Raw genomic sequence first — 144,179 nt, 5'->3', positions numbered from 1 at the left:
CATTTCTTTGATGTACAGTGTTTGATTGAATTTGTCCACTGGTGGCCATTTCTGCCACAGGCATTCTTTCATTCCTAATGATGTATTTTGTTTATTATTTCTTCCCCAGACAAAGCGGTATGAAACCACAGTTTATCATCAGGCGTTAGAGTATTTGTGAAAATACAATTAATATAGTTTCAGCAATATAGATAATGTATATATTTAAAAACGATTTCATAAAACAACAGGAGGTAAAAAAGACACCCATGCAGGTCCCCAGTTTAAAGACATACACTGTAACGTTAAACTAGCGATACGTTAACTATACTTTCGCATTATATTTTTCTGCGTCTATATGTTGTAGGTTGTACTCCGTTTTAAATACAGAAAATGACACATTCTTCTGCTTAATTTACAAGCACTTTGAATGAAAAATAGAAATATATATATTGACGTTAAAACACGAGTGTATGTCGAAACGTACAGTATCCAACGTGGAAAACACACGGAATGGGCCAGGACAAATAGAGAGTGCGTCTGAATTGTATTTTTTGGAAAATTATGTTGAAACTTCTAATTTCAAAATTTGATGGATTTCTTCCAGCTTATCCCATGCCCCAGCATACCACATGCCTTTCCATCATCTCCTTTTCAAAATGCATGACTTGAAGGTGACACATGCACTACATTAGTTCCTTTACCGTTATAATGAAATATGTCCTTTTTTAAGTAAATGAGACAGGAAATAGACTTAAGCACCCTGGCAATAACTGTAAATCATATATATTGTCAAAGGGGGAATATCGGCCTGCTATGCTAAATCCTCCCATTCTTCACAAAGCTATCTATCACCACTAGTATCTTCTTTCACAGTCTTGACCTAAGGTCATCACTGATGGCCATCTTGCAGCAGATTGCGCCAAGTGGTCAAGAATTTTTACTCGGCAATAGTGTCGGCGCCTTTGATGCTGGACATATGGCTGACCAAACGGTTCCTAGTGATATTTACTTAAACACAGCTTATCAAAATACATAAATCAACGCTTTTTTCTAGAAGAAAAAACAAAAGACTAATAAATCTGTCTCGGATCGCGATATGTAATTATGGTCAGTTTTTGACAGGCTGACCAGTCACTTGAAGAATCCGGGGCTGGATGATTAGTACCTTTGGCTTGTGAATAACGATTCCAACGCTGAATACAGAGATTGTATTCTTAATTGATTTTATTCCCAGTTATCACCTTAACAGACGGAAAAAGATTCCGTCTACTTTTTATAAAACATATTTAAGCAGCAGCAGCAAAAGTAGGAGGGTTTAGACTGCGCGAATTTGACTTCAAAGGGTCATTTTGTAACTCTTATTTTAGGGAAAATAACACATATAATATATATTCAAACAAAGAGTTATTTCAAAATCTAGTTTCTTTTATGATCTCTAACTGAACATGTAAATTTATAACACGGGATTTGATTACTTAAATCAGCTGATAGTGGTCCCAAGTGCACAAGTGTAAACGTTTGATTGTATGACTTACAACCCCTCCTCTCATCACAGCCGTGGTACAATAGCACTCGATCTTACTAAGCCTCTGTCAACGAACTGTTATCAACATTCCTAGATCATTGACAACTCAAATTCACCACAATTCCGGGCTTCATATCACGATAACAATTAGTCTGACATAAAAATGTCCCCCAAAGTTGTACACATGAGCAAATGCTAACTGAAATATACATATCGAATAAACAGTCAAATTGTACTTTTGCATCCTTTTAACGTCTTGCCATACGTGGTGATTCTACACAGACCATGTTTGGTTCTAAACTTAAAACATCATTGAGTTTATTAAAATAAATTATTCCAATTAAGCTATTAGGCTGCAAACAGGTCTTTCGAAGCCAAGACATATTATATTTTCATCATGATTGTATACCAGCGACAGTCAACACCTTTAATCCTACTTTAGAAATAATCTGCGAGGCTGGCTTTTTTTTATGAAAATGCGACTGAGTTTGTAAATGACTTTGTTTTGAAATCAGTAGAAATTTATGTGTTTATACCACTTCCTTATTCCATAACGTCAAATTTATTTTTGCACGTGCATCTGACCCATTTCGTTATTTACAGACACATTATTTTCATATTTCCCCTACAATGAGAATTACTCTGAGTGCACGTGTACACGCACGTGTGCATGTATATTGCAAAATAGTCTAGTAGTGCAAAAATATACAGGTACCTTTTAATCTTTGATTTGTCATTTCTAATTATCCATGTATATTTGTAGGCGGTGACAGTTTGCAGTTGTAGTCGGTTCAACACTACCGAAGCACACGTGCTACCTCCAGTTGAGACACAGCCTCACTTTACCTGGCTTTTTTTAAATTTAAAAAAATAATGCCTCATACACTGCACCAGTTACAATTGGCGGTCTCGTGCCACACGACACATCTGGAAACTCCCACAAAATGTCTACCGCGAATTAACTCCGCTACGGGTGCTTTCCAACAGGTATAAAAAAACATAAATGAAAATGAAAGTGAATGAAATTTTGATTTTGTAAGAAAGTATTGTATGAAAGGAACCTGTGGTGTGAAATTGCCATCTTGTAGGTTTAATCTAGTTTTTTTCCTCGGAAGTTCTTTAAAGACTTCATTCATCATATCTTAGCCCCCACCTAACCATAACAAAGGTAATCACTTTATAAACCGATAGAATTATCATTTACGTTTCGAATATGATAACATCGACAAATATTCTATTTAAATTCAACTAATATTCTTTCAAATTTAACTTGTGTAATTGAAACGTGGGACACTTTAAAAGGTCTCGTTTTCTGTTATCTAAATATATAATTTACATATACATTTTTCCATATCTTTCCAATTTTGTGTGAAAACAGAAAAACTGTTTAGCTTCTTTTCGCCAGATATGAAATACTGCAGCTACACACATTACAACTGCATGGTTGATAACTAAATATCTTAAATATGAGACGTGGTTCAAATAGGTCTAAATCTAGCAGTTGTGTTTTGACGTGCCACTTTCTGATTAAATAAACTAAACAACCACCGTGTCAGAAGTAAAGCCAGAGGTTATATCCATGCACAGAGAACCTACTTTTACAAAGAAAAAACACACAATAGATTAAACAAGCAGGAAAATGGACACAAGCTTGGTTAGCTTAAAGGTATTTTCCACGTCAATATACATCAGGGTCTAATGATACCTCCTTGCCTCCCACCTGCGTTTCAGTCTAAGCGCACATGCGCGAGAGCATGTATTCAAATTGTCAAACCCTCAGCCATCTATTTACCTACCACCAATAGCATGTAATGACGGGAAAATTAACCCGACGGGCCAATCTACAAATGACCCAAATTGTCCCTTAAACCCAAATCTGACACTCGCCGACAGCGACACGTGGCTAGTTTGTTTGTTTGTATTGGTGCTTCTATAACATTATGAGAAACCGAATGCGAGATTTTATCACTCCCCTGTCCATGGTTTGCATGCTGGGCGGTGACGGGACGTCCATGGCGACGTTTGCGTCCATGGAGATACAAAACGTGTCCGTAAAAGCCGTGTGTTGACACGCGACAGGCATTTCTGCCCGTCATGTATTTTATCCTCGCCAGTCAAAAGACTGAAGTTGGGTTGTTCGCAACTAGATACAAAGGACGGGCTTGCATTATCATTCATGTATGCCCCCTAAGCTATTATAAATGGTGAATAGACCAACGGCTCACCGTAGGGAAGCTGTTTAGGAGAAATATTACGGTCCGAAACTACCGAGAGCGTCCGGTCGTGTTCTGGACTATAACTGAAGAAGATAGCTGAGGCTAAGCTTGACAGCTTTTGTTATCAGTTTTGAATTTAAAATCAAGTGCCTAACAAAAACAAATATATGCATTGCCATTGGGCCATAATCCACAGAATTTATTTATCGCTGGGCCCGTAATCGTTTGTCAGACCATCCGTCCCGGCTTCGACTTGGATGCCCTTTACTCGAGATTAAGGACGGCTGATAATTAGGTATTAGCACATAATGACTTGGGGTGAAGATGGAGAAGTAATAATATAGACTGATCAATATTCATAAAATATTATAAGTTACGTCTGCTTTAGCAAATCTGGTCTCAGTGGGATAAAGCAGGATTATGCACGATAATATCACTGCGTGCAATAACCGGATATCATCACGAGAATCGCGTGGGGAATAATGTACAAAGCTCCCGATCGAAATTTCATTAGGCTGAAGATTTTCAAAAATAATTTGAGCTGAGATGTATAGTGGCAGGAATACATTATAGCACATTATAGCTCAAGACTCTTTTGTACTTATCGAACTTACGATATTGTAGTGTGCATTTTTCATACATTTTGTATCAAAATATCTCAAAATTCAGATGACTTTTAGATGGATTCCTTGAATCTTCTATTATGGTCTACTTGTAAAGAAAGTTCTAACCTGTACCTCAAAGTTTTGAAATGATATAATTCGGACCAATATTTTAATGAATTTGTATATAACGTCAGCACTAGATAATCAAACAAAGGCACATCTCACGTTTTACTGTACTTATAGGAAGGACATTTTCAAACGTATGTGACAAAACTGATGTCCGATGCGATTCCCCATCTTGACGTGCACCTTATGCTCCCGTGGACATGCCTTTGACTGCGTTTGTGACAGGTACCAGCAGGGGGAAAAGATATTAAGCTCAACTATTCGCGAACACCTGGTGTCATCATGATCTGATACTGATGTATATAACATTCTCATGGTATGGACGGATTCTTAATGTACTGATTAGAACATTCGTATGATATTGGATTTTTTTCAGACGCTTTGATTTGTAATTTATTTCGAATTTGTGAAACCCTCAACTTGATTTTTACAATTTCAATTTTGGAATTAGGTACTGTTATATAAACTTTATTATTGAAATTTTAAGTACTTTTGAATATAGAATGGCATATATGCACCATCACCGTGGTACGATAAACATCTGAAGCTAATATACAGAGTCCTAAAAGTGACTTCAAGGTAAATAATTAAGAGTATTCCCAACACCGCAACTTGTTGTTGCGAATTATGTACATTAGGTATATATTCATCATATTATGAACTGAACTGCTCAGTGAACGTGGCTTTCGAAATCCTTCTTTCTTCATTATACCAATTTTGATAGAATTTCCGATACATGTATATTATTTTATCATTGAAGATTGTGTGTTGTACCGTTTACTTCACAAAACATAAAAGGGTAATAAAGATTCCCTTCAATGACCAGTGTTTAATCCGACTGACCAGAGTTGGTATCAATGACAAGGGACACGTGCCATGACCTTGTCCAAACCCTTCACGCATACTGACCATTGTCCATGTCGCAGCAGAAGGTCAAGAAGGTGACCAGATCGAGAGAAAGAAGTTTGTTGTTTCTCGTTTCGCGAAACGCCGGGCATGCTTGAGAAAAATTAATTATGCAGCAAATAAACAAAAAAGTAATTTAATATGAAAAGGATTTTGACCAATGTATTCGCGGAGTCAAGGGAGATTGCCATAGAACAAAAATTACTTGCTTAAGTATTTTGACACACGTGACTTCCCGTAGCAGACGACATGTTATACTGACCATATTGAAGACCAGTGGTCGACAATATTGACTTCTTCTATTGTCGAATAACCTGACTAGAAGTGACGTCTAATGTGAGGCTAACGCCAAGGTCACGTCTGTGTGTGAAGGTCATACCGTGGATAGCGTTTTTGAAAATGACTCGTGTCAGTATGTGGGTGAAACCAGGCTGAAGAGATTAATATGAGAAAGGACATCATTTAATGAAGCACTTGTGATTAAGCCCGTACTTCACTTGTTTGGAACTGAACCACGCCGTACAGTACGGATATAACGAATTAGTAGATCCCATGTGGCTACATCCGTTTATTCGTTATATCAGGGTTAAACAGGGTCATATGTCACGAGACGGAATCTGGCTTTACAAACCGGAATTTCACACAGGATCCTAAACTCTGTTATACTTCTCGGATATTTATTCTATATTCACCATACTCTGAGTATTACTGTGTGTTCGTATGGGTATTTTATGGGTATTGTATTGGCAATTAAATTGTATTGCAACATATTGCAATTCAGGAACGCGTTTTGTGCTACGTAATGCGATACATAGGGAGCTAAAGCGTTAGACGGTCATACTGATTGTGTGAATGCGAGCCCATTTTCTACATATTTGAGCCCTGGATAACAGTAGTCTGAAAATTAGGGTGGATAGTTAGGGATTCTGTTTTCTTTTTTAAAGTACAATTTGTAGGATTTAAAGTATGTGGTTTTGTCAGTTAAGAACGAAAGATAACATCAGTTGTGAATACAAGTCTGTGTATATTTAATTTAAATGATAGAGATAAATACAAAACGTGATATATATATAATATATCATGCGTGTTGTCACACACACATATATATATGTGGTATATTTGGTAAACAAACATATATATATATATATATAGTATATTTGGTAAACAAACAAACATATATATATATATATATATATATATGTTTGTTTACCAAATATACCGGTTCTCAGAATGGATAATGCAATACCTATCGTTTGAAGCGTATTGCGGACTAGACCAGAAAGTATAAACTATATCCGGTGCTAGTGAGATTAACATTACAGTCAAAGCTAATATTGTTATGGGTTTCCGTTGTGTTGTTTCAATAAACTGTAATGGCTGTTTCCTTTTGTTTCCACAATAATTCCACAACATTTTGGAGATTAGCATTCTGCTTAGAACGCCAATGATAACATCAAGAAACAAATATGTAGAAGCACTTCATTCGCAGACCCATAATTTTAAACTACTTAATAAACGTTGCCAAGTGACATTTTACGATTCTCAGTCAGTTAAAAGTAAGTGTAGTTCCGACTGAAATTGCTGAAGTATTATGGTGACAAAAATGTTTAAACTACATGCAAGCAAAGATAAGTGATTCAAGTGCATGTTGAGTTCGTTCATTAAACCTGCTAAAACACTTCAGCCGTGGCCACATCACTTGAGCTGTAATCAAAGAGTTCGGGTTATTGTGTCATGCTACAATTGAGATGCACCAGCTGTGGTTTGGGCGATGGTTTCGACTATTGTGTCGACTTTTGTTTCGAAACTAACGAGCTTGAACCTCCCCTACTCCCCTGTCTCAACACAGGCACACACTACTACCCCCCTAAAAAGGAACCACACAAAAACAAACAAATTGCAATAACAAAAGCAAAAGCAAAAACAAAACAAAACAACAAGAACAACCCGGCCCCCTAAAAAATAATAGTTATATACATGTATGTAATAAATAATAACAAAAATAAATAAAAATATACTAATTTTTATGTATATATATATTAAAAACTAACTAAATAAGCATAAATAATAACATCAATGAAAAAAGGGAAAAAAAAACCCTAGGAGCTAACAAAACAAACCTGGTCAACTCCTTAACATGTGGTTTCTTATACCTGACAATATGACTGACAGTACATAATTAATGTAGTACGGAATAGTTACTTCACGTACATCTGCCTTTGTCTTCTTCAGATGACGGAAATTGGAGGCTCCGACTCGTATGATGAACCATGTCAAATCCTTGATGGATTGAAACAAATAACACTGGATACTATGTTTAGTACTTTCATAGATTCATAAACGTTATTGTTTTCCTGAATCAACGAGTTATTGCACATACTCGGGTTTATGATTTCTTCGTCTTACATTTCTTATATATGCTTTGTTTGACGTTGACATTTTGGTTGAAAGGAACTTATGCTTTCGTTTTTCCGAATCAACAAGTTATTTTATATACTTTGGTTTATGATGTTTTCGACTTATATTTCCTAGATTCCTTGTCTGATGGTAACATTCAGGCTGGAATCTTCTTTGTTAGATATTTCAAAAGCACGTGATTATTTAACGAACCTATCTGTTGAGACAAAGGTTTAATCACTAAGACTATAAAATAGATAAAAAAAATAATTTATGGACCATCACCTAAATCTAAAAAGTGTGGTTCTTAGCTAACTTTATATATTTTACAAAGACAAACGGTATTAAAAAGAAAAAAAATGTTCTTTTCTTATAATTGTGTGCGACTGATCCATTAGATGCATAATTATGCATTCATATTCATATTTTGTGGGGCAAGCACGTCTAAGTAGTGACCTGATAGGGGCTTCTTTGTGCCGCTGTCTCTTCATCGTGTAACTTATATGCTGCCGGCGGGTCGGCCCCTGGCCCTATAGAACTGCTTACTCCCAAACACAACGTCTCTCATTGTGTATATCATTCCCACTGAAAGAGTGAGGAAGGATGTGGCGGTGAAAAGGCCACGGATGACTTAACTCCAGGCAGGGCCACACGTAAGTCTCTGTGTGTGGAGTTCATGAATGCAGAACGTCATTATCCGACCACGGCGTAAGAGTGTCGGCCATCTTATATTGTAAATTTCACTGTCAATCACTCTTGGCGGTCACGTGCTGTCTCGATCGGAAAACATGGTGTTGTCATAGCATTTCACCGCTGTTTCATATTTTTGATTTATTGAATGTGAACGTATTTGTAATTAGAACTTTTGTTTGGGCTTGGCATATTCGAAAGAATTTGCTCTTGTCAATGCTAATTTTAGGATTTCTTATGGCAGACTGAAATGATAATTAATAAAGCATGACAGACTGATGACCGCTTTGATTTCATAATACGCTCAATGGTTTCTTCCAATCTCACGGAGCTTGGAGCGCTATTAACATTGTCAAATGAAATACATAATCGTGACATATATTCTAATTCAATATGAATGTTAATGTTTAACTGTTCGCTGACAGTGACACGCTGTTTGCGGTTGATGAAATAGATATTATCATATGAAACGGAATATTGATATTATTAACACAGACAAAGTCTAATTGACCTCCACGACGATTTCAAATGTTTTCAGCGATAAAATAATCAGATGAATATTTCGGATAAGAAAGGTTCAGCTTTTCTATTTGACGGCCAGTCACGTTTGCTTAGCATTTCAGTTTCTGAAATATATATTTAATATGAGTGTATGTAATACATTTAAGAACTTATTTTCAGTTTTCGTTTTTGAATTTGATTGTTAATGTTTCGTCAAGTTTTAAAGATCTTGATTCCAGTGTTAATACAACTTAACGTTCTCGTATTCATTGTCCCTTTATGTTGAGCACTATTCCAGCTTGTGGAATCGAGTGCAATCAATTGCAAGTATGTTCTTTCTACGAATATATTAAGGGCGTTTTTGGACTCATGCTCAAAACATTTCAACGCTTCATTCAAATCATTTGAACATCAGAGGGTTTTTCAAATTTGAGGCATCAATGACGTAAGTGATGTCCATTGTAAGTCCCAGTTTTATTCTGTGTCATTTTTAGGTGAACGGTTGTCGTGCTTTTGCAAATGTTGTGAAAGATACACTGATCTTTTCACGAATAATTTCTCAAGACATAGTCGAATTGTACAACGAACATTGACTTTCGCAGAGATTTCTCATGATTACCTCAATGATAATGTTGTTGCGTATATTGGGTACCCATTAGAAGGTGACTATTCATTAGAAGGTCCATGGTGGTTACTGGTCTGTTGCCATTGGCAACTATTCTAGATATATTCCTTGGTGTCATTCTTTTAGACTGTAGTTGTCTTTTAGAATGTATTCAGTGTTACTAGTGTACACGTTATTTATACACTCTCTTGTGTAAAACCTCTTTATAGTTATTATCGGATGTGAGAAGAGAATAATTAATCGCGATTATCTGCCGAAGGGTCATGAAAGGAAATGAAGCGGTGTAATGGACCACTGAAAAAGTCCCAACACCCGCCCTCTGGGATCTGGCTGGGATATCGCCAATATCTCTCGATCAGTTGAACTTTAATGGGTATATTAATTTACGCAGTTTCATTAAAAGAACAAGATTTTGTTCATCATCGAATATCAAAGTTCAAACATATATTGTCATTGGAAATTAGAACATATTTGCTTTCTAAAATAATATAACTATGCTGCTTAGTTATTGTTTAATGTATATTTATTAGGTTGTTTGTTGTGAATAAAGGCTCCTTAAGATGCCATATTTTATACAGATAACGTTTGTTTTGACCAGATGATAACAAAAGGAAAATATTAATATTAATAATATTTTTGAAATCGTAAAGTAAAATTTCCAGTAGTAGGTCATAAAGATACGAATAGAATTTGAACAGGTCACAGAATTGAGATACAAATTGTTATTTGTTTTCTTTTCAGATATAAAAGGCAATGTAGTCTGTGCTATGAAATTACTAAGTATAACCTTATGACTCATTATTTATATCATAACGTCAAAAGCACTGAATACGTAAAGGAGAGGCACAGCCAGCCCAAGGTTCAATGTCTTTTCCTGAGACGCAACGCCCATTTAATAATGAACCCCGATAGAAATAAAGGGGACACAATGATTATTAAGCCGTGCGACAAATACAAGCACTTCTTCAGATACGTCTTAGTTGTATGCTCTGACATTACCAGAAAAAGATTGAAAGAAAAGCATAATTTGAGTTGTGTTCTGACCTGTGATTATGCCGGGAAAGCTTGAAGAAAAATGGCAAGATTATCAAGAGTTGCATAGGGGCACTATGGCCGGTACTTAGGGGATATAACTAGTGGGGTGACGGGCCAACTACGCCCTCTTTGAAGGAATACCAGCATTAGCCAGCAGGTATTGCAGGGACACTTGTACATGTGCACAGAACTACTTTATTTTGGTACAATATTCGCATGACAAATTCATTATCAACACGAACTTGAACTAGGGCAGTTTTTGAATGGAACGGAGCGACTGGGTGATTAAATCTGAACTGTCGGTTCAAATGAATAAAAGAAAATAAACTCCAACTTAGTTGAACTTTGATATTATTAGCCGCTGGGGCAATATGTTTGAATGTCGAAATTTGATGTTTTTATTATTTTACATTTTTTGAAATTTGAATTGTGGCGGTTTCAGATTTGGATCGTGTGGAAGCATATTAGTCGCACATTCTAAAAAAATGCCATCAACGTAGATGATTTTAGTGATTTCGGAATGAGCTACTGATAAGCTTCTATATGATTGGGCAGGAGAAAGTGGAATCAGTTTTCAATTTTAACTAACACTGAATTCGGGATATGTCGGTGAAAAATTGGAAATATGAAATTCAATAAAATGACTCCCTGGGGTAAAGAGGTAAATGGGGTGTGTGGGGTAGTGTGTGTGTGTGTGTGTGTGTGTGCATGGCCGGTATTTTCATGGATCATTAGTGGCTGTTATGAAAACTCAATTGTGTTTGTAATGTGAGTAAATGAACCGTGTAACAATTATGTCATTTGTATTTACGACAACATGATATATATCTATTATGAAAATTTCACCGCCCGCTGACACCCCACCATCTGATAACGACTTTGCAGGGACTATTCGAGCTAACGAGCTGTCAGTCACTGTATACGGTTAAATAACTCGACTGACTTTAATTTCGTTAATTCAAATATTTAATATGTAAGTTAAATATGTGATGAACCTTGGAGTCAACTTTGTGTGTAGATACTTTCAGTGTTGTCACAACCCCAAGTGTACAGTACACAACCCTGTGCACTTTAAAGAACCCACGAGTCCGTTGGTATATGACAAGATGGTGGCCACATGAATGCGTGCAAACACCTAGTTGCGGGTACAGCAACGTGCAGTAAACTTGGACAGAGTACTGTGACTATATGTCCCAGTCCACCCAGCTGTGAATGGATACCTCGCAAGCCTAGTGGCTGCAAGAGTTGTATGATCCCCAGGAAGTTGAGATTGATAATACGATGTGCCGTTGAGATTGACATCCAATAATCGAGGGAAAAAACCAAAGCGTCTGTGAGCAGCCTAGCTGGAACTCGGCGCTATTATAAAAGATTATAAATAATAAAGATATGAACTACCAAGTAGAAAGAGGTGTACATCCATATTTAGAGGTGGCTAAAATATAATGCAATATAAAAGATTGTTTTGGTGTATGTGATACGACTGTGCTATTGCATTTTGGCCCTAAGATTTCATCTTAGATAAGGTTTCTTTTGATTTACATTTTATAGTCAAACCGAGTTTTTGAAATGCATACTTTCTTTTTTTCTTCAGTATTTCGGGTTGAATGGTGTCATCGTAGATGCATCTTCGTATCCCTTAAATAATTTGGTTTCACATATTACACGATACACATTTATGTCATTTCACTGAAAATATTCTCCGCACCAAGAGAGGGATCGTATGGGCGTAGAGGATATGATTTTAGTGGGATGTATAAAAGCCGCGATTGGCTGGTTTATGTAATCGGGACTAAGCGCAGCTACGGTCGAAACATCTGTGTTACAATGCCTTAGTGCTCAGATGTCTGTGTAGAACAGGGTCCAGGCTAAACTGTCTGTAGCCATACCCCAACAGCTTGAATGTTTTCATTTGGAGTATTCATACTTTTGTCATTTTCTCATTAAAACATAACGGTATCCATAGAAATTCACAGAAACATACACTCATGTCACACTGTAAACCTACAATGCCGCCAGCAGGTGTGGGCGAGACGAGCGGGCAGGTACTGTCCTACCGTTATAGTGCCCGAGCGCACATGTCGTCGCGGTCATCACGGTGCCGGTGGAGTATCCCTCGCGTCATTTGCATCACAGATCATAATGATCACAGATCTTTAATCTCAAAATTCTGTTTTCTAAATCTTTTATTCTGTACCGTCCATAAAAAAATCGCAATACAATTTCGTTAAAAAGTATTTTCTTTGATTTTCACTTTAAAATTAAATATTGAGTAATAGGTTTATTCCGGTAGAAAGTTTGATTTCATGCACTACTGCACGACATTATAATGGCCGCTGGAGAATATATTGTAGGTTATTATTTAATAAATGCTTTTGTCACAATATCTTTATTTTAGCCGATTCGTCGTATGTTTCATAAGGCAGAACACATGCGACTGAAATTACTATAACACAATATTTTCATTAAAAGGTAAGGTTATTTTAATTTTTACTACGGTGGTTAGGCATGAGATGATATGTACTTAAACGAAATGAAAACTGCCCTGTATACCTTTCCATTGAAGATTAACAAAGAATTATGCGGGGTGCATGGTAGTAAAAAAAACCAATAACAGACAACATGTTCCCGTCGCCGATGTATTTACCTTATTGCATACTAAGTTCATGAATTTATTAATGTTGCAGCCTCTACCCGCATACGTAACGGTAAAATGCTTTGTCGTCCAGCTCAGCTTGTTTTGATAAACATGCAATTTTGTTCTTATTATGAAAACACTAGGTTTTGCGAAAGAACATTTCATATTGTGGCACATTATTTCACAAATGGTGAAAAATCATTTAAACACATGTCCTGATCGTACGAAAAGCTAATATTTGTGCCACACATAACAATAACTTTCGAAATAGTCGGCAATACGCTGAAGGTATAGTGACTCAAATTGAAGCTTATGAAACATTTATATATTTTTAATTAAATTTATCAAAGCTTATGTAACATTCTGGTAACAATATTTCTATTTGAAAATTTAGATTAAACTGAACTGAAGGATGCATTGCTTTCTCTTGTACTTTTGTATACTACTATAACTGCTTGTAAAAGTTATTTTAGTTGTTTAACATGTTCATTTCTATATATTTATAGAATATTATAAAATATTTTAATAAAATATTTTAATCCAAATGAGTCTTTTTTTTCAAATCGACGTTTGTCTACAAAGTATTTCATATAATCGACTGTGGTTCAGTAATGTAATGGCGGTGACAAGTTACGTTGTTTAAGTCTTTCAAGTATTAAATTGGTTAAGGTATTACAAAGCTTACTACATAAGTCAGCATATTTCATTGTGTCAATCACTGGATTGTCTGGTCCAGATTCGAATGCTTGCAGACCGTGTCGTACAGTTGTAGTACTGCTGTATGCGGCGTCAGACACGTTCTCATGATACAGTCACAATTGTACAATCGACTCTGCTTTTAGAAAAGATTTCTTCTGAAAGTGGAAGGGGTTTTGTCGGCTCTAATGATGACAGAGGAGCGCTTTCCATGCAAGCCGCTTGGTAAAGGGAAATAACTCCTCGTGGGTGGCACCTTGAATCAACGCAAACGAAATACCCTGGCTCCAGTCTAAACAACCGGGTGAGTGGTGCCCTGCTCAAGACAACACATCTCTCTTTAAACTTATGTTTTCACCCAAATACATTGGTTACCCTCTAATCTTGTTTCCATCAAATCCTTCACTTATTCAAAACACAGCACTAACTTCGAAACTGAGATGGCATGTAGAATAACCAGCGGTATATGTAAAAACACAATAGGCAGTTTTCAACATAGCATCCAATGTTCGAGCAACGAACGATCGAGTTACTAGATTCGTTCTAAGCTCCCCATAAACGCATTTACTTCACGAAAAGCAAATGTAACATGTTTTATTTTCATGAGAGTATAATTAAAATTATATGAATGTAATTTATTTATTTCAGCATCATTTCACTGCAATGGGGTGTTTATTATAACAGGCGACATGATAACACGTGGTATAACACGTACTATTAAGCGTATGATGTCTAGCAGGAATAATTAGATAATAGACTACGAGATGGAATTCCGGAAGCAACTTGAAACTTCATTGATGGACAGATAACAAGCAGATACTTTGCAGAATTTCTGCTGAATGTGAAAACACTGAAATACGTAATGAACGTTACAGAAGATAGGGTCTGGTTTTCTGTCAGCTAAATACCCAGAAATGATAATAACAGTAAAGAAAGCAGTTTCGCCTAGTTTCTCTTGAAATCTCACTTTCCCAATATTGCCCGGAATCAAGGGATGGCGTAGGTGAATGATCCACCATCACTTTCAGCAAGTACGTGGGCAAATCCAGCCAGTTCAGAGACTATCTGTGATTGTGGATAAGTTTGAATACAATTAACTCGGAAACAATAACAACGAAATTCACATTTGAATTCACATTTGAATGCAATACAGAATCGTAGCTTCATCATTTGAGATGTGATTGTGTTGCTAAACAATTATTACAACGGAATCCTCTGAACTAAAGCACGTAGTGGCTTTGCTACCTGCCACAATGTCTTAATATAAAGTGAATGAGTGAGTTTAGTTTTACGCCGCACTCGGCAATATACCAGCTATATGGCTGTAAATAATCGAGTGTGGACCAGACAATCCAGTGATCAACCTTACTATAAAGAGTCAATGCGAAAGAAGTCCCAGATTCCATTTAGTGTAAGGGACAAAAATAGCCGTGAAAATTAAGCCCACTTCAAGTAACCATGCTCGCCTTTCCTTAAATATGACCCTCCCGTGTTAGGTGGAACTGTGATTGTTATGAAAAGGTCATATCGTTCAAATCACAGGCGGTATGAGGCCCTCTCTCCGATCCACGGGATATGTGTAATTTTAGAAGTAAGAAAAACGTAACAAAATCCAAATGAAAGTTATCAGTTGTGCTCATATGAATGAGAATGAGGCCTTTCTCATTGCAGTAATTTCATGTTGAAGTACTATATGTACTCGTAACGCTGAATTGTATCTAGAAGATTTTACTATTTTCGGAAAAGCGATTTTGTAAGATTTATGTCGAATTTTTGGCGAAAATAAAATACAAAACGTATTGTACATATAACCAAGGTAAATACTCATATTTTTGTTTAGATGTTTTCATTCATTTTAGATAAAATTAAGTTATGTAAGAAGTTAAAACTTGTAAGTGAGAAAGAAAAGACAGTTGTAAGACAACTGAGTATGTGTGATGATTTTCATGATGGTATTTCATATATTAACAAATGGACATTTCAAATGTCCAGAGAGTGCCTTGGTTCTGCATCGTCCTTCAGGGATCATCTACTCAGGAATCATCCACTCCAGTTTAGGTAGCCATGGCAATGTGTTCCCAGTAGCAACAATAACTTATACAATGAAAGGCAAACTAATATGGAAGTCGACTAATTTTATAAGAAAAATTCTACTTCTTAATCGGGCGAATAAAGTTGGCAAGCAGGGAACATATATATTTACATACGAGAACAACAAAAGTAATAAGATATGAAGGCGGACACCTAACATAGGGAGCCATAAGTTAATTGGCTCTGATTGGTAATAACAATGAAGAAATAGAATAAAGATAGGGTTTCCAGCCTACTAAGTATCATTTTAACTTTGTTTATTCCGAGTGTCTTATGATATCGACAGAGCAGAACAGGGCCATTGTCTCCACTGTTTGACGTAACCCACCCGCTACAGGACACTACGACGCATACCTTTTTTAAGACATAAATTGGTTTTATTTAGTGTTACAATGCTGGTACGAGCACGACAAACGCTCGCTGTTTTAGTGGGTGAAACAAAACCCTGCTAATCGGCGCTTTGATGTGATGTCAGCGCTGCCATTGTTCGAAATGAAATATCTTCAAACAACCGGCCTGCAAAGGTGATTATGTTTTTTATTTTTCATTTTTTCTTCATGTTCTGAAAATTGTCATGATAAAAACCCAATGTCTAAATGACAGCTACGGCTTCATAACGGAAAAAATAATAGTAATTGTATTTGATACTTCATGTTTTCTATGAAGCCCCTATACCTATAATCTCCCTGAGGAACCTTCTTTGTTGTTATTCCCTCATATGACTTTAAAAGACATTGATAAAGTAGCCTTTACGGATACATAGCAAACCATGTACTGAGAAAATACAACAAAGACATAGACACGGGAGACGATAATGATTGTACTTTTGATTTAAGGTTTGTTATATGGTTAATATATCAGAATAATTTGCATTACTGCCAGTTACCTTACATAAATTTCCTAATCATTTCCGCTATATATAACCCTAAATCCATAACATGACATTTCATCGAGTTTAAATAGTCACAATCATTATCACCGCATATTGGTCTATAAATCTAGTTCTCCAAGAAAGCATGCTTTCTACACAATGCTAACTTTTTTAGAAATTTTTTGCGGTTTTACGCGTCGACTGCTTTGTAATCTCATCAATGTCACGACAAGTTTGGCTAATGTATTTCGATTAGCATATCACTCGTGTGGGTTCCGACCAAAAACCGTTATTCTTGTGACGTCACGAGTGAGAACCGTTAGGATTGGTCCGCGGTGAAGGGAGGTAGGATTCTCTTGCGGGCTATAAATTACCACGTGGGTCTCAGCGCGTGCGCGTATTTTGTGTCGTGTATTTGACAGAAGAGCAACAGGCCGACTCCCTCAGATAGTAAAAACCGCCGTCAAAGAACAACGGTGATTCATTTTCAAGAGAGATTGTGTGTGAAAAAACAGTGTGAACAAGGTGTCACGCAAGGCGGATACCTATCCCCTTCATCATATCATACAGGTTAGTATTTTCTTTAGCATTTGTAAAATTATACGTTCATTTTGATATGGATTTGTGTAATATGACTTATCAGTTATGTTTTTCAATGTGAGTGTATTTACACTGACATATATAGCGTCACATATTGGATATAGGTAGATAACATTGGTGCTGTTATGTTCCTTAAATAATATAAGAAAGGTGTAGGTTACAAACTGACATTGAAACATGCTTGCTTTTGATTCTGAAAACTGAATGAAATATTGTTTCACGCTGTTTTTTAACAAAGCATTTGGAATGTATATGAGTTATAACTTGGTGATTTTGGTGATAACTTGTTATAAGATAATATGATATATCTGTACAAAATCTGATTTCGTAGAATTGTGTTTCGAATGTATCTTACAAGATTTAAGTATCGCATAATCTTAGTTTCCTGTCGCATTATATTATATTATATTATATTATATTATATTATATTATATTATATTATATTATATTATATTATATTATATTATATTATATTTAGGGGACATAAAACACCTTAACTTACCCGATTGTGTTTACCGGAGCAATTAGACATATCAGAACTGAAAGAATGGGAATTTATAAATGATTTTAGCAGACACCAGAGAATAACTTTTATTTAAGTCTTAATTTTAGTTATGCGTTCGTCATTCAGGTGGATCCTACACCAATTTTCTGTAACATTAGGTATATCTCGTTAAAGCTAAGATGAGGGCTAAGAGTTTAGTTAAGAGAGTAAACATTTACGCCGTATCGACAATATTACAGACACACAGCCAGCTAACAATATAGATAGCTATTTATTCTTGACATTCTAAATCCTCGAAATTGTTTTAATTCAGTTTTTCATACGTTCCTAATGTGTAATTGCGCTTAAAATATATTGGAATTTAAGAATGAAACTGAAACTTTAATAGAAGGTGCTTTTGGTGCGACAGAAATGTCAATTGAACATGTACTTTCAGGAAAGAATATCAGTATCAATTCCAAAATATGTTCCATATCAAATATCACAAAACAATAAACCGGTAAACAAGTGAGTCAATCTTTCAAGTCTCTTAAATATTTTTCACAAACGCCGGTGACAATTAAGTAAAAATCAGGGTTCGTTAAGAACGAGGCACCTCAGAATAGGGGATTATTCAACATCGAAATATTGTCACTAAATGCTGGATGCGGTTGACACGTACTTTATTGGATTTTCTGACGTTATTCTTATTAGTGATTCAAGCAATACACTGACCCCTCTTGTGGGCTGGGCACGTGCCATGACTGCTGTAGCGCGTGCCATAGACCCTTAAGACATCAGCGCGGCCCAATCACCAGTCATATTTGTCAAAGCAGCCGGCCAATAATAGCGGCTGATAATTTATAGTCGGTAAATTGGGCAGAGTCGTCCGTAACGGGATTACCTCCCCTTCAACGCTTGTTCCAGATACGTACATCGCATGATACTTTATACTGTGTTGAATTTACTGTGTTACATGTGACACGAACTTTTATAACTACATCCCGCATGTTCCATTGTTCATGTTAAACAAATAAGGTATCGAGTGTCAATTATTAAGGATCAACATTTTGTCTTTCCCGCATTTTCGTAAGTGTCTTGCTCCTCACCCTCACCTATCTATTGCTTGACATTGAAAAAGGAGTTAAATTGTTCCCGTAAAGCTTGAACGTTTATATGGAATGTAACTTGTTTCACTTGTTCCGAAACACATAAGTTCTTTCACCAGAGATGAGTTGTAAATATAATTTCCAGAATGTACTAACCTGGACATGCTTATGAGTTAACATCACATTGTTTGTATTACTGCACAAGTGTAACTGCTCTAGGTAAATCATTATGCTGTCGTTGCTTGTTTTAATTGCCATCTTTGTATTTGTTTATTTCCGAGTGTGAATTTTGGATATCAATCTTTTGATGCTGCGTATTGAAAGGGCTTAGTTATTTGGGAAATATCAATTTAAATGCCATGCCATTTACATGTACTTTTCCTTACAGAAGTGAAAACATATGCATTTAGAAGACACGACGGCAACAATGCCGTCAGCACGGAGTCTCACTCGTACCCCTCAACCAGGTCTTCCCCAGCCTATCGATGCGCCGACGCTATCCTCCCCAGTTCCTAGGAACGTCGACGTTGGCCACACAAAGTCTACACATCAATGGGACATCAACGACAGCGGTCTGCCTTCGGTGAGTTGTTTTTGGCGTTCATTTTTGCACATAAGGAGTTTCACAGGGTTGTGTTTTGAGACAGTTGCTGTTAACTTTAAATAAGATAATCTTATCTAAATTGAATCACTTTTAACATTGCGAGTAAACCAGCGTGAATAATGAGCTAAAATGTTCAGTCATTATAAATAGACAATAGGCGGTATAAACATGTTGCATTAATCGATAAACGTGTACCTGATGTCCGGAAACTTGATTTTGGATAAGCTTTACACTTGCGCGCATGAATAATCACATGAATATACAGTATTCGTTACCAATTTAACATTGTATAATTCATTCAGTATAATTCAAACAAATCCGTGTTAATAAAATCATATAAGCACTTGCTAACTTAACTCTGGCTTTATATCTCGACGCTGGATTCAGTGACAACTAGGAGGCCCTGTCTACCCGCAACCAAGTAGTAACAATTAAACAACATGTATGGAGGTATTGTTGAACCTGGATATGGGACTATGCACAGGAACATCACATGTGTGACCCTCGATCCCAACAGGGAAATAATAGATATCCTTTCCAACAGAAATCCGGGCTACGAAGCGTGGCATGGTGGCGTCTCGCGCGTGCCGATGACCCCCAGTTTTATTTTGAATGGGTAGGATTGGGGGGTGGGGGTGTCGGCCTGAGGAGAGGGGGTGGAATAAGATAGGAGAGGGGTTACGATGCAGGGAGGACGACAGGTTCCTAAATTACTGCCCCTACAATGGACGGCTCGTTGTTAAGAGTACGCTACAAAGGATGACTCCTCACTGAACATAACTTGAAACCAATGAGTGCTGGGGAGCTAGTGGGCGCAGGTTCTCATGATACGTTGAATTTCAATGTTTAACATAACCTCATAAAAATCTAGTTACTGATAAAGAAAAAGAATATACTAATAACATCTCATATGAAATGCTTTCAAAAATTAATTCTTTTCTCGATGTTGAACAAATTACTATTATATTTATTTACAACAATATCATGATCTTGAATGAAAATGGATCATTTGATGTGCAAATTCAAGTTATAACGTCATTTTATTGAGTCGGCGTGACCGTGGGGAGAAGACTTGTAGGGTATTACTTTTTAATTTTCATCAATTTCACTTTGGTTCTTAATTCGAATTAAACATCAATTTGCACGGGCCTGAAAGAGCCCAAACCTGCATTCAACGTCTCTATTTCAATTCTACCCGAATTAATTTGCATTCAGAACAAATGAAATATATACATAAATTAATTACACGAAATCCAATCACTATGCAATCTGGCACCTCATACCTTAGTCTTTTTCCAGCCTCTCATTTTCAGTCGGAGAATATTTTCACAAGACGGAGAAATTGCTAAGTTTTTGTTAGACGTGTCGATGTCTCTCTTTCTCGCCCGCATGGCATGTGGCCAGACTGAGAGCCGGGGGAGAAATATGGATGCCCGCATCTCTGTTTGAAAAACCAAAACAAATGCTGCGATGTAGAGGCATAATACACCTAAAACTATGCCGCACTGGTAACTAAACGAAAATAACACATAAACCGAACAAAGGCGAGTGAGTCTTGTATGGTACAATAGACCTTTGCTTTAAATGCTTCTTAACATGAAAACATCCTTAGAAATAATCTTTGGTATCCTCAGCTGCTCATCGTTTGTAAATGTTACTGTATTTCAAAGTCCTGAATTTAAGTTCATTATTGAAGTTCTAAAGCCATTTCGGGAGGATTTTGCCAGTGTAATTCAAATGACAAGAGATTGTCTTTCTGTTCCTTAAGAAGAGGATTTTGGTTTAGATTTAGGGAGGCGTAATGTTGGCATAATGGCTTGAGTTATGGAGGTGGTTGTACACGGGAGGATTGGTCAAACGGTCAAAATTAGAGTCGTCCTTTTTTGTCATGTTGACTTGTTAAGTATACTTTACGGACTATTGATGACCAACACTTATTCCGTTTCTTAAAACACACATAAACACGCTGTTTAAATGACAGACACATCCCAAGTGCATCCTCTGCTGACACCTTATCTGTACCATGTCGCCGGTCTTCAAAGACGGGGTGTGGACCGTAGGAAATTACCAGTGGCTACTCGACAGGTTAATTTGTGACTTTTGGTCAAAGTCATGAAGTCCCTTTATTTAAAACCTGATAATCTGTCATTATAGGTGACTTCGGAAAATGAGACGTTTGACCTCAACACTCAACAGTGGTCAAGACAAAATTGTAGCGACATATGTTGGACTTAGTTCCCAAATGCGTGCTGAAATCTATTCTTACGTTTTGTACCAAGAGGTTAAGGTATCATATTCTCGCCTATGTTTATTAATGATTTTTGATTGCGTCTGATGTTGATGGTGAAATGCATCGGTGAAAAACATGAGAAAATCTTAAGGAGAAATACCCACATTTCCACTGTTTATCACCGATAGTGTCAGGCAAGTTCCACTCGATAGTGATTGAACACAAAATTCAATACGTGTCAGTTGAAGTTAATGACTGAGCGCTCTAAGCTCTATCTATTATATTCAATTCGACGAGAATAGACAATGAAGAGAAACCAGGAATAACAATTACCTAGTAGAACACTCCGACCTACAATAACACTCCCCATCTCTCAACACAGCAGTTCCTGCGTATATGAACACAATGAAATCGTTGGGACATTCTCAGTCTGAGCAAAACCTCTGTATCAAATTCTTGTTGACAGCTGACAGTGTGACTAGACATTACAGAAGGGCTAATGCGGCCCGAAATTTCGCAAATCCAATCGACAATAAATAAAGTACCCTTTTAAGCTTGCTGAAAAGATCATTTCTAAGCCGTAAAATTCAAGAAGCGTAAAGTCTGAATGAAGAAACCTCTGTCTTCTCAAATGGTAACATAATATTGTGTAATGAGCCTTCTGTATGAATAGGATTACACATACACACATGGCCTCTTCGATTCCTAGTCATTAGCCGTGGATCATATTGTATTAATAGATAGCTCGTTTATTCTATTTTGGAGAGGTTTAATTTGCCAAAACATGAGTAGGATGAGGGTACGAGTAGGATAGAAGATTTGAACCAGGCCGAAAACCTGAGAGGTTTCATTTGAAATAAGACAAGGAGGTGATGCCAACCCGTTCCCTTGCGGAAGGGGTCGTGATGCAATAACAGACATATTGTGCGCTATTAAATATTAATTGCCATTTTGATTGAGACTTTTTTCTTTTACCTTTTGGATTTAGTAATTTTTAGTAAACTCTTGAACGAATAAGTATCCCTTCTCAACTGTGAAACGTGATCACTACAAACTGGCTAGTTACTCAGATACTTAAATGATGTCGATATTTAATGTGTTTATTATAATGTAAAGGTATTTTCTATACATTATGAAGAATTCAAGAATATGTTTGAAAACAGTAAATGAATATGTAAGCTCCAGAGATATGCAGTTTAAATAGATATATGTGAAATGGATATAATAATTGATATGTATTGATAAACATTGAGAAGAGGAAATCGCACACGAAGAAGGAATGCACTGTAAACTGATCATTTGCATGGTTATGAGAGTAAGAGAGTAAGAGATATTAAAAAAGAATTCTGAAAGTGTAGATCACAATAACACGTCAATATTTACGTACAATATATACGAATGAAAATATATGGGACTGTCTCTTTATGGGGTCTTTTGAAACATAATTAGCACAAGAACTCAGGGAACAAAATTAATAAACTGCACATATTTTAACTTAACATTTTTTGTCCACAGGTAGTCAAGTTCGATAAGTTCCAGTTATGGCCAAACGGACATGCGCGGTACGTGTACAGCCCGGAACAGGAAGATGGGAGGCGTCACGTGAGCGGTTGGGCCATGCGCAATACAAACAATCATAATTCACTTATTCTGAAGAAATCTTGCCTTGGCGTGCTTGTGTGTAACCTCGACTGCCTCCTGGAGAATGGCGAGAAGGTTCATCTCAGACCTGCTATCTGTGACAAAGCAAGAAGAAAGCAAATGAGTGAGTTGTTAACTTTTGAAGATATCGTCTCAAAGCATTAATAAAATCATTCTGAAAATATGTTTATGGCTTTTTTAAAATAACACATAATACAAACCAGATTTACCATTGGCCTGGGAGGCTTTGTCCCTAAACAGAAATTATACTTTGTTAATGTTGGTCTTTTCATTGTTGACCCGTGAAGATCCGGGTTAGGACTGGTCTTCAGTAACCCATGCTTGTCATAAGAGGCGACTAACGGTATCGGGTGGTCAGGCTCGCTGACTTAGCTGACGCATGTCATCGTATCCCAATTGCGTAGATCGATGCTCATGCTGTTGATCCCTGGATTGTCTGGTCCAGACTCGATTATTTACAGACCGCCGCCATACAGCTGGGATATTGCTGAGTGTGGCGTAAAACAAAATCCAAAGCAAACGTGACTTTGTTACAACATGGAGGGATGACCTATAATCTCAGTTCCGTGTTCCTTCTTCAGACAAACCCTGTCCAAATCCATCATGTTCTGGACGTCTGGAGTTGATGCCATGTCGGGGTCACTGTGGCTACCCGGTAACCCACTTCTGGCGACATCTCAACGGGGCCATATACTTCCAGGCCAAAGGTTACCACGACCATCCCAGACCAGAAGCTAAGTCTGTTGCAGAGAGTCGCCGCCATATAACCGGAAGTCGTCAGTGCAAGAGCGCAGGCGTAAGTAATAATTGTACAATGTATGTTTTGCATAAATAGTTTGATTAAATCACACAATAATAAGGCCATTATAAAGCGCTGAACTCCATCCCGCACGAGCATGCGCATACAACATGATGGACGTTATTACCCGGAAAACCCGAGCTGCTTAGGCGTAGAATGTTAATAGTCATATGACTTATCCCGCCAGGTACCCATTTTCTGCCGGATGAACAATTTTGAACAAACTCACTTGCCTAGGATGAGACCACATGTATCACGCGTGCTTAGTTGTGGGCAGGACTGTGAAGTCCTAGAAACTCCCAGGAGTCAGCTGTCAATAACGTATAATGTGTGTAACAACTAACACTTCATTCAGTCTGTCCACTCAATCGTTTTCAGGTCCCGGATAATGTGTACACAGAGCGTAAGCGTCACGCCAGTGAACCGTCCTTGGATATTGCCCAGAAGAAGTTCCTCTCCTCACAAACAGGTACGTCATACACAGCCATTGATGATTCATCCATGTAGGTACTCGGTACCAATATACACCAGGAAAATATAGTTTCTCTTACAAGAATTGAGGATGTAAACTCTAGACTTTTCATTTGATATGATTTTCCAGCGTAATTATAACAAATATGAAGTAGCCATAAGAAATAACCATTGTAAATGGGCACTGAAGTGCACAGTGAAACATAGCTCACATTTGTTGTATATGTATTCATTTGTTAAATTCATACCCCTTAATCAGGGCAAAGTGTTTGCATATGGTGTTAAAATTGTCTGAACATGATGGATTATATTTTTGTACTCTGTTACAGAAGATGACGTCATGTGTTCCTGTCCGCCGTTTGAGTGCACCTGTTCCAACTCCCGATCGTATAAAGGTTTCCTGCCAACTTGTGATATTTTCAAAGATCCATACCAACCAAGTGCCTCCATTACGCAGATCAGCATCACCAATGCACATGCCTCGACGCCTTCATTTGATCATCGGCTTCACGCTCCCGACTACAACCGGTCACGAGCTTCTACCTTCCATGGGTCATCTTCCTTTTTGTACGACGAGGGAAAATTCCCATCATACACCACAACTCAGCCATCTTTGTCTGTTTCCTGTTCGACGAGCCAAGGAATCGGTCAGATCCCTAACTTCAGCTCTATGTTTGAACCAAACAGTCGTCAAAGAGATGACTCTTTATTCTTCAGGTCCGATCTGTTCTCAAAATCGTTTTATGACGCCCCAGAAATTGACCATAAGACGTCAGCTTTCATCCCAACGCATTCCGATCCATCAACTGGGTACACACGTTTTGATGACGTCACTAATATGGACGCAGCTAAAGGTAACAGTGCAGGCGTGAAGTCAGAGCCAGATCTAAGTGACCCGTTTAACTTCTGTCCCAAATCCCGCATTGGAAACATGTGCGACGCACACATTGACCCATCGTTCTCAAAATACACACAGACAAGTTTCCAGATATTCCATCCATCCATTCTTCGGAAAGATATTTCTCTATTTACGGTGCCGAACAGACTAATCAAGATCGTGCAAGCAGTGCTTTCTTCTCCACGTGTAAATCAAGTGACTCTCACGAAGCAATCGGTTCCTCGTCTCCACCAAGACGGCTTGAAGAACTGAAACCGGTTCAACAAAAGTCCCATCCAAACGAAGCCCCTAAAACGGCTTTTGACGTACTACAGAACAGTTTTGCTCATTCAAACAGCAAAGACACTGATATTCCGTGGATCCGGTTCCGAGAACCACCCAGCTTTGCTACCTCGTCATGCTCCACGCCAGGTTATGGTAGCGGAAATTACAGACAGTTACCTAAAACTGATACGCAAAATGCCAACATACATGGAAATGACGGAATCTCCAGACTTCCTCGTTACCATAGCGACTATCTTCAGCACCAGAGTAACCAATCGTACCAGAACATTAAGCAGCAACTTTGTAATCACAGTATAAACATCACTCTAACATATAACTAAAGAACACTACATCAAACAATCAAGTTGTGATATTGTCAAATGAGCAGAAACTATATATTTATGTTTATATTTTACATTATTTTCACCATTAAAGGTCCTGTCCGCAGTCTACTATCTTCATCCAATTACTGTCAGGAGTGTCATATTTGTCTAATATTTGTCAAGTAGGTTACTGAAACAAGTTCTGACAAATCCAACTACACTGGCAATATTGGTAAAGTATGAATTGTATTGAGTGACCTCGCGAGCGCTTTAACCACGAGGCTACCACACCGCCCTGTGAATGATATAAACCAGCAGGTTATTACCGCACTTAGTAATCATGGACCGAGATTTAGGAAAGTTAAGTGGTGGTGGTGGAAATGGGTTTAACGTCGTGCTTGAGAATATTTCGCTCATATGACGACGTGCATGCGTGTGTATGTGTATGTGCGGCTGCTTGTACTAGCCCAGACTTAAGCTGGTTTTATAGTGCTAGCCCACTGAGATACCATGCCGCAGTGAAGCATGAATACCCCACTCAGACACATTATACTGACTCCGAGCCGACCAGTCCTTGTTGTACCCATTAATGCCGAGCGCCAGGCAGGGACCAACAAGTACCATATTTTAACGTCTTTTGGTATGACGCGGTCGGGGATCGAACCGCGACCTTCCGCTCTCCGGGCGGACGCTCTAACCACTACACCACGGAGGCGGTCAGAAAGTTAAGTGTGTACATTGAATGTGATCACGTGTCTTGAAGATGAACACAATCTCATGAGGCTTTTCACACGTACATATTTACGTGTACTATATTCTTACAAACGGCCAAATGATGTCCTTACACTCTATCTTCTTGTGAACCTTGTGTAATTGTTACCTAATGTTATGGACCATTGTCTCATTGATATTAGTGCCTTACCAAATGATATTAATGTTTTTGTTATTTGAAAGGTGCTATGTAAAGTCATGATAAGTTACTTTATCACCAACCGGGCTTTGCAATATAACGAGTTATTGTGCTATTCAATGCTGTTGTTTTAATTATGTCATGAACATTGAACATACCTAGAATGAAACGAATAAATTTGTTTCGTTGGAGATGTTTGAGTTGGAGTTTTCAATGTTATAAATGTGTGCCTGACCTGCCGTGTACATACATACAGCTCTATATATATGGTCAGGTAAGGGATATGGGGTGGTGGTCAGGGCACGGTTTCAATGTTGATTTCGTGTTCTCTTACCTGTGGCGTTTGAGGACGGGCAGGCTTGTGCATGGTTGCCGACATAATGAAATAAAGGCGACAAAACCCTTTCCACATAAAAGCGACTTACAATTCTGACTATGACATGAACATGCATTCATGAATAACTATCAAAGTAGGGATAATACCCGGTGTTCACGAAAAGGTGAGCTTGTAAGACATATATCGAGGGCGTGGATGGACAAATGGCTGGACAGGTTTTCGTCCCTTAGTTGAGTCAGGATCCGCTGGTAATGGGTTCATATGATGCTTGGTTTGTCAGAATGTCAAGCATTATGGCCTTAGCCCACGCACTTTTAACCACAGACGTCTCCCTTTCAGAATCACAATGTGTGAGTGAATCAATATTGCAGCGGTAATTAAAATATGTAAAAAAACACATACCCCACCTGAAAAAGGGAAAACAGACTACCAAAATAACAATCACAAAACATCACATAAAAGTATCTAATAAATCTCACTAAGAGTAATTCTACTTTCATACTACTGAAAAATGGTTTCGGTGCTTTTTACCATATTAATGGCATCATGTATAAGACATACTGTTTAAGGAAACCAGTTGGAATCCGAAGGTTTCAAATCTGAAAAAGTCTATTATACGATTCCGTCTATGGCTTTGTTTCTGAATCACTACAACCGAGGTTTTTCTGAATCACTACAACCGATGTTCGATTAAAATTGAGCGTGACCTGTGTCTCTCATGGTACCCGTCACAAACACATGCACAGGCAAATCAATTATTCATCTGAAAATTGACAAAGCCCCTGAAGCGGTAGCACAGTTCTTATAAGTGAATAACTGTGCGTTTTACGTCGCGTTGTAAAAATATTCCAGCAGTATCACGGCGGGGGACTCCAGAAATGGGCTTCACAAATGGAATATGCCCATGTGGGGAATGGAACCTGGACCTTTTGCGTGTCGAGCGAAGCTTTAACCACTACGCTATACCACCATCTTTCAATTATTTACGATACGAGCATGCGTATGGAGCAGACAGACCAAGGGTGATAATCTGAACTGATAAGAGATTCCAGTCCCGTCAACCAAGTCTGAAGAAGGTATATGACGCCCGGGGAGAAATCCCCTTCTCCTTAAACATTCAGGGAGTGTTCTCTTTTTGCCTTAGAACAAATCGGGATTAAGGCTATAGTCTGTATTAGAAATGCAAGTATGCCAGCAAATACGGAGAAAGGGCAAAGTTATCACATTTTGCTTATTGCATATAACACCCGCAAATGCAATAAATGCACGAATACGAATCATTTGACAAACATGGTGACATTTTTAACTTTAGTAATATTGCATGTAACATCAACAAATACACGAATATGAATTATTTGACAAATTTGGTGAAATTGTAAATGGCATTGCAAATATCATCTGCAAATACATAGATACATTAGATTGATTTGATTCACTGATCATTATGAACTGTGTTCAGTGTGGTCAGTAAGTGAACTTGGTGTCGAGTGAACTCCACTTACTAGAACAGACTATAATTGTGCAAGTTCTGGACTGTTAATCCTAATCCGCTTATAGCCAATTAAAGTACAGACAAAATCTTGCGGCTTAGTGGTTGAATGGGTAATCATATATTTTGTTTTGCTGATAGGAAGAACAAACCATTCAAGTGGCACATGGCCGTTGAAAGTACACCATATAGACGTATGAGATGCTTATTATAGGCGTGTGTTTTAATGACCTGTTAATGACAAATGTGAAAAGGGTTTTGTCGCTTCTTTTCAACAGGGAAGCGTTCAAGAACACCCACGGCCCATTCTGATTATCTTAGGGTAGAACAAAACTAGCAACTATATCCCTTTGCTTTTAAGATGTAAACTCTTCTGATGTTAACTAAGGATAGGTCCAAATGGTCCCAAAAATCCAATAAATATCTGTTGATGACTGCCCATTTCACCACCGCTGATTCTGCTGCAGTGGAATGCAGATGAACATTCAAGTCAGTTGATGGCATAAACTAGCGTAGTTTTTGTTATTTTGATTCATGTGTATTGTTTCTACGGGCGGCGTGGTAGCCAAACGGTTACTCCGGTCCCTTGTCATGCCGAATGTCCCCGTTCTATTCCCAACATTGGTACAATGTCTGAAGCCATGGTAAAACTATGCTACGAGCCACTTAAAACCATACCTGCTCACTCTCACTCTGGTCATTTTTCACAAGACATGAAAAATCATTTCTCATTGTGTAAAAAACCAAACAAAGCGAAAGTGACGTATTATTAGTGACAGTTATCGAGTGAAGTTTAATAGGCGGTTTAGTTTCTCTCACTGAATCCTAAATCTTTGTTATGGTTTGCATTCCTATCCCGCTACAGTTGTGTACTCGATGACTTTCTCCGTAAACGCAGACAATGTCATTCTCATAGTAATACAATATCACCTGAGGGCTATTCATTACAAAGATATTCTTCTAAATCTTGACACGGGAAAGGTCACTAATATTATCGCGAAAACAATAGCATCGTTTATCCGATGCGCTTCAGTGATCGCTCGGACAACTGTCTGGAGTATAGCACACCTAGTCGGGGTGGTGAGTGATAAATGAATGTCAATAAATATGTTCACATACACACCTATAACCTGATGACAGGCGAATGAAAATGAGAAGAGATCACCCTGTATTCATACTCCAAACAGTACATGCAATTAATCATTTCTAGCTACATACTTCCTTTCAAACAAGAGGAGACACCAGTATAGAACCTCTTCAGTCGTTCACAGACAAAAACTGACTCAATCTGACTCGCCGACTGTTCTCTCATAATGAGCGATATTAACGAGAGATTTATAATCAATGATTGAGATATGAATGAAGCAATGCGTGTATCTTATTTCCACTGGCCTTAAAAACACCGGAAAGAGGTCCTATTTCCCACGAGAACCAAGAGAAAAGTTGTGTCTTTTTTAGATATTCTTAAAATGTTCACAATATGATATATTTATTAATATTCAGGATGTTTTAAAAATACAGTAAAAAGAAAAGGGTTTTATAGAAGTGGGGGTAGCTTAGTAGCTACAGAATTCTCTTCTCAGATTGAGGACCCTGATTCCTTTCAGAGAGCCAATCGTGGTGAGACACTGGGAATTTTGAAAAAAAGTAATACAAAACAGCTGGGAGACTTTGAAAAACGATCTTCCTGAAAATACTTTAAGTTATTTTATTTGGCCTTTTTGTCTGCAAATGATTCTTGAAAAAATACTTAAAAAATATAATTGTTTAACTCTTCTGTATCCAAGCAACACGTAAATGCATTAATATACATGTAATCGCAAGTCACTAATAATGATAATGCATATATGCATGCCTCCGTAATGCACACAAATGAAGACAATGCAAGTATGGGTGCAACATCAAGTCACACAATAAGTACAACCCATATAGTATAGCTATCGCATGTCTTCAGATAAACTAAACTGTGTTTGTATCAAACTCGCTTATAACGAACTAACAGATATAACGAACCGTTTAGGTCCCGGTCTCATGCTGTGTACTCCCTATTTTAGTCGAAATACGTGTAAGAAATGTGGTTACAATGAACTAAATCGGCGGTCCCCTTGAGTTCGACATAACCGTCGTGTACTATACAACTAATATCGAATACAGGTAGTGTCGAACCTCTGGTTAGCAATAATAGCAAAGCAGGGAAGCAACTGTAGGGCGTACAATTAAAGATAATGCATATGTGCTTGCAGTCTTACATCTGTGGGGCATGGAAACACACAACATAACTAGTTAACTGTAAGTAGATCAGATTCCACAAGTGGTTTTTGAAAGGGCATTCAAGAATGAAATACTGGTTAGTGTTGTTTGGGGGGATTTGTGGAACAGTCTTCCTTCTCCCATCAAAAATGTTTCATCTTTAGAAGCTTTCGAATTAGGGCTCAAAATCTACCTCTTCAAAAATTTCTACAACCGATAACTGACAAATATTCTGATGCTCTTTTTGACGAACCGTCATATTTTCCTCATGAACTCAAGTGACTCTTCCATACGTAGCGCTTTATTATATTATGCAGAGAAAAAGATAAGTGTTTCCGGAATATGGTTTAATGTTCTGATCAGTGTTATGGTTCATATCCAGAACTTTCCACTGTGAAATAGTTTCGAAACTCCTAAGTTAACACGGTAATCCGTTTTTATCGTGCAGTTAGTACATTAATTTCGATTGATATATTTCACTCATGATTTTGAAGATAAAGAAAATAGAGTGAAAAGGGGGGCTATGAATATTTGGAAAAAAATCGAACATAAAAGCCCTGAAAACGAAAAACGACTGAAGCTGTCTCAGAGAAAACATTTAACGGAAGGAACCGTTAACTTTAGAATGTCTTTAAAATGAAACTGATATCTAAAACATGCAAAAAATACTATCAACTTAAAATATCAGATCAATGCCTATTATCTTGAAATTTAATAACAGGGTAAATGCTGTTTAAATTTCCCAAAATGTGAGAAATTTTATTCTTGACACACGTGGATATAATGGCTTACTGGCAAGCCATTGTGTTAAACAAAACCTAATAACACATCAACAGCCTTGTGTACACTAATGCGCATGGATAATAGTCACATCCTTCAAATTCCCAGAAATTGAATCGACATTAAAAAAGCTTTTTCTATTTAAAACATATCATAATAATACAGCGTTTTATCCATATTTATCTCATACACGCGTTCGCACTTTAAGGCATAAAGAAAGAAAAATATTAACGCAAGTTTCGGAAGGAACAATGGGAAAATATTGACCCTAAGGTTTCAAATTGATGACCGTTGTCTAACATGGGATATTTAACGGTGTTCTTTACTTGTGGGAGTGACCAAATACAGGGGCCGAATGTTTTAAGCATGCCCTGATAGATTGGTTTTGCGCCATCCTATTGTTAAAAAAGTATGTTCGTAGAAGAATCTGAGCCAATGGTAATCCTTAATTGGCGTGGCTGATCTCATCATGGGGCCGCATTGTGAGATGCTCACGGGGACATGGTGTAATGGGAGGGTAGGATGAGACATTATGGAACTCAATACGTACCATGAATCGTAAAAGGTCTGCAACTGAAATATGATGATGATAAAGAGAGATCGTGATGAGAGGAACGCCATGGTGTGGCAATATCGGAAATAGGAATTCCCTGTCACGTGTAACTTCAAAAGAAATATTTGTATTGACAAAATGACAGGATGCTTCATAGAGAGGTATGAATAATGAGCGTATGGACGGTGCAATAAACTAGAATGAACATATAAAAATGCCCGAGCAGATTCAAGATTTTTTTATTTGTATACTAGGCCTCCGGTCCAGCGTATATTTGTAGATACATTTGGTCACATTAATTCCATATCATAACACAACACAAGTACAATATGACAGATGCATGAATAAATACAATCCAAATGTCATCAGAACCTTGCAATACTGTAAACATCATCATACATTTTCTGAGATTACTTTGCTTAAATTTCATATATGCACGTTGGAGGTTAAAAACAGACTACAACGACATGAATGCATGACCCGTTTTTATGGATAACAACTTATTTTATTCTTTGTACGACGTTTCAGAGCTAATTCTGCTCCTTCATCAGGTGAATTATAATTCAATAATAATACAAAGAAATAGCATTTATCGCTCAGAAAAAGCTCTCAAGTAACATAATACAAATATTAAGTGATTCAATAACAGAACGATTTACCTTTCTATTATTAGTATTATGCACTAGAAGAAACACTATGTTTTTGTCGTCACCACCATCACCATCATAAGGTGAATTACATCTAGTATGCTTGTAGGAGACATGTATTTGCGATTGGTGTGTATTATTTCAGATAATGTAACAAAAATGTATACCCGAGGAAGAGAGTTTTATGGATGTCAACTTTCTCATTATGGGGTCAATGAATATATATATATCTATATATCTATCTATATCTCTTTGTGTGTGTGTGTGTGTGTGTGTGTGTGTGTGTGATCTCTGTCTCATAGCATTCATTCACTCGATGAATGAGTAAGGATATTCACCGAAGCGTTGCGTTATTCATAACATAGACGTTGAATGAATAGAAGAAGTTGATGAAGTTAAAGAAGTTGACATCCATAAAACTATTTCATCAGGTGAATGAATATATATGCTCTCTGCCGCATAGCATTCATTCATCTGATGAAGGAGTGAGAATATGCTCCGAAACGTTGTGTTCCTCATAATAAAGAAGTTGACATCCATAAAACTCTCTTCCTTATGTGTATCACTTTTGTATGCCATTCAAAGACCTGTATTTATACCCGTATACAGTGGTGTGGACATGATCATCAATATTCTTGTTGATAATGTCAGTGTGTTTGTTGTTGTACTGTCTTAATCCGTTTCGTGTCTTCAGTGTGTTGAAATAATGTATAGTCTATACTTGATTCTACTTAATAATGTATAGTCTATACTTGATTCTACTTAATAATGTATAGTCTATACTTGATTCTACTTAATAATGTATAGTCTATACTTGATTCTACTTAATAATGTATAGTCTATACTTCATTCTACTTAATAATGTATAGTCTATACTTCATTCTACTTAATAATGTATAGTCTATACTTGATTCTACTTAATAATATATAGTCTATACTTGATTCTACTTAATAATGTATAGTTTATACTTGATTCTACTTAATAATGTATAGTCTATACTTGATTCTACTTAATAATGTATAGTCAATACTTGATTCTACAGTAACTTACTAATGTATAGTCTATACTTGATTCTACTTAATAATGTATAGTCTATACTTGATTCTACTTAATAATGTATAGTCTATACTTGATTCTACTTAATAATGTATAGTCTATACTTGATTCTACTTACTAATGTATAGTCTATACTTCATTCTACTTAATAATGTATAGTCTATACTTGATTCTACTTAATAATGTATAGTCTATACTTGATTCTTCTTAATAATGTATAGTCTATACTTGATTCTACTTAATAATGTATAGTCTATACTTGATTCTACTTATCAGATTATGGTATGAATATCCACCCACTGAGCGTTACAAACCGAATAAGAACAATAATTGTCAGACTGTACGTCTACAAGGGCGAGACCCGTTGTCATCCTATTGTGTACAGAGAGTACAATTTACCATGACTACAAAAGTTTGATTTGTTTGTCTGTTTCACACTATGGCCTTTTGATCATACATTTTCAATGATATTTTATAATACATACAGATGTAATAACAACATGGCATGTTCCTCGTGCCTGTAAGACCCCCTATAATCACTTGCTTGCACTGAAATATAGAAATTATTTTGGAGCATACCGCCAACACAACGCTCAAATAATAGTCACAGAACTTTAAATGAATGCATCATAATATAAATGGAGGATATTGGAACTGGAAAAATTATTTGTACTTTGATCAGTCTAGATATGATAAAAATCGAAGTGAATAGTGGTTCTGCGTATATGTCATATACAGCGAATTTCATAGATTGAGCACGAATCAGATAAGTCATCTAACAAACACATTGACTATAACTTCAAATATGACAAGTAACATAGAATTGTGTCCGCACGATAAACAAGGATTACATTTCAAATTCTACAGTTCTCTATTATGTGTGAAATTCAAACTAACGCTCGCTGTCATGGAGGAAAATCGGGTAATTGAGGCTAAATTAATGACAATCAAGTCCGGATCAAATTAATCCCAACAATACAAGGATGAGCCAAGGATAACTCAAGGGTATAATTGTCGGCCATCAAATCCGTATTTCCAAGATGGCGGCGACGCCGGGGGCGGCCATATTTGTATTGTGCAAAATTAATGAAGCTCTTGAACCCAACAAGTTGATGTGAGCGCTCCCTGACACCAACAGTGGTCATTTCGATGACATCACTAGAAGGTACTGGTCACTTATTGTCCATCAGTGACCCTTATTCATAGGCCGTCGGACTTCGGTCAGTTGGCGCGGGATTTGGCTCGTGGCATGGACGTGATGCCGCGTGTCCCTACGGGAACCGGTTTATATTTAACAGTTTTCATGTAACTCTCAAGCCATCAACATGTCATCCTCGGCATCTTCTAAATCTGATTTGTAACTTTTGACAGCTGAGGTATAATGTCTAACACTGCCTGTCGTATTCGTGTTTGAAATATTAATTACCTTGTAATTATTGACATTAAACAATGCTAATATTGAATTATATTAACAATAAACTTTTTCGACAGAATACAATGGAAGTAATTATTTTGTCCATAATATGACTCTAGATTTCATACATTGTATCGTTTCGGCGGCGAATAAATGCTGAAATTTTAATTAAAAAAGACATTTATTAAAATAATCTTAAATCAGGTCTGTAGTTATGAAGCATACTGTAAAGGTAATCAGATTTTTAATTATTGGTTATTATTAAAGCTGACACACACTGGCTTTACACGAGTTTCACACCAAAGAGGACCTTGAGTTTGTCTGGTATTAAGATGAGTTCGATTAGCCAGCGATGAACCATGGAAACAATAGTACAACTTCATGAGACCGGATATTAGATTATGATTACTAATGAATAAAAAAACCCGGTGTATTATGAAATGAACATGCACGTGCATGTCATGAGCGTAATTCATCTCAATCAGACACGCATGAATTAAAAAATACACAAATTGACAGCCACTGGTCACCCTCGAGAGACTTTAATGTTTCCCGATTAGTAGAATTACGCGTAATTTCGTGACAAGAAAAGTATTTAGGAGATAATTAGTGTGCTAATGTTTGACTTTATGCTGCCTCACGGCTTGCCTGACAGGTAACAGTTATTGATGTCTGTTTGTCGGACTAAATTGTCCTTGAATCTAATTCACATTTAGTAAACACGTGTTGCGTTTAACGAGAAACGTCGTTGAAAACAAACATATGACGACAAATTCGAACATGTCGAAAGTTTGCCTACTGATGTTTGTTTGTTTAATTTGCATTTCTTACAAGTTGATGGGTGACAAAGTATATAGAATTATGGATATCAATTTCTTTCATATACCAGTATGGAGAGGCTGTACTTGACAATTCTAAAGGATCTGTACCTAAACGTCACTGTTACAGTATGTTAATGAAGATACTATCCATAAATTATGTCCACTTCGTAAATTCCTATTTGCGAAGCATATTAATTGTCGTAAAACATGATCAATGCATGGGGGTATTTTGATAAAGTTTGTAGCTGTTATTTTCTTTGGAACCTTACAAATATCAGGTTTGTCTACTGTTTGGGTTAGTGAGTGTACTTGGTTTGAAAATGTGATAGAGGTTGTCCGATGTGAAGCAGGTGTTTGACGATTATGACTTTGGTGAAACACATGAGCACAGGTATGGTGGAGAAGAACCTAGAAACATAGTGACTCTGAAACGGGATTCGATTCCACGATCATAGGATTCTGGTACGTGTAGGGGACTTAACTCTGCACAGCCTCAGGCGAACTCTGTGGTGGCGCGTGGTCCTGTGCTTAAAGCTCAGGTCACAAATCGGTGAAGTTAAGCAGCGTCGAGCTCGGAGAGTCCTTGGATGGGTGACCGTGTTTGACAGCTTGACTCCTGAGAGTTTCTAGGACTTGAGTCCTGCCCCACAACGAAGCACATGTGACACATGTGGTCTCACCTTAGTAATATCCCAGCAACATCTCGGCGGGGGACACCAGAAATGGTGTCACACATTGTACCCATGTGGGGATTCGAACCCGGGTCTTCGGCGTGACGAGCCAACGCTTTAACCACTAGGCTACCCCACCGCCCCAGGTAACAGAGAGAAGGACACACGGACAGATATACAGTTTATTGGTCGTGCGTTTGTGAAACTGAATGCAGTATCATGACGTTTTCAGAGTGAGAGTACCATCCATAGTTCGCACTTGTGATCAATCCACACAGTATAAACCCATTAGAAATATTTATGAAAATGTAATGATACTTAAACTATTTAATAATAATAAAAATAAATTTCTTTAAATTTTCAGTGAGTTTTGTGACCAAATATATACATGTATATTGCAGAGTGGATTTATAAAGAGAATTTATTTATCAAAATATGTATTCTGAGTAAGTTACTTCTGAACGTAAAAGGAACACGGAAAGGAGCATGACTAATTAAAACACGCGGTCACTACTAAAACAGTCATTAGGTTATGTCAAATCATGTGCGTCAGAACTGGTTCCCAGTTGCCCAAGAATGACATGAAGATAGGGCTATGAGGATTTGTCGAATAAGGTACCCGTGATGACCCGGGTTAGAATTGGTCTTAGCAACCCACGCTTGCCGCACGAGTCGACTGACAGGATCGGGTGGTCAGACTCGCTGACTTGGTTGACATATGACATTGCGATTGTCATCGTATCCCAATTGTGAAGATAATGCGACTGTGTGTCTCCAAACCCTGGGGTCGTTGTTCGTGTTCTCATTTCACCTTGCGGAGTCCACTTTGTAGCATTTAACAATTTAGGTTTTACAACGATGCCATCATAATATCTACTGGAATATGACCCAGTTGTTAACACGCATGAACAGCTGGGATGTTGCTGAAGGAGGCGTTGAGAACATACAGCTACTCATTTAACTCAAATAAATGAAATTGCATCAGATGTATTCATTACCTGATGTTACCGTAACACAGCGTTGAGAACATACAGCCACTTTTTTACCTTAAATGAAATTGGACAAGATGTATTCATTACCTGATGTTACCGTAACACAGTGAAGTACATTCACTTTCGAGAATAGGCACCCTGGTGCCCCCTGCCACGATATTGCTGGAATATTGCTAAAAGTGGCGTTAAACTAAACTCACTCACTCAGTGTGCTGATATAGTTCCTAAGATTTGGATGATACATACATTTACATATATGAAAATATATTACCAATATGCTTCCAACGATAAAAATAATGCATATAATCACAGTATAGCTTCTACGTAGCACTAATACACGTCCACGCTAATCACATTAGATATTACGTGACAAAATGTGTAAAGATAAAAAGATGCGTCATAAATCATAGGGGCGGTGGGGTAGCCTAGTGGTTAAAGCGTTGGCTCGTCACGCCGAAGACCCGGGTTCGATTCCCCACATGGGCACAATGTGTTAAGCCCATTTCTGGTGTCCCCCGCCGTGATATTGCTGGAATATTGCTAAAAGTCAGTCAGTCAGTCATAAATCATAAATAGGGAAGCATCGATCTGTGAACAATGGGCCTCGCAGCGTGTACATTTGAAGCGTGTTAGGCGAGTTTCTACATCCGTTCCCGCAGTCGAAGGGAGATAACCCATGGGGTCTTAAATGGGATCGGGACGACTCTTTTTATTCTGATAACTCCATAACATCCGTTTGTATGGTGGTGAAGTGAGTGTCTTCATATGGCTAACCGTGCAGTTGTATCCAATGGGAATCGTTATACTAGGAAAAACCTGATAAATATCCTAAGGTTTCTTGGTTGCTAATCGGGTTTCAACCAAATCTCCCGCACGCAGTGTGTTGATATTTCTTCTGCATGGATGCTGTATTGTGTGTACATCACATGAAACGTGCACGCTTTTGGGGTTTTGGGGTTTTGGGGTTGAGGCAGAGTAGACTGTTGACACAGTTCTTCGTTAACGAAATATTAGTTCAGATGAATTCAGCCTCGAGATGAAATAAAGTCTTAGAAGCGGGTGTAAAATCACATAATTTAGGCGACTGGCAATGGTGGCCCAACGATTAGTGAGTGAGTGAGTGAGTTTAGTTTTACGCCGCACTCAGCAATATTCCAGCTATATGGCGGCGGTCTGTAAATAATCGAGTCTGGACCAGACAATCCAGTGATCAACAGCATGAGCATCGATCTGTGCAATTGGGAACCGATCCCGTTAGTCGCCTTTTACGACAAGCATAGTCGCCTTTTATGACAAGAATGGGTTGCTGAAGACCTATTTTACCCCGGATCTTCACAGGTCGGCCCAACGATAAGGATATAATGTGTGACTGAATGTTTTAGCAATATTCCGAAGAAGAACGCCAGAAATGGTCTTCATAAAACTGTAAACAATAATAAAGTAAAATAAAGAGTATAACTTTTGGGATGCTACAGAAATTTCCCCTGTATGTCCCAATTACCAAGATTATCACCCATGATGTATTTGAAGTAATACGATTGCCATTAATACGCCTTTACAGGCAGAAATCCATGATATATATCTGTCAGTTCAAATTTGTCTAATGCAAATGCAATCCCTAAAGTTAGGTGGACATACTATAGTGGTTATAGCGTTCGCTCGTCACGCCAAAGATCCGGTTTCGATTCCCCACATGGGTACAGTGTGTAAAGCCCATTTCTGATATCCCCTGCCACGATATTGCTGGAATATTCCTAAAGACGGCGTAAAACTAAACTCACTCATCGTATGGATATGGTGCTGAGTGCTGACTGACTGAGGATCACCATCAGAGAAGGATTCGTATCCTAACACGGCTAAGGAGAGTAACTCTATACAAACCAACTAGTAGATTGAGTAGTGTAGCACGTTCACCATGAAGAGTGACTGATAATCAGTGATACCATAATTACTAGCTGACCTTTAAACCATCCTCCGAAATATATACACTACACGATAATATCACCTTCATTTGTCTCGCTATATTTGTTATCTATTTAGGAGATAAACCCGGTTATAGATCGACATGCTATCGATGTATGCACCTCACCGACTTTGACTGAGAAGTCTGAACATAAAGGTTTCAGAAAAGGGATACTCGGATACCCCATTTGTAACACAGAATTAAGCATTCTTCAGTGTAGTAAAGTATGAAATTGAAAAGCACCCTTCTTCACATCAACATTTTGTCTCCAAACACCCAGTGGATATCACATGACAGATAATCCACATTGTATCTCTCAACACAGTGATTATTCTTCGTAGCCGTTCGGTTTAAAGTCAGTTTGACCTGTATTTCAGTTACATTGCGGTTTGAGTGAGTGAGTTTAGTTTTACGCCGCTTTTTGCAATATTTCAGCAATACCACTGCAAGGGACACCAGAAATCGGCTTTACACATTGTAACCATGTGGGGAATCGAAACCAGGTCTGTGGCGGGACGAGCAAACGCCTTTAGTGATACAGGCCTCTCACCGTGGTTAAGGACTTTGGGAGGACCTCAAAGCACAGCCATGGTGCTGACAAAACCAACATATGAATCAGGACGAATTTGGGAATCAAACAAAGACCATGATTCTGACACGTCTAAGGGGCGGCAACACGGACACCGCACCTGGTACTACTAGACCACCCGTGCTCATGTCAGGGCAAACTGTGAGTCCAAATTCTCAAACTAATGTTAGCACTCGACATATGTAAAGGTGTATCAGGGGTGCTGGGGTAGCGTAGTGGTTAAAGCGTCTGCTTGTCACGCCGAAGACCTGGATTCGATTCTCCAAATGGGTTCAATGTGTGAAGTCCATTTCTGATGTCCCCCGCCGTGATATTGCTGGAATATTGCTAAAAGCGGCGTTAAATCATACTCACAAACTAACTGGTGTATCAGAAGTTTAGACAAGCCTTAATGTTACTTCAGGAACTTCACAACACTTTATTCACGAACTGAAAATTAGAACACGTTAAGATAAGACTCTCAAATACATTGTTTACTTTACATACATTGCCCCACAACTCAGATTTACCCTCTGCGATAGGGATAATAGATTTGTGTGCGGAGTTCGCACACAGTGATTGACGTCACTGCTTCGCGGAATATGAAGCACTTTATTTGGAGTGATCTGACCTTACCCAAATATAAAGCCGGCTGTTTTCGCAGCCAAAATGGGTCGTTGGTTCAACTGAAGTCATAGATATGTGATAAAATAAATCACATTTATAAATGTTTCACAAAACGGAATTAGAACCTGCCAACTTCGTGACATAAAGACGTCAGATGTCCTGCCAATCATGCAGTGGTTACAGGTAGATAACACCACATTTATCGCATGTTATCGTTTACAAGTCAGTACTTGCAGTCCTACCAACCTAGATATTAGTATGTGACATGTCATTATATGTGTCAGCCGTGTGATCAAAGATCTTCATAAGCCAAACACACAGTATTCATACAGGGCATTTTGAACATCCAGCGTTATATATAAATTGCGTATTGAATATTTACAAACACGCCTGTATTCGGTTATTTCAAGGGCGGTGACGAACGTCATATAGTATTTGGCCAAGGTCCCGACGCACAAAGTGTTCGTAACGTTACGACCTGTCGTAACTTTATAGTTTATCAAAGGCTTACGAGTGCGTGAGTTGCGTTTTACGCCGCACTCAGCAATATTCCAGCTATATGGCAGCGGTCAGTAAATAATCGAGTCTGGACAAGATAATCCAGTGATCAACAGCATGAGTCTCGACCTGCACAATTAGGAACCGATGACATGTGTCAACCAAGCCAGCAAGCCTGAACATCCGATCCCGTTAGTCGCCTCTTACGACAAGCATGGGTTACTGAAGGTCCATTCCAACCCGGACCTTCGCGGGTATCAAAGGCTTACGAATGTCGTAGCGCTACAAAGGATTTATGAATCGGGACCCAGATCACAAAAACAACAGAAAATAATGACCAACAAAGTTTTTCTGCATCTTTTAGTTTACGTATTCATAAAAAACAACACATACATTTTTTACATATATACATTTTTTCACTTGGAAACAAACAATGACTATTTACAAAGTGCGTGAACCTAATGAGGAAGAAGTGATGCAGGTCCACAACATCTCACGGTGCAATCCACGACACCACCATTCACTTTGATCTCCGTAAATCTGGGGTTCGAACCCATTATCAGTGAATCATGGTAGCCAGCCCCAATGAATGGCTAGTGAGTTCGGGACAGTTTTTTGGTTTGGATGAATCGTCGCAAAATTGAAATTTCATAACTTCATCATTCTGCCGACTTGAATGTTCGTTAACACAACATTCCTTATCTGAGGTATCCTTGTCAGCTGACGTTTGAACAGATGGCACGTCTCACCATTTGTTGGAGGAAATGGTACAGCCTTGTTTCACAACATATCGAGCACGTGTGCGTATGTTCCTAAGCCTCCTCCAGGCATAATCGTAAGTAAGGAGAGCTGACTGAACAGTTTTGTCGTGACTCTTGACTGTTTTGAATGTTGCCCTCCGCACGAAGACACTACAACCTTGAGACACAACTTTGTTTACTTGGGCTTTGACAATCTTGTTTCCAAAGAGACGAGTTTCCCAGTGGACACCGTCCGGAATATGGCGGCAGAGTGTGTTCAAGACCACGAACCTCCGCCCATTGCGGTTGACCTGAACACCGATCTCATAGAGTGCTGGTTTGTTATTCTTGGAGCTGAAGATTTTCTTGGTTCTGAATCCAGTTTTCATATCACCCCACCGTTTCTCCCACCTGTCTGCGTCTTGAGGCTGTGGGCGCCTAGGGGAGATACCTTTGACCCAGGGCGACCAGTCCATGTCCTTCAGGGCAAAATTGTCCTCGGGGATCTCCTCTCTCATCAGTAACGGTTTCTTGCTTGGTTTCTGTTTGAAAAAAGGATGGACAGATTCTTGTATTGACTGACATGCCCACAGCATTGACTCATATGCCCATTGTCCAATATGGTAAAACATTAACTGAGAGAGTGAGTGAGCGAGTAGAGATTTATACCTTTTACAAATGTTCAACCGCAATTTCAACTAATTTAAAGTTTTACCAAACTTATGAATGAAACCCTGGACTTAACGTAATGTGTCAATAAGGCTATCCAAACCCCACATACCCCTGTTGTAAATTTATTAATAAATAACCATGGCCCCGTTTCACAAAGCTATCGTAGCGCTACGACTATCGTACCTCCTATACTGTAACATAGACTTACGACAGTCGTAGCGCTACGATAGCTATGTGAACCGGGGCCCATGTTCGTACTGGTGATTATTACATAAACAAAAAGGGTTTTCTGTGTAGCTTATTGACAAAGAATATTCATATACATGCTGACTGTGGTATCTAATTACCTTAATACTTTTGGGCTTTGGTTTTCTGTTAGATGTCGGTTTTGATTTTCCAGTTTTGATTTTTGATGCAGGTTTTGGCAACACTGGATCAGCTTCTGCTTTCTTGCCGCGTGTGTTTGTCACCTTCGTCGACACAGGAACGGCAGCTGCTCCATCACGCAGGGCAGTAAACATTCCTTCCACATCTTTGCTCAGAGAACCGTCACCTCTGCGACTTCGGACCTCCTTCTCGTAGGCCTAAAGTAGTCGACAGATATGTTCAGATTTTCTTACAGGCTCATGGAAATTGACCATTATGGTAAGCATATTATTAAATATATATCTAACACACTTTACCCATTAACGGTTAAAAGATCAAGCGTAACACCTCTGTGATATGTAAATTTTACCCAATGTAAATGTAATTTTTTCCTGAGTGGCCAGTTTTGCTTCATAGCAATGTGTATTAGGTAGAATACACTACTCGTAACTGAATTACGAAATAGCTGATCCACAACATTCTAACAGATAACAGCAATAATGGAAGAAAGGAATCCATAAAGGTTATTCCCTAAAGATGAAGGGATGAATTTTTAGGTTGCATCAGGCATAACTGATGGAGAGCTGCGAGCCTACCTCCAACATATCTGCTCCCTGTTCCCGGTAACAGATGGCCATTAGGAGGTCAAACACGTTGGAGAAATCTTTGAGTTGAAGATAACGACCTCCCGACTGCTCAGAAATAGTAGTGTAGAATTCTATACCACCACCTCCACACTCAACACCGTAAATCTTCACTCCCTGCGGATAGAAAGTAAGATACAACATTGCTGAGAACACAAGAACGCATGATGCTATGTTTGAGAGAATGGTTGTTGTAGTTTGATAATTAAAATCTGTCGAAAAAGTCAACTCACCATGGTTGTCAACTTTTTCAGCTCTTTCCTCCAGTCTATCTTCTGTTTATTTTCCCTGAAACTTGGTGTGTGTGGTGGTTCATCCCCGATGAGGACCAAAGCCCGATTTGAGCCCGGCGTCCACGACAGTTTCTCGCCTACTTCTCGAAGAACGAGTTCGTAACATTCGCCTCCGTCTCCTCCACCCCCAGTGCTGCCAACGCTTTTAACGAATTTGCAGAGTTCGGCGACGTCAGTGGAAAAGTCGACATATTGAGTCGCACGATAACTATCACAGTAGTCACCGTGGGCGAAGACGGCAATTCTGATGGCGGGGATGTCAGCCTGGAGTCGCTGTATCATGTCCTGGAGGCGACCTCGGACTTCAGCTAAACAGCCAGACATAGAGCCGGTTGTGTCAAAGGAGAAGACAATCTCCGGAAGTCCACCAGGAGGAAGCAAAACCATGTTGAATCTGTGGACAAATTCAACACAATTGAAGACCACGTACACAAGAAATGTTACTTTTGAAATTGCTACGCTTATTATACAACTATTATGCGTTGGCGATAACCATTAAATATTGTTTGCTTTGTTTCTGTCTATTCCTAAAGTGTAAAACTATTCCAGAGTTGATAATTAATGCTCACAGTATCAGCCACAATCAATCTGATTGATCAATCATCATCCTTCGCGTACGTAATATGCATATTCAGACAAATCCCAATCAGTATGGTGTGCGACTAAGACATTGGACTTCACAGAATCAGACATTACAGTTGTGGGGGTCGTATCACAAGTTAATACTAACTTTAATAGGTTGGGTAGGCGGTTTTAAAATTTATCAACGAGCGAGACCACTCCCGTGAAATCAGCAGTAAGACATGTATCAATGACAGTTTCCAGGTATGTGTTTAACGTTCTTACAGCCCATGTCATTTCATATAAAGACGAAAGTTTACACGGTAACTATGACAAAACTTCCTTCCAGGGTTTGGCGATAGCACAATGCATATTGAATTGGTATTTATGTTGATTTTTTTGTCAAACAGCAACATTAAATATATAGTTAGTATATTGTAAAATTGTGTTACCTGTTGAAACCAGGTTGTTGTATTAGAGAGGTGTACTTCGGGCACAGCTCTTTCACTGTCCTTTAACTGTGTATAGATACGTCTATAGCAGTAGACTGGCCTTACTCAGCCGCCTGACGGCTTTTATACTGGCTGAAACGTGAATATCACATGACGTAGCCAGGATTGAAGCAGGCACAGACTTGCCTGTCCGTGTTCACAAACGAATCGATGAATTAGAAATAAACATGTTCCCAACCTCACACAGCTCTGTCTCGCTCAAACACATCGTCTACTCCATGTTCCCTACACTGGCCGAACAACATAGCTTGTATGTGTAAGATATGAAAGAGTGCTGTGTGGAGTTTGTAAATAGTTCCTGACGTCACTGCTTCGCGGAATATTTAGCGATTGCATTTGGACTCCGCTGATAAATGTCTATTGCCTAATCAGCGATTTTACAGCCAGCAATGGTGATGTTTGGTCGGTGACGGACTTGATTTTTCCGAGAGAGTTAGTGGTTGACGTAAACTTGATCCTGCTACTGGTACGCAATGGAATATCATTACTGAGATTAAATATTTCTAAATACATATGAAGTCGACCAGATATTTTATCGCGAGGAAATGCTCGTTAAATTATGAGTATCTAGAAGATTACTTCGTGTTGAGAATGGTTTAAAGATGAATAAAACATTTACCTATGTAGTTGTACATTCATAAGGGTAGTTTGAGGAATTTACAGTGAATTTATTCATATGTCTTGTTATATTTCTGACCCCTCCTCTCAACACCCTTTCCCCCAACCACCACTGCACACACGCACGCCCGCACACACTAAGATATAGTATGACTGCACATACTATATTTTAACGGTTCTTCAGCCCCGAGCAAAGCCACATTTGTTTTGACTGTTCATTAATTAATTCGACATTAATGTTGTATTTTAAGCGTTTCTCTGCCCAGGACAATTTCACAATGCTTGGCTCTACCTTCAACAGTAACACGTATTTGAACCTTTCTTCAGCCCCGAACAATATATAATATCACATAGTTAGACTGCACATTCAACAGTAACACATTGTATTTGAACCTTTCTTCAGCCCCGAACAATATATAATATCACATAGTTAGACTGCACATTCAACAGTTATAACATTTGTATTTTAAGGGTTCTTCAGCCCTAAGCAAGGGTACATCGTTTGACTTTCGTAGCTTTATATTAAACAGCAATTGTTATAAGACTGCACAAAAATGGAAAGGAAATTAACAGCAGAATGCACATGCGAATTGTGAAAACCATGTGCAGTGACAATGACTACAAGAAGTCAAACGTTAGTCAACATTATGCCATACGTTCGTCTACCTTTGGAAGAGTTAAAATCGCAACATCGACATAGGGTCTTGAAGATTCCCAATCTGTAGTTGCGCGTTATTTCAACGTACATCAGAGCACCGAGTATATGAAAACAATCCTTTGTGAAAAATTCTTGGTATAAAGTCCATTTTACTGATATAGTTATTTATTTGACAAGACTAACATCAAAGATTTAAAAAAGAAAAAAACATGAAGAAATCGTATATAATGACAGATTAATTTTAATAATTGATGTTTGATCTTTTAAACGAAGCAGAAGAAGAAAAGTATTTTACGAATGTTTCACACATTTTACTATGTCAGGCCTATATGGCCTATGAGACACACATATCATTAAAAGTCAAGCATACATTAAAATGTATGGATATAAAATATGGCTTGAATGAAAAGAGAATCTATTTACCCACATGATGCATCATTATCCTAATAAGAGTTACTACAATGCACACGAACAGACGACTGTGGCAATGAACATCAGACAATAGCGGTAGGCGTAGACGATCTCATGTCATCATGTGATGCATGATGTAACTTATAACTTATAATGTTAATTGTAGTCATTTCGCATGGTTTTTATATCAACATTTCAATACATCATTATGTCATAAGACCATTGTACATTTGTTTTATGTATGACAATGAAAAACTAAAATACTGATAAAAATATTGTTCTTTTGTGCATTTTTTATTTGAAAATAAAAATGGGACTTTTTACCGAGGACTTTTTTACCGAACACCAGAGCTCCATATCCTGTATATACATGGGATCGGTATACCCGAATCAATTCAACCAGCGATCATCCGAGAAGCAGTAGACCAAAAGTTACCTCCCCTGCACAAGAAAACCGCGTCATGCCAGATTGAATGAAAGAACATAAAATGTTCGTATAATACGCGATTGTTGATGTGTATCTTTGCACCGTTTTCTGTTTGCACTTTGCGGCTTAAATCTAAACAGAGTCAAATTGGTGGGGGGTGGAAAACGTCTGAAATGGACAGTCATGCTTTGTACTGCTGTAACACTACTTAGTATAGTATGACCAGAAATTATTGAGAATTTTAGGAATATGTTTAATTGGATTTCTAGTATAAACAACCTTGACTATCAACTATCAAGTGCTTGGTTTCATTCGAGAGATACAACTCCGTTAATCCTTTTTCATTAGTTTGTGAAGAGTTATCCCCCTTTGTTTACTTGCTAGCAGACGACATTTTCAGTGATCCTCAGTATGGATGATTTATAGAAGAGGAAGTTGATTTTAGAGTATTATAACGAAGACATCAGATCAGCTAAAGTGATTTCAAGTAGAACAGGCATCCTTTGTCCACTGTTTATCGTGTTTTGAAAAATATTGCAAATGGATATGGCATTGAGCACCAGGGAGGCGCAGGTAGGCCCAGCAAATTGACTGTCGGTGACAGGAGGCGGCTTGGTATTCTTGTTTCTAAAAACAAACGAAGGAGTTTAGAAAACTTAAGGCTGGATATGATTGATAGAGGAACTGTGGCTGTCTGTAAGGAGACAATTAGAACTGAGCTGCATGCAATGGGTTGGCAGAAAAGTCGAGGAATTCCAGCACCGATCATGAAACCTGAACAAAAGGAGCGAAGGTTGAACTGGTGCTTACAGCATAGAAATTTTAACTGGGACAATGTGGTTTTCTCAGATGAAAGTTCTGTGTGCCTTTTTCCTGATAAACTGAAATTCTGGACCAAACAAACTGGAAATACCTTTGTATCAGCGCCCAAAGTACAGTCCGAAATTTAACGTGTGGGGTGTCATATCTGTGTTAGGGGCAACGCCCCTCTGTGTATTTGAAGGGAATATGAACAGTGAGCGATACACAGATAATCTCGAGGGACATGTACTTCCATCTGCTCATGTGTTCTATGGATATTTTTTGATTTTCCAGCAGGACAACGACTCAAAACATCGTTCAAAGCATTCACAGGCCTGGTTTCGGACCCAAAATATGACATTATTAGATTGGCTAAGCTATAGCCCTGACCTAAATCCAATAGAAAACGTTTGGGACTTATGAAGGAAAGTGTCAATAAGAAAAATCTGACAAATATTGCTGAAATGAAAGAAGAGGTGATCCGATATTGGGATAGCATGGACCACGACTTTCTAACTTCTTTGATCAGTAGTATGCCCCGCCGCATTGAAGCCTGCATTGCTGCCCATGATGACTTGACAAAATACTAACTGTTCACCTGTCTTTGAATCTGGAGTTATGCTCTGCTAATATTCACATTTAATACGTGAGTAATGAGTGAAAAAAAAAATATACAATCTTTAAATTCTCAATAATTTTTGGTTGTGCTGGTAATTTTGTACTGGATTTCCAAGCTCGATACATATCAACACAAAGAGGGACCATGATACATCATGCAATCAAGGAAGGATTGAACTTTAGCAATCTCACGAGAACGAAGTTCAATTTTTATCAAAAAGTTTGATTTTGATTTTTCAACTTGATTTTCATCCTTGATCCATGAGACATTTGTTACTAAACGAGTTGAAAATAGACCTAATCACATGTCTTTCTTCAAAGGTTCAGAGCTCTTTTTTATAAAATAGACAACAAATAATATATTTTTATGAATTTGCTTGGAAATCACACGTGAAAACTGGACTTTAACATAGATAACACTTAGTGAAATGTTGGGATAGGCCATTCAGGTATGAAGTACGCATCCTTATGGCCACCAGTTGTACTTCCCTTTTTCTAGCCTTTCCTCATGCATAGGCCGAGAATTGCTTTACCCATGGTCAAAATTAGAACTAAAATTTGGCCTAGACATTTCCAGTATGGCGGCGTTTCCATGTCGTTCAATGATGCTCAAACACCATCCACTTATTTACCTATCTGAGATAGAAACTGAAGAGACGAGTGAAACCTCTTCCGTAACCTCTCGTACGGATTTATTTATATAGATGTAAAGGGACAAATACTAGCTGTCCAAAAGATTCTATAATGAGAGGGATGACTTCAATTTTCAAATAATAGACTTTACCTTTATTTTGAGCTATGTTACACAAGACTCCAGTCTTATGGTGTCCATATTTCACAATGTTTGACATATCATCACTGTTTGAATAAGACTCATAATGCATCATTATGATAGAGCTGGCATCGTTAGTGGATTCGAAATTTCCAAACATGTGTATGGGAATGGTTCCATTTAAGTTGGTATCGATTCCTTTCATCGATTAGTGTAGTGAAGAAAAATATTTGAAAAAATGTGCCATATTTACTTTGCGGATAAACTACTTCCTTCAAATTATTTTAGCACATATATAAAATATTTTCTCCATTGTTTCATTGCATTCATTTACTGTATCAGATCCAGTAAGCAGACGTAGGGACATCCATAAACTCAGACCTACCTTATTCTTGTTCAGTTGATGCTTATCATTCAGGTTAAAGGGTTATATCACTCGCGTCAGCTTAAGGTGGACGGAAAGCCCAATTTGTGTCAGTTCGTCGACGTTTAAGAAACCTTTCCATTACTAATTACTATACTGACTGTATATGTATGCACACGCTAATAATAACGTCAAACATCTACATTGAGATTCAGCTGATGGTTTGGGTTTTCTTGGTTATATTACGACAGGTCAGACAAAACGTGAGGGTTTGAGAACTTAAACCCTTTTGTTGGTAAACCACGAGTCCGGATACGACCAGATGATCCTGGCACAGGAAAGTGACCATCTGTTCGCAGTGTGAACATTAAACAATCTTCATTGATCAACATCTTATAGGACAGCTTCTTTGGATATCTTCTTTTGTATTTGGTATACACGATGTTTCGGGTTTAAGAGTGAGTGAGTTGAGTTTTACGCCGCTTTTAGCAATATTCCAGCAATATCACGGCGGGGGACACGGGAAATGGGCTTCACACATTGTGCCCATGTGGGGAATCTAACCCGAGCGAACGCTACACCACTCGGCTACTCCAACGCCCGGAGGGGCAGAAGAAGAAGAAAACGTATCCCCGAAATGTCATGTTTAACAAATAAGGAAGATGCCAACCAAAACATATTTGTTCAACACTTCTGAGTGCCCTTCAAATGCAACATCTTGTAGTTGAAATCTGAATGCACTTAAGGGCTAGATATGCTTTTACTAGTTTTCAGCGTTGTTTCTAATATGTTGTCACTGAAAGATCAGTTGACAAATTGAATAATAGGGTTGCCTCTAATATTCTTTTTATGTCTTTAATGAAACAATTCATTCACGGCTAACTGAGAGGCCTTAGGTCCATAGTTTAACATATAAGATAACATGCAAGATAAGGATGTTTTTTCAAACTAATAATGCATAATATCTGTCTACGTATACTGTAATACTTTGTATAAATGTAACGTTTGATGTTGAAATGTATTAAGTGCCATTCGTATTAGTTATATATACTTCTTTGGAATAAATTCGTTTCCTCCTTTTTGCGATGGAGATTACACACAAAATGATGCGTGTAAGGTATCAAGACACACACATATTGTTAACACACATATTGTTATACTTTTGAACAAATCAGAAATATGCAAAAAAGAGAATTTCTCTCTCTCTTTCTCTCTCTCTCTATATACACACACATATTATATATATTTAGTCTTTTATATATAAATGATATATAGATGTAAATATGCATTATACACATACGCACACATATATAAATAATTATGTATGCATGTTATTCTATATTTTATAGCTTAGTTAAATTTTATACCTTACATTTTGAGTCCTTGTTAGCTGATATCAGTTTGCAGATGGCGTGTTTACGTAAACATATATTCCGCTCGTGTGTTAGTGTTTGGTATAATGATAGGAGTGACTGTTGCTTAGTGTCACGGTGCCCTTAGTGTCCGCTAAACGAGACGAGGTCAACTGGAGGTCTTTATTTTGTACGATAACACAGTTTGTAAGAATATATAGTCAAGGAAAATACACTTTATGAAGGTGGTTTGTTTTATTAGTTCCTGTTCTAACATTGCACATGGTTCACAAGGGGAAAATGCATGCATGAGTGAGTTTCATAAACAACTGTAACATAAACAATGACATATGTACAATTTTCACATAACAATATAAAATAACGTTTATAAGTCTCTTTCATTCGTTGGGACACACTTCTCGCGTAAAACATCATGGACTCACAAAATAATACGAGACTGAATCTCGATGTTTTTGGAACATAATGCCAAACATATGGCATCTCATATCTCAGAAGTAGAAAGAATGCCCTTTGATATATGGCATCTTAAGAAAAACGTCCATTTATCAAGTCTATTTAAATATGCCATAGAATGTGTTCAAAAGCATTCTATATTTTGTCTGATGAAATTGTGCTGCCTTGTTTGTAAACATGTCGAGCAGTAGATCGTGCCCTCCTCAAACGCCTCCAAGCATAGTCATAGGACTTCATCATTGCGGCTGTTTTGACTTGACCTGATGCTCTTCTGTACACCAACCTCCGCACAAAGACACTGCAGTTCTGAGACACAACATTGTTCACCTGAGCTCTGACAATTTTATTTCCAAGGAGTCTTGTTTCCCAGTTCACATTATCAGGAATGTGGTGACAGAACTTGCTGAAAACGACACACCTACGACCAAACCTGGTGGTCTGAACACTGATCTCATAGAGAGCTGGCTTATTGTTCTGGGACTTGAAGACGGTCTTCTTCCTGAATCCAGGGTTGGCACCCCGTCTCTTAGCCCATTGTGTTTCCTGTTTGAGGGGAACGTTAGGGGAGATAACTTTAACCCAGGGCGACCAGTCCATGTCTCTTAAGCTGAAGTTATTCTCGAAGACTTCCTCTCTTCTCAGAAGAGGTGTCACGAACTTTGTTGGTTTCTGAAAAAATACATTATGTACATATATTATCGATTCTTTTAGAACGGGTAATACCACAGTAGTGGTAAAAGCGATCGTTATCAGTTATATTTTTCAAAGCAAATGAATATTATAATATAATGTCATTATTATTTGAAACAGACATCGATAAAATATACCTTCAGTGATTTTGTTCCTGGTCTCCTGATAGATTTAGGCTTGGCCTTTCTAATTCCTGTGAAGGATGTAGTTTTCTTTAATGTGGGGACCGTCACATCTTTCTTACTGCAACCAGTTGTGGTCTTCTTTGACGATGGAAGGGAGGCTACTCCATCACGTAGCGATGTAAACATTTTTTCCATGTCCTTGCTGAGGGCGCCTTCAGCACAACGACCTCGGACCTCTTTCTCGTAGACCTGAAATGACATATACAAATGTTAAAACAGGAAAACATATTTGTCAAGGAAAGTACACTTAATTAATGATGAGAAATATTTAGGTTGTGTTTTCAAATTGAGCGTAGGGCGAACTTACATCAAACATGTCTGCTCCATGTTCCCTGTAGCAGATGGCCATGAGGAAATCAAAGACATTGGAGAAGCTGTCAAGTTGAAGATGGCGCCCTCCTGTCTCCTGTGACATTCTCTTGTAGAATTCCATGGTGCCAGATCCACGCTCTACCCCATATATCTTCACTCCCTGGAAATGATTAAGATGGATTTTGATATAAGTGACATGATGAAGTTTTTGGCGTATAATATACAAGTGGTAATTACGACGCAAAATGCATTTCAGCACTGGGTTGATCATTTGAATGCGTGTATTTCGTTTTGTTGAAACTTTTACTTGTCTACATAGACCTTCGGCTCACCATTTTATTGAGGGTTTGAATCTCTTCCCTCCAATCTATCCTGAGTTTGTTGTCGGAGTAGTCTGGCTCATGGGGGTTGGCGTCGCCAATCATGACGAGGGCACGATTTGATCCTGGTGTCCATGACAACTCCTCCCCCACTTGTCTGAGAACGAGCTCGTAACATTCGTCGGAGTCTCCGCCTCCAGTGCTACTGACGTTATTGACAAAGTCACAAAGTTCCTTGACATTAGTGGAGAAGTCGATCCACTTTGTGACATAGTTGTGTTTGTCACAGTAGTCACCGTGTGCGAAGACGGCCATTCTGATGGCGGGGATGTCAGCCTGGAGTCGCTGTATCATGTCCTGGAGTCGACCTCGGACAGAGGCCAGACAACTGCTCATAGAGCCGGTTGTGTCGAAGGAAAAGACAATCTCTGGAAGTCCACCAGGAGGAAGCAAAGCCATGTTGAATCTGTTGGGAAAAGTCAAAACATCTGATTTCAGTCATTCACTGTGTATATATGTTCAATAAAAAGAATACATTTAAATGATGGACGAATTCATTTTCAAATGAACAGTAGTATACCATAATTACTTTGATCATTACCTTCATCTTACCGACTAGATAATAATGTAGTATGTATATGGAGTAGCGATGCTCATGTAGTTGGACCCAGTTGTGTATGGAAATGATTAATAGCATATAGTTAATAGCTTCCTCAAATTACCTGGTTTGAATAGTGAAGGAAAATATTCAGCGCTTGCGCTATATTTCTTCGCTGCTATAAAGTGTAGCTTATATATACCGAAGCCTGTCAGCTGTAGTAATGTGAGTAGACTGATCTTACTCAGCCAGCCCGCTAGCTTTTATACTGGCTGGGGGACGATCAATGGGAACTCGCTGAGGCTTGTTGTGGCTGGCGTGTTTAGACCTGTTCTGTGGTTGTGTTTTGAGGATCAGACAATGTTCATGTCTAAGCGTTTCAACATGTGCATGTTTCGCAAAACAAACGAAACGAGCTGTTTGATTAGTTGAGGATAGAAACATATTCGGGAATTAGTACCACACGTTTGACTCAGGAAATGTGCTGTCATTGAATGTGACTTATGCAGAATCGACAAACGTGAAACGTGCGTTCAGAAACAAATGAACATACTCTCTCAAATACGTTGTAGACGTTAAATCTCCTCACACTGTGTCGGATAAATTTTTTCGTCGTAAACGGGATGTAGCGGCAATGTGTAGAGTTCGTATATTTTGTGATGACATCATTGCTTCGCGGAAGCCTTCACTTGCCAGGCAGAATGTCGACAATATTTTCCGTAAAATATGTATGAATATTGCAGATGTTTCTTTTACAGTTTGCGAGTTTCCCGGAGAGAGTCCCTCATTTGCAGGTGCAAGATTATAGGGTGGCCCAAACGAATACATTGTTTTGCACAAACTATATTGCCAAGGAAAACTCACGTTTTCAATATTTATCTGTTCCCAGTTTTTATGACCCACTGTTTCACAAATCGAACCACTTTCTCCTTTTTATACTTTGACAGACCGACAGTACTTATAAGACAGCCACTATGTTTCCTGTGAAAACGTTTTGGATAAATCACCTAAAACCAATTCAAAATAGCACGACTGGCCAGTTTTCATTGCATATGGTATTACATTTGTGAGTGTTTGCGATATTGAGCGCAAATTGTACAACCCTGGCCAGTTTAAATGAGAAAGAGAAAAAACAGGAAATTAGTTTCGTCATTATTCGTGTTTATTCATATATATGCTGAACATCCATGCATGTTTTACAAAATGTCTACACATTATTTTCATGTAAGATAATATCGTATCTCCATACTGAAAGTAGAAGCAACTGACAGCAATTGAACTGATAGTGAAAAGATTTTTCAATGGAACAGTTACAAAACGTAAGATAATGGATTTTGTTTTTTGTATTTTAGAATGGTACAAGAAGTAAATGTGAAGAAGAAAAAGGGGAAAAGAAGATTCTGAATAAGAATAGACATATATGTTTATAATATATAACAAATTGTTAGATATATTTACATTGCTAATAGTTGAATTTTATTCTTGATGGATATACGTGAACGTTAGAGTGTGATGTGATGTGTATTTCTGTTTTTGATTTAAAGTGAAAAAACTAAAAGACACAGCATTGATCTGCAATTGTATAATGACGACATGTATTGCACTGAAGTAAATAAGTATAGACTGTGCCATTGCAACATAGTTGCTGAAAAAAATCATCTTATCATCAGAATTACATGATATTGAGAAAGGATCATTATTTGGTCTAAACCCAGTCTGTTGTGTTAACATATGGCGGAGAGTAATAATAACATGTCCCCGACAGAGAAAATAACATTGAAAATACCCAGCGCTACTTTGCACGCACTGTGCAAAATGTCCACAGTGTTTAATGTTTGATGACGAGTGCGATTACATAATATATATAATAAAACACCAACTGGTATATTGCACAAATGTAGTTGATGCATGGAATATTCTTTATGAGCATCTATTTGATACATTAAGCATCGAACAGTGCATGTGTATTGAAGACCATGCAGATGACTAATTCTGCTATTACTGAGCGGTATAACCCCCATTGTAGAGAATATATGCCTTGACAGTTGGGCTGAATAGGCAGCACGTGTATGAGGCGACATAAGCTCCAGGGGCCTGCGATCACTACTTTATTTATAGACAGTGATCTATAGGCAGTGACTTATTTCTTACCAGGGTCAGGTAAATATGAAACATAGGTTTTCTTTATATATCCATTCATTTCTTACCAGGATCACGTAAATATGAAACATAGGTTTTCTTTATATTTTTATTCATTCATTCATTCATTCATTCATTCATTCATTCATTCATTCATTTATTCATTCATTCTTGCTACAATGATAAAGTTCTCATCGTGTATTGATAATATTTCACATATTGCTGTGTAACATCAGTAAACATGATACCAGTTAACACTTATTATGTTCACACGAACGTAGAACATGTAAAGGAGAACATGTGATTCAAGAACAGTGGTCATGACCTTTGGGAAATATCTCTCAAACGCGATGTTTCCGTTCATTGCTCCTCACACGTGCGTCTAGGTTTCGGTTTCATTGAGTAGCACAGTGTAGTGTAGCGAGTTTAGAAGGAATGTGTGACGTTTATACTTCGCGGATTGTTATGCTCGGCAAGCAGTTTTGCCGGATGGCCCGCCACACAACTCTCTGAATGCTGTGTTGTCAACACCAAAACACATGGTATATCGTTATCAGTTTTCAAAGGCAATACGTCCCTATGACCAAGATAGGAATAACAAAATAACAGCAAATATTGGTTAAACTGATGACTTATTATGGGAAATACATCCTAAAACTTAACCTAAAGCGTAAATATAACACACAGTTATTCCTTTATTATTTCATAACAATCATTTTACTGTACAAGGTTATCTAGTGTGACCTAAAACATCCACTAAATGCATATTAATTCGAGTTGTATTAAGGTGTAGCTTATTGTTAAGTTTAGTAGATTTTAAGAGTTGTTCAACTGCATATCAACTGAAGATGGGAAGTAATGTCCTCCGGTTTGTCGACGTTTACATATGTGCTGTGAAAACATTTTATTACTGTAAAAGTTTAGATTCCTATGATGTACGAATAGCATTTAATTCCCGTTCATCCAGATGACTATGTGGTGTGGAAAATGTTTCAGCTATTGTCTGTTCTTGATGTTGGTACCCGTGAATGTCCGGGTTAGAGTATTGATCTTCAGTAACCCATGCTTGTCGTAAGAGGCGACTAACGGGGTAGTCTGGCTTGCTGACTTGGTTGACACATGTCATCGGTTCCCCATAGCGCAGATCGATGTTCATGCTGTTGATCACTGAATTGTCTGGTCAAGACTCGATTATTTACAGACCGCCGCCATATAGCTGGAATATTGCTGAGTGCGGCGTAAAACTAAACTCACTCACTCGTTGTGATGGTTTAATAACAGCTTGTCATCTCATTGTGGTAGGTATATGATATCTACTGTTTACTGACTCAATAATGCCGAGCTCTAAGCAGGGACCAAGTACCATGTTTAAACGTCGAACCCGCAACCTTCCGCTGTCCGGGCGGACGCTGTTACCACTACACCATGGAGGCGGTCTACTGTTTGGGTCAAAGACACGAGCATGAATACAGACGAATGGTGATAATCGGGACAAATCATGATTCAACAACTACAGAATCCACTCAGGGACCCAAATTCACTAATGACTAAAACAATGATTGCAGTGATCCAACCTCTGTAGTCGAACATGACAGCATCTTTGGGTTAACAATACTGTATAAAGCCCTATATGTTGCTAAGAGATATATTGCTAGAAATATGAATCCCAAAGGCGACATTTCATTGTAATTGTAGTGCCTGAGCCAACAGATATAAGAAAGTGAAGGGTTGATTTGGGGCTTGTAATTTGTCGCTTTAGGTCAAAGTAACAAAATCCTCTATAGGTGACAGAATGGACAAAAGACGAACGACGGTCCCCAGATTGGGCTCCGTATCATGCCGTGGATATAAGACGTCACATTCATGCAAGAATACTATTGTCAAGTCAAATACATGGAATGTAAGTGAAAGTAGTGTTTTTCAGTCCAATTTTAACATTGTACATGTTACAAAGAAGAAATAATGCAAGTCAATTTATACGTTTTATGTAAATAGTAACATGGATAAATGTACAATATTTTACATTCCCATCAGTCTCTTTCATTCTGTAAAACGCACTTTCCAGTCACGCACTGTTATGACACACCATGCTCACATATAGCATAAGACGGTTTGTATGAAGTGTGATTCGATTTCGGTGTTTTTCAAAGTCAAATACAAATGGATATGGATTCTCGTAACATAGTTAATGAAAGAAAGCCTGTTTGATACATGGCCTCTTAGGAAAACAGCCATGTCTCCGTATTCTTTCAGCTCATATCACATATTATCAGTCAATGTTCAGAAACATTCTATACTTTGTCTGTTGAAATTGTGCTGCCTTGTTTGTAAACATGTCGAGCAGTGGATCGTGATCTTAGACGCCTCCAAGAATAGTCATAGGACTTCATCAATGCGACTGATTTGACGTGACCTGATACCATTCTGTACACCACCCTCCGCACAAAGACACTGCAGTTCTGAGACACAATATTGTTCACCTGATCTCTGACAATTTTGGTTCCAAAGAGTCAAGACAAGACATGGTTAACTGTAAGTGCTCGTTACGCCGAATAAATGCATATTTAACATAGAGAGCTAGATTGGGTAGGGTGGATTCATTATTAGTTGTTAATAAACTGGTAAAAGCTATCAGTGGTGGTTCCGACAGATAACGTTCTGGGATACACATGTAACGTAAATCTTCATAAAATGGACAGTCAAGGGTAAAATGTAGCTCATCTTCTACTGAAGAATTACATAAAGGACAAGATCTTTCAGATTTTGGGATGGACCGTTTTCTACCTCTATTTACCATTAAGTCCAACAAACCTGTCCTATATTTGACAAATATATTTCTATTACACTTAAAGGTAAGTTTAGATAAATACAGTTCAGGCTGTAATAGGTTTTTAAATGCTCTATATAATTCGTAACGAGAACTGCTTTCTAGAGTGAAATGCCATTCCTGATGAAACATGTTTACCGCTCGATCACGAAATTCTTTTAAAAACATAAAGACATCGCCCACACCCTGGCTTATCCATATAAACCCATATCCATGAGAAAACAAAAGATTTCTAATATGTGATGCCCAAGATATTTTACCCATATTATCTAGATGAACCATCATATTATAAGATATTTTTGGTAGACGACTTTCATGCATTAACAGAATCTTAAACCAATATTTAAGGCATCGTATTTGCGAATTAATATATATAGGATGTCTCCCGCATTCACCGTAAACCATACAATTTGGAGTAGCGGATCCAACACATAAAAACTTCTTGCAAGCCATAAGATGTAATCTCTCCAAGTAATCGTAGCGTTGAAATCCCCACACTTCCGATCCATATAATGAAATGGGTTGTTTCTAGGCATCAAACAGTTTGAAAAATATATTTGGAGTTAAAATTCCACATTCATGAGAGATAGATAAAATTGAGATCATTGCTTTCTTTGCACGTAGGAACAAGTCATAGACACAACTTTTTAAGCTCATCGTATTTGAAAAATTTATCCCCAGATATTTATATTGATTAACAATAGCAACAGATTTTCCGTGAAGAGACCATTTCTCCTTAGATGCAACAGCGCCACCCCTTCTGAATATGACTATTTTAGTTTTGTCTAAATTTACGGATAGTTTCCAGTTTTCAGAATAACTTTCAAGAATATTTAGCTGATTTTGCAAACCAATAATAGTTTCAGATATCAAAATGACATCGTCTGCAAATAGGAGCATAAACAGTTATATCATATCTGGGAACATCTGTACACCTTGTTTACCCTTTTGCATAACCTCATAATAAAATTCGTTTATGAAGAATGAGAACAAAATCGGACTTACAATGCATCCTTGTCGTAGTCCCATTGGGCAGTCAAAATAATCTGTTACACCAGAACCACATCGTACACAAGATTTTACATTTGAATACATTGCTTTTAACATAGTATACATTTTCCCGCTTAAACCGGCATTACGTAAGCAATACCATAATTTGTGTCTATCTACAGAATCGAATGCTTTCTTAAAATCGACAAAAGCTACATACAGTTTGTGTTTTCGACGGGATAAACATTTCTGAATCAGTGCATACAAAGTAAAAATATGATCAGTTGTGGAGTATTGCTTACGAAAACCAGCTTGATTCTCAGGAATCTTATCTTTCACGTTTGCCCATTTAGAGAGTCGGGTATTTAGTATAGAAGTGAAGACTTTGCCGGGAATACTCATAAGAGATATCCCCCTGTAATTATCGGGATTATTAAAGTCACCTTTCTTGTGAATATTGGGACAATAATAGAGATTGACCAACTGCGAGGAAATACACCTTTTGTGAATAAATTATTAAAGCATTTGTTGAGAAATGGAAAAATTTCGGTAATAGAACATTTAAGCATTTCAATAATGATACTATCGGGACCAGCTGCTTTTCCACATTTCAATTGTGAAATTGCATTTGTGATTTCATCATCCGATATAGGCGAGTCTAGTACAAGTTCATCTACTTCATCATAGTCCCCATTAAAATCATGCGAAATTTCTAAAATGTCTTGGCCATGGTCAAACTGATCGAGCACTGAATTATTTGCGAAAACATTCCTGAAATGAATGAGCCACTCGGGTTTGGAAATTGAATTTTGTTGAGAGCATTTAGTTCTGATATGTCGAATTTCTTTCCAGAATTTAGACTGACAATGCATGGAATTACTGAGCCTGTTTAGTTTATTACATTTGAGTTCATGTTTAAAGTTTCTGTAACATGTCTTGTACCTATTTCGCTCTTTACAGTATGTCCGTCTGTTACTATCAGTGCGTTGACATCGAAACTTTCTTAAAGCTCTACGTGCATTTCTCTTGGCCATTTTACATTCTCTGCTGAACGGTTTATATTTATTCTTTGCACGCCTTTTTCATACATTCGGCCGATTTCAATATCGTATTAACGAGATCATTGACAGCACCATCAATATCAACCTCAAGTTTAATCAGCGGTTTTTCACCAGAATGCCCCAATTCCTCACGTAGAGTATTCAGAAATGAAGTACAGAATGAGTCATTCCAAAATATCTTATCCGTAATGGTTGGGTTGTTATTAGACACATTTGATGTAGGGTTCATTTTGGGGAAGCTACAGGATAACTCAAGTGGAAAATGATCTGAATCAGAGTGTTCAACGATATTAAAGTGTTGAAAATATTGGAATAATTCCGGGGAACAAATAAAGTAGTCATTTACACTACAACCTTTCTCACTACAGTATGTAAACTCACCATTTATGTCCCCGTTCACTCTACCGTTAACTATGAATAAATGGAAAGCATAACACATATCTAGCAATATGCAACCAAATCTATTTACCGTACTATCATGAGATTTACGATTCTCGACTGGGGTGTCATCATCGTCACAGTATAAACCAAAGTTGTGAAAGTCCTCACTCGGACACACAATAGGATTATTGAGTTGACCAGTTCTAGCGTTCATATCTCAACATAACATCAGATGAGAGTTGCTGAACTCTGTTAAGTTATCAACTAGGAGTTGTTCAAGTTTATCAATGCTGCAACTTGAGTCACAATTATCATAATATGGTGAACCCATAGGAGGTATATAGGTACACAACAGTTTTATATCTTTGTCGATGAAAAATATTTCTTTTGACAAATTTACACAAAGAGCGTTATCAATATGTAATTTTGACAACGTACATAGTTTCTTGATTGATTCGTGAATGCACAGGCATACTCCACCGGATAGACGACCAAACTTGGACAGTTTAACTGCAGGACAATAGAATACGTCGTATCCATCTAACCAGTTCATGTTTAAATTCTCAACAAATGTCTCTACTAAGCATATAATTTTGAATTTCCTGAGATAGTCAATAAAGTCTGAATCTTGGATTTTACTTTTCAAACCATTTACATTCCAGCACAGAAAAGTAAAATGTTCGTCTGCGTGGTTATCACACGATGCACCGTCAGGACTGCGTGCGGTGTTCCATGAGAAGGGTTCCTGTGAAGGTTGTTCCGGGCTTTGGCCACACTGCTAGGCAGTTGCACCCTGAGCAGTGGCATCGTTACGGTTCTGACTCCGTGTTGAGATCCTTCTACCTATGCTGCGTGACGTATCATGCTGATCCGAGGTTGATTTCACGCTACCTGTTCGTGGCACTGACACGAGCCTACCATTCTTAAAGAATCCGAACTGACCTGTTCCTTTCAGCGTTTGTAGTTGCTTACGTTGACGTGTTGTGAGGTTACTCGCAATTCCGTAGCCGTTTTTTTTCAGGACCGCTCTCGCCTTCAGAGCTCGAACCTTGTCGTCAGATGCCTGTAGTTTCACAATCATTGGGCGAGGTCTGTCCGAGTTGGGGCGTTTAGCGCCAAGACGGTGGGCCCTGATGACGTCAGATGACTGCCATGTTTTGAAAGTAACATTTTCATTTAAAACATTCAGAGCTGCTTCCTTACAATATGTGGATTTCTCATTTTCACTCTCTGGTATGCCATATATGATGACGTTGTCCCGCCGACTGTAAGCCTCAAGTTTGTCGAGTTCAACGTCAATGCTTGATAAATGATCAAAAACTGTATCTACCTTTTCAGAAACCGCGTCAATATCGCTGTACATGATGTCCTGCTGATGGGTAATGGTGGTCATGTCCGCGCGCATGTCACTAATTGATCTCTCAAGTTGACTGTATTTGGTGTTCAAATTCGCTATTTCAGTTTTCACAGCACTAATTTGAGAAGTCAGATCAGATTTGACGTCACGTAACTCTTGTAGAATTGCGTCTTTAACTTGATCAAGAGTAGAGGGCCCGGGGTTACTTTCAATGTCATTAGAACACATAAGTATCTGTGACATAACACCCACGGGGAGAGCATGGCCCCCTGTCAAACACCTTTCACGTGCGCGTGGTGCACAGTGTGAAGTCAAAACCAGGTCGTTGTTAGTTTTCAAAGCTAATACTTGGGAATAGGAATACCAAATTACTGCAAATATTGATTACACAAATTCCGTACTATAGTAATTTTGTCCGTATTATAGTAATAAAATCAATTTTGAGCAAATTAACAATACATCTCTCCATTGATACCTTGTGGTCTCATTGCAATAATTCCTACTGTACAAGGCCATCTTCTGTGACATAGCAACATCCACCAAATGCATATTAGTTTGAGGTGTATTTAGGCGTAGCTTGTTGTTAAGTTAAGTAGATCTAAGGGTTGTATAACTGCACATCAACTGAATGTGGAAGGTAGTGTCCTTCAGTTTGTCGACCTTGATATGTTTACTAAATTCTTCTGTTATTAGATTCCTATGATGTACGAATAGCAATTATTTATGTGAATCCAGATGACTTTGTGGTGTGGAAAATGTTTCAGCTGATGTTCTGTTCTCTTTGCTGGTTTAATGACAGCGCGTCATCTCATATATAATGCGAGTGCTTGTAGATTTTTCACTCCCGTTTGAACATAGCACATGTTACAAAATAGATTCAAATGCTGGTGTATTAATACATTTTATAGACATCGTAACATGAATATATGCACAATATTTTACAATTTCTATCAGTCTCTTTCATTCTGTAAAACACACCTCTCAGTCACGCACTGTTATGACACACCAAGCTTTCTACTTCACAGAAAGCATAAGACGAGTTGTACAATACGAGATTCGACCTCGATGTCTTTCAAAGTCAAATGCAAATGAATATGGACTCTCGTAACACATATTTCATTTAAGAAAGACCGTTTGAGTCATTCAATATTCAGAAACATTCTATACTTTCTCTGATGAAATTGTGCTGCCTTGTTTGTAAACATGTCGAGCAGTGGATCGTGACCTTAGACGCCTCCAAGCATAGTCATAGGACTTCATCATTGCGACCGTTTTGACGTGACCCGATGCTCTTCTGTACACCACCCTCCGCACAAAGATGCTGCACTTCTGAGACACAACATTGTTCACCTGAGCTCGCACGAGTTTGTTTCCAAAGAGTCGTGTTTCCCAGTTCACATTATCGGGAATATGGTGGCAGAACTTGCTGAATACCACACACCTACGTCCGTACTTGATCGTCTGAACACTGAACTCGTAGAGAGCTGGCTTATTGTTCTGGGACTTGAATACTGTCCTTTTCCTGAATCCAGGGTTGGCACCCCGTCTTTTCTCCCATTGTGCTTCCTGTTTGAGAGGAACGTCAGGGGAGATGACTTTGACCCAGGGTGACCAGTCCATGTCTCTTAAGCTAAAGTTATTTTCAAAGACTTCCTCTCTTCTCAGAAGAGGTGCCGCAAACCTTGTTGGTTTCTGGTTGCCGTGCATCTTTAACGAAATGGGAGATGATTGTACCTTCAAAGATGTTGTTCTTGGTCTCTTGATGGATCTAGGTTTGGGTTTCCTGACCGTTTGCATGAATGTTGTTTTCTTCAAGGTGGAAGCTTTGACACCTTTCTTTGCGGCACCGCTTGTCTTCGTGGTTGTCGTTGTCGATGTCGTTGATGGAACAGGGGGAACTATTCCATCACGAAGGGATGTAAACATTCCTTCCATGTCTTTGCTGAGAGTGCCATCCCCACCGCGGGCTCGAACCTCTTTCTCGTATAACTGGTGAAGAGAAAAACAAACATCCCTTGTAAAAATGTGTTTTGTTGAAGGAGATTAAGTTGTGTAATGTGGGTAAATATGGTAAATATGTATACGTCAAGATAAGAAGGCATTTCAACTTACATGAAGGATGTCTGCTCCATGCTCCCTGTAGCAGATGGCCATGAGGAAGTCAAAGATGTTCGTAAAGTTGTCCAATTTAAGATGCCGACCTCCTGTATCGTTGGAAATGGTTTGAAAGAAGTCCCTAGCTCGACTGTCGCACTCAACTCCGTAGATTCTTATTCCCTAGAAAGTGATGGAGATATACAGTCAGTGGACTAAGTACGCATGAGTTCCGTATCCTTTTCATCTGATTTAAAATACAGTGACATGAACAGATAAACAAATAGGAATGCAGATGAAATGAGCTCACCGTTGTTTGGAGTGTTTTAATTTCCTTTCTCCAGTCTATCTTTTGTGTATTGCCTCTGAAGTTCGGATCGTGAGGGTTGTCATCCCCGACAACGACGAGAACACGGTTAGATCCTGGTGTCCATGACAACTCCTCCCGAACTTGTCTGAGAACAAGCTCGTAACACTCGCCATCGTCTGCGTTTCCTCCTGTATTTTCGACGTTCATGACGAAGTCGCAGAGTTCTTTGACGTTAGTGGAGAAGTCGATCCACTTTGTGACATACCTGGATTTGGTACAGTAATCACCGTGTGCGAAAACGGCTATTCTGATTGCGGGTATGTCAGCTTGGAGTCGCTGTATCATGTCCTGGAGTCGACCTCGGACTTCGGCCAGACAGGCTTCCATTGAGCCTGTTGTGTCGAAGGAGAAGACAATCTCCGGAAGTCCACCAGGAGGAATTAAAGCCATACTGAACCTGTTGAAAAAGTGAAAAGAAATTAATTACATGTGTACAAGAAGATGTTCCTGTCAAATTGATGCAGTCATATATTACCCCTGCTTTGAGCATTGTGGGAAAAGAGAAGCCGTATAAAATGCAACATTTTGTTAATGCTAACCTTAGTTTTGATATTCTCAATAAACAAATACTTGAAACGTTTAAGGAAATTCATTCATTAATGACATAAACATATGAGTGAACGTAAATATTTTGACGGAATTCTGAAACACAAGTTCAGTAGATTTGATGTAATAGCTTTTACTTAATTCTGGACAGATAAATAATTATGCAACATTTCTTTAGCAGCGGTGCTCATGACATTAGACCCAATTGCATATATGTGTACACTACCAGTGTAAATATCGTCCACGAGTTACCTTTTTTAAATTATGACGGTTGATATTCAGTTTTTTTACTTCGCTGCTATTAGGCGTAACTGACAGATGGTTAAGTCTTTCAACTTCTGTGTGTGAGAGTACATGTAGACTGATACTACTCAGCGAGCCCGCCAGCTTATATACTGGCTGGTAGGCAATCGATAAGAACTCGCTGAGGCTTGTTGTGTTGACATGTTCAGACCGGTTCTTTGGTTGCGTTTTAAAGATCAGACAATGTCAGACATGCGTTTTGAACAGCATATGCTTAATTTCTTGAAACAAACGAATTAATCAGTAGAGGATGGAAAAGTATTGGGTGATTATTACAACACCTCTGACTCAGGAAATCTGCTGGTTTTGAAAGTGACATATGCAGAATCGACATGTGAAACGTGCGTTCAGAACCAGTGAACATACTCTCTCAAATACGTTGTTGATATCAAATCTCTTTACACTGTCTGTAGGAGGATATTATCGTCGTAAACGCTATGTACCGGCAATGGGCAGAGTTTGTATATTTTGAGATGACATCATTGCTTCGCGGAATGCTGTATTTGCCAGTCACAATGTCAATATTATACTCCCTAAGAATGTATAGGAATATTGCACATGTTTCTTATACAAAAGTATCGTTGTTAAGTAATAGCTTGCACATGACAGACTGGCAATATGCCTTCCTACCTTTTAGCAGGATACTGTGTGAACATGAAACATGAGAGGTTTTAAATAGGTATATGTTCCCAGATACTGCGACCCAGTTGTCACGAAACGAACCACTTTATCTTTTCAATGTATTTTAAAATTCCGACATTACTTTCTAACCAGCCCCAAGGTATAATTATGTTTTCTCTCACAAAAAAATATTTTTCTTTAACTAGCGAGAAAACAGTTTCGTAAACTAATTCAAAATACTACTATTGACCAGTTTTCATGGTATTTGCTATTAGTCATAGTTTTGTGATCAGTTGTGATATTGACCGTAAATTGTTCAACGCTGACCAGTTTCCATGATAAAAAGAAACACAGTTTTTCACGAAATGAACCACTTCCTCTTTTATAGATATTTTAACAGATTGACCGCACTTTTTAAACAGCCGCAAGATATAATTATTATTTCTCTAGCAAAAATAGAGCCAGACGACCCAGACCAGCTTCCATGATAAAAAAAAACATCAGGAAAATAATGTCGTCACTATTCGATTTAATTCATGAATATGCTGAACATATATGTATGTATCGGGATATGTCTACACATTATATTGACGTACTGTCGATGAAAGTGTAAGATACGATCGTATCTCTGTATCTCTGTAGATAATACATTTTGGTTTCTGTATTTTAGTATGGTACAAGATGAAAATGCGACGAAGACGAAGAAGATTTTAATTTTAATTTGTTGCTAATAGTTGACTAAATATTGATGTTGATGGATACATGTAATAGTAAGATGGGATATATTTTCCCTTTTTCAATTTATAGTGGACAAACAGAAAGGAACCGGTTTTGAACTGCAGTTGTATTGAGATTACATCGTCATTGTAACATAATTGCATATGAGATAGGGTCACTCATTAGAATTGACAAAATATTGGGAAAAGATCGTAAAGTGGACAACAGTCCATAATGTATTTTCCAAGCTCGAGTACTGACGTGTATGTAACATAATGGTTCAGAAATGACTTATGCTTAACGTGCCAATTCTGAAACAAGAATAATAATAATTCATTGTGGATAATTTGGTTTATTGCCGCAACCATGTGCAATCACAGTTATTTCTCACTGCAGTAAATACACACGTGTTTCACTCGTATCACTGCCTTGCACCGTGTGACCTCAACACAACATTTCATTCATATTCAACGGTCCGCACGTATATATGTTAAAGAGCGAGAAAAGTGATTCACTGTGAAGTTGGTTTTACCAGCCTTATCAGATACAGCATGTATAAAATGCTTAAAACGGTGAAATGTGTTAAAAGATGATTAATACTGAAAGAGCTTCTTGCTGAGGTATGTCAGTAATACATTAAACAAACAAGTCCACAGACCGTGTATCAAAGATATCTCAAATATATCACTGAGCAAAGAGCTTGGAAAGAAAGCAGAGTGTTATCATGATCACTACTAGGTAGCAGTTCTGCCTTGTGGTCACATGTTTCCCTTAACATTCTATATTCACGTCACAATGACAGCTAGATTACACAGCATTGTTGACCGCCTCCGCGGTGTAGTGGTTAGAGCGTCCGCCCGGAGTGCGGAAGGTCGCGGGTTCGATCCCCGACCGCGTCATACCACAAGACGTTAAAATATTGTACTTGTTGGTCCCTGTCTGGCGCTGGGCATTAATGGGTACAACAAGGACTGGTCGGCTCGGAGTCAGTATAATGTGTCTGAGTGGGGTATTCATGCTTCACTGCGGCATGGTATCTCAGTGGGCTAGCACCATAAAAAACCCAGCTTCAGTCTGGGCTAGTACAAGCAGCCGCAAATACACATACACACGCATGCACGTCGTCATATTAGCGAAATATTCTCAAGCACGACGTTAAACCTAATTTCACCTCACCTCACCACACATCATTGTTAGCACGTTCATTAGTTCCGCGTTCTTGTTTTGAAATTTGATACACTGATAAGATTGTTTTCATGTATTGATGATATTTTAAGCATAGTTTTGTGTTGACTCTACTCTGAGAATGAAAAGTTCATGAAAACGTGACACCGACTACAACAGAATATGTTAACACAAAGTCGCAGCACACGTAAAATGGATTTGTGATTCAAGAACAGCGTTTATGACCTTTGGAAATTATCTCTCGAACGCGTTGTTTACGTTCGTTTATCCTCACACGTGGGTCTGGGACTCGGTTTCATTGAGTAGTGCAATGCAGCGTAGCGAGTTTGGAAAGAATGTATGACGAGTACACTTCGCGGATTGTTATACTCAGCAAGCAGATTTGCCAGATGCCTGATGTCCCTGGATGTTGTGTGGTCAACACAAAATAAGATATATCGTTGCTGGTTGTTAAAGGCAGTGCTTTGGATGACAAAGATAGGAATAATGTTCAGCAAATATGATGACAGCAAATATTGATTAAAGAAATAGCTCATTATGGTGAATATATCACAAATATTTATTTTGAGCCCAAATGTACCTCTCCATTGGCACGTTATGGTTTCAATGCAATACTTTCCACAGTACAAGGTTATCTTCTGTCACTTAAAAACATCCACAATTTAGTTTGAGATGTAATAGGTGTTGCTTGTTGTTAAGTCAAGTAGATTTTAAGAGTTGTATAACGGCACATCAACTGAAGGTGGGAGGTATTGTCCTTTAGTTGGTCGACGTTTACATGTATTCATGATTCCCATGATTTACAAAAAGTAATTAATTCCCGTTCATCTAAATGACTATGTGGTGTGGAAAACGTTTTCGCTGATGTTCTGTTCTTTATGCTGGTTAAAATGGTTCCATATTGGTAGCTGATATTTACTCTTCGGGTCAAAGACACGCGCATGGATACAGACGAATGGTGATAATCGGGACAAATCTGGGTCCCGTTTCTCAAAGCGATGGTAGCGCTGAGGTGATCGTAACTCCCATACTTTAACATAGACTTACAACAGTCGTAGCGATACGATCGCATTGAGGAACGGGGCCCAGGAATCAACGACTACAGAATCCAATCAGGGACCCAAAAGTGATGGCTAGAACTGGAACACTGATTTCAGTGATGAGTGAGTGAGTGAGTTGAGTTTTACGCCGCACTCAGCAATATTCCAGCTATATGGCGGCGGTCTGTAAATAATCGAGTCTGGACCAGACAATCCAGTGATCAACAGCATGAGCATCGATCTGCGCAATTGGGAACCGATGACATGTGTTAACCAAGTCAGCGAGCCTGACCACCCGATCCCGTTAGTCGCCTTTTACGACAAGCAGTCGCCTTTTATGACAAGAATGGGTTGCTGAAGACCTATTCTACCCCGGATCTTCACGAGTCGATTTCAGTGATGATCACCCTGTAGTCGAACATGACAGTGTCTTTGTGTTAACAATTATATTTAAAGCCCTCGATATGTTGTTAAGACAGATCATTTGTTGGAAATGTGAAGCATACAGGCGACATTTTGTTGTATTTGTTATGCCTGAGCCAACATATATACGGATGCTAAAGATCTGGGGTTTGTAGTTTATCCTTAAGGTCAAAGTAATAACTTTGACAATGAATCGACAAAAGACAAACAGTGGTTAAGAGCATGAGATACGTTTCATGCCGTGGGTATGCGACAGCACACTTATGCAGGAATACTATTGTCAAAGACAATATATAGAATATAAGTGATAGTAGTTTTTTCAGTCCCGTTTGAACATTGCACATGTTACAAAGAAGATACAAATGCAGGTGAATTTTACATTTTATATACATAGTAACATGGATAAATGTACAATATTTTACATTTCAACCAGTCTCTTTCATTCCTCAAAACACAACTCTCAGTCACGCACTGTTATGAAACACCATGCTCACATTTAGCTTAAAGGAGGTGTACCATATGCGATTCGATCTCGATGTCTTTCCAAGTCAAATGCAAATGAATATGGACTCTCGTACCATAGTTAATTCAAGAAAGCCCGTTTGATATATGGTTTTCTCAGGAAAAACAGTAATGTGTCCGTATTCATTCAGCACATATAAATCAATATTCAGAAACATTCTATACTTTGTCTGATGATATTGTGCTGCCTTGTTTGTAAACATGTCGAGCAGCGGATCGTGATCTTAGACGCCTCCAAGCGTAGTCATAGGACTTCATCATTGCGGCTGTTTTGACGTGACCCGATGCTCTTCTGTACACCACCCTCCGCACAAAAACACTACAGTTCTGAGACACAACATTGTTCACCTGAGCTCTGATAATTTTGTTTCCAAGGAGTCGTGTTTCCCAGTTCACATTATCGGGAATGTGGTGGCAGAACATGCTGAATACCACACACCTACGTCCGTACTTGATCGTCTGAACACTGAACTCATAGACAGCTGGCTTATTGTTCTTGGACTTGAACACTGTCCTTTTCCTGAATCCAGGGTTGGCACCCCGTCTTTTCTCCCATTGTGCTTCCTGTTTGAGAGGAACGTCAGGGGAGATGACTTTGATCCAGGATGACCAGTCCATGTCTCTTAAGCTAAAGTTATTTTCAAAGACTTCCTCCCTTCTCAGAAGAGGTGCCGCAAACTTTGTTGGTTTCTGGTTGCCGTGCATCTTCAACGACAGGGGAGATGATTGTACCTTCAAAGAGGTTGTTGTTGGCCTCTTGATGGATCTAGGTTTGGGTTTCCTGACCCTTGGCATGGATATTGTTTTCATTAAGGTGGAAGCTTTGACACCTTTCTTCGTGGCACCGCTAGTAATCGTCGTTGTCGTTGATGAAACAGGGGGGACTATTCCATCACGAAGGGATGTAAACATTCCTTCCATGTCTTTGCTGAGGGTACCATCCCCACCGCGGGCTCGAACCTCTTTCTCGTATAACTGGTGAAGAAAAAACAAACCTCCCTTGTAAAAATGTGTGTTTTGGTAAAGGAGATTAAGTTGTGTAATGTGAGTAAATATGGTAAATATCTATACGTCAAGATGAGAAAGTATTTCAACTTACATCAAGGATGTCTGCTCCATGCTCCCTGTAGCAGATGGCCATGAGGAAGTCAAATATGTTCGTAAAGTTGTCCAACTTAAGATGCCGACCTCCTGTCTCTTTGGAAATGGTTTGGAAGAATGTCGTAGCTCGACTGTCGCACTCAACTCCGTAGATTCTTATTCCCTAGAAAGTGATGGAGATATACAGTCAGTGGACTAAGTACTCATGAGTTTCGTATACTTTTCATTTGATTACAAATACAGTGAAATGAACAGATACACAGCTATGAATTCAGTGGAAATGAACTTACCATTGTTTGGAATGTTTTAATTTCCTCTCTCCAGTTTATCTTTTGTGTATTGCCTCTGAAGTTCGGTTCGTGGGGGTCGTCGTCCCCGACAACGACGAGAACACGGTTAGATCCTGGTGTCCATGACAACTTCTCCCCCACTTGTCTGAGAACAAGCTCGTAACACTCGCCGCCATCATTAGTGCCCCCGGTACCTTTGACGTTCATGACGAAGTCGCAGAGTTTCTTGACGTCAGTGGAGAAGTCGATCCACTTTGTGACATATGTGGATTTGGTACAGTAATCACCATGTGCAAAGACAGCAATTCTGATGGCGGGGATGTCAGCCTGGAGTCGCTGTATCATGTCCTGGAGTCGACCCCGCACTTCGGCAAGACAGTCTTCCATTGAGCCTGTTGTGTCGAAGGAGAAGACTATTTCCGGAAGTCCACCAGGAGGAAGCAATGCCATGTTGAATCTGTTGGATAGATAGGAGCATATGAAGATTTTTTTTTATATTGACGTAGTCCTATATTATGAGGTTATCTTATGAGAATATTTTGTTAATGTGAACCTTACTTTTGATATAGTCAAGTGAAAAATAATATTAACGTTGAAGAAAGTTCGTTTATAAATGACATCAGTAAAAATAAATATTTTGATTAGATTTAAAGCTGACCTTCATGTAAAATATAAATAGAATAATATGTAACATTTCTATAGTAGCTGTGTAATTAATCCCAGTAGCGTATGTATGCACAGTACCGCTGTCAATATCTTATAGTGGTTACCTTGTATTGAATTGTGGCGGAAGATATTTAGTTCTTTTACTTTGCTGATATAAGGTGTAACTGGCAGATAGTTAAGTCTTTCAACTGTAGCGTATGTCAGTAGACTGATCTTACTCAGCGAGCCGCCCAGCTTTTATACTGGCTGTGGGGTGATTAATGGGAACTCGCTGGTACATGTTGTGATGACATGTTCAAGCTTGTCCTGTGGTTGTGTTTTGAAATCAGACAATGTTCATGTCTCTGCGTTTCAGGATATGCGCAATTTCTTGAAACCAAACAAAACCAACGGATTGATCAGTTGAGGACGGAAAGGTATTCGGGAACTACAACAGTTTTGACTCAGGATGTACTGTCATTGAATGTGGCTTATGCAGAATCGACAAACGTGAAACCTGTGTTTCGAAACAAATATACATACTCTCTCAAATACGTTGTTGATATCAAATCTCTTTGCACTGTCTGTCGGAGAATACTTTTGTCGTAAACGGTATGTAGCGGCAATGTGGAGAGTTTGCATGTTTTTAATACATCATTGACATCATTACTTCGCGGAATGCTTTTTTCGCCAGGCAGAATGTCAATACTATGAACCATGTATGAATATTGTACATATTGTTTCTTTGACAAACGTAACTTCGTTTAGTAATTGTTTGCACATGCTAGACTGGATATATGGCTTCCTATCTATCTTTTCACTGAGTAAACCATTATGACCTAAAAGCGCGATTGTTATTAATATTGCAACGTTGGACTTGGAGAATACTTTGTCGTTTCTAAGTTGCCCCGAGAAGCATCCCTCTTATATTTTCAAGAATATATGGCGGCCAAAACAATATTTTGCACAAAATATATCCCTCAATAAAATCCACTGTTAAAGTACAATAAACACTTTCTCTGAGATGCATTAGAAACATAAGACTTTTCAGTATCCCTCCTATTCATCACAAAAGTAACCACTTTCTCTTATTTTATTTTAACAGACCGACAGTACTTTTTAAACAACCCCAAGATATAACAGTGTTTCTTGGCACATACTGCAGGTTAACCTCAACTCGGTTTTGGATAAGTTCCAAAAGCAAGTTCAGAATAGAATAGCACGCGACTGAATAGTTTTCATGTTTTGCTTAAGGTTATACGTTTTTGAGCTGCGATTTTGGGGATCACTTGAACAACACTGAACAGGTTCTATGATTAAAGGAACACGGGGAAAATAAATTCGACACTACGTGTTCTGATATATAATTATGCTGAACTTCCATGCATGTTTTGGAAAATGTCGACACATTCTGTTGATGTAATTTCGAAGAACGTGTCATGTACGATCGTATGTCCATGCCAGTTAACAAGCTGGTTGTGTAACAATGCCATATCATACGATATAAAGGTAGAAGTAATTGGAAGCATAGACAAAAGCTTTTCAATGAAACAGTTACAAAACATGTCATTATAAAATTATAGTTTGGTTTCTGTATTTTATTTTGATTACATGTAATAGAAAAATGAGATTTGGATTTCTGTTGTTTATTTAAACTGGACAAACTGAAAGCACAGGATTTAATTTGAAATTGTATCAAATTAATGAAGTAAATATGTATTGACTTTGTCATTGTAGCAAAATTGGCGAAAAATCAGCTGATGGCTCACACATAAGAATTTACAAAATATAGGGAAAGGTATCCTCCCAAAACTTCCACATCCCCAGACTTCCACAGCTTATAACAACAACATTTGTGATTGACTGCACACACTTTAGCATACTGATTACCTCAGTCTGTAATGGTCTAACCCATTAACCAGTGATAAATACAAACAATCACTTTGTAATAAATTATATATTTTAATATGGCAGCGTTATTATCAAAAATACATATTTTTCTAGTTACATATAGCAGTCTATGTAAAACATTTATATAGAACTTATGTCCGTTAGGGCCGTTACGGTGGTAACATTACATACCGTCACAACGTCACTGCCGTAACATGCAGTGTTTACCTGTTGTTTTTTTTACATGACAGGGACGTCCATAAGTAAATTATTTGCTTATTACATATTCTTTAAACATTCTGAAATATCTGACTCACAACTTTCATTAAATTATCTTCTTTTTTTAAAGAATACATATAAAACTGGCTATTATTAAAAATGTCACTACTGTTATTGTGTCGCTACCATAACAATTAATGCCAATGTCCATACCATAACATTATCAATTTCCTTGATTGATTTATGTGTTTATGCCTGGATTTGGTAGTGCAAGTATGTTTGGTAGTAGAGCTTCAAGTAAGCAAATTAATTCATATTCTCATTTCGATTTTTTTGCTACATTTTACTTTATATTTGCAAATCAGAATTGAAAGGAATTGTTTGACTTGTTGGCCCCTTTTAAGCAGTAAAGATAAAATTTCAAAACTCATTAGCCATGTTATATTGTGAAACTTTATATTATAATATACATATACATTAAATGTACGTTACGCTTGCACAATGTATGGTTTGCATATTTAGAATACTATGAACGTAATCAACAACGTTTCAAGTTAAAGCAGGAAAACAAAATTTACAATTTTTGCCTACATAAAATATGATCGAATTTATATCATATATATTTCAGATATATTAACTAACTTCTCTCTTCTCTACTAAAATCTCTACTCTGCTAAGTCACGTGATGTATTATTGTCTCTTGTTTCAGTTCAGTGCACTTCCTGGGCTATCCGATTACCTAAAAAGGGGTGATGAAGAGTTGTTGTTTAAACAATGTTTGGTAGTATTGGGATGTGGACGATTTGGGATATAACCATAGGGAAAGGATCGTATTTCCCTAGCTCGAGTACTGACTTGTATGTAAAACAATGGTTCAGAAATGGCGACGAATTGAATTAACATGCCAATTCTGAAACAGGGTGTCTTTAAATTGTGGAAAATTTGGTTTATTGTCGCAACCATGTGTGATCAAAGTCGTTTCTAACTGCAGTAACTGAACATGCGCAGGGCCGTGTTACTACCTTTTATTGTGTGATTTCAACTTAACCTGATGTTTCATTCATATTGAACAGTCTTCACGTACATACGTTAAAGAGTGAGAAACACGATTCACTCTGAATTAGGTTTTACCAGCCGTATCATTTACAACATGTGTAAAATGCTTAAAACTGTAAAATGTGTGAAAAGATGAGTAATACTGAAAGAGCTTCTTGCTGAGGTATGTCAGTAATACACTAAAAGAACATGGTTACTACTTGGAAGCAGTTCTGCCTTGTGGCCATATATGTTTCACTTAACGTATTCAGCGGTGTGGCAACTGCAGTTAGATTACACAGAGTTCATCAGTTCCTCGTTCATATTATGATGTTGTTACACTGATGCACTCTCTTCATGGGTTGATGTTATTTCATATATAGTTTGTGTTGACACTAGTCTGAGAATGGCAAGTTTTGTGATGTTTCTAAGTTCATGAAAACGTGATACCAGATACAACAGAATGTGTTAACACAAAGTCGCAGCACACGTAAAATGGATTGGTGATCAAGAACAGCGTTTATGACCTTTGGAAAGTATCTCTCGAACGCGTTGTTTACGTTCGTTTCTCCTCACACGTGCGTCTAGGACTCGGTTTCATTGAGTAGTGCAGTGTAGTGTAGCGAGTTTAGAAAGAATGTGTGACGTGTATACTTCGCGGATTGTTATACTCAGCAAGCAGTTTGCCTGATGCCTGATCTCGCTGAATGTTGTGTGGTCAACACAGAAACATGACATATCGTTTTAAGTTTTTAAAGGTAATACTTGGGAATAGGAATACCAAATTACTGCAAATATTGATTACACAAATTCCGTACTATAGTAATTTTGTCCGTATTATAGTAATAAAATCAATTTTGAGCAAATTAACAATACATCTCTCCATTGATACCTTGTGGTCTCATTGCAATAATTCCTACTGTACAAGGCCATCTTCTGTGACATAGCAACATCCACCAAATGCATATTAGTTTGAGGTGTATTTAGGCGTAGCTTGTTGTTAAGTTAAGTAGATCTAAGGGTTGTATAACTGCACATCAACTGAATGTGGAAGGCAGTGTCCTTCAGTTTGTCGACCTTGATATGTTTACTAAATTCTTCTGTTATTAGATTCCTATGATGTACGAATAGCAATTATTTATGTGAATCCAGATGACTATGTGGTGTGGAAAATGTTTCAGCTGATGTTCTGTTCTCTTTGCTGGTTTAATGACAGCGCGTCATCTCATATATAATGTGAGTGCTTGTAGATTTTTCACTCCCGTTTGAACATAGCACATGTTACAAAGAAGATACAAATGCTGGTGTATTTATACATTTTATAGACATCGTAACATGAATATATGCACAATATTTTACAATTTCTATCAGTCTCTTTCATTCTGTAAAACACACCTCTCAGTCACGCACTGTTATGACACACCAAGCTTTCTACTTCACAGAAAGCATAAGACGAGTTGTACAATACGAGATTCGATCTCGTGTCTTTCAAAGTCAAATGCAAATGAATATGGACTCTCGTAACATATTTCATTTAAGAAAGACCGTTTGAGTCATTCAATATTCAGAAACATTCTATACTTTGTCTGATGAAATTGTGCTGCCTTGTTTGTAAACATGTCGAGCAGTGGATCGTGACCTTAGACGCCTCCAAGCATAGTCATAGGACTTCATCATTGCGACCGTTTTGACGTGACCCGATGCTCTTCTGTACACCACCCTCCGCACAAAGATGCTGCACTTCTGAGACACAACATTGTTCACCTGAGCTCGCACGAGTTTGTTTCCAAAGAGTCGTGTTTCCCAGTTCACATTATCGGGAATATGGTGGCAGAACTTGCTGAATACCACACACCTACGTCCGTACTTGATCGTCTGAACACTGAACTCGTAGAGAGCTGGCTTATTGTTCTGGGACTTGAATACTGTCCTTTTCCTGAATCCAGGGTTGGCACCCCGTCTTTTCTCCCATTGTGCATTCTGTTTAAGGGGGGCGTCAGGGGAGATAACCTTGACCCAGGGTGACCAGTCCATGTCTCTTAAGCTGAAATTATTCTCGAAGACTTCCTCTCTTCTCAAAAAGAGGTGTCACAAACTTCGCTGCTTTCTGGTTGCCGTGCATCTTTAACGAAATGGGAGATGTTTGTGCCTCCAAAGATTTTGGCCTCTTGATGGATCTAGGTTTAGGTTTCCTGACTTTCTGCATGGACGCTATCTTCTTTAATGTGGAAGTCTTCACATCATTCTTTGCGGCACCGCTAGTAATCGTCGTTGTCGTTGATGGAACAGGGGAAGCTATTCCATCACGTAGGGATGTAAACATTCCTTCCATGTCTTTGCTGAGGGTGCCATCCCCACAACGGGCTCGAACCTCTTTCTCGTATAACTGGTGAAGAGAAAAAACAAACATCCCTTGTAAAAATGTGTTTTGTTAAAGGTGATTAAGTTGTGTAAAGTGGGGAAAGCGTGTAAATATATATTACATGTACATGTATTTCAACTTACATCAAGGATGTCTGGTCCATGCTCCCTGTAGCAGATGGCCATGAGGAAGTCAAATATGTTCGTAAAGTTGTCCAATTTAAGATGCCGGCCTCCTGTCTCTTTGGAAATGGTTTGGAAGAATGTTGCAGCTCGGCTGTCGCACTCAACTCCGTAGATCCGTATTCCCTGGAAATTAATGGAGATATACAGTGAATGGATTAAGTACACACGAGTTTCGTGTATTTTTAATTTGATTACAAATACAGTGAAATGAACACATAAGCATCTAAGAATATTTAGAGGAAATGAGCTTACCATTTTTTGGAGTGTTTGAATTTCCTCTCTCCAGTCTATCCTTTGTGTATTGTCACTGAAGTTTGGATCGTGAGGGTTGTCATCCCCGACAACGACGAGAACACGGTTAGATCCTGGTGTCCATGACAACTTCTCCCCCACTTGTCTGAGAACAAGTTCGTAACACTCGCCCCCATCGTTCCTGCCTCCCGTCGTTTCCACGTTCATGACGAAGTCGCAGAGTTCTTTGATGTCAGTGGAGAAGTCGATCCATTTTGTGACATATGTGGATTTGGTACAGTAATCACCATGTGCAAAGACGGCCATTCTGATGGCGGGGATGTCAGCCTGGAGTCGCTGTATCATGTCCTGGAGTCGACTTCGGACTTCGGCCAGACAACTGCTCATAGAGCCTGTTGTGTCGAAGGAGAAGACAATCTCTGGAAGTCCACCAGGAGGAAGCAAAGCCATGTTGAATCTGTTGGATAGATAGAAGTATATAAAGTTGTTGTTTTTTATATTGACGTTGTCATATATTATGAGGTAAAATGTAACAATGTTAAATTGAACCTATTGTTTGATATTCCCAAGTGATAAACTATAAACGTAGAAGGAGGTTCGTTTATAAATGACATCAGTAAACATAAATATTTTGATTAGATTTAAAAACTGATCTTTATGTAAAATATAAATAGAATCGATAAAAATGTAACATTCTGTAGTAGTTGTGTAATTAGTCCCAGTAGCGTATGTATGTACACTAACACTGTAAATATCTTATACTGGTTACCTTGTTTTGAATTGTGACGGAAGATATTAGGTACTTCTACTTCGCTGATATAAGGTGTAACTGATTTCCAACTGAAGCGTTTGTCAGTAGACTGATCTTACTCAGCGAGCCGCCCAGCTTTTATACTGGCCGTGAGGCGATAAACGGGAACACGCTGGGACATGTTGTGATGGTATGTTCAGGCGTGTTCTGTGGTTGTGTTTTGATGATCAGACAATGTTCATGTCTCTGTGTTTCAGTATATGCGCAATTTCTTGAAACAAACATTAAAAACAAGCGGATTTATCAGTTGAGGATGGAATTTCTTTTTGGAATTATTACAACACTTTTGACTCAGGAAATGTACTGTCATTGAAAATGGCTTATGCAGAATCGACAACCGTGAAACGTGTTTTTCGAAACAAATGAACATACTCTCTCAAATACGTTGTTGATATCCAGTCTCCTTACACTGTCGGATAATACTTTCGTCGTAAATGACATGTAGCGGCAGTGTGGAGAGTTTGCATGTTTTGAGATGACATCATTGCTTCGCGGAATGTTGTATTTGCCAAGCAGAATGTCAATACTATAAAACATGTATGAATATTGTAGATATTGTTTCTTTGACAAACGTAGCTTCGTTTAGTAATTGTTTGCAGATGCTAGACTAGATATATGGCTTCCTATCTATCTGTTCATTATGTAAACTATTATGACCTAAAAGAGTGTTTGCCATTTACATTGCAACGTTGGACTTGGATACTACTTTGTCGTTTCTAAGTTGCCCCGAGAGGCATCCCACTTTTATATTTTCAAGAATATATGGGCGGCTAAAACACTATTTTGCTCAATATTAATATTGCTCAATAAAATCCACTGTTAAAGTACAATAAACACTTTCTCTGAGATGCATTAGAAACATAAGAAGTTTTAAATATCCATCCTATTTTCACGAATGTAACCACTTTCTCTTATTTTATTTTAACAGAACGACAGCATTTTTTAAAAAGCCCCAAGATATAAAAACATTATCTGACACATAAAGCAGGTTTACTTCAACTCCCTGAAAAAAGGTTTTGGATAAATTCGTAAACCAGTTCAGAATAGAACGCGACTGACTAATTTTCAGGATGTTTTGCAAAAGGTTATACTTATATAGAGGATCAGTTGAACAACCCTGAACAGGTTCTATGAGTAAAAGAAACACCGAGAAAATATGTTCGACACTACTTGTTCTAATATATAATATTGCTGGACATGTTTTAGAAAATGTCGACACATTCTATTGATGTAATTTCGATAGAACGTATCTCTATGCCTGCTAACAAACTGGTACTGTAACAATGCCATATCATACGATGTAAAGTTGGAAGCAATATAGAGAAAAGCTTTTCATTGAAACAGTTACAAAACATGTCATTATGAAACAGATTTTGGTTTCTGTATTTTATTATTGAAAGAAAGTGAGAAGAAGATGGACATTTCTTTTTAAATGTATAAGTAATATTCTTAATATATTTGGTCGCTTACCTGTGAGAGAAAGATGAGATGTGGATTTCTGTTTTTGATTTAAAGTGGACAAACTGAAAGCACAAGACGTAATTATTAAATATGTACTGAATTTGTCATCGTAGCAAAACTGCTGAAAGATCAGCTAATGGCTCACACGTCAGAATTTACAAAATATTGGGAAAGGATCGTTATGTGGACACAAGTACATTATGTATTTCCATAGCTGGTGAGCTGTCATGTATGTAAAATTATGGTTCAGAAATGGTGATCAATTAGGTTTAACATGACAATTTTGAAACCATACGTATTTTCAACTCTATTAAAACACTGCATTGGTACTAAGTGTGAAGCGCAATTCTGGTGTGCTCCGCCGTGATATTGCTGGAATATTGCTAAAAGCGGCGTACAACCCAACTCACTCACTCACTAAAACATGGTAGGACATTTGGTTTCTTGGTTAGCCAAGTCCTTTCTAACTGCAGTAAACGAACTTGCGCCTCGTTGATCGTTTGATTTCAACACAACATGACTTTTGATCCAGCCTACACATATACTTTAAATAAAATAATTCCCTCCGAAGAATGTCCCACAAACCTTATCATTTACAGCAATGTGAAATACTTTTTTATTAACACATAAATGTAATCGAAACGTGTTGCGATATTCGCTAACGCCGTTTTAATGAACCATTTAACAATATGGAAAGCTTGCTATTTCATACTGACAGATATTGTTCCTGTAACTTGTAGAGAAATATTTGGATACTCCTCTAATAGGGTATGCCAGTTTGTACACACACAAATGTGTTAAATGGCTAATAGTATATATACTGAAAGAGCTTCTTGCTGAGGTATAACAGTAATTCTTTAAGGAACAATTATTCCAACCGTATGTGAGTTACAGTGTTTACACATATGAAGGCGATTGATGATTCAAGAACAGTGTTCATGGTATTTGGAAATTATCTCTCAAACGCGTTGTTTACGTTCGTTTCTCCTCACACGCCCGTCTAGGACTCGGTTTCATTGAGTAGTGCAGTATAGTGTAGCGAGTTTGGAAAGAATGTAATGACGTGTTTACTTCGCGGATTGTTATGCTTAGTAAGCACTTTTGCCTGATGGCCCGCCACACATGTCGCTGTGGTCAACACAATAACATGGCATATCGTTGCTGATTTTCAAAGGCAATATACTACAGGACGAAGCTAGCTGCAACAAATTACAGCAACTATTGATTGAAACAATTGCATATTGTGGAAATACATCCTAAAACTTAACATGGAACATAAATATCTCCCACCATTATTCCTTTATTGTTTAATGTTAATTTCTACTGTACAGGTTTATGTTATGTGGTGTTAAAACACCCAGAGTTTCCAGTCACGGACCTTAACGTGATGATTTAAGTGATCAACATCCTGTAGCCGAACATGACAGCAAATATGAGTTAAACGTTCCGGGCATGCTGTTAAAAATGTTGGTTGGTTGGTTTGTTGTTTAACGCAGCACTCAGCAATATTCCAGCTATATGGCGGCGGTCTGTAATTAATCGAGTCTGGACCAGACAATCCAGTGAACGGCATCAAGAGAATCGGGATGGGATGACATGCGAGTCTGACCATCCGATCCCGTTAGTCGCCTCTTACTACAAGCATTGGTTACTGAAGATCATTTTTTACCCGGATCTTAACGGGTCTATTACAAATGTGATGGGGGAAACAAGAACATCAACCCCAAAAGTTGAGGTTGGAATATGGGGTTGCAATATGTCACTTTAAGTAGAAGTCAGGGCTTTTTATGTCATTAAATCAAACGTACACAAGACAACGGAGTAGTCTCTTCCTCGTATAACTGGTGAAGAGGAAGACTCATTGAGTGAGTGAGTAAGTGAGTGAGTGAGTATGGTTTTACGCCGCTTTTAGCAATATTCCAGCAATATCACGGCGGAGGACACCAGAAATGGGCTTCACACATTGTACCCATGTGGGGAATCGAACCCGGGTCTTCGGCGTCACGAGCCAACGCTTTAACCACTAGGTTACCCCACCGCCCCGAGGAAGACTCCTTGAAGGAGAAATGTATCATGTTGATGTGCAAGAGTACAGATTCATACAAGAATACATTGGATCAGAAACTATAATGTATGCAAGTGCTTGTAGTTTGCTTTGTACATTCCTTACATTACACATATCACACAAAAACATAAATGTAGGTTAATGAATGAGTTCTATTTACATTGTAATATAAACAATGACATGTACAACAATTAACATTTCTTCAGTCTCTGTCATTCGGCAGAACACGCTTCACCTCAGTCACACAATGGTATGGCATACCATGACTTCTTCATATAATTATAAAACATGAGAGAAGTTGTATAATATGAGATTCGATCTTTCACAGTCACTTATATGAATATGGACTCTCCTATAAGAGTTAATTTTACAAAGTCCGTCTTAGGAAAACAGCCATGTCTCCGTCTCTTTCAGCATACACCTGATATTATCAGTCAATGTTCAGAAACATTCTATACTTTATCTGATGAAATTGTGCTTCCTTGTTTGTAAACATGTCGAGCAGTGGATCGTGATGGTAGGCGCCTCCAAGCGTAGTATAGGACTTCATCATTGCGGCTGCTTGGACGTGAGCTGATGCTCGTCTATATACCACCCTCCGCACGAAGACACTGCAGTTCTGAGACACAACATTGTTCACCTGAGCTCTGACAAGTTTGTTTCCAAGGAGTTGTGTTTCCCAGTTAACATTATTGGGAATATGGTGACCGAACATGCTGAATACCACACACCTACGCCCGTACTTGATCGTCTGAACACTGATCTCGTAGAAAGCTGGCTTATTGTTCTTGAACTTGAACACTGTCCTTCTCTTGAATCCAGGGTTGGCACCCCGTCTTTTCTCCCATTGTGCATTCTGTTTGAGAGGAAGATCAGGGGAGATAACTTTAACCCAGTGTGACCAGTCCATGTCTCTTAAGCTGAAGTTGTTTTCAAAGACCTCCTCTCTTCTCAGAAGAGGTGTCACAAACTTTGATGGTTTCTGGAATTAAGAAATTGTTAGATCATACGTCTTGTACAAGTCATAACAGAATAACTAAATTTATCCATCTCATTGTTACCGCTCATCGTTTACGAAATGAGAGAAAATGTTACCTTTAAAGGTTTTGTCCTTGTCCTCCTGATGCATCTGGGTTTTGGTTTCCTGACTTTCTGCATGGATGTTATTTTGTTTAAGGGAGAAGCCTTCGCAGTTTTCTCTGCGGCGCCGCTTGTAATCGTTGTCGTCGTCGTCGTTGATTGAACAGGGGAAGCTATTCTATCACGTAGGAATGTAAACATTCCTTCCATGTCATAGCCGAGGGTACCATCCCTACAACGGGCTCGAACCTCTTTCTCGTATAACTGGTGAAGAGAAAAACAAACCTCCCCGATAAACGTGTTTCGTTTCCTTTATGTTGTTTAATGTTAAATGTGGGGAAATATGAAAAATTCTATGACAGGAGAAGAGGTTATTTCAACTTACATGAAGGATGTCTGCTCCATGCTCCCTGTAGCAGATGGCCATGAGGAGGTCAAATATGTTTGTAAAGTTGTCCAATTTTAGATGCCGACCTCATTCCCTTCGGAAATAGTTTAACACTCGCCCCCATCGTCCACGTTCAGGTCGAAGTCGCAGAGTTCTTTGATGTCAGTGGAGAAGTCGATCCATTTCGTGACATATGTGGACGCTGTACTGTAATCACCGTGGGCGAAGACGGCCATTCTGATGGCGGGGATGTCAGCCTGGAGTCGCTGTATCATGTCCTGGAGTCGACCTCGGACTTCGGCCAGACAACTGCTCATAGAGCCGGTTGTGTCGAAGGAGAAGACAATCTCTGGAAGTCCACCAGGAGGAAGCAGAGCCATGATGAATCTGTTGGGAAAAGTCCAAACATCTGATTTCAATTTCAATGTGTATATGTTGAGTAAAAAGAATACATTCAAATGATGAACAAATTCATTTTCAAATGAACATCCGTTTACCATAATTATTTTGATTAAATGTGTTAAGTTGATTTGATTTCATAACCGACCTATATTGAGTAGATTTAAATCTATGTTTAGTAGATTTTATCTAGTAACTGACCTTATCTAATAGTTAAATATGTAACATTTCTGTATTAGCTGTACTAATGTAATTAGACCCAGTTGATTATGTACTCTATCCCTGTATACCGTATTAGAATTGCGACGGTAGATATTGAGTTCTTTTATTTCGCTGGTATTAGGTGTAGCTCGTAGATGGTTTAATCTTTCAACTCTAGTGTATGTGAGTAGACTGATCTTACTCAGAGAGTTGCCCAGCTTTGATACTGAGTGGCGATCAATGACAGCTGGTTGCGACTTGTGTTAGCTGTCATGTTTAGGCCTGTACTTTGGTTGTGTTTTGAAGAGTAGACGATATTCATATCTCTGCGTTTAAGCGAATTCTTCCGCAGGGAAACATAGAAAATAAACGGAAAAATATGTTGAAGATAAATTTAATCGGTAAGTTATCCACACCCATTGACGTGGCGAACGTGTTATCATTGAAAGTGTAATTTGCAGAATGGACACAGGAAACATTCTTTTAGAAACTTATAAACATACTCTCCAAAATACATTGTTGATATCCATGCTCCTTACACTGCCTGTCCCGGGATGCCTTTGCCGTAAACGGTGTGCAGCCGCAATGTTGGTTGGTAGATTATTGGAGATGACATCATTGCTTCGGGTCTCAGTTTTGCAGTTTCAAGAATGTACAACTTGAATACGCAATGCCATTTAGAAAGTGGTCAAATGTAACATATGTTATATATGGGGTTACATTTTCTTAGTAAAGTACAGATTCTAGTACTTTTGGGGGTTGAATCCCATCCGTGATTCGAACCCACACCATCAGAGTCAGCCACCTAATCGCCAGCACACCAAGTTATTCTTTGTGGAAGCCGGGATGGCCGAGCGGATTAGGCGGCTGGCTTTGCGTGTTGGCGATTAGGTGCCTGACTCTGGGGGTGTGGGTTCGAATCCCATATGGGACTCAACCCCAAAAAGTACTAGAATCTGTACTTTATTAAGAATGTGTAACCGCAAATATAACATAGTTACAAGAATGTACACTATTTTGCACAAAATATATACCGTTTCGTTGTATTTTCCAGTTTCACCAGACTGACGGTACTTTTTGGAAACCATTTGCATAAATTGATGTTACTTAACGCATAATGTATTTTCACTTTTATTCCACCCCCTCTGACAGCTTACGTTTTGTAGTTATTCCTTGAACCAGGTGTTTTTAAATACCACTAGTGAGACGTGAAAAATGCAGCAGAGAGGGTTTGGGTGATCCTGGCACAGTCAGGCTAGTAAAGATCATCATCAGTTCAGGGCCCTTGCCCCCTCTACACGCAGCCCAGACAGCAAATGGGACTTCTCCCAGAAAACGCTGCTTAGTCGAACCCACCAAGAACATTCCGGAGAATATGAAGACTTCCCAAAACTGCAACCTTCTGCATTACCCAGAATGTCAGAAGGGCTGTGCTCCCGGTGGAGAACTCGGGCACTCTCCTGATCTGCGCCAAGAGATCAGAAGATACCAAACCAAGGGCACCGAGAACAATGGGGAGTCTGACGACAGTGTACTTGGGATGCAATCGAGGCATTTTATTGGTGAGGTCCGCATATTTAGCATGCTTTTCCTGAACCTTGCCAATCACATTGCTGTCATAAGGGATACATCCTTGTGAAAAGTGAAATATCTCTTGTACTATCTTTGCTAGCTTCCAAAATATGTACCCTGGGAAAAGAAGTTCATTATAAATACCATTCTATTATCTATATTCATTTGTACTGAACTTCCATCAGAGACCATATAGTCTCCATATGGTCTCTGCTTCCATGTATCCTTTTTTAACTGTCTACATATAACATTGAAAGCCTCTGAGTTAGTTACCACCGTAACTCGATACCTGCTGAGAAAGTTACTTCAGAGAAAATGCCTTATCAAACGATTCACAGTAGGTAGCAATTGAAAGTATAACAAATTTAAATCATTTCCATGGAAACGTTCTATGTTACCATAGTTATCGATAAATAAAAGAGTACCGTTTCTGTATTTCAATATGGGTATGCCACTTTGTAGACGACCATTATAACATTGCGGATCTGATTATGTAACATGTCTTTTCTATATGATTCAATATAATAAAGCCAACTTTCCATGATATACATTATGTCAGACACACAATATTCTCTCGTTTCAGTGACATATATTTATAATACTCAGCTTATCAGCTAGATCAGAAATAGTGACCATCAGTGATATTTTAAATATATCTATATATTTGTTTGGAAAGAAAGATTGTCATGATTAGCAAGCAGTTGTGCTTGTGCATAAAGGTTTTAATAAAGGTAAAAATAAATAAACGATATATTTCTGTTTGGGACATAATTATCATTACTGACTTTTGATGGCCATTACAATGTTAATCACGATAGGGGCTGTTGGGGTAATCTATTGGCTAAAGAGTCCGTTTGTCACGCTGAAGACCCGGGTTCGATTCCCCACATGGGTAAAATGTGTGAAGTCAGTTTCTGGTGTCCCCCAGGGTGATATTGGTGGAATATTGCTAAAAGCGGCGCAAACAAATACTCACTCACTCACTCACTAACTCGCGTCTCCTCACACGTCCGTCTGGGAGGAGGTTACACTGATTGTCGCCGTGTCGTGAAGCGAGATAAGAAAGAATATATGACGTGTTTACTTCGCGGATTGTTACGCTGAGCAATAAAGTCTGATGGCCACATATCTTGCTGAATACTCCATGGTCTGCACTGTAACATTGCATGTCGGTGATGCTTTTAACAGAAAACAATAACGGCGATATTCGTGGGCATTTGCTATTACTGTTTAACTACATTAATTGTTAATACAATTTATAGAAACTACAATCAAAATATTGGGAAAATGTTCTCTGAATTAATAGCATCTTGTTGTTAATCATTAAATCATCTAAGACTTTCTTTCCATTTGGTTATTACAGTTACATTTTCAAGTTATATAACTGAGCATCAGCTTAAGGTAGGAGAAAGGAAGCCCAATGTACACCAGTTCGTCGCTGTTCAATACAATAATATATTAGAAACTGGATAACTTGTATAAGTGTTGGTGTGTTCTGTTTCTGTTAGCTTTTAACATCGGATCAGCTAAGTTTGTAAACGTGTACTATTTGTGTCAAAGCTTGGACACGGTACTGACAGACCAAAGATGACAGTAGAGAATGAGCCATGAATGCTACTAAATATTTGGATACGGACCTTGAACTCATGAAAATGACTGAAGCAATGATTTCTGTAAACAACAAAATGCACTGTTGCGATGATGGTACTTTTTGAACCCTCACTAATGATCTCTTATGTTGTAACCAACGGAGACGGAGGTTCCATTTATTCGTTGTGATGTTTATCCGAAAACATATATGGAAGTTGAGGGTTGATATTTGGTTTGTGATTTGAGTGAAGTCTAAGTCGCAATTAGACTTATTATGTCTCGGATTACGACTACACACTCATGTAAAATGCATTGTCAAAGAAAATAATGTGTATTAATTTCTCAAAAGTTTGTTTTATTTATTCCTATACTAACATTGCACATGTTGCCAAAGATATAAACAATGCAGGTCAGCGAATGAGTTGTATATACACCTTAACACAAACAGTGACATATGTACAACGTCACATTCATCAGTCTCTTTCATTCGGATGAACACACTAATCCACATTCAAGCACTATAATGAAACACCATGCCCTCTCATTCACATAAAGCATGAAGCAAGTTGTATGGTATGAGATTCGTTATCGCTGTCTTTCAATGACAAATCTCATTCCAGTAATATCAAGAATGTCATCTGATTGCATATATATACATTCTCCATAGGAAAAAACAGCTATGTCTCCATATCGTCCGCAAACACCTGATATTATCAGTCAATGTTCAGAAAAAGTCTATACTTTGTCCGATGAAATTGTGCTGCCTTGTTTGTAAACATGTCGAGCAGTAGATCGCGACCTCCTCAGACGCCTCCAAGCGTAGTCATAGGACTTCATCATTGCGGCTGTTTTGACGTGACCTGATGCTCTTCTATATACCACCCTCCGCACAAAGACACTGCAGTTCTGAGACACAACATTGTTCACCTGAGCTCTGACAATTTTGTTTCCAAGGAGTCGTGTTTCCCAGTTAACATTATCAAGAATGTGGTGGCAGAACCTGCTGAATACCACACACCTACGTCCAAACCTGGTGGTCTGAACACTGATCTCGTAGAGAGCTGGCTTATTGTTCTGGGACTTGAAGATAGTTCTTCTCCTGAATCCAGGGTTGGCACCCCGTCTTTTTTCCCATTGTGCATCCTGTTTGAGAGGAACGACAGGGGAAATAACCTTGACCCAGGCTGACCAGTCCATGTCTCTTAAGCTGAAGTTGTTCTCAAAGACTTCCTCTCTTCTCAAAAGAGGAGTCACAAACTTTGTTGGTTTCTGAAATAATACATTATGTACAAATTATCGATTTGTTTGAGAAGAGTAATGCCACAGAGGTATAACTTAAATCGGTAAATATGATCGTTATCAATATTTTCCAAACAATTGAACATTTGAATATATAATGTTATCCATTTTGAAAACAAACATTTATAAAACATACCTTCAGTGATTTTGTTCCTGGTCTCCTGATAGATTTAGGCTTGACCTTTCTAATTCCTGAGAAGGACGTAGTTTTCTTCACAGTGGGGATCGTCACATCTTTCTTACTGCAACCGGTTGTGATCTTCTTTGGCGATGGAAGGGAGGCTACTCCATCGCGTAGCGATGTAAACATTTTCTCCATGTCCTTGCTAAGGGCGCCTTCAGCACAACGACCTCGGACCTCTTTCTCGTAGACCTGAAATGACATGTACAAATGTTAAAACAGGAAAGCATGGGAATTATTTATGTTGAGGAAAGTTCACTAAATCCATTATGAGTAATATTTAGGTTTTGTGTTCAATATAAGCGTAGGGCGAACTTACATCAAACATGTCTGCTCCATGTTCCCTGTAGCAGATGGCCATTAGGAATTCAAAGACATTGGAGAAGCTGTCAAGTTGGAGATGGCGTCCACCTGTCTCCTGTGACATTCTCTTGTAGAATTCCATGGTGCCAGATCCATGCTCTACCCCATATATCTTCACTCCCTGGAAATGATTAAGATGGATTTGATATAAGTGACATGATGAAATTGTAGCGTATAATATTTAAGTTGCAATCACGAGGCAAAATGCATTTCAACATTGTGTTGATCATTTGAGTGCGTGTATTTCGTTTTGTTGAAACTTTTATTTGACTATATAGACCTTCGGCTCACCATTGTATTGAGGGTTTGAATCTCTTCCCTCCAGTCTATCCTGAGTTTGTTGTCGGGGTAGTCTGGCTCATGGGGGTTGGCGTCGCCAATCATGACGAGGGCACGATTGGATCCAGGGGTCCATGACAACTCCTCCCCAACTTGTCTGAGAACGAGTTCGTAACATTCGTCGGAGTCTCCGCCTCCAGTGCTACTGACGTTGTTGACAAAGTCACAAAGTTCCTTGACGTTAGTGGAAAAGTCTATCCACTTTGTGACATAGTTGTGTTTGTCACAGTAGTCACCGTGTGCGAAGACGGCCATTCTGATGGCGGGGATGTCAGCCTGGAGTCGCTGTATCATGTCCTGGAGTCGACCTCGGACTTCGGCCAGACAACTGCTCATAGAGCCGGTTGTGTCGAAGGAGAAGACAATCTCTGGAAGTCCACCAGGAGGAAGCAAAGCCATGTTGAATCTGTTAAAAAAAATGAAAACACTGTTATTAATCTTAGTGCGTACAGAAGACATTTAAATGATGAAGAAATGAGCATCAATATTCTTTCACAATTCTGTCATTGATATGATTTTTTGAAAATGTGTATTAGACCTATTTTAATTACTGACCTTTATCTTACAAAGAAGGCAGATAAATATGGAATAATCTGAAGCCGTTATGTTGATGTATCTATACGCAGAATTGTACGTATATATAAACTATCACTGTGAATATCTTCCACAGTTTACCTGTTTTGAATGGTGAAAGCAAATATTTTGTTCTTGTTCTGTTCCCCTGCAGTTAGGTGCAGTTTATAAGTGCTGCTATTAGGAGTAACTGACAGGCGGTTAAGTCTTTCAACTGTAGTGTATATGAGCAAACTGATCTTACTCAGCGAGCCGGCCAGCTTTTATACTGGCTGTGAGGCGATCAATGGGTACTGGCTGGGGCTTGTTGCGGTTGGCGTGTTCAGACCTGTTCTGTGGTTGTGTTTTGAGGATCAGACGTTGTTCGCGTGTATGCGTTTCAATTTATTCGTCTCTTTTGAAACAAGGGTAACGACCTGATTAAGCCGTTAGAGATGAAAATGTAGCCGGGGAGTTATTATAAGACCTTTGACTTAGGAAATGTTCAGTCGTTGAAAGTGTCATATGTAGAATCGACATGTAAAACGTGCGTTCAGAAACAATGAACATGCTCTCTCAAATACGTTGCTTATATCCAGTCTCCTAACACTGCCTGTCGGAAGATATTCTCATAGTTAACGGTATATAGCCGCAATGGGTAGAGTTTGTACATTTTGAGATGACATCATTGCTTCGCGGAATGCTTCACTTGCCAGGCAGAATATCAATCATAATCTTCGTGAAACATGTATTAATATTGCAGATATTTCCTTGACAAACGTATCTTCGTTAATCAATACATTCCCACATTCAGCTGTTTATTATGGAAACCATTATGATTTACCAAAGTGTGTGAATATGCATACAACTGTGTTCACTGTGGTTAATCATTTGTCTATCGTTGCTGAGATAAAACTTCCCAGGAGTGTCACTATGTTTCCAAATATGATAGGCGGTCAAACATAATGCTCTATCGTGCACAAATATAGTGGTAATTTAAATTCAGTGTATTATTACAATAAATATTTTCTCTGAGTTTTAACCAAAAACAATTAGGTGTTTCTTCATCTTTAGATTTCGCCATTCCCAGACCCATTTTCCACCAAATGAAAAACGATTTCATTTCAAGAGGCTAACAGCATTTTCCAAAGGAAACAAAATAAAACTGTGGGTTGTTTTTCACTTTGTTTAATAGTTGCTTTAAAAATTCCGCACACCCATGAAAAACAGGACTGACCAGTTGTCATGGTACATTCCCTTGTGAGCAGATGCGATATAGAGGATCAGCTGTATCAGAATATCAGGAATATCCGTATTAATTCATACATAATCTGAACTGCGGTGTATTTCTACTTTTTATTTCTGTAGATAGGCCTCCAACCCAAAGTGCAAGGCTTTTACATCATTAATGCATAAATATGTGAAAAATATATGAAACAGACATAAGTATATCATAAGGGGATAATACATTTACACCCACATATATATATATATATATATATATATATATATATATATATATATATATATATATATATATATAAAAAAACCTACATAACTATATCCTGAGGAAATAATACATTTACACATGACTTTACACACACATATATAGAACACACAAAAATATATCAAAGGGAAAAGAAATATTACACACTCTAACACTCACATACACACAGACAGCTCTCTCTCTCTCTCTCTCTCACACACACACGTGCAAATACTTTCAAGTACAGAGTCATACATATACACAACCACGCATACAATGCAAGCATTTTTTCCAGATATAAACTATCCTTTGCTTGCAGTTACAATATATTTGGCACTTTCAAGAGAATATAGATTCACTGCTTTGATGAAGTTGTCTGTGCTTGAGTGGCGATTGTTCATTAAGGGAAAATATGTAGTTCTTAATTCTTCATAGTAAGGGCAAATAAATATAAAATGTGTTTAATCCTGAATGATTTTTTGTCCCAATTGCTGTAAACAATAGATACAGTATCTTTCATTTTATTCAGTTTTCGCCCATTTCCCAGTTTCAACTGCAAGCTTATGATTTGAGCATCTAAAGCGGGTTAGGGCTATTCTCAGTTTTTTTCTCTCTGATCTGTATTAACTATTTTTCTGATCCAACTAAAATTAGAGGAGTCTGTAGGGTTTGAATTTGCTTCTTGCCTGTAAATCCCTGGAGAATTGCTGAGAGAAGTTGTCAGTAAGCCTCTGTTTAAGAGGTCACATCCCCTACACCCTGCTGTAGCCAGGAGTAGCTCAATCCTAGGTGGTCAAGCAGTGTCCTCACATAAGTAGCCCAGGTTATCCTCCCCACTCTATCCAGCTGTACCGACACTCTGTAGCAGGCTTTAGGGTATCTATAGTTTGGCATATGCAGGAGAATAAGCCAGAACTTGATGCACTTATAGTCATATACATGTATTTCCTTTAATGTGTACACATTACAATGATCATTTCTGATCATATGAAAGTGTACGAAACGTCCGTATCTACCAGTTAACAAGCTGGTATAGTTACAATGCTATATCATACGATTCAATAGAGGAATCAAGCGATATATAAAAAAATAAAACACATTTTCAATGGAACAGTTCCACAACATATCATTAGATAACAGATTTAGTTTTCTGTTTTTCAGTTTGGAACGAGAATATAATCGGAAGAGGAAGAAGTTTGCTGGATAAGAGTACACAAGTGAAATATATACCACTATGGAAGGTGGGTATTTTTTTCTTGATGGATATTCCACTTTCACCTTTTAGGGATATAGTTAGATAGTCCGTTTACAAGGATATGTCAGTTTTCTCATATAAAGTATATTCAAAGAGCAGTAATACTGTAGGAGATTGAAAACGTTTCTAAATGGAAATGCCGGAAGATGTAGTTTCCATGATAAGGGTCAGAATATTCTTACGTTTAACATATAAATAATAATATTAGTGGATTGTTCAGTTTCTCTCTGAAGTATATAGATAACTACAATATTCGATTCATCAGACTGTACATCAATTATATTTTAAATATCGCGGTGCAATGAATTTCGAAAGAAACCTGGTTGTCTTCATGGTGAATATGCAGTTCTGCCTGATGAGCACAAAGGTCTTTGCATTTCTCATTCACATGTGTGAATCGAAATAGCAGCTAGATGACACATTGCTGATAGTTGTTCCTTGATGATGTTTTGATAATATTACATTGATCAAATTGTTTTTTGCATTAATAACATTTCAAAAATGTATTTTCTGTTTTGTTCTTAACATAAGTCTATGCATTACTATTTTTGTGGTCTTTCTAAATTATACAATGTGATACCAAGTATCTTCATATCATGGTGGCGTTTAATACAAGAAAAGCGTTCATGACCTTTAGAAAATATCTCGCAAACACATTGCTTACGTTTATTTCTCCTCGCACGTCATCTGAGGACTCGGTTTCATTGAGAAGCGCAGTGTAATGCAACGAGTTTAGAAAGAATGTGTGACGTGTATACTTCGCGGATATGCTCGGCAAACAGTTTCGCCTGATGGCTCGTCACACCTCTCGCTGAATGCTGTGTGGTCAACATTAAAACATAACATATCGTTGCTATTTTTCAAAGTCAATACTTTAAATGACAAAGCTAGGAATACCGAACTACAACAAATATTGCCTGAATTAGTAGCGTGTTGTGGTAAATACCTCGTATAAATGAGGTTGTAGAATAGATACTTTCTCCATCGTGAAGTTCTTGTTTCAAGGCAATCAGTTTTACTAAACAAGGGTAACACATATCAGGTAGAAGAATCCATTAAATGCATATGGGTTTAAGTTATTGTCAGCTGTATATAATTATAAAGGTATATATTGTTTAATGATTGTTAAACTGCGCATCAGCTGAAGGTTGGAGGAAATTAAGCTCAGTGTACTTAATTCGCATTCAGTTTGCATCGCATTGATAATAACTTGATTACAATGAAAGTGTAAATCCTTATGATATTTTACGTATATGATCTTGATTACGAACACACCTGGTGTACTGGAAATATGCATATACTTCCAATTACAACAATTCTAATTTGTAAATGTACTTTTGTAAATAAAAACGTAAAAGGGATACGAAGATTTGTAGCACTACTAAGCATTTCCGCTGCTGAGGTTACTTCTACATACCGGATTATTCAGTTGGCACATTCATGTATTCATAGCTAAATTAATACTATATGTGTGTTAAATATAGAAAATAGCTGTACGTTAGTTTAAGTAAACGTAATTCAGTTGTCCACCTTTCCTTTACAAAATGAATGCGCGCATGCACGTTCTTTGAAAAAGGTTTGTGAGGCTGTTATCGGACACAGATTTGTATGCATGTATATACACTAACACTGTAAATGCCTTAATACCTTTTCAAAGGGTAGCATTAGATATTTAGTTTAGTTCTTGTGGATTATGAATCTGCTAATATTAGATGCAGCTTATACATGCAGATACAAATGGCGTTCACGTGCACTGTATGTCAGTCGACTGATTTAGCTTCTGTGTTTCTGTGTACCTTTTTCAACCCAAATTTCTGTTTACAAGTGAGGGTGAGTGAGTTGTTTTACGCCGCATTCAGCAATATTCCAGCTATATGGCGGCCGTTTGTAAATAATCGAATCTTGACTAGACAATCCAGTGATAAACAGCAAGAGCATCGATCTACTCAAATGGAAAACGATGACATGTGTCAACCAAGTCTGGGGAACCTGACCTCCCGAGCCCGTTAGCCGCCTCTTACGACAAACAAGTTATTGATGAGCTTCCAATGACGGGAAGATATTATGGGGTGATATTCCGTTTGGCACATGAAACACATTCAGAACAGATGAAAATACTCTCCCAAATGCACAGTTTATGTCAGTGCTCCTCACACTAATGTATACAGTTTCAGTGAACGACATATTTGAGGAGTTTCTAAAAAATAGCGATGGCGAAATTGCTTCGCGGAAAATCAGTTGCATGACCAGTAGTAGCCGATAAAATATATTCTGTGATTCTGTGACACACAGGTCAACGATGAATGTATTTTGTTTGCATAGGGCTGAAATACACCATAGCTGATCCTTTGAATATATAAATCATTAACTACGTGTGTATTTCAAGAAAAGATCATGATTGTGTGAATATGCATTGTAATAATTCGATGACGTAAATTCTGTGCCATTTCAGACATCGTAACACTTTGTTCAAGAACCGTCTATGTGTTGTATTTTCGTGAACATATAGCTGCTACTCAAAACATCCCATATTTTGAACAGCATTTAAGAGATATGCTAATACTATACAGAATTTCATATTACTTTGTTTACCTTTTCGCGACCCAGATCTCCTTCCGTGTGCGCAGTGAGTATATTTCAGCAATATGAACTTATTATAAATTAAACTTAACGATGACCAATACATAAAGCCTAAACAGGAACCTCTTCATTTCCTTCATCTAGTGGACAATAACCGAAAGAAAATGCTCAAATTATGTTTTATATAATTTATTACATATTTCAACCACTCACTCTTTGGGTTGAAAAAAACTAAATGATTACATTTGAAATATAGGTTAAGAATTGATTAGCTGTTTTGACGTGAGCTGATGCTCTTCTGTATACCACCCTGCGCACAAACACTCTGCAGTTCTGAGACACAACATTGTTCACCTGAGCTCTGACAACATTGTTCCCAAGGAGTTGTGTTTCCCAGTTCACATTATCGGGAATATGGTGGCAGAACTTGCTGAATACCACACGCCTACGCCCGTACTTGATCGTCTGAACACTGATCTCGTAGAGAGTTGGCTTATTGTTCTGGGACTTGAAGACTGTCCTTCTCTTTAATCCAGGGTTGACACCCCGTCTTTTCTCCCATTGTGCATTCTGTTTGAGAGGAAGGTCAGGGGAGATAACTTTAACCCAGGATGACCAGTCCATGTCTCTTCAGCTGAAGTTGTTTTCAAAGACCTCCTCTCTTCTCAGAAGAGGTGTCACAAACTTTGATGGTTTCTGGAATTAAGAAATTGTTAGATCATACGTCTTGACAAGCCATAACAGAATAACTAAATTTATCCATCAAGGTTTTGTCCTTGTCCTCCTGATGCATCTGGGTTTTGGTTTCCTGACTTTCTGCATGGATGTTATTTTGTTTAAGGGAGAAGCCGTCGCAGTTTTCTCTGCGGCGCCGCTTGTAATCGTTGTCGTCGTCGTTGTTGATTGAACAGGGGAAGCTATTCTATCACGTAGGAATGTAAACATTCCTTCCATGTCATAGCCGAGGGTACCATCCCTACAACGGGCTCGAACCTCTTTCTCGTATAACTGGTGAAGAGAAAAACAAACATCCCCGATAAACGTGTTTCGTTTCCTTTATGTTGTTTAATGTTTAATGTGGGGAAATATGAAAAATACTATGACAGGAGAAGAGGTTATTTCAACTTACATGAAGGATGTCTGCTCCATGCTCCCTGTAGCAGATGGCCATGAGGAGGTCAAATATGTTCGTTCTCAGAAGAGGTGTCACAAACTTTGATGGTTTCTGGAATTAAGAAATTGTAGCCAGCAGACAAAGTTATTCTTTGTGGAAGCCGGGATGGCCGAGAGGATTAGGCGGCTGACTATGTGTGCTGGTGATTAAGGTGCCTGACTCTGAGGGTGTGGGTTCGAATCCCGTATGGGACTCAATCCCCCAAAGTACTAGAATCTGTACTTTATTAAGAATGTGTAACCGCAAATATAACATAGTTACAAGACTGTACACTATTTTGCACAAAATATATACCGTTTCGTTGTATTTTCCAGTTTCACCAGACTGACGGTACTTTTTGGAAACCATTTGCATAAATTGATGTTACCTTCCGCGTAATGAATTTTCACTTTTATCCCACCCCCTCTGACAGGATACGTTTTGAAGTTATTCCTTGAACCAGGTGTTTTTAAATACCAGTAGTGAAGCGTGAAAAATGCAGCAGAGAGGGTTTGGGTGATCCTGGCACAGTCAGGCTGGTAAGGCTCATCATCAGTTCAGGGCCCTTGCCCCGTCTACACGCAGCCCAGACAGCAAATGGGACTTCTCCCAGAAAACGCTGCTTAGTCGAACCCACCAAGAACATTCCGGAGAATATGAAGACTTCCCAAAACTGCAACCTTCTGCATTACCCAGAATGTCAGAAGGGCTGTGCTCCCGGTGGAGAACTCGGGCACTCTCCTGATCTGCGCCAAGAGATCAGAAGATACCAAACCAAGGGCACCGAGAACAATGGGGAGTCTGACGACAGTGTACTTGGGATGCAATCGAGGCATTTCATTGGCGAGGTCCGCATATTTAGCATGCTTTTCCTGAACCTTGCAAATCACATTGCTATCATATGAGGTATATCCTTGTGAAAAGTGAAATATCACTTGTACTATCTTTGCTAGCTTCCACAATATGTACCCTGGGAAAAGAAGTTAATTATAAATACCATTCTATTATCTATTTTCATTTGCACTGAAATTCCATGTATCCTTTTTTAACTGTCTACATATAACATTGAAAGCTTCTGTGTTAGTTACCACCGTAACTCGATACATGCTGATAAAGTAACTTAAAAGAAAATGCCTTATCAAACGATTCACAGTAGGTAGCAATTGAAAGTATAACAAAAACATTTCCATGGAAAGTCCCATGCTACCAAAGTAATATGATTCAATATAATAAAGCCAACTTTCCATGATATACATTATGTCAGACACACAATATTCTCTCGTTTCAGTGACATATATTTATAATACTCAGCTTATCAGCTAGATCAGAAATAGTGACCATCAGTGATATTTCAAATATATTTCAGTGAGTTTGGAAAGAAAGATTGTCATGGTTAGCAAGCAGTTGTTGCTTGTGCGTAAACGTTTTAATAAGGGTAAAAATAAATAAACGATGTATTTGTGTTTGGAACATAATTATCATTACTGTCTTTTGGTGGTCATGACAATGTTAATCACGATAGGAGCTGTGGGGGTAACCTATTGGTTAAAGAGTCCGTTCGTCACGCTAAAGACCCGAGTTCGATTCCCCACATGGGTACAATGTGTGAAGTCAGTTTCTGGTGTCCCCCAGGGTGATATTGGTGGAATATTGCTAAAGGCGGTGTAAAAACATATTCACACACTCGCGTCTAGTGACACGTCCGTTATATTGATTGTCGCAGTGTCGTGTAGCGATATAACAAAGAATGTGTGACGTGTTTACTTCGCGGATTGTTACGCTGAGCAATTCTGTCTGATGGCCACATATCTTGCTGAATATTCCACGGTCTGCACTGTAACATTGCATGTCGGTGATGCTTTTAACAGAAAACAATAACGGCGATATTCGTGGGCATTTGCTATTACTGTTTAACTACATTAATTGTTAATACAATTTATAGAAACTACAATCAAAATATTGGGCAAATGTTCTCTGAATTAATAGCGTCTTGTTGTTAATCATAAAATCATCTAAGACTTTTCTCCATTTGGTTATTACAGTTACATTTTCAAGTTATATAACTGAGCATCAGCTTGAGGTAGGAGAAAGGAAGCCCAATGTATACCAATACAATTTAATACAATAATATATATTAGAAACTGGATAACTTGTATAAGTGTTGGTGTGTTCTGTTTCTTTTAGCTTTTAACATCGGATGAACTAAGTTTGTAAACGTTTACTATTTGTGTCAAAGCTTGGACACGGTACTGACAGACCAAAGATGACAGTATGGAATGAACCATGAATCCGCTACTAAATATTTGGATACGGACCTTGAACTCTGTAAACAACAAAATGCACTGTTGCGATGATGGTACTTTTTAAACCCTCACTAATGATCTCTTATGTTGTAGCCAACAGAGACGAAGGTTCCATTTATTCGTTGTGATGTTTGTCCTAAAACATATATGGAAGTTGAGGGTTGATATTTGGTTTGTGATTTGAGTGAAGTCTAAGTCGCAATCAGACGTATTATGTCTCGGATTACGACAACACTCTCATGTAAAATGCATTGTCAAAGAAAATAATGTGTATTAATTTCTCAAAAGTTTGTTTTATTTATTCCTATACTAACATTGCACATGTTGCCAAAGATATAAACAATGCAGGTCAGCGAATGAGTTGTATATACACCTTAACACAAACAGTGACATATGTACAACATCGATCACATTCATCAGTCTCTTTCATTCGGATGAACACACTAATCCACATTCAAGCACTATAATGAAACATCATGCCCTCTCCTTCACATAAAGCATGAAGCAAGTTGTATGATGTGAGATTCGTTATCGCTGTCTTTCAATGACAAATCTCATTCCAGTAATATCAAGAATGTCATCTGATTTCATATATGTACATTCTCCATATACATTCTATACATTGAAAGAAACGTCCGTTTGATACGTGGCATCTCGGGAAAAACAGCTATGTCCGCGTATCTTTCAGCACACACCTGATATTATCAGTCAATGTTCAGAAAAAGTCTATACTTTGTCTGATGAAATTGTGCTGCCTTGTTTGTAAACATGTCGAGCAGTAGATCGTGATCTTAGACGCCTCCAAGCGTAGTCATAGGACTTCATCATTGCGGCTGTTTTGACGTGACCTGATGCTCTTCTATATACCACCCTCCGCACATAGACACTGCAGTTCTGAGAGACAACATTGTTCACCTGAGCTCTGACAATTTTGTTTCCAAGGAGTCGTGTTTCCCAGTTAACATTATCAAGAATGTGGTGGCAGAACCTGCTGAATACCACACACCTACGTCCAAACCTGGTGGTCTGAACACTGATCTCGTAGAGAGCTGGCTTATTGTTCTGGGACTTGAAGATAGTTCTTCTCCTGAATCCAGGGTTGGCACCCCGTCTTTTTTCCCATTGTGCATCCTGTTTGAGAGGAACAAAAGGGCAAATAACCTTGACCCAGGCTGACCAGTCCATGTCTCTTAAGCTGAAGTTGTTCTCAAAGACTTCCTCTCTTCTCAAAAGAGGAGTCACAAACTTTGTTGGTTTCTGAAATAATACATTATGTACAAATTATCGATTTGTTTGAGAAGAGTAATGCCACAGTGGTATAACTTAAATCGGTAAATATGACGGTTATCAATATTTTCCAAACAATTGAACATTTGAATATATAATGTTATCCATTTTGAAAACAAACATTTATAAAACATACCTTCAGTGATTTTGTTCCTGGTCTCCTGATAGATTTAGGCTTGGCCTTTCTAATTCCTGAGAAGGATGTAGTTTTCTTCAGAGTGGGGATCGTGACATTTTTTCCACTGCAACCGGTTGTGATCTTCTTTGGCGATGGAAGGGAGGCTACTCCATCGCGTAGCGATGTAAACATTTTCTCCATGTCCTTGCTGAGGGCGCCTTCAGCACAACGACCTCGGACCTCTTTCTCGTAGACCTGAAATGGCATGTACAAATGTTAAAACAGGAAAGCATGGGAATGATTTATGTTGAGGAAAGTTCACTAAATCCATTATGAGTAATATTTAGGTTTTGTGTTCAAAATAAGCGTAGGGCGAACTTACATCAAACATGTCTGCTCCATGTTCCCTGTAGCAGATGGCCATTAGGAAATCAAAGACATTGGAGAAGCTGTCAAGTTGGAGATGGCGTCCACCTGTCTCCTGTGACATTCTCTTGTAGAATTCCATGGTGCCAGATCCACGCTCTACCCCATATATCTTCACTCCCTGGAAATGATTTAGATGGATTTGACAAATGTGACATGATGAATAAAATACACAATATGACAATTACGACGCAAAATGCATTTCAGCACTGTGTAGAGCATTTGAATGCGTGTATTTCGTTGTGTTGAAACTTCTATTTGACCTTCAGCTTACCATTTTATTGAGGGTTTGAATCTCTTCCCTCCAGTCTATCCTGAGTTTGTTGTCGGGGTAGTCTGGCTCATGGGGGTTGGCGTCGCCAATCATGACGAGGGCACGATTGGATCCAGGGGTCCATGACAACTCCTCACCCACTTGTCTGAGAACGAGTTCGTAACATTCGTCGGAGTCTCCGCCTCCAGTGCTACTGACGTTGTTGACAAAGTCACAAAGTTCCTTGACGTTAGTGGAAAAGTCTATCCACTTTGTGACATAGTTGTGTTTGTCACAGTAGTCACCGTGTGCAAAGACGGCCATTCTGATGGCGGGGATGTCAGCCTGGAGTCGCTGTATCATGTCCTGGAGTCGCCCTCGGACTTCGGCCAGACAACTGCTCATAGAGCCGGTTGTGTCGAAGGAGAAGACAATCTCTGGAAGTCCACCAGGAGGAAGCAAAGCCATGCTGAATCTGTTGAAAAAAAATTGAAAACACTGTTATTAATCCTAATGCGTACAGAAGACAATTAAGTGATGAAGAAATGCGCATCAATATTCATTCACAATTCTGTCATTGATATGATTTTGTAAAATGTGTATTAGACCTATTTTAATTACTGACCTTTATCTTACAAAGAAGGCAGATAAATATGGAATAATCTGAAGCCGTTTTGTTGATGTTTCTAGACGCAGAATTGTACGTATATATAAACTATCACTGTGAATATGTTCCTCAGTTTACCTGTTTTGAATGGTGAAGGCAAATATTTTGTTCTTGTTCTGTTCCCCTGCAGTTAGGTGCAGTTTATAAGTGCTCCTGTTAGGAGTAACTGACAGGCGGTTAAGTCTTTCAGTAGTGTATATGAGCAAACTGATCTTACTCAGCGAGCCGGCCAGCTTTTATACTGGCTGTGAGGCGATCAATGGGAACGGGCTGGGGCTTGTTGCGGTTGGCGTGTTCAGACCTGTTCTGTGGTTGTGTTTTGAGGCTCAGACGTTGTTTGCGTGTATGCGTTTTAATTTATGCGTCTCTTTTGAAACAAGGGAAACGACCTGATTAAGCCGTTGGAGATGAAAATGTAGTCGGGGAGTTATTAAAACACCTTTGACTCAGGAAATGTTCATTCGTTGAAAGTGTCATATGTAGAATCGACATGTGAAACGTGCGTTCAGAAACAATGAACATGCTCTCTCAAATACGTTGCTTATATCCAGTCTCCTTACACTGTCTGTCGGAAGATATTCTCATCGTAAACGGTATATAGCCGCAATGGGTAGAGTTTGTACATTTTGAGGTGACATCATTGCTTCGCGGAATGCTTCACTTGCCAGGCAGAACATCAATCATAATCTTCGTGAAACATGTATTAATATTGCAGATATTTCCTTGGCAAACGTATCTTCGTTAATCAATACGTTCTTACATTCAGCTGTTTATTATGGAAACCATTATGATTTACCAAAGTGTGTGAACATGCATACAGCTGTGTTCTCTGTGGTTAATCATTTGTCTATTGTTGCTGAGATAAAACTTCCCAGAAGGAGTGTCACTATGTTTCCAAATATGATAGGCGGTCAAACATAATGCTCTATCTTGCACAAATATACTGGCAATTTTAATTCAATGTATTATTACAATAAACGTTTTCTCTGAGTTTTAACCAAAAACAATTAGGTTTGACATGTTTCTTCATCTTTAGATTTCGCCATTCCCAGACCCATTTTCCACCAAATCAAAACGATTTCATTTCAAGAGGCTAACAGCATTTTCCAAAAGAAACAAAATAAAACTGTGGGTTGTTTTTACTTCGTTTAATAGTTGCTTTAACAAATTCCGCACACCCATGAAAAACAGGACTGACCAGTTGTAATGGTATATTCTCTTGTGAGCAGATGCGATATAGAAGATCAGTTGTATCTCCTGATCAGTTTTCATGATAAAATTAAATACAAGGAAAAGAATGTCAAGAATATCCGTATTAATTCATACATAACCTGTACTTCGGTGTATTTTTACTGTGTTTTTTGTCTGTAGATAGGCCTCCAGCCTAAAGTGTAAGGCTTTTACATCATTAATGCATAAATATGTGAAAAATATATGAGACAAGCATAAATATATCAGAAGGGGATAATACATTTACACACACACACACACACACATATATATATATATATATATATATATATAACACATAAATATATCTGAGGAAATAATACATTTACACATGCCTTTACACACACATATATAGAACACACAAAAATATATCAAAGGGAAAAGAAATATATTTACACACACTAACACTCACATACACACATACAGCACACACACACACACACACACACACACACACACACACACACACACACACACACATGGAAACACTTACATGTAAAATACTTTGAAGTACACAGTCATATATATACACAACCACATGCACGCATTTTCCCAGATATAAACTATCCTTTGCTGAGGTAGGAAGATCTGCACTTGCTTGCAGCTACAATTTAAATTTGGCACTTTCAAGAGAATATAGATTCATTGCTTTGATGAAGTTGTCTGTGCTTGAGTGGCGATTGTTCATCCAGGGCAAATATGTAGTTCTTAATTCTTCTTAGTGAGGACAAATAAATATAGAATGTGTTTAGTCCTGAATGATTTTTTGCCCACTTGTTGTAAACAATAGATACAGTATCTTTCATTTTATTCAGTTTTCGCCCATTTCCCAGTTTCAACTGCAAGCTTATGATTTGAGCATCTAAAGCGGGTTAGGGTTATTCTCAGTTTTTTCCCTCTGATCAGCATTAACTATTTTTCTGATCCAACTAAAATTAGAGGACTCTGTAGTGTGTGAGCCTGCTGCTTGCCTGTAAATCACTGGAGAATTGCTGAGAGAAGTTGTCAGTAAGCCTCTGTTTAACAAGAGATAGAAAGTAGGTCACATCCCCTACACCCTGCTGTAGCCAGGAGTAGCTCAATCCTAGGTGGTCAAGCAGTGTCTCCACATAAGTAGCCCAGGTTATCCTCCCCACTCTATCCAGCTGTACCGACATACTGTAGCAGGCTTCAGGGTATCTATAGTTTGGCATATGCAGTAGAATAAGCCAGAACTTGATGCACTTAGTTATGTACATGTATTTCCTTTAATGTGTACACATTACAATGATCATTTTTGATCACATGAAAGTGTACGAAACGTCCGTATCTCCATACCCGTCAACAAGTTGGTATAGCTACAATGCTATATCATACGATTTAAAAGAGGTATCAAACGATATATAAAAAATATATAACTTTTTCAATGGAACAGTTCCACAACACTAGATAACAGATTTAGTTTCTGTGTTTCAGTTTGGAACGAGAATAAAATCTGAAGAAGAAGACGTTTGCTGGACAAGAGTACATAAAGTGAAATATATACCACTATGGCAGGTGTGTATTTTGCTTATGGATATTGCACTTTCACCTTTTAGAGATATAGTTAGATCGTCCGTTTACAAGGATATGTCGGTTTTCACAAATAAAGCATACTCAAAGAGCATTAATACTGTAGGAGATTGAAAACGTTTCCAAATGGAAATGCCGGAAGATGTATTTCCATGATATGTGTCAGAAACAAAATATTCTTCCGTTTAACATATGAATAATAATAGTAGTGGATTGTTCAGTTTCTCTCTGAAGTATTCGATTCATGAGACCGTACATCAATTATATCTTAAATATATCGCGGTGCAATGAATTTCGAAAGAAAGCTGGTTGTCTTTATGGTGAAAAAGCAGTTCTGCCTGATGAGCACAAAGGTCTTTGCATTGCTCATTCACATGCGTGAATCGAAATAACAGCTAGTGAGTGAGTGAGTGAGTGAGTTTAGTTTAACGCCGCACTCAGCAATATTCAAGTTATATGGCGGCGGTCTGTAAATATTCGAGTCTGGACCAGACAACCCAGTGTTCAACAGCATGAGCATCGATCTACACAACTGGGAACCGATGACGTGTGTTAACCAAGTCAGCGAGTCTGACCACCCGATCCCGTTAGTCGCCTCTTAGGACAAGCATGGGTTACTGAAGATTAATTCTAACCCGGACCTTCACGGATATACCTGTATGAACCAGAGAAAGAATAATTATGGTCTTGTGTTCATAAGTATGTGATACATGAAGAATGATTAGTCGAATGTCCAATTATGTGACTGGTTTAAGCAAACGTTGTATATATGCTATTGGTTGATATTGCAGAACGTTTTAGTTTTGTGGCAGACTGTACATCAGTATAAGTTATCTTTAAACAAAAATACCACCATGGCTATGCGATATTAAACAATGCATTTACGTCGTTATTAGAACAACTATATGATTAGCCAAATATTCTTTCTTGAGTCTGCAATTAAGAAAAACAGCAATATGCACATTTTAGTTCATACGTTTATTCAGATTTTCATATTACATACCTTTATTGATCACCACATCACACTGCTCATTATCACACACAAAAAAATAAACAACAGAATTAGCACAATAGTTCACAGTGACTCGGACACGCTCTTTATCACTCATGCATTTTAATAACAAATGTTATCTCGATAAGCGAGGACGAGTGAGTGACTGAGTGAATATTGTTTGAGGCCGCCAGTCCGGTTTTCGGCTAAATCCAGTGAACGTGTAAACAATGTGGCTACGACACTGACCCTTAGAGTGAGTGAGTCAGTGGGTTTACGTTTAGGCCGCAATATTCTAGCAACACCACGACGGGTGACACCAGAAAACAGGTCAACCATTGGTGAGTAGAATGATATGAGGTGACACGTTCTTATGCATATGTCGATTAAACCATGCGAAGTCAAACTGAAAACTTGAAAGTCAAATTTTCAATGCATGCTCAGAGACAATTACAATTTGCTTGATGAGATTGTGCAGGTTTGCTTGTACACATTTCGGGCACAAGAGCGTGATCTTGGACGTCGCCATGCATAGTCATAAGATTTTAGCAATGCTACAGTTTTAAGGTGACTTGATGCTCTTCTGTACACCACCCTCCGCACATAAACACTGCAGTTCTGAGACAGAACATTGTTGACCTGAACTTTAACATTTTTGTTTCCGAATAGCCGTGTTTCCCAGTTAACATTATCGGGAATATGGCGACAGAACTTGCTAAATACTACGAACTTTCGTCCGTATGGGGTTTTCTGAACACCAACCTCGTAGAGAGCTGGTTTATTGTTGCTGAGCTTGAAGACCGTCTTCTTCCTGAATCCAGAGTTGGTACATCGTCTTTTCTCCCATTGAACACCCAGTTTGAGTGGAATATTAGGGGAGATAACCTTGATCCAATGTGACCAGTCCAAGTTTCTCAAGCTGAAGTTGTTGTCAAAGACTTCCTCTCTTCTCAAAACAGGTGCAACAATTTTTGCTCGTTTCTGAAATAATGAAATTGCATCATGTGTTTCACTAAACTTGTAATACTGACTGACTGAGTTTGGTTTTACGCCGCTTTTAGCAATATTCCAGCAATATCACGGCGGGGGACACCAGAAATGGGCTTCACACATTGTACCCATGTGGGGATTCGAACCCGGGTCTTCGGCGTGACGAGCCAACGCTTTAACCACTAGGCTACCCCACCGCCCCTAAACTTGTAATAGCCAAATAAATGTTAATATGAAGTTTTCATTTGAGACTGCCTCAATTTACCATAGTCGAATATCTACTACAAACTAAACAGTGTCATCGATTTAAAATATATAATAGAAGACTTTACCTTTACTGATTTCGTTCTGATTGATTTAGGTTTGGCCTTAAGGACTCTTTTGTTGGTTGCTGTTTTCTTTAAGGTGGAAGCACTGAGATCCTTTTTCTTTGCGGCACCGATTGTAATAGTCTTTTTTCGTGGAGGAGGGGAGACCTTTCCATCACGCAGGGATGTAAACATTCCTTCCATGTCCTCGCTGAGGGCACCATCAACACGACGGGCTCGAACTTCTTTCTCATACACCTGGTAAAGGAAAGGACGAATCTCACTGATAAGCAGAGGACTGTGTAGTGTGCTTGAAGAATAGAATGATATGAGGTGAGACGTTCTTATGCATATGTCGATTAAACCAAGCGAAGTCAAACTGCAAACTTGAAAGTCTTGAAGAGGCTTGTGACAGAGGTAAGAGCAGGTATTTCAACTTACATGAAGGATGTCTGCTCCATGCTCCCTGTAGCAGATGGCCATGAGGAAGTCAAAGATGTTCGTAAAGTTGTCCAATTTAAGATGCCGGCCTCTTGTCTCTTTGGAAATGGTCTGATAGAACCTTGTAGCTCTGTCACTGCATTGAACGCCATAGATTTTTACTCCCTGAAAATACATTGATTACACATTAAGAGTAATAGTCAGTATCCTGTTCTTTTCTGTTGATCAAGTGACAAGAGTCTCAACACAGAGATTAATAGGATTTCAACTCACCACATCGTCGATGAGAGATATAAACTTCTTTCTTAGCAATATGAGCGACGTGTCGGTCTAGCTAGTAACACCGTTGTCAACCACACTTGCAGAAATAATATCAAGCAAGTGTATCGGCGTTAGTTATATGGATATGCAACTTCTGCAAGCATGGTTGACAAGGGTGTTAGTAGCTACACAGAAACGTCGCTCGCATTAACTATAAAGTTTTACAGCCATAGAACTCTCCACGTTCAAAACACCAACTTCAAAATGCCACTTAAAGAACTTACCACAACGTGTTTAGTTGTAGCATCAACGGGTACACAGTTAAGAAATTGAGAGGAATTGGGCTTACCATTTTCTTAAGAGTTTTTGTCTCCTCTCTCCAGTTTATCTTTTGTGTATTGCCTCTGAAGTTCGGACCGTGGGGTTCATCATCCCCGACAACGACAAGAACACGGTTAGATCCTGGTGTCCATGACAACTCCTCCCCAACTTGTCTGAGAACAAGCTCGTAACACTCGCCACCGTCTCCGATGCCTTCTGTTTCTTCGACGTTCATGACGAAGTCGCAGAGTTCCTTGACGTCAGTGGTGAAGTCGATCCACTTTGTGACGTATACGGATGAGGTACAGTAGTCACCGTGTGCGAAGACGGCAATTCTAATGGCGGGGATGTCTGCCTGGAGTCGCTGTATCATGTCCTGGAGTCGACCTCGGACTTCAGCCAGACAGCTTCTCATAGATCCGGTTGTGTCAAAGGAGAAGACAATCTCCGGGAGTCCAGCAGGAGGGAGTAGTGCCATATCTGCCCTGTGAAGTAATAAATGATATTGCCTCTGCGTAAATACCCAACTGTGAAGTTCAGGGTTACAATTTTCTGTAGCGACCCATGCATGTCGTAAGAAGGGACTAACGGGATTTGGTGGTCAATTGCGTAGATCGATGATCATGATTTTGATCACTGGATTCTCTAGTCCAGAGTAATTACAGTCTGCGGTGATATGGCAGGAATGTTGCTGAGTAATGTAATTAACAACAAACGAACTGTGTAAATACCATTTGAACAAAACTGAGCATTTCTCGATTGTGAATATATAAGTAAAAAATAGCGTGTGGGTTTCAAGTAAATTTGTATTAGGATGATAAATACACATACTGAAATAGCGATCGAACATATCGAGCATATATAGGAACCGGTTGATTATGTGAATATTTCTATATTTGTACGTATAGATTTGTATAAAATGATTATGAAGAACTTCAAAACAATTGATACATATCAAATTAAAATCACGTATATAACTGAGTTTACCTTCAGGTTCACTATTACAAGCCTGTACGGTTAGCCGCCCACCTTTTATATCAAGTTATAGTCCTCTGATAAATTCACGTGGTGACCTAGCTGTCTCAATCGACATGTTCTGACCTGATCTGTGGTTGCGTTTGGACAAATAGTCTCAGGTTGAATGTGTACATTTATGAGATAGTTATCACAATCATATTACAGATCAACAGGGCGAATCAAAATATGGCTAGACTGGAGATGGTTGGAAATATACACTTTTAAAAGCAATATATTCAGATTGTGATTTACCTCAGAGCAGATTGTGTGGTGATATCACTTGCCAGGAATTGCCAGGCCTGTTGAGACGTGTGTTTAATAAATAAAACGTGTGCAGTAACAACGCACTGATAGTAAATAATTGTTTGAGGTACAGTCGAGCGTGCTCTTTTCATCAGGATTTCAAAGAGCGTCATGGGACTCTTGCTCAGAAGTTGTTTGATCAAGTTTACATCATTCAAGGCCTCAGTAAAGGTATCATTACTATTTGATAGTGATTCATAAATACATGCTCTGTCATCGTTTCGCATGGTGACAATTGTCTGGTCCAGACCCGATTTGTTTAGAAACAGCATCGTACAGCTGTAATATTGCTGAAACAATATATACTCATGACATAGTCACAATTGTACAATCGACTCTGCTTTTAGCAGATATTTCTTACGACTGTGGAAAGGGTTTAGTCTCTTTTATTCAAACGTAATAATCATCAGTCCATTTATATTGCGCTAAATCCACACCGACAGCATGCTCATAGCGCAGACAGCACATTATTACCCCGGATAACTCAACCTGCCTGTGAGGCGCTGGAATGTTTTAGTCACATGACATGTGTTATTTTTATTTCTATCAATGACTGATGATTTCCCAAATATACTCATGCCAATAATGGTTGTCACACCCTTCAATTGTTTTAATTTATGAGATAGTTATCACAATCATATTACAGATCAACAGGGCGAATCAAAATATGGCTAGACTGGAGATGGTTGGAAATATACACTTTTAAAAGCAATATATTCAGATTGTGATTTACCTCAGAGCAGATTGTGTGGTGAGATCACTTGCCAGGAATTGCCAGGCCTGTTGAGACGTGTGTTTAATAAATAAAACGTGTGCAGTAACAACGCACTGATAGTAAATAATTGTTTGAGGTACAGTCGATTATATTCCTAATGTTGGTTAAAGCATTGTCGGAACAACGATAATATACTTTCTCAATGTTATGTATTCACTAAACATTGTTACATGAAGCACAATGTGCACAGATTTAACCTTCCGATACTTGCGCCAAGCATCGCGTACTGTTTCAACATGCAGATGTAATATCACTGTGGAAACCCTTTAGATCAAAAGATCAAGTGAGGTTATTGTTTTCAATGCCGCCAACCCTTACACAAGTATTTACATAATTACACCAAATTCCCCTTGAATACTGCCAGGAATGCATAGCAAAATATATGTGATGAATAACGTGCTTAAGGAAGAAAGTAAAAGCGAGAACACTCTTTTTGTAGTAGCTTGTGTGTCTGGGTATGAATTTAGACTGAGTGTGGGAACCAGTGAGGTGAAGTGTAAAAACCGTTCCATGATACGCGTGCGTGCGTGCGTGCGCGCGTGCGTGTGTGTGTGTGTGTGTGCGTGTCTGTGAGTGTGCGCGTGTGTTTGAATGTGGGTATATGACCGGTGACTATCCAACCACAGTCCTTCCACTCTCTGGCCAGACGAACAATTCACTGGACTACGAATGCATGTTAGTGCAATTGCATGTGCATGCATCAGTATGTCTGGAACTTCCATTCAGATGGCAAGAGTGCCCACATTCATGGGGGTGTACCACAGTGTGATAATTGGTTGGTGTGTCGTTTGTGCGCATGTGTGTATGTACGCAAGAAGTTAACATGTGTAGACCAAAGTGTCTGTCAGTGTTTGTGTATCAGCCTGTGTGTATGTGGATATGCGCAAGTATACTGAAGGAAACAAATAAGGGAACACCACTTCATCGCATGGTTCCTTTATTTATAATCAGAATTTCACCAACAGTGCACAATACAAAGCTTACAGCGAAACCTGGAAAAGGATAAAGGAACACTTGTACTATTATTTGTTCCCTTATTTGTTCGCCTCAGTATATGTCTATATCCTCACAGACGTCTAAGTGTGCATATATCTGCATTATATATGTTTAAAATCACAGTAATGAATAATTCACCTTCAAAGCCTTCATATAAAACTAGTGAGTGACAGCATGAGCCAAAATCGGGATACAATGCCATGCAGCCAACCCTGTCAACTTTAACTTTAAGTTTGCATGAAACATCCGACAAGGGACATAGAGATGAATTCTTACAGATTCATTTAGTGTCATGAAATAAGTAATTTTCTTCTTGCGCACAATCTATACCGTGTTTATATTTCTCCTTCAGCTGCATAATTGTACACATGGCAAGCATGGGAGCGTTATCAGAGACAACTCAAGCATAATCATAGGACTTGGAAGTCAAATCAAATCAAATCTTATCTTTAATTCCAGTACTGTGAGGCCATAGGCCTATGTGTACAAAAAAACCACCTCATCGGTACAGACATGAAATATAAAGATAACAATGGAAGCATGCACAGCATATATAATCTTAATGTGACAAATTATTTTCCTTGTTTCTAATGCACGAGACACATATTTTGCAGTATTCAAGGAAATATCTACATTTTTGGAATCATAACAAAGATTTAAATTTAATATGTTGGGAAATACATAGGATTGCAGTAACTGATAATTACATCTTAAGTCAATGAAGGCAGGACAGATAATTAAGAAATGATACACATTTTGTCTTTTCAATTTCTAACCTATGTCAACTATGGGAACTTTAGGGGAGGCAACTCTGAACCAAGGTGACCGGTTCATGTTTCTGAAGCAGAAGTCTTTCTCACAGCCTTCCTCTCTTCTCAGGAGAGGGTCACAATATATTTTATTTCTGGAATTACAAATGTAAAGAAATCATATAAACAGTCAAATTTTCAATCAAGCATCAAAATACGAACAACTGAAAATGTTATTTTCCCTTCACCTTCAGTGATTTGGTTCTCGGTGTTCTGGTTGACCTACGTTTAGACTTTTGGACCCCTCGACTGGATGCTGTTTTCTTCAAACGGGGAACCTTCAACTTTTCCTTGACAGCAACAGTAGCATTCTTCCTGGCCTGTTTGACTCCTTGCATGGATGTCGTCGTCTTTAAGACTGGTGCTGTCTCATCTTTCTCAGGAACGCCAGCTGACGTCTTCGTCTTTGGCAGGGGAGGGGAGGATACTCCATCCCGTAGTGATGCAAACATTACTTCCATTTCTGTGCTTACTGCACAGATAAACCAAACATTGCTGTTAGAGCCAAACCAAGGGAAATTACAAACCATAGAGGCCTTTATTGAAATTAGGATACAGCGGCAGATATGAAAGAAAAGAGAAATTTGTTCAACTTACATGAAAGATTTCTGCTCCATGTTCCCTGTCGCAGATGGCCATGAGGAAGTCAAATATATCAGTAAAGTTTTCGATTTTAAGATGTCGACATTCTGTCTCTTTGGAAATAGTCCGGTAGAATATCGTAGCCCAGTTATCACACTCGACTCCGTAAATCTTTATTCCCTGGAAATAAAGATTTGTGAATATATCGGGCATACAATACTCTTCATGTGCTATATGAATACGATTATGATGTTTGAAACAATTGGGAAAAAATCTACTTACCATTGTGTGGAGAGTTCGAATCTCCTCTCTCCAGTCTATCTTTCGTTTATTAGCTCTGAAATTTGGTTCATGGGGGTTGTCGTCCCCGACAAGGACCAGGGCTCGGTTGGATCCTGGTGTCCATGACAAATTTTCCCCAACCTGTCTGAGAACAAGCTCGTAACACTCGCCGCCATCATCAGTGCCCCCGGTACCTTTGACGTTCATGACGAAGTCGCAGAGTTTCTTGACGTCAGTGGAGAAGTCGATCCATTTTGTGACATATGATGATTTGGTACAGTAGTCACCGTGGGCGAAGACGGCCATTCTGATGGCGGGGATGTCAGCCTGGAGTCGCTGTATTATGTCCTGGAGTCGACCTCTAATTTCGGTCAGACAGGCGTTCATGGAACCGGTTGTGTCGAAGGAGAAGACAATCTCCATAAGTCCACCAGGAAGAACTACAGCCATTTTTAATCTATGGAATAATATGACTGATTTTGAAAATCAACAATGAACAATATTAATGACCACTGAAATGAAATTCATTTATTTTCTTTTTTCCAATGCAGAGCTTTGTACAGTACTGCATTTAGACTACATTTAAGCCAGGTAAGCATTGTTTTAGATACACTATCCCATGCTTTGTTTAATTACAATGTTTGTAAGACAAACGGTAATCGTTTTATTTCTTTGTTATATTACATGCCCCTGTCCCGTGATAAATCTGAACTGTAGGGCCCGTGGTGGAAAAATGATCTTCCTCAGCGAGCCAGTCAGTGTTTACACAGGATTAGGGGTGACAAGGAGCACTCGCTGACATTTGTCCAGTTTGAACTTGTGGTGCGCTTATGTTTTGGGTATCTGTCGATTTTCTTATAATTATCTCTATGTTTCTTGTTCGTATTTCAAGGCTTCTGTTTCTTGTCTATGCATGACATTGATCCGTGTACATTGAACTACAGCAAGCACGGTGAGTCCTGAGAGTCCCGAGTATCTCTTCAAGATACAAACCATTACCTACAACATCACAGAATTTGTCATCAACAATAAAATACAGAATTTCACCTTTGGGGTAACACCGGTACTTGAATTTCGTTATTGCTGGACTGTCAGTCGGGTGGAAAGCGTACCCTCACATCGAGAGTCAGTCAGGGACGGGGTGATGACCCAGATATACTCGACTGGTCGTTATTGAACTGTTTTGCTGTTGCATTTTGGCTATCAGTCTCATATTATCTGTCACTAAAATAAGCAGAAACAAAACGCACTCCCAATCCAAAGCAGAGGCATTTCCGAAAGGGGATGCTGAGGAACATTCTAGTACATGACATTCTTCGTCCAATCATTTCTACAACAGCTGGCACGTGGTGTGCAAAGTCAGATAACATTCAGACAGAAATGTAGTTAATTTACTTCCTTTCAGCCAACCATATGAATTTGTTGCCTTGGCATTCACTCTTCCTGTTAGACGTCATGGATTGTCGTGGTCGACAGTGATCACATTATCCAACCAAACAATTATTCGGGAAACTGTCATGCAAATATCGGTTGTTGTATGGCTGTCATTCTAAATGTGTATTTTGAACTTGATTGATATAAAACTTGTGAATATAGATATACTCCAAATACTGACATGAAGGCAAACGCTCTCTCTCACCCTGAAGCTGCGTCTCTCTTAAACACACATCCACTCTCAGGCACACACACACACACACACACACACACACACACACACACACACACACACACACACACACACACACACACACACACACACACACACGCACACACACACACACACACACACGCACACACACACACGCACACACACTCTCAGGCACACACACTCTCAGGCACACACACACACACACACACACACACACAGAGCCCTCTGCCTGTGTCCCTCTCACTGTCCCTTGTTTCTCTCTGTCTCGTGGTATGTGTGTGTCCATCTCTCACACACGGTGACACGCACACACACATACCAGTGAGTGAGTGAGTGAGTTCAGTTTTACGCTTGTAGCAATATTCCAGCAATATCACGGCGGAGGACACCAGAAATGAGTGTCACACATTGTACACATGTGGGGAATCGAACCCGGGCCTTCGGCGTGACCAGCGAGTGCTTTAACCACTAGGCTACCCCACCGCCCCACACATACCAGTATCAAACCACTACCCAATAATCTAAGTGTAGTTGAAACTCATAAACTGGGTTCTATGCCAACCTTCGCGAAAGCCGTTCATAGCTTCTTAAATTATATCGCTCGAACACGTCCTGTAGTTCTCACACGGCATTTGGAAGCGTTTCTTAATGTCGCGTGTTTAGCAACAGAACCATATTTGATTGTTCCCTTCAGTGAACGATGTTGTGCAGTGACTTACTCTGCTGTTATCGTAAATGTATGGAATCTTGTTGATAAGAAATCAAAGTCCTCAAACTACAGGTGATACAAGTAATTATTTTAATTCATGTAGTATTGTATGTAGTAATCAATACACAGATTGTAAAATATTGTCCAGATAGGCAGATAAACTATATGAATGACATTGAAATTTGCCATACCCTCTAATTATCAAGTTTGAACAATGAATTTCCACACATTAAATATTTAATTCATAAGAACAAACGAAGAGTTTCGTTTATCATTATGTTATTGCAATCTGGCTTTATTAACCGCGAATTCTCCAAGCGGTTCAAGGGAGATAACCCAGTGTCGCACAGTAACCGCTTCAATCAGATTCTGGCACACCAAACATGTTTTTTTCCCCGGGTTGAATGTATAGGGATGCATTGTGATAGTCACAGGTTTATTCGTCAATCAATATGACCATACCCGCCCTCCTTTTGATTGATGCTCAGAACGAGAACATCCGGGTACTACCTTGTCCAAACAAAACAAAAACAACAACAACAAAAAACAAAACAAAAAACCTACACAAAATCATATATGAAGTATCACCAACGAACAACCATTTCAGTCAGATAGTGTAACTCACAGGGCCAAATTTCAGTCATTTCATGAACTGATTTACCAAAACAGTCATTCCCCGAATCGACTGAAAGTTTCAGTTGTTTCACGAAATGACTGATAACACAGTCTGACTGTAACACATATACATTCAAGACAATCCAATCGATACTTATCAGTTGAATTGCACGAGTCTGATGCTTCATTCGATTTCGATCGAAAGATAAACATTGATTCGTGGCGTCCATCTCAGTACTGCATTCCAAGCTTTAGTCTATGGGAGATAACTTCGCATTCACAGATTCCCAAGCTGTTAACATTTAGTCAAAGAAACAAAGGCTACCTTTTATACGTTAATGCGATGTACGGTTTTAACATTTGACGAGTTTCGATCACATAAGTAGATAAACTACGAATATTGACGTTAATATTTATCTGGGCGGTGGGGTAGCCTAGTGGTTAAAGCGTTGGCTCGTCACGCCGAAGACCCGGGTTCGATTCCGCACATGGGCACAATGTGTTAAGCCCATTTCTGGTGTCCCCCGCTGTGATATTGCTGGAATATTGCTAAAAGCGGCGTAAAACTAAACTCAGTCAGTCAGTCAGTAATATTTATCTGTATTCTTGAAGTGTCGTCAATAGTAACACGCAACTTCCATTTTCTTATTTTCTTTGGGAAACTCGCTCGCCATATAACTAGAATATTGGTGAGTGGGGCAACAAACACACACAAAGTTTCAAACAAATAAATAATTTTACCTAGCTTAATTAAGTACAGACGCTTTGTTTCCGATCAGACAATTTAATCGAGTCGGATTCATTATTTACTTTACTTTGTGCCAAGGATTTGATGCGTTTCAAACTCTGTTGCTTCAGAACTGCATTCTCCGAAGACTTCCATCTTCCCAAACAAATGCCTTTCTCTCCCTCAGTCATTGTCGGTGTTTATATCAGTTCATTGTGCTTATTTGAAGAACAAGCATTCTGTTAGTCTTGTGTCTCGCGTTTCTGCATTCTTTTGTTGCCTGCGAATCTTGCCTAGTTCCCGTTAGATTCACAAGTAAATTATTTTGAGGGAGATTTAATATAGGGGGTAGTTTTACTGGTCATTCATGGCACACCCTCTTAGGTATGATACACGGGCCTGTGTCAATTGTGGGAATGGGACCTTTGTACATGGTTATTCTGACGTGTGGAACACGTATGTTGGGTTACGTTTTAAGCTATTGCTGCAATACTGTTCATTACAGTTTGAAGCTTGCTCAGGGTTAATCCGGAACCAGAGTAGGGTGTCCTGATTTTGTCTCTTTTGTCTCTGAGAGGATTAGGAGTTTCACAGCTTTCCGTTGGTGGCTGGCTAGTTGAAGATTAAAAATTGGAGTATAATTTATGGAATGTGGATGATTCTAGTCCCTAGTTCATGCCTATCCGGTATGTGTAAAGTTGAGTTTGGAAGTGAATGTTCATTCAGACAACCGTTGTCATGAAACTATCGCTGTGACATTACTGCTGAAATATGGTTTAAAGCTGCGCTAAATCCAAATCTCCACTTGTTGGGTTCCGGATTGACGGAATGATATCAGTTGGGTATGTGGTTGATATTCCATGATTGGAGTGAGTAAGTTGAGTTTTACGCCGCACTCAGCAATATTCCAGCTATATGGCGGCGGTCTGTAAATAATCGAGTCTGGACCAGACAATCCAGTGATCAACAGCATCGATCTACGTAATTGGGAACCGATGACATGTGTCAACCAAATCAGCGAGCCTGACCACCCGATCCCGTTAGTCGCCTCTCACGACAAGCATGGGTTACAGAAGATCAATATGCTAACCGGATCTTCACGGGTTTCCATGATTGGACATTTCCCAGACATATGGGAAGCTTCATGAGCAAGCAAATATTTATATCAGGGGCCCCTGTCATGACCAGCTAAACGATCTGACAAAGATCTCGTTTCACGAAGCTGTCGTAGCGCTACGACTGTCGTAAGTCTTTGTTGAAGTATAGGGGGTACGACAGTCGTAACGCTACGAAAGCCTTGTCAGGGCCCCGTTTCGCAAAGCACTCGTAAGTCTAAGATCTCGTAACTTTTCTCGTAGCATTCCTACCTCCTATACTGTAACATTGACCTACGATAGTCGTAGCGCAACGATAGTTTTGTGAAACGGGGCCCTGGTTCTTTGAGTGTTTAACTGAATTCCACGCTTTCTTACTGAACGAAACCAGTTCACGAAAAGACCACACCCTTTTGCGAATTCACCCTTTATTCCCATTGTATGTATACTTAGACATGTTGACAAAGACGATAGATTAAATTAGCAGGTGCAAGTCAATGGGGTGAGGGGATGGGGTGTTTGTTCTAGTTTCAAACGCGTGTGTCGAACAGGCGTTAAATCTGCCATTATAATTCCTAAATCTCTAAACACAACAGTAGACTTATCTCCAGCTACTGAACACATCGCTGATAAATGTTGTAAAACAAACCAATACACCTCCTTATCACAAAGAATCCAGGATAAAAGAATTTGCGCCCATATGCGTGACCGAAAGAGGTATTCTTCAGGTGTTACTTGCACTGTAACGCAGTGTGCACCCCAGAAACCCGTCGTGGATCTCCGTCCCAGAACACTTCTTCAGGATCGGCACTGACATTGACTGCATCTGGATTCAATCGGCCATTGGGGTTGCAACGTGTACAGTTCTTGAACCACCATCCAGCTCCGTGAATTTGTGAACAGCTTCCGGTTGGATTATCATCATTGTCTCTGTCATAAGTGCTGAATTTAGCACCCTTCACTTCTGTTAACATGTCAGTGAGCCGATTTTTACTGGATTGTCCTGCAGTTAGACTGTCAAATGTCAATCTGTATCCATCATCTTCATCAGTTAGCTTGAAGTGTTTAAAGTTAGCTTGTCTATATGTCGGGCAGCATCTCGGGTTGTAAGTGAGACGAATTACAAACTGACATATCGCCCTGTCATTCATCGCTCTAATTTTCTCAAAACCAAGCCAGTGATCACCTGTGACATTCCCAAAGCCTTCTCGATAGTCTCGCCAAGTCCTATTAAAGTTGATGCCATAGTCCTGCCTCTGAATGTAGGTTCTTCCTCCAAACCGCAAATCACAGTAAACTTGGAAAGGCGAGGAAGAGGAATCAGGTTCAATAGTGAAGACACCCTTGCCTGTTGCTCCAGTCCTGAATCCCTCGCTACAATCTGATAATGAAACGGTGTTATTGAGACATCCAGTATTAGGGGAAACATCCTGAAGAACCTCAAGATGAACGACTATTACAGCTTGTTCAGCTTGACCTGAGCTACTCTACATATGCATGACCCGGGAGGTCAAATGACACAAACGGCAGGTCGAGTTAACTTCATTAACTAGGGGAGCAGAGAATGTTATCAATGTTGCTGCTCGCTGCCTGAAAGCTCGAATCGGAAACATTAAGCCATCTGTAGCTTCTGTTTAAAGAAATTAGGACATTGCTCACAACTTCTCGATACTGAGATGTTAAACGGCGACCTTGTCTCGGCTGTTCGGACATGTTGACAGTCAACTGACAAAGGTGCACCCCTTCACAATAATAGACCCAACCACTTGTGACTCGGTCACGCAATGCATTAGTATTCACTTTATCAGGTTAAGCTGAACAAACTGTAGTTCATATTTATTTATCTTTTTTTTTCATTATAGTGAAATAATGTAAAGATGTGCAAAATGTACGTTCAGTTCAAATTTTTTTATCATAAAATTAAGTACATACACCATACCATCTGTAACAGAATCTTTCAGAATCACTATCAACCTTCAAAACAAGCATTAAAACGTATCTCTTCAGACAAGCTTATCTTCTCTGTATCTTCTACCAACTGTGCGCATAAAGCATGAATTGAGCATGGTGTTAGCGCTATACAAGTGGACTGTTACGTTATGTTTTGTAACAGTTAATCATACAGACATTCACACATTGGCATATAAATCACAAGCAAATGGGATCATAAAACACAACTGCTATGTTCAGAAAAACAATAAGCTTTAGAAAGGGAATGCCAATGATACAATGGTTTTGGAAAAAACCCACTGCCTCAACAGATCTAAAACATTTCAAGTCAACCATTTTCTCCGTGCACGTGGGTATCAGGGTGATCAATCCTGTTTCTTTAGTAAAACGTGGCGGTAGCTTAGTGGTTGAAGCGTTCGCTTGTCACGCCTAAGACCAGGGTTCGATTCCACACAAGGGTACAATGCATACAGCCCATTGCTGGCGTCCTCCGTCTTGATATTGCTTGAATATTGCTAAAAGGAGCGTTATAACTAAACTCACCCACTGACACTTATGTACTCTGACTTTACTTAATGCAACATGTGAACAGAAAGGGCATCTGAATACACATATGATAAGCGCCAGATAGAATAATCAGAAACCACGCTTTAGGAAATGGAACACAAATAGCATTTTTGATGTGTCTGGGGGCATCATAATGAACGCTATTCAAACATCACCGTTTAGGCAACAGATTTTGGGGCGGGATAACTATGACTGCCAGAAAGCCACTGCCCACTGCATAATTCCCATGGAGGGTCACTGGACAGTACAATCGAGACTACACACTGGCGCCAAAAGTAGTGCCGATTGCGCACAATTCTGGACCTTGTTTCACGATTCAAGACGTAAAATACTACCTTGATATTCTTTTATTGCGAAAATAATTCTCCTCGTGACAATTGTGTCCACTTGTCATTATTTTGTATATTACAGGTATATAACCACATGGAAACGGTGGAGGTGGGAATCCCAACTCCGGTACTTACTAGTATTATAGTCTTCATTTACTTTCTCCATTCCTTCTGGGTATCCGTTTTGTTTATGAAAAGCAAACATAAAGCATTAACATCAATACTCACCATACCAATACCGCTGGCAGTACCTTCCAGCAAAGCTGCCAAAACAAACGCAATACTCCATTGTTGAATTTAACCAGTAGCCGCCATTTTTACACGGGGAAGGGTACGTCTGAAAAGTGGAACTTTTGTCTTAAAACAATGTTGGACACAGAATCAGAAGAGAAGAGAACCAGAGTTAAACGTTTACTGCCACGAATTAACATAGAAATGACAAATATTTCAAGGTATGGTAATGAGTGAATGAGTGAATTTAGTTTTACGCCACACTCAGCAATATTCCAGCTATATGGCGGCGGTCTATAAATAATCGAGTCTGGACCATGAGCATCGATCTGCGCAATTAGGAACCGAGGAACCGTCCACCAAGTCAGCGAGCTTGATCACCCGATTCCGTTAGTCGCCTCTTACGACAAGCATTGGTTACTAGCCCGGATCAGTTCTAACCCGGGCCTTCACGGGTGGTATGGAAATGACATACAACCTATAAGCAGAGAGCACCTGGAATATGCACATTTTTCATTGATACAGGCATGGCGCCTCCGTCATTATGGGGCCAGTAAAACGTCGATGAGAGTCCTGGTGAAGATCATTCTATATCCCAGGGCTGATTTGGCGGTTTGGGCAGCTGTGTGGGAGTATTGGGATGACGTCGTAAACGTTGCTCCATTTCGCCCCATATATGTTCAGTTTGTGACGAATTAGGGAAATTACGGGCATAGGCGACACATAAACATTGTTCTGATTACAATACTCTGCGTTATCGTGTTGAAACGTCACTCCGTTCTGTTGCTAAAAACGGTAAAGCGGCCATTTGCAAAATCTCGTCTCCGTGCATCACACCATTCAAGTTCCCCTCAAGTACTCTCACTGTCGCCCTTGCTGAGGAAGTTATTCCAACCCAGATCATAACGCCTCCACTTCCATAACGACCCTCTTCTTGAATACATGGCCTGTTGTAACGTTCATCCGGCGCCTAGATCTCGGTGATGAAGGCAACGTGACGTATCTTCTCCAATTGCGTGCTCCCCATGACAAGCGTTCTTTGTTCCACGAGATACGCTGATGTCGATGTCCGAATGTCAGAATTGGCGGTCGGACTGGGAGTCGTCAAACAGTCCTCGCAGATACACCTCTGTGTCCAGGCTACGGGCTGGGGCTGGCTGCAACCTGTGTGGGAGGTGAGTGGTTCGAATCCATCGGTCTTGACGTCGGGTCGTTAGTTGTAGACGGCAATTAAATGGGCGGTCTATAACTTGCTTGATTGGCTCAAAACGTACAAAATGGTGCGTTGAATCGACAAGCAACGTCACGCTAGTGCCTGACTGAAGCATACCTATAGTTATCCATCTGCCATTATCCCCGAGGCGTGACAGGTCGAACTAGTTCCAGAACGATGAAGAGGCGGTGGGGGAGGTTCGTGGGTAAAGCGTTGGCTCGTCACGCTGAAACCCGGGTTCGAATCCCCACATGGGTACAATGTGTGAAGCCCAGTTCTGGTGTCCCCTGTCGTAATATTGCTGGAATATTGCTAAAAGTGGCGCAAATCTCACTCTCTCACTTAAAACTACACAAACCGTGACCCACCTGTCTGTACGTGACATCGGAGCTGTTCATGTTCTGCAACCTGGACATCGTTATGAGACTGCACGTTCTGTTCTCCGCCGACATGATGGTGGCCAGACAACTATCAGACCAAGCACACTTCTTCAAACAGTCAAGATTAAATTGTTGACCCGCTACGGAAACTTTTTCAGAAGGGGTAAACACTTTGGCAGTTGTCCCGAACGAGAGATGTGCATTTGACAATAAGATACAAACTGTCAGTGTGGATACAGTTAGCAAAGACATCTTACTGCCTCAATCTTCTGGACTCCAGTCTGCTACTAATACACACCAGTCCATGAAAACAGACCCTCCGACAAATTGTGCATCGTCCTTTGTATCAGAGAAATTGCCAACTGTTGTAAGGCGTCTTCAAAGTGCTAGATTCTTATAAAATCTTAAACCAATGCTTTTGTAAGTGATAATAACATTACATTTGTATCATCTGATTCATAGGACAGAGACGGTACATTACAGTCAACGAAGAAATCCAATCAAATATATATTTCTCATTAAGGAAGGACGTAAACATTTCAAAAGACAAGCATTACAATAATGTATTTCATTATCGTTATTGTACGTACACAAAGCTAGTAATGGCGCCATATCACCAGAAAAAGAATGGAATTATAAAGAACAGATCAACTTTGAATAAAGATTAATAATAGCTTCTCTACACGCCCAAGGCATGATCTTAACTTCGTAAATTGTGTTTTTCACGAAAGACATAACATTCAACAGTGTATTCCCTTTATCAACACGGCAATATCAGTCGAAACACTTCAAGTGGTTGTGGCCAAGTGTCCTTGACAAAACCTTAAAATGAGGTTATTTCAATGCAGTAATAGTCCATTCATTTGCAAAATAGTTTTTGAATCCATCAATTTCCAGCCATGATGAATCGAAGAGGAATGGGAAGTTGGGAAGAAAGTTACCACATATGTTTTTAAGCTCAACACATATGTGTTAGATATACATTTTATTATTTAACTAAAACCACTACTCTAAGGACATGCAAATTAGAAAACTAAAGTGCATCTTTCTACTGGTGCGACATATGTTCATACAGGACAAGGGAGAAGCATGAATTCCCTGATTGTTGGGATATATGCAGCATCGACGGTGATGACAAATTGCTGTCAATGTTTACTAGATAGTTAGATATTGATATATAATGTTGAAGTTGACAGTTACAGATAGTTCGGTTGCTTTTCTGGAGCAGAAATCTAATGGTGATTTGATAATTTTATTGAAAACAATGCAATATTTCTTGTTGGAACTTGCTATGCGGATTGGTATTTCCATGAACTGGTGCCTTTTACTTTGGAATTTGAAATTTTGAATTCTTTTTCTTCCTGACAGGTTGGAAGTAACTGAAAGTGAAAGAAGAACTCTTAAACAGTTACATACATTTGGATGAAACGTGCTATACTGGTCAGTCTAGTGATGAACTGCTGCCCTTTGATAATTTGTATTTTCCATGAGGACTATCTGGATATATTGCATATAAGGGAAGTGCTCATTTCTGGATCATAACTGTAAAACCATTGAATGTTTCTAATGTGCACAGATCAGTCTAATGGTGATTTGATGAATTTGAAATCTACGCCATTAAAGTTTGCTTCACTGAACGGAAGGTATCCTTTGGCATTGACCAACATACGAGTATAAGCAACATGGCACTTTTTTTAATTGCACCAGAATAAGTGCACATGCCATCTCCCGATAACTCTTGTTACTGGTGGCGCCACCGTCTTGTTCTTCAAATGTCTAAAACATAACCGTTAAAGTTGTTGCATCTCTGTCCAATCGCTGTTGTTGTTATCAACGTTATACACATCAAATATCCTTAATACACCCTTCAACGATTCACAGGATTTTATTCTCCTGTGTGATGTTCGACAACTGAGCGCGCGACTTGGTTTTAATGAGTAAAGTTATGACATTATACCACTGTCAAATACAACAGAATCAATCGTTATTGATGTTTATTAACGTAATACACATCAAATATGCACACTACATCATTTCATGATTTCTTACTCGGTCTAGGAACGTATTTCAAGGCAAATCGATTTACGCCAAAGATGCTATAGGATTATTTGGTTACTGTACATTGCCAGGAATACATGTCTCTCTACATTATGTACCGAGAGACTTCTACAATGTCGATTTATTTGTTTCTAGATGGGGAAATAAGGAAGCGATAAATAGAAATCGCGACTAATGTTTGTCAACTTAGACAAGAGCAATGTCTTCCCGTTAACCTGTGTCTACTTCGCCAAAGTCTCGGTTGGAAGAAATGCGATATTAAAACCTCGTAATGAATTTCTGTGCAATTTGGATTATACATTAATCTTATGATAGCGTGCCTGAAGGTAGTAGATGCAATCACAATAAAAGATGTAGGTACTTTAAATATATTTAGACCGATTTGTCTTGGCAAATTAACATAACAAAATATAGTGCAAATATTTAATTGTCATACAAAAATACAGTCACCCTTAATAATTGATTCAATATCTTATACATGTATGCTGTCACCGGAGAAAAAAATGTTTTAAAAGGAAAATACCATCTTAGGCGTTTCAACGCTCTTTTCTATAGAATCCTAGAAAGGACATTGTGTAATCCTAGAATCCATTCTAGGATTCCATACTTTTCGTTATTTTGCCGTTTACCTAAACTGGCGGCTATGATCTGAAGCGTATTCTCACGCAATTGTTATCTTGTAACTAAAATAATACCAAACGGTGATCATCACGGCATAATTCTTTGGTCATAATATCAATTTCAATTTTACTTGCCCCTGACTGAATTATTAGTTACATATACAATTTATAAACAGTAATGGAACATTGTCCTGATGTCATTCACCGCTTTCGTCTTGCTTTCTAAAGGAATATGTTTCGGCAGATAATCGATACTGGTTCTTCTCTGCCACTGACGTTAAATATTAATGGATTGCTTTAGAAATACGTTACTTCCTTGAAATACGTTTTACATGTCACCAGACGCCAGACAATAATATTGAGATATACAATACAAATACTTATTTCGACCAAGCGTTAGCAAAATGTGTAATCTATAAAGTATCAAAAGTATGGCTCAAGGCAGGACATAACGCTATAGCTAAGGATTGATTTGTTCTTGTTTTTCTATTTGGACATCCATTCCCCTTAAAGAGTCTGTCATACAGACCCTGAAACAAATATATCTAAGAAAGCCAAATATATCTAAGAAAGTCTAGAATATGTGGCAAGTCTAGATTTCCAGAGTTTCTGAAAATGAGGAAATTCTCATGGCTCCTTTTCATTATATTTTATTATTTTTTCTATTGTGAAATATGTTCATTTCAGAGACTAGTTGTTAGTCTATAACTACTCAAACAACAATGTCACTATTGTATGTAACCACCATTTGCATAGAGACAGGCAGTGCAACGGCGGTGCATTTGTAACACGAGATGATTGTAAACAGGATGTGTGTGTGTGTTGTTCCACATGCCAACCAAAGATTGTCCCAACTGAGAGAGCGAAACCGGATAGTTCTGATCTTGTCGTAGAGGGTATCCATCTCATTCCAGCCGAATCTGTGCTGGTGAGGTTGAGGATCTGCCGTTAATAATCATCGTTGCAAAACAGATGCCCGTAAACCTTATCACTACCACCAGATGTGTCAAGATCAAACCTGCCCTCGTCTGTGAGCAGTATAGTGTCTCGGTAATGTCTTCTGATCTTCAGTTGCTGTCTTCACCAAGATATGCAGTGACGCATATAAGCATCCCAGGGGTGGGATGTTGTGTTTCCTCATTCTTTAGCACACAGTTCTACCACTATCTTGCGCGAGCGTATTAATCGCCCGAGCTGGTATTATTGCAAGTGATGAGTTTTGCCCTGCTGTAAAAAAAGCGTCCAAAGGGATGACATTGTGTTTCGATGAACATTAAAATCGTTTTCCAAAGGTAGATGTTTCAGCAAAGTTTTCAGCTAACCCTGGCACTGTGTAAGCGTTATATGCGTTCTTGAGCTTGTGAGCTGTTCACATTCAAAACCACGTGCGTGAACATCATGCTCCAAACACACCCCCGAACGCACACATCCAAATTGTGCACAGTGGAGAAATATGCATGTGCAAATTGTGAATCACGATCTTAACGTCGAGGACTGTATGTATTGAACATGTATCGCACTATTTAATTTAAGAAGTAAAAGATTTTACTCAATTTTATAAGAAGCATTGTTGTAAAACCCAAACGGATGCACAACCATGAACGTGCAAATTGTGAATCACAACCTTAACGTCGAAAAGCTGTATGTATTGAACATATGCAATATTTAATTTCAGAATAATCTTGTTAAAACTTTATTTAATATGAAACACAGTTACGTTTGCGTATTGTTGTAAAACCCCAATGAATTAGCAAGCACAATGGAAGCAAACAGTGTTTAGATACATCATCCGTCATATTCACCAATGATGTATTGTTACCGAGGGTCTCAGGAGCACGTACATTCAAATAAACATTTGGTGTCGATCCATGATCAAACAATTTAAAAGGTTATCAATGAGGAGAACAGGTGATCAAAGTCAAAACAAAGGATTCAGTGAGGGTTGCCATTGATGTTTGGACCGTGACAGCACAATAAATACCGTCATAACGACAGACATAACTGTAAACAACCGAGCACACGAAATATACAGCAATGTATGATGGTGGCTAAGCGTTACACAAACAGTGAAAAGGTTATTCGATAATGGTGTATTTCATACGGGATTTGCGATATAAACACACACCATATAGTAGAATCTTACAACAATGACTTGCAGATGACGTCTCAAAAGAGCCAAATTTCAAATCAAATTATCAAGTGAATACTTTCTCCAGTCCTACAGTTTACTTGTGCATTATTGATTAGCGGATGCAGTATGAAATTCATTGCAAATCATATATCAAAATTGCAGCAACAATTACTCTGTTCACAAAGAAAATCTATTTATTTCATACAACTGATTATATTGAAATACAATTCCCCTATTATGACTATAATGGGTTTACACAGTTTCAGCACTATAGGTTATGTTTATTTTCTTGTGATAATGATTTTCCTTGTACGCGAGTTGGAAGAAATCGATCGAGATTTGGTATCAGTCCTTTCTACAGAGTGCTCACATGTTCTTGGCATCAAGGACGCCATAGCCATGTCATCAACAGTGTCACTTCGCGGATATGCATTGGTTTGGTGCATCCTGTTCCTAACGTTAAAATGTTCAATGCCTCGAGTAACAATATTTCGGCAGGATACTTCGGGGGATCAACCTTCAGATGGTTCACCTAGGGAGTTCAGAGCTGTATTAAGTTGCAGCCGCCGTTGCTCTGGGTTAGCCTCCTGCACTCACTTCATGTATTCAAGACAACTTTCAAAGTGTTGGCTGAGGAGATATGGACGGAACATATCCACAACATCTGTCCTTATGTATGAAAAGGTGAGCTATTTGGTCTTGAGGGTGCTTCTTTCAATTCACATTATTTAAAAAACATCCGAAGGTTGATTAAAAAGTTTAAGGTTAATTCTAGGGATTCTAGGTTAATTCTGAACTGTCAAAGTTATATCAAGACGCGATATAACAAAGCGCCTTTGAGCAGCTGAGCCGAGCTGGATATCGGCGCTGTACAAATGTATGTATGTATGTATGTATGTATGTATGTATGTATGTATGTATGTATGTATGTATGTATGTATGTATGTATGTATGTATGTATGTATGTATGTATGTATGTATGTATGTATGTATGTATGTATGTATGTATGTATGTATGTATGTATGTAGGTAGGTAGGTAGGTAGGTGTGTGTGTGTGTGTGTGTGTGTGTGTGTGTGTGTGTGTGTGTGTGTGTGTGTGTGTGTATGTATGTATGTATGTATGTATGTATGTATGTATGTATGTATGTATGTCAGACGCATTAAGAATTAAGCCTGTGATAGATTGGCACTAGTTTCTAAAAGAAATTTGAACCTGTGTGGCGTCAAGATGTTTTCTGTCTTGTTTTTAGTGGCATATGTTGTAACGGCTTTTTATCAGTAGTGGAAGCTGCGGTAGCTGGGTGGGTGAGACGGCTGACTTGTGTGACTCTGACGATGTGGGTTCGAACTTCGAATCCCAAATGCCACTCAACCCAACAAAGTACTAGAATCTGTACTTTACTGTGTAATCCCAAATATAACATGTGTTCCATTGGACCACTTTCTAAATGGCATTGTGTATTTTCCTGTAGTTACGTTGATTACGACGTTAAGAGCCCCTGCCACAATGTTCTGTCTTGCTCCAACTTCCAACATGAATATTACACGGTTTCGGTCGGGCGTGACAGACGGCGCATGTCAAAAAAGCGTTTCATTGAGTATAAAACAACAGATCAACTTTCAGTCTGTTTTTTATTACTGAAATGTACAGCAACACGCTATTACGTTTCAATGTACATTTCTAAATTTGCCCCGTCCATATTCACAATGCACATCGTGAAAAACCTCTCAAAGAAATTGGCGTGCTTGCACAAAATTCATAATAATTTTTCTCAACCCATATACAATCATACAACTTGATTCCCAAATGATATCATATCTAAATGGTGTATATTCCCGATTTTTATATAAATAATGTGCCAAATTATTTAGATTCATGTTTGTGTCATTGACACATGGTCAAATCCCTATTTAAGCGTTTTGGGAACGACAAGAGGTCAATAAGAAGCAAACAATTGCTTTCATGTGTGAAGCTTGAAAGTAGAACTTATTCATGGTACTGACTTTGTAGGAGTATTTTACGGATAACTCAGACCTTGTTGTGTTTAGATTTCAGGTTCCTGGCACAACTGACAGGAAGGAACAATGAACGTGGGCAGCTTTAAGCCGCATGAGCAAATTAGGCGTCCTGCACAGAGAGAGACACACGATTAATTCATAGTTCTATTTTGACAGTTGGACAATGATTATACAATGCAGTTTCTTTTATGTAAATGTTTATGTTGGATGCTTACAACATATATTTGCATCCACTGCGTGTTCTTATTGAGTGCTAGCTTTTTGTTTCGTTATTTGCCACAAATCTCTAAGTAGTCAAGTAAACACATTATCATTCCTCTTTGTCAGATCCTTCTAAATGATTAAAAACTGAATTATTTATTCCGAACGTTGGCCGCGTTTCCACATAAAATAAACCTAACAAGAGACCCAATTATGCAAATATCTTTCATTTGTATTGAAACTCAATTTGACAAGTAGAGATAATATATATTCATCATCATTGTGCTGAAACCATGATCTTCACATGTCTCTGTGCATGAATTCCCACATGTAATTGAAGTTGGAAATGTTATATTCTATGCATGAGCTTATTTCAATATGCTTGTTTTGAAGATTCTAATCAAAATCATAATGATCAATGTATATGAAAGCACGCTTTCAATATTTTATGACCTCATGCTTGGTGTAGAAACTGTTTTGTTATTTCTACGATATTAGACCTTTGGAATCGATATCAACGTAAGTACCAACGTTGTGGAACGTGCTGTTTCAGTTAAAAAAGTTATTTTGTTATGCTGAAGGACCAGCATGATTGCAATGCGCGTTCCCTGCCCTGGGGCTGCCGGGCTAATGCTAAATGAGTGAGTGAGTATAGTTTTACGCCGCTTTAGCAACATTCCAGCAATATCGGGAGACATCAGAAATGGGCTTCACACATTGTACCCATGCTGGGAATCGACCCCGGGTCTTATGTGTGACGAGCGAACGCTGTAACCACTAGGCTACCCAAAAGCCCTATTGCTAAATGAGATGTACCATCTAGCGCATCTACCTCTCGTTGAAATACATTGATTTGCAAATTTGAATATTGAAATTTGGTTTTGTAGGCGAATAGAGACGATTGGAATGTTTGGAGCAATTATCTCCAGTGAATGCGGCAGATTAAAAGAGAACCACAATGTTTCTGTGCTTTTTCAATTTCTGAAAATTCTGATTACAACGGATTGCTGATTTGCTGACGTTAAGAAGCGGGAATACATACCTGATCATGAGAGTTAAAGAAAGAATACTTGCGTTCATTTCTTAAAATGATTTTAGTGACGTCTTAACAAGCATGTTTGTTATTTGCTCCTTAGCAATCGCGTTCCAATCGCACATTTACTTTGATTAAGATCGTAGTTTTTGTCATCAAAGTACAGTTGAGTTTGTCAAGCTTCTCAAGGCTGGATTCACATCTATAGAGTGCTTCAGGTAGAACTAACACAGATGAATGATCACGATCGGCTCTCTGGTTTTGTTGTTGGTGTCTTAAATCATACCATTAAATTCTTTGAAGCTATGCCTTGGTTGCTTGGTCTAGACATAATTATGACTTGTATATTGTAAAACCTGATGCTTATCAGTTAAATGCATTTGGGAGTTATAACTATTTTATTAGAATTACAAATGTAACAACAAATTCTTTGAAGCTATGCCTTGGTTGCTTCTGTACTGGCATGAAACACTAAATATATATACAATGCATGGCCCATATATCTTTACGAATACAACACAAGATGTGATTGTCCAAGTCTGGTCGTAATACTTTTAGACTGGGTGTACAAGAAGCACATTTAGATTTTATGTTTTCAGGAAATGTATTGACGGGGCTTCTTTATTTCAAGTACCTGTGACCATCACTTGTTAAACCAATGTACGATCGCTATTAATGCACTAATGTACTCAGCATGAATAGGAATCAGTCGAAACACACAAGATGACGCAGCATATGTACGATTGTTATCACGTAATGAAACACAGGGTGTATTTTTGGATATGGTCAATAGCAAATGATCCTTTGTTAGTGGGACTGCTTCCATGCACGGGCATGTGGTCAGCGACCTAACATCGCCATAGTTGCCACCGATTCCATCAGTGAAATATTGAGTTCTTAAGAGCAGTCACCGGCGATGTCCTTCAGACTTCAATCACTGAACACGTGATGTCTATTATTGTCCAATTGATATGTATAGATCAATCTATCCCCGTGTATAGTTTAGCTTGGCGGAAGAGTCAACAAATATCTCATCGATAGTTAATATCTTTATGTGAAATCGTACGATATACGAAACGTCATTGTGGCCGATCATCTCAATGTAACATGTATTAGAAGCTTGTTCTATTATATCTCAAACGACCGTAAAAAGACGAACTATGTTGTATGAGTTGTATGCTTCTTGTTAATGTCCAAATAAACTAGAGTCCCGCTATACGACGACTTAAGATAATATATTCTGGACGAGACAATACACTCAATTACCTCATGATCATCGATCCATGCTGTTTGGACCTGATAATTATCGTAAAACTATAGAACCTCACATCATTATTGACGTCACGCTATTGTCACAACTGTTGATTAATAGTTTATTGTAAACAAAAAGTCACTGTGTTCTTTGATCTGATTGGTTGAAAAAACATGATCGAATGGTATTCGATTCCCGGAAATTGCAAGACCATTCGCTGTGTATTGTTACGTCGTCAGCAGTTGTGACGTCATTCAAATCATATTGTGACGTAATGTCGGAATGACGTCACAAGTGAGCAGTTTCAGATGCTACCATTGGAAACAGCCGAAAACGGCCTGCTGATGACATTTCACTGCTGTACCCGTAATCGATGTCAATGAGGGCAGACACAAAAACGTGTGTGGACCTTTTGGTTACTTTGTGTTTACAATGTCGATAGACATCATGTGTTGGCCAATTTCCGAGTGTTATTGAGTATTTGAAGCACGGGAATGTTTCATTTGAAATCTCCTGCTAATGCCGTCGGTTCCAAATGAATTTTCGTGCTTCAAATACTCAATAACACCCGGAAATTGGCCAACACATGATGTTTATCTCCTAATTAGAACTACAAACGTAACAACATATTACCGCATTCCGAAAAAAACATAATATAATATAATTATTAACCGATGTTGTTAAGAAAGACATAACGTACACCCCTGCAGTTGTCAGTGCCATTATCATATTAATCTTGCATTCATGGCAAGTTTCATGATTATAACATATATTTATTATTCCAGCTATATGGCGGCGATCTTTAAATAGTCAAGTCTGGACCAGACGATACAGTGATCAACATCATGAGCATCGTTTTACGCAATTCGGGTAAGATGACATGCGTCAACCAATTCGGCGAGCCTGACCACTTAGTCGCCTCTTTCGACAAGCATGGGTTACTGAACACCCTTGGTAACCCGGTCTGCACGAGACCATATAACATGCACTTAAAGACTGTTTGTTAAGTCTCCAATCACATCTGCTTACACCATCTGTAAAACCCTGGACCTAGATTTTCGAGGCTCTCTTAGAGCTAAGATAGTCGTAAATGTTAGTGTATGGCACTTACGACCATCTTAACACTAGGGGAGCTTCGAAAATCTAGGTCCTGGAACGTATAATCAAAGAAAAAGAGTTGAGAAGTACATGCGGTTATGTCTAGACATAATTATGACTCGTATATAGTAAAACCTGATGCTTATCAGTTAAATGCATTTGAGCGTTACAACTAGTGAGTGAGTGAGTGAGTGGGTGAGTGAGTGAGTTTGGTTTTACGCCGCTTTTAGCAATATTCCAGCAACATCACGGCGGGGGATACCAGAAATGGGCTTCACACATTGTACCCATGTGGGGATTCGAACCTGGGTCTTCGGCGTGACGAGCCAACGCTTTAACCACTAGGCTACCCCACCGCCCCTATTTTATTAGAATTACAAATGTAACAACAAATGATTGCACTAATGATGAAACCATGAAGTGAAGAAGTGTTTAACAGCTGTTGTGCTGTTGATTTAGTGTCGCATAATGTCAACACCTCCAGTTGTCAGAGCCATACCCGTGAAGATACGTACCTCCAGTTGTCAGAGCCATACCCGTGAAGATACGTACCTCCAGTTGTCAGAGCCATGCCCGTGAAGATACGTACGGCGTTCAACAACAAATCAACAAAATCAACTCAATGTAAAATATACATTTATGGTGCGCTTCATTAGCATTGGAGGCGTGTCCCACATCAGCTGTTGATATCACCTGTAAAGTTCAGCTTGAAAGAAAACAGGCTGGGAAAGGTAGATGTCCTAGATATATCCATGATATGAGTATGTAGTAGGACATAATGAGTTCAATGTCATCTTGAACATTAAATTTGTAGCAGAAATACAAATGTCATAACGAATAATTGCTATTATCCTGAAAAAATATCTCGCAAGAGGCGACTTCGGGGGTCAGGCTCGCTGACATGGTTGACATGTGTCATCGTATCCCAATTGCGTAGATCGATGCACATGGTGTTGATCACTGGATTGCCTGGTCCAGACTCGATTATTTACAGACCGCCGCCATATGGCTGGAATATTGCTGAGGTGAGGCGTTAAACAACCGACCAACCAAAATACCGGAAAATCATGAAGTGATACTATTAGTTTACAAAATGTTGAACACTGATAAGGCGTTCGAACAAGAAACACTACGTTTACGTTGCATAATCTGAAACTATTGAATATGATTTTATTCGGGAATTCGCTGGCTATTTTGAGGAAGAACTAACTGACGCAACCACAGGACATTATGCAAATTGATAGAGAAATCGTACTTAAGGAACAACATGGGATAAGTCGGAAAAGAAACTCCAGTCTGTTCTGTATGGAAATTGAATAATATGTCTACTTTGAAAACTCTACTTTAATCAACAGATGATACATATTTCTCCATTACCGGAAAGAATTTCAAGCGAAAAACAAGTAAACCTTTGTCGAAAATATGTTAGAATATGTCAGTGTATGGATTTTCTGGCTGATAATACCTTTGTCGAATGTGAGAATGGAACAGTTAGATTTGTCCTTATGTTGTTTAATGAAGCACTCGGCAACATTCCAGCTGTATGACGGCGGTCTATAAATAATCGAGTCTGGACCAAAAAATCCAGTTATTTGAGGCACTAGCATCATTCTACGCAAATAGGTCAACCACCGCATCACGTTAGGCGATTTCTAAAGACAGGTTCCAACCCGTACCTTCACGGATAGGAGCAGTTGGACAAGAGGCAGCAGGCATCCCCATGTGAACTAACTGTGTCCTTATCCCAACACATATGTTTTACTTTGCATGAGAATCGCATTGTTGAACTACTTTAGATAAAGGGACCGACCTCAGTTCCTTTCAACATAGTCAAGATAATTTAAGTGTCTTTCTATCATTGAGACACGATTGAGATCATGATCCCGGGGCCAGTAACCTATCCTATTCAAAAATGAGAGCAACCTGTCTGACAGAATTTATGTAGAGCAATATACAGTGAGTGAGTTTGGTTTTACACCGCTCTTATCACCAGCAATGGGCTTCACACATTGTACCCAAAGGGGGATCAAACCCGGGTCTTCAGCATGACGAGCGAACGCTTTAACCACTGGGCTACACACCACCACACACCACACACACCCACACAGCAATATACCATCATGATTACACAAACAACAACATCAAAACAAACCCTCTCAAACATTTAATCGCAAGGACACATCATGCAAATTTAATTGAATTACATACAATGGAGCTGTTTTATCATGCTTTCTTCACCAAGGTCTGCTCATTTAAGACAATTCTTAGTAAAGGAATTTGTTAAAGATACCACGTCGCTTGATGCTTCAGCATGTCATTAGACGCATATGAATACGTATTATGTGTTTTGAAACCGTATGTATCTTTCTGTTTGTAATGATAATAAGATATGGGCGCTGTTTCCCAATATCGCGACCAACAGATTCGAAAGATGAAGGACTCCTACTGTTTTTGCACCAGATTGACAATATTGGGTATTTTATGACACTTCGTTTAATCTTAAGAGGACGAAGCGCTGTAATAAAACCAACCAAACCAAGGATCAGTGTTTCATCCTAAACTGAACATTCTCGGATTGCTTTTGTGTAAACTATTCATAGTGGTTTGTATTAGGTTATTTTCAATATATGTTCAACATATACAGCAGTACATCGATACACACTGGTAGCTTGACACTGACACCTTCAGCTACTTTAGTATTACCTTACATATTGAACATATATTGAAAACAATTACATACTGGTTTATATTACTTTATACTGATACCTATTTATATCTTCTTACATATTTATACTATAACTGTGCTGTGCACTCGTAAGGCTGATATTAAACGTGAGGTATTTAACACACACACACACACACACACACACACACACACATATATATATATATATATATTATCTTACCTCACACATAAATGTCGCGGGGCGGTGGGGTAGCCTAGTGGTTAAAGCGTTGGCTCGTCACGCCGAAGACTCGGGTTCGATTCCCCACATGGGCACAATGTGTTAAGCCCATTTCTGGTGTCCCCCGCCGTGATATTGCTGGAATATTGCTAAAAGCGGCGTAAAACTAAAACTCAGTCAGTCAGTCATAAATGTCGTTTTTTGATTGGCTGAGCGCTCTTCTATTATTTTCAATGTACCCCGCTTACAAGCGAGTAACATTTCAATGTACCCCGCTGGCAATGTCAACTCATTTGGTACTTCGTGGTAGTAATTCTTTATCTCGAATAACATTGAATCACGTATGATGTACGGAAATTACCGATGTTTTGCGAATGCAAATCGATGGAAGGGAGATAACTCTAAATCTGTTTTTCTTGTCAGCAAAATCTAGCGATGGCTACAAAAAGATTTGTACCCGTGCTTCAAACAATTCAAAATTAACATTAAGGTGTTCGGTAAGATAAATACGTTGTTCACTGGTCCCTCGGGGCCCATGGGTTGATGTACCCTCGATGTTTGTTTATGTTATGACCATAAACAAACATCGAGGGTACATCAACCCATGTCCCCCTCGTGACCAGTGAACAACTTATATTGTTTGGAGGAAGCAATGTACACCTGTATACACTACTCTATATCTATACCTGAAATCAAACCAGATGTGAGGTACGACCGGGAGGAATCCGCTTTGAAACTTAAGTTCCATCAAGACATGTCTCTCTCACAAGCAGAATTCAAAGAACTATATGTAGAGAATTACAGAGCAGTTGTTATGTAAAATGGATTGACGTGTACCTAAGTCAACCTGTTATCATCATACTCTAGATCAAAATAATTTGTGAAATAAAATAACAAGCACCTGCATTCTGTTGTCTTTCTACAAGGTATCACAGGTTGGTTTCGCACACTAAACAAAACTTATCTCTTCATGCACCTTCGATTAAATATATCAAGGTTTTACTTTGTCGCCAGTTATGTACTCGCTGAATTGATCTATAAAAAGCTGCACACAGAATCACTTCCTGTGTACAGTTGTCAGCGTTTGGTTGCTTGTAAAAGATCGATATAAAAAATATTCGACCACCTGTTCTTCATTCTACTAAATACAATATATACTATTGTTTCGGACAGACACAGTTCATACATGAACTATCGATGTTTAACTCTGCGTTTCACAGATCGATAATAAAAATATTTGACCACTTTGGGCTCATTCAACAGTGTGGTCTTAGCAGCTGGACAATTGCGGCCATCGTTACATTACTGCAATAGTGTTAGAGTAAACAAACACAATTATATCCTTTCCTGCAATCAAGAGACATCTGTGTCCACTGATTCTATGTTGATCATTGTATTGATAAAATTACATAATACACTCTTTATACAACAAGAAAGAAATGCAAAGAAGATGTTGAGATTGTTGATGTTGTTCAAACATTCAATATGAATGCAGTAGTTTTGATTGAACAATGTTATCACGTGTTCGTTCACTAGTGTACTCCGCAAACGCAACCGTTTAAAACGTTTGAGCTCATTACACATCTTTACATATTTCTGTACGTAGATATTATGAGAGGGAAAGGAATAGGAGAGTGATCGAGTGCTTGTTGCAGCAAAATAAGGTCAAATCTCAACGTTTGTTGTTTTTTGAATTGGGAATATGTCGAAACTGAATGCCGCCAGGCACCAAGTCTTGCAATTGCTCGTCATTAAAACGTACATCTGAGCATCCACTGGGAAAGAACTACTAACCTGCTATACCATCGCTGCACGTGCAACCTTTACGGGGGCGGTGAGGTAGCCTAGAGGTTAAAGCGCTCGCTCGGCACGCCGAAGACCCGGGTTCCATTCCCGACATAAACACAATGTGTAAAGCCCATTTCTGGTGTCTTCCGCCATGTAGTGCTTGTAGTGCTAAAGCGACGTAAAACGTAACTCACTCACAATTGATAGAATTACGTAGTGCGTATTAATGCCCATGCTTTGATTTTTTTGTCAATATTTAGCACACTGGCATATATAACTTATGACGTGTTTCTTATAGTTCATTTTGGGATAACTATAGCTTACATACTATAGATCTCCGGTAACCCATGCTTGTTGTAAGAGGCGACTAACGGGATCGGGTGGTCAAGCTCACTGACATGGTTGACACATGTCATCGTATCCCAATTGCGCAGATCGATGCTCATGCTGTTGATCACTGGATTGTCTAGTCCAGACTCGATTATTTACAGATCGCCACCACATGGCTGGAATATTGCTGAGTGGCGTAAAACTAAACTCACTCACTCACTGCATACTATAAATCGTTGTTGAACAAAACTGTGAACAGTTACACGTAAGTAAGAATCTGCTTTACACGTACGTATAATGAACATACAAGTTCTGCTGAAAATGGATTTAATCATCATAAATTCAGAAATACATGTACCAGAAAGCAAGCCAATATAGAACAGCTGACAACTTAAACTAAGTGGTCTTCGGTAAGTATTTGCTCAGTTGTACTTTACGGCCACTCCTTGATCAATGACAAGTACTTAGATGACACTTGAACCGTCAGCACTGTACACTTGCAACGCTAAAACGGACATAATCAAACACAGCCCCAGGTGCATCACTCATTAAAACAATAAAGTAAAACATGATGAAACAAAGAGACAGCAGTCGACACAAAATGTGCTTATAGTCACAAAACGGCGTCCTTGGAAATAATCCTTGATCTGGCAGCATCAGTGAAGCTCCCATCATACACGTGTCGCTCACGTGTATTTTTATGTGTTTTCTGAGTAGAACAGGTGGACGAAAGACGTCAAATTGGAAATTTTCTCCACACAATGCAACATCAATTAATATACAAGGTTACTTAATACATCTACAGACAAATTCTAAAAGAACGTCAAGTTTGCACTTTAATAAGGAAACGAGTTCACAAAGAAACTATACATAGTTAAGGTATAACGCCGTGTGTTAAGTCCATTAACGCATCAGCAATATTATGAGACAGTCATGTAATTATACATGAAGACCTTCAGTTGTCCTGTGATTAGTAACTGTCCTACAAGAAGAGCGCTAGCCAAAAGAAAAGATCATAATGCAGGTGAGGTGAGGTGAGGTGAAATTGGGTTTAACGTCGTGCTTGAGAATATTTCGCTCATATGACGACGTGCATGCGTGTGTATGTGTGGCTGCTTGTACTAGCCCAGACTTAAGCTGGTTGTATAGTGTTAGCTCACTGAGATACCATGCCGCAGTGAAGCATGAATACCCCTCTCAGACACATTATACTGACTCCGAGCCGACCAGTCCTTGTTGTACCTATTAATGCCGTGCGCCATGCAGGAACCAACAAGTACCATATTTTAACGTCTTTTGGTATGACGCGGTCAGGGATTGAACCCGCGACCTTCCGCTCTCCGGGCGGACGCTCTAACCACTACACCACGGGGGTGGTCCATAATGTAGGCCGTTAACGTTGCTAAGGATGGTAAAATCAGGGTTCAGTAGAGAGACATAGATGAATACGTTCGTGACTTTCCACACAACACAGCTCTGGTGCCTGTACACATGGTCATGTTCTACGTGCTGGCCTATTACTGGAGTAGATACTGTATTTGATAGTGATGTATTCGATACGGGTATCAAAGTTGCGTTTCCGACCTCCAGTTTGCAGTGTTTCGTTAACAATAACGTGAATAATGTATTGGTTCACTCCAGTTTTTGCCCAGCCGTTCAGACTGTTTCCTTACCTGCCCCACTTAAGTGAAACACACGAGAACAGAGTATGGATCATAATATGGTCCGAACCTCAGTTTGGGGAAATAAAATATTGAAGATGTCATAATGCCTCAAGCTGGCAACAGTTGTGGGATGCTTTGGGACTGCTGGCCAACACATATACTCAGTTTGCCCTTCTGTGAAATTAAATCGGACAATTCGTCGACATAAGAAACGCGAAGAAAGTCATAATCAATAGACTTCGTCTTGGACACTGTGGTTTAAATGCTTACCACAGTGTCACTGTTAAAGAAGTATCTTCTGTATGTACACATTGTGACGGAAATTCTCCCGAGACAGTGAAACATTATTTAATTGAATGCCCAGGCCACAATGAAGTGCAGTACTTGAGCTCATTTTCTCAGAGTACACTTTTAGGCCCAAACATATTTTATGGTTCAATTCAGTGCGCAATATAAAACTTCGTGTCTGCACCGGAAAATTTGATACATTATAAAATTTGATAAACACATAGATCTATATAAACTTTTAAACCATTTTAATGTTTTCTCTTTTTCTGATCTGCCTTTATATTGAACGAGTTCTTACTTTTCAGAAATTACTTGGGGTTTTACAATGTAAACTATTTCATGAAGTAGATTGGTTAACCATCTCATTTGCTTTACTCTCTTTGTTCTTGTTTAAGGTCACTTGATGTATTGGGCGCAAATAGACCTTTAAAGGTCCAAGTTGCCCTTAAACCCAAATACCATACCATACCATTCACAAAACGAAGCGATAATGGTGAGTCTCGTGGTTCTGAGAAGCAATTAGAAAAACTCAGACAAACTAACATTGCAGACAGAAATATTGCCATAATGGTATGAGTGAATTGGATTGTTAGCAACATGCCACCAAAGCATCGGCGTACGCCGGAATAGGGAACCGTCAGGGGAATTGTCCACGGGTCTTCGGCATGACAAGCCAACGCTTTCACCAAGACTAAGCGAATGCTTAAACCTTCTCGGCAATATCTCAGCCATGTAATATAGAAAACGTCAACACTAAACGATTATCCACAAAGTTGCTGTGGAACTGGTACACCAAATTACGTGATGACACCTGGTGTTCCTAAAAATTCACATACTTCTTGAATCACCACAGAAGTACACCCCAGCAAGCATACACACAAGTGGACAATATCGAAGGGGTGGACATCTTCTTTGACATGTCGTCCCTGTACACGTGCATCGAGGATTTCTCTTTGAGTCTAATTAAACGCTTATAACATATATTCGTTTGTATTTTAGCATCAGTGGCGACGAGAAATCTCGTTTACTTACGCAAGTTACAACTTAGTGTAGTGGCAAACGGACTGATTATCCAAACTACTTGAATGAGGTTAATCATTATTCATCATCAGCTCATTGACGGTATCGATCTGTTCATCACTGAATTGTTTACACACGTGAAGATCGGGTTTGCAACTGATGTTCGGAAACCAACGCTTGTTGTAAAGGAGACTCACGTTATCAGAATAGCTGACTCGTTTGATACATGTCTTCGTATCACAATTACGTAGATCGATGCTCATGATATCAATCACTTGATTGTTACGTCCAGACTCCCTTGACAGACTCATTCATTTGACAGGAATATATCTGAGGGTGGTGTGAAAATATGACATTTAGGGTATGGTTGTTTTCTAGAGTGAGTGAGCGAGTGAGATTTTACAAAGGTTTTATCAATATTAAAGCAATACAACGGCGGGGGACACCAGAAATGGGTTTCACACAATGTACCCATGTAGGGAATCGAACCCGGGTCTTCGGTGTGACGAGCGAACATTTTAAGCACTAGCTACCCCACCGACCCTTGTTTTCTATAATTTTACCTTCACTCACTGAAAGAGACAATATTCTTCCCACCATATATCAGGATAAATGCGCCTGGTGTCATTGCCATAATCATAACACGGTGAAGGTGCGGAAGTAGCATGCAGATAGGTTAAAATTAATAAAGGAGTTATTATACATGAATTATCTTTCTGTATTGGGTTTAAACGATGTTTACAGCTTAACGTCCTCATAACACAACCAAAACAACTCTCGATTGGATATTGTGTGTAGAGTTTATAAATAGAACACCATACACATGGCAAGGTTAGAATAGCTTGGAGAAAATTGCCAAACAAACATTCACGATCCCTTGAGGAATTGGAAGCGACGTGTTTGTCAACGGAAAACGTGCACAAGGCCAGAGTATTCCGCGTTTGCATTAACAGATTTATTTGTTTCCATTCAACCCTCATGTTCCAGTCCCCAGGGAAAATATAATTGCATACGGAACCAGTCTGTACAGTCCATCATTTGTAAGGTTTTGTGCTCTTTGTTAGTGTCGTTCGTGTGCTATTCCTACAAACAAACCGATTGACGACTATTCTACCTAGTGTCGCACAGTCCAAGTAAGCCAAACGAGGATGTCATCACAACAACGATAGAATATAAACAGTTCAAGTTTCGTCTCACTAAAAATATACTAAAAAATGTTTCGTTTTTCTATAAGGTGATAGAACCATCCTTTTGTCCAAGAGCTGAGGTGAGGTGAAATTGGATTTAACGTCGTGCTTGAGAATATTTCGCTCATATGACGACGTGCATGCGTGTGTATGTGTATGTGCGGCTGCTTGTACTAGCCCAGACTTAAGCTGGTTTTATAGTGCTAGTCCACTGAGATACCATGCCGCAGTGAAACATGAATACCCCACTCAGACACATTATACTGACTCTGAGCCGACCAGTCCCTGTTGTACCCATTAATGCCGAGCGCCAGACAGGGACCAACAAGTACCATATTTTAACGTCTTTTGGTATGACGCGGTCGGGGATCGAACCCGCGACCTTCCGCTCTCCGGGCGGACGCTCTAACCACTACACCACGGAGGCGGTCTTTTGTCCAAGAGCGTACGTTTTATTCACAGATGGAAGTTCAGGATTGGCGACGGAAGACAACACTCGGGGATGAAGTGCCAGAAGACCGATGGGTTGAACTGTTACACTGTCGAGCATTCACAGAGCACTGTTGAGTCCTACTCATTGAGTGAAACATGAGATCGTACATTCACAAAGAATTGTTTCGTTAAGATTTTCAACGTCTTGTCATATTTTTGAGAGAAGTGTTTCTTTCTACAAACATAATGTCACAGAAAACCGTTCTTAGGAACTTTGAACTTCTGTGTTCTGCAGTAACAGTAATGTGTCACCCTACGTTCTTAGAAAACCATCACTGTGCCGTTCAAAAAGAACTGCGGCAAAAATCTCATCTAACTATACCGTAGAACCGGTTAAGCTATTCTTAGTAATATAATGTAAATTGTTCCTATTCTGTATATTACATAACGGTTTCTATGTCATTAAGGACTTGCACGAGATACCACCCTGTGGACACAGTGCCAGAGGTATAGAATACATGTGTACTACAAATATTAGGTTACGTTATATGGGTTGCAATGTAAACACACATGCAAGTAATCACCGTGTGTTATATTTCACCATTTGTGTTGTAGCAAGTGAAATCTCTGGGGAGATCTGTATCACTGATTGATCGATACTCAAGAATCCCACACAACCGTAATTACTCGATCTGTGGTATGGGATCTGGAGCATTATCATTTTCGTGACATTCTAATGTTTCATTTAACCGTATCGCTGACGTATCCTTTATGTAATGAGGTATTTAGTTGAACCTCTAACGCATCTGACTGTAACATTGACGCATTTGTTGCTGTAATAACTGTACGCAGTGCTCTCCAAAAAGTGATGATTACGGAAACACAAAGAGGTATCGAGTGATGGTAATGGGTGGATGCAAAAAATGAGAACTGTTAAAACATGTCAAACAATGAAACGTTGTCGGTGCAAACGACCAAGAAAGACAAGGGTGTTTTGTCAACAAATGAACGTTTGAGAAAGCCTGATCAGTCGTGGTTCTTCTCTCCGCAATTGGTCAAACATTCGTTTACACACAGCACCATTCTCCGCGTCAATCTCCTAATGGCACTTTAAGGGGTTCCTCTGGCTAAAGA

General features: G+C 38.8%; 11 protein-coding genes across 16 annotated transcripts; 1 reads left to right on the top strand and 10 right to left on the bottom strand.

Annotated features, from left to right (window-relative positions):
* Positions 1-19,495: 19,495 nt before the first annotated feature.
* On the top strand, positions 19,496-26,717 carry LOC124275227 (transcription factor glial cells missing-like). Its single transcript, XM_046710710.1, has 5 exons — positions 19,496-19,680; positions 23,447-23,696; positions 24,175-24,389; positions 24,771-24,861; positions 25,193-26,717. Exons 1-5 carry the CDS (start codon positions 19,498-19,500, stop codon positions 26,011-26,013), a joined length of 1,560 nt encoding a protein of 519 aa, XP_046566666.1. The 5' UTR covers positions 19,496-19,497; the 3' UTR covers positions 26,014-26,717.
* A 15,628-nt stretch (positions 26,718-42,345) lies between these two features.
* LOC124275380 lies at positions 42,346-45,751 on the bottom strand. The gene is made up of 5 exons (XM_046710910.1): positions 45,654-45,751; positions 44,581-45,034; positions 44,300-44,464; positions 43,685-43,921; positions 42,346-43,207 (listed from the first exon to the last, which is right to left on the bottom strand). The coding sequence occupies exons 2-5, from the start codon at positions 45,025-45,027 to the stop codon at positions 42,671-42,673; spliced, it is 1,386 nt and encodes a 461-aa protein (XP_046566866.1). The 5' UTR covers positions 45,028-45,034; positions 45,654-45,751; the 3' UTR covers positions 42,346-42,670.
* Positions 45,752-51,955: 6,204 nt separating this feature from the next.
* On the bottom strand, positions 51,956-54,537 carry LOC124275377. The gene is made up of 5 exons (XM_046710906.1): positions 54,438-54,537; positions 53,728-54,181; positions 53,391-53,555; positions 53,036-53,272; positions 51,956-52,877 (listed from the first exon to the last, which is right to left on the bottom strand). The coding sequence occupies exons 2-5, from the start codon at positions 54,172-54,174 to the stop codon at positions 52,344-52,346; spliced, it is 1,383 nt and encodes a 460-aa protein (XP_046566862.1). The 5' UTR covers positions 54,175-54,181; positions 54,438-54,537; the 3' UTR covers positions 51,956-52,343.
* A 4,184-nt stretch (positions 54,538-58,721) lies between these two features.
* LOC124275375 lies at positions 58,722-79,796 on the bottom strand. 5 transcript variants are annotated; one of them, XM_046710902.1, is made up of 5 exons: positions 79,638-79,794; positions 78,869-79,325; positions 71,989-72,153; positions 71,238-71,864; positions 58,722-58,932 (listed from the first exon to the last, which is right to left on the bottom strand). In XM_046710902.1, the coding sequence occupies exons 2-5, from the start codon at positions 79,316-79,318 to the stop codon at positions 58,744-58,746; spliced, it is 1,431 nt and encodes a 476-aa protein (XP_046566858.1). In that variant the 5' UTR covers positions 79,319-79,325; positions 79,638-79,794; the 3' UTR covers positions 58,722-58,743. The 5 variants fall into 5 exon arrangements, with proteins under 5 accessions (XP_046566858.1, XP_046566856.1, XP_046566857.1 ...); XM_046710900.1 differs by lacking the exons at positions 58,722-58,932; positions 78,869-79,325 and adding an exon at positions 72,281-72,737 and having other exon boundaries at positions 70,726-71,864; positions 79,638-79,796; XM_046710901.1 differs by lacking the exons at positions 58,722-58,932; positions 78,869-79,325; positions 79,638-79,794 and adding exons at positions 72,281-72,737; positions 73,051-73,140 and having other exon boundaries at positions 70,727-71,864.
* On the bottom strand, positions 63,974-66,433 carry LOC124275374. The gene is made up of 4 exons (XM_046710897.1): positions 66,331-66,433; positions 65,473-65,929; positions 65,181-65,345; positions 63,974-65,057 (listed from the first exon to the last, which is right to left on the bottom strand). The coding sequence occupies exons 2-4, from the start codon at positions 65,920-65,922 to the stop codon at positions 64,230-64,232; spliced, it is 1,443 nt and encodes a 480-aa protein (XP_046566853.1). The 5' UTR covers positions 65,923-65,929; positions 66,331-66,433; the 3' UTR covers positions 63,974-64,229.
* A 3,839-nt stretch (positions 79,797-83,635) lies between the features above and the next one.
* LOC124275271 lies at positions 83,636-85,053 on the bottom strand. Its single transcript, XM_046710753.1, has 3 exons — positions 84,792-85,053; positions 84,671-84,759; positions 83,636-84,187 (listed from the first exon to the last, which is right to left on the bottom strand). The coding sequence occupies exons 1-3, from the start codon at positions 85,051-85,053 to the stop codon at positions 83,636-83,638; spliced, it is 903 nt and encodes a 300-aa protein (XP_046566709.1).
* Positions 85,054-88,769: 3,716 nt separating this feature from the next.
* LOC124275376 lies at positions 88,770-91,417 on the bottom strand. Of its 2 annotated transcripts, none has more exons than XM_046710904.1 (5): positions 91,293-91,417; positions 90,570-91,023; positions 90,235-90,399; positions 89,871-90,107; positions 88,770-89,704 (listed from the first exon to the last, which is right to left on the bottom strand). In XM_046710904.1, the coding sequence occupies exons 2-5, from the start codon at positions 91,014-91,016 to the stop codon at positions 89,171-89,173; spliced, it is 1,383 nt and encodes a 460-aa protein (XP_046566860.1). In that variant the 5' UTR covers positions 91,017-91,023; positions 91,293-91,417; the 3' UTR covers positions 88,770-89,170. The 2 variants fall into 2 exon arrangements, with proteins under 2 accessions (XP_046566860.1, XP_046566861.1); XM_046710905.1 differs by having other exon boundaries at positions 89,916-90,107.
* An 8,802-nt stretch (positions 91,418-100,219) lies between these two features.
* LOC124275378 lies at positions 100,220-102,879 on the bottom strand. The gene is made up of 5 exons (XM_046710907.1): positions 102,776-102,879; positions 102,052-102,505; positions 101,734-101,898; positions 101,370-101,606; positions 100,220-101,203 (listed from the first exon to the last, which is right to left on the bottom strand). The coding sequence occupies exons 2-5, from the start codon at positions 102,496-102,498 to the stop codon at positions 100,673-100,675; spliced, it is 1,380 nt and encodes a 459-aa protein (XP_046566863.1). The 5' UTR covers positions 102,499-102,505; positions 102,776-102,879; the 3' UTR covers positions 100,220-100,672.
* Positions 102,880-106,441: 3,562 nt separating this feature from the next.
* Positions 106,442-109,836, bottom strand: LOC124275379. Its single transcript, XM_046710909.1, has 5 exons — positions 109,778-109,836; positions 108,819-109,275; positions 108,209-108,373; positions 107,792-108,025; positions 106,442-107,450 (listed from the first exon to the last, which is right to left on the bottom strand). Exons 2-5 carry the CDS (start codon positions 109,266-109,268, stop codon positions 106,920-106,922), a joined length of 1,380 nt encoding a protein of 459 aa, XP_046566865.1. The 5' UTR covers positions 109,269-109,275; positions 109,778-109,836; the 3' UTR covers positions 106,442-106,919.
* Positions 109,837-112,863: 3,027 nt separating this feature from the next.
* LOC124275270 lies at positions 112,864-114,706 on the bottom strand. Its single transcript, XM_046710752.1, has 4 exons — positions 114,602-114,706; positions 113,555-114,011; positions 113,288-113,452; positions 112,864-113,094 (listed from the first exon to the last, which is right to left on the bottom strand). Exons 2-4 carry the CDS (start codon positions 114,002-114,004, stop codon positions 112,864-112,866), a joined length of 846 nt encoding a protein of 281 aa, XP_046566708.1. The 5' UTR covers positions 114,005-114,011; positions 114,602-114,706.
* Positions 114,707-119,078: 4,372 nt separating this feature from the next.
* Positions 119,079-123,089, bottom strand: LOC124275269 (angiopoietin-4-like). Its single transcript, XM_046710751.1, has 2 exons — positions 122,996-123,089; positions 119,079-119,728 (listed from the first exon to the last, which is right to left on the bottom strand). The coding sequence occupies exons 1-2, from the start codon at positions 123,087-123,089 to the stop codon at positions 119,079-119,081; spliced, it is 744 nt and encodes a 247-aa protein (XP_046566707.1).
* Positions 123,090-144,179: the final 21,090 nt, after the last annotated feature.

The sequence above is a fragment of the Haliotis rubra genome, unplaced genomic scaffold (assembly GCF_003918875.1).
Source record: "Haliotis rubra isolate DU_JTF1 unplaced genomic scaffold, ASM391887v1 Scf2, whole genome shotgun sequence".
Classification (NCBI taxonomy): domain Eukaryota; kingdom Metazoa; phylum Mollusca; class Gastropoda; order Lepetellida; family Haliotidae; genus Haliotis; species Haliotis rubra.
This window is presented reverse-complemented; position numbering and strand designations above follow the sequence as displayed.

Excerpts from the sequence above, each read along its gene's own strand:
- LOC124275269 (XM_046710751.1), bottom strand. The coding sequence starts at position 123,089 with ATGTCGGCGGAGAACAGAACGTGCAGTCTCATAACGATGTCCAGGTTG. Across the intron at positions 119,729-122,995 it reads GTACAGACAGGTGGGTCACG|ATTGTAGCGAGGGATTCAGG; the intron begins GTTTGTGTAGTT and ends TTTCATTATCAG.
- LOC124275227 (XM_046710710.1), top strand. The coding sequence starts at position 19,498 with ATGCATTTAGAAGACACGACGGCAACAATGCCGTCAGCACGGAGTCTC. Across the intron at positions 19,681-23,446 it reads ACGACAGCGGTCTGCCTTCG|GTAGTCAAGTTCGATAAGTT; the intron begins GTGAGTTGTTTT and ends TTTTGTCCACAG. Across the intron at positions 24,862-25,192 it reads GTTCCTCTCCTCACAAACAG|AAGATGACGTCATGTGTTCC; the intron begins GTACGTCATACA and ends ACTCTGTTACAG.
- LOC124275380 (XM_046710910.1), bottom strand. The coding sequence starts at position 45,027 with ATGGTTTTGCTTCCTCCTGGTGGACTTCCGGAGATTGTCTTCTCCTTT. Across the intron at positions 44,465-44,580 it reads TGAAAAAGTTGACAACCATG|GGAGTGAAGATTTACGGTGT; the intron begins GTGAGTTGACTT and ends TTCTATCCGCAG. Across the intron at positions 43,208-43,684 it reads CAAAGCCCAAAAGTATTAAG|AAACCAAGCAAGAAACCGTT; the intron begins GTAATTAGATAC and ends TTTTTCAAACAG.
- LOC124275375 (XM_046710900.1), bottom strand. The coding sequence starts at position 72,730 with ATGGCATTGCTTCCTCCTGGTGGACTTCCGGAAATAGTCTTCTCCTTC. Across the intron at positions 72,154-72,280 it reads TTAAAACATTCCAAACAATG|GGAATAAGAATCTACGGAGT; the intron begins GTAAGTTCATTT and ends ATCACTTTCTAG. Across the intron at positions 71,865-71,988 it reads ATGGAGCAGACATCCTTGAT|TTATACGAGAAAGAGGTTCG; the intron begins GTAAGTTGAAAT and ends TTTCTTCACCAG.
- LOC124275377 (XM_046710906.1), bottom strand. The coding sequence starts at position 54,174 with ATGGCTTTGCTTCCTCCTGGTGGACTTCCAGAGATTGTCTTTTCCTTC. Across the intron at positions 53,556-53,727 it reads TTCAAACCCTCAATAAAATG|GGAGTGAAGATATATGGGGT; the intron begins GTGAGCCGAAGG and ends AATCATTTCCAG. Across the intron at positions 52,878-53,035 it reads CAGGAACAAAATCACTGAAG|AAACCAACAAAGTTCGTGAC; the intron begins GTATATTTTATC and ends GTATTTTTTCAG.
- LOC124275271 (XM_046710753.1), bottom strand. The coding sequence starts at position 85,053 with ATGGCTCTGCTTCCTCCTGGTGGACTTCCAGAGATTGTCTTCTCCTTC. Across the intron at positions 84,760-84,791 it reads CCTGAACGTGGACGATGGGG|GTCGGCATCTAAAATTGGAC; the intron begins GCGAGTGTTAAA and ends GAAGGGAATGAG. Across the intron at positions 84,188-84,670 it reads ATGGAGCAGACATCCTTCAT|AAACCATCAAAGTTTGTGAC; the intron begins GTAAGTTGAAAT and ends TCTTAATTCCAG.
- LOC124275379 (XM_046710909.1), bottom strand. The coding sequence starts at position 109,268 with ATGGCACTACTCCCTCCTGCTGGACTCCCGGAGATTGTCTTCTCCTTT. Across the intron at positions 108,374-108,818 it reads CAAAAACTCTTAAGAAAATG|GGAGTAAAAATCTATGGCGT; the intron begins GTAAGCCCAATT and ends ATGTATTTTCAG. Across the intron at positions 108,026-108,208 it reads ATGGAGCAGACATCCTTCAT|GTGTATGAGAAAGAAGTTCG; the intron begins GTAAGTTGAAAT and ends TTCCTTTACCAG.
- LOC124275270 (XM_046710752.1), bottom strand. The coding sequence starts at position 114,004 with ATGGCTGTAGTTCTTCCTGGTGGACTTATGGAGATTGTCTTCTCCTTC. Across the intron at positions 113,453-113,554 it reads TTCGAACTCTCCACACAATG|GGAATAAAGATTTACGGAGT; the intron begins GTAAGTAGATTT and ends CTTTATTTCCAG. Across the intron at positions 113,095-113,287 it reads ATGGAGCAGAAATCTTTCAT|ACGAAGACGTCAGCTGGCGT; the intron begins GTAAGTTGAACA and ends CCCCTGCCAAAG.
- LOC124275374 (XM_046710897.1), bottom strand. The coding sequence starts at position 65,922 with ATGGCTTTAATTCCTCCTGGTGGACTTCCGGAGATTGTCTTCTCCTTC. Across the intron at positions 65,346-65,472 it reads TTAAAACACTCCAAACAACG|GGAATAAGAATCTACGGAGT; the intron begins GTGAGCTCATTT and ends ATCACTTTCTAG. Across the intron at positions 65,058-65,180 it reads ATGGAGCAGACATCCTTCAT|TTATACGAGAAAGAGGTTCG; the intron begins GTAAGTTGAAAT and ends TCTCTTCACCAG.
- LOC124275376 (XM_046710904.1), bottom strand. The coding sequence starts at position 91,016 with ATGGCTTTGCTTCCTCCTGGTGGACTTCCAGAGATTGTCTTCTCCTTC. Across the intron at positions 90,400-90,569 it reads TTCAAACCCTCAATACAATG|GGAGTGAAGATATATGGGGT; the intron begins GTGAGCCGAAGG and ends AATCATTTCCAG. Across the intron at positions 89,705-89,870 it reads CAGGAACAAAATCACTGAAG|AAACCAACAAAGTTTGTGAC; the intron begins GTATGTTTTATA and ends GTATTATTTCAG.
- LOC124275378 (XM_046710907.1), bottom strand. The coding sequence starts at position 102,498 with ATGGCTTTGCTTCCTCCTGGTGGACTTCCAGAGATTGTCTTCTCCTTC. Across the intron at positions 101,899-102,051 it reads TTCAAACCCTCAATAAAATG|GGAGTGAAGATATATGGGGT; the intron begins GTAAGCTGAAGG and ends AATCATTTCCAG. Across the intron at positions 101,204-101,369 it reads CAGGAACAAAATCACTGAAG|AAACCAACAAAGTTTGTGAC; the intron begins GTATGTTTTATA and ends GTATTATTTCAG.